At 42.5% G+C, this 144,179-nt stretch overlaps 6 protein-coding genes across 11 annotated transcripts; 4 read left to right on the plus strand and 2 right to left on the minus strand.

Moving 5' to 3' along the window:
• The first annotated feature begins 8,516 nt into the window (after positions 1 to 8,516).
• palmdb (palmdelphin b) lies at positions 8,517 to 51,616 on the plus strand. Of its 5 annotated transcripts, XM_014157397.2 has the most exons (10): positions 8,544 to 8,761; positions 22,313 to 22,364; positions 24,175 to 24,255; positions 25,940 to 26,070; positions 37,102 to 37,216; positions 37,808 to 37,868; positions 37,998 to 38,135; positions 38,748 to 39,899; positions 40,805 to 40,830; positions 41,247 to 41,480. In XM_014157397.2, the coding sequence occupies exons 2-10, from the start codon at positions 22,320 to 22,322 to the stop codon at positions 41,250 to 41,252; spliced, it is 1,755 nt and encodes a 584-aa protein (XP_014012872.1). In that variant the 5' UTR covers positions 8,544 to 8,761; positions 22,313 to 22,319; the 3' UTR covers positions 41,253 to 41,480. The 5 variants fall into 5 exon arrangements, with proteins under 5 accessions (XP_014012868.2, XP_014012872.1, XP_014012871.1 ...); XM_014157396.2 differs by lacking the exon at positions 40,805 to 40,830 and having other exon boundaries at positions 41,247 to 42,946; XM_014157393.2 differs by lacking the exons at positions 37,808 to 37,868; positions 37,998 to 38,135; positions 38,748 to 39,899; positions 40,805 to 40,830; positions 41,247 to 41,480 and adding exons at positions 47,980 to 50,092; positions 50,232 to 50,323; positions 50,455 to 51,616 and having other exon boundaries at positions 8,517 to 8,761.
• Positions 51,615 to 70,511, minus strand: frrs1b (ferric-chelate reductase 1b). Its single transcript, NM_001173810.1, is given in 17 exon segments — positions 51,615 to 51,998; positions 52,112 to 52,179; positions 52,739 to 52,882; positions 53,079 to 53,137; positions 53,257 to 53,354; positions 54,068 to 54,154; positions 54,351 to 54,466; positions 54,661 to 54,774; positions 55,211 to 55,361; positions 55,538 to 55,636; positions 55,828 to 56,010; positions 56,186 to 56,339; positions 56,541 to 56,561; positions 56,564 to 56,634; positions 56,860 to 57,014; positions 57,375 to 57,573; positions 70,186 to 70,511. Coding segments are annotated over 16 exon segments (1,812 nt in total). The 5' UTR covers positions 70,186 to 70,511; the 3' UTR covers positions 51,615 to 51,905.
• A 5,792-nt stretch (positions 70,512 to 76,303) lies between these two features.
• On the plus strand, positions 76,304 to 99,636 carry LOC106578509 (glycogen debranching enzyme). Of its 2 annotated transcripts, XM_014157390.2 has the most exons (32): positions 76,304 to 76,417; positions 76,913 to 77,063; positions 78,132 to 78,342; positions 78,891 to 79,060; positions 79,617 to 79,820; positions 82,013 to 82,194; positions 82,348 to 82,459; positions 82,699 to 82,825; positions 83,760 to 84,103; positions 84,619 to 84,806; positions 87,207 to 87,330; positions 87,794 to 87,957; positions 88,826 to 88,927; positions 89,121 to 89,276; positions 89,668 to 89,818; positions 90,021 to 90,145; positions 90,464 to 90,576; positions 90,763 to 90,897; positions 91,117 to 91,247; positions 91,487 to 91,623; positions 91,966 to 92,099; positions 92,295 to 92,470; positions 92,656 to 92,758; positions 92,976 to 93,201; positions 93,506 to 93,617; positions 93,723 to 93,858; positions 94,022 to 94,134; positions 94,343 to 94,554; positions 94,919 to 95,016; positions 95,841 to 95,928; positions 98,679 to 98,812; positions 98,982 to 99,636. In XM_014157390.2, exons 2-32 carry the CDS (start codon positions 76,982 to 76,984, stop codon positions 99,097 to 99,099), a joined length of 4,608 nt encoding a protein of 1,535 aa, XP_014012865.2. In that variant the 5' UTR covers positions 76,304 to 76,417; positions 76,913 to 76,981; the 3' UTR covers positions 99,100 to 99,636. The 2 variants fall into 2 exon arrangements, with proteins under 2 accessions (XP_014012865.2, XP_014012866.2); XM_014157391.2 differs by lacking the exons at positions 76,304 to 76,417; positions 87,207 to 87,330 and adding an exon at positions 86,639 to 86,762 and having other exon boundaries at positions 76,840 to 77,063.
• A 3,540-nt stretch (positions 99,637 to 103,176) lies between these two features.
• Positions 103,177 to 113,255, plus strand: LOC106578511 (putative ferric-chelate reductase 1). Its single transcript, XM_014157398.2, has 16 exons — positions 103,177 to 103,268; positions 103,744 to 103,927; positions 104,112 to 104,248; positions 105,522 to 105,619; positions 105,832 to 105,973; positions 106,143 to 106,337; positions 106,578 to 106,679; positions 106,902 to 107,046; positions 110,037 to 110,141; positions 110,264 to 110,364; positions 111,708 to 111,794; positions 111,995 to 112,086; positions 112,181 to 112,239; positions 112,349 to 112,486; positions 112,757 to 112,782; positions 112,896 to 113,255. The coding sequence occupies exons 2-16, from the start codon at positions 103,744 to 103,746 to the stop codon at positions 112,983 to 112,985; spliced, it is 1,701 nt and encodes a 566-aa protein (XP_014012873.2). The 5' UTR covers positions 103,177 to 103,268; the 3' UTR covers positions 112,986 to 113,255.
• A 79-nt stretch (positions 113,256 to 113,334) lies between these two features.
• Positions 113,335 to 115,991, plus strand: eif1b (eukaryotic translation initiation factor 1B). The gene is made up of 4 exons (XM_014157400.2): positions 113,335 to 113,595; positions 114,153 to 114,316; positions 114,970 to 115,071; positions 115,808 to 115,991. Exons 1-4 carry the CDS (start codon positions 113,565 to 113,567, stop codon positions 115,850 to 115,852), a joined length of 342 nt encoding a protein of 113 aa, XP_014012875.1. The 5' UTR covers positions 113,335 to 113,564; the 3' UTR covers positions 115,853 to 115,991.
• Positions 115,992 to 134,261: 18,270 nt separating this feature from the next.
• On the minus strand, positions 134,262 to 137,449 carry neurod6a (neuronal differentiation 6a). The gene is made up of 2 exons (XM_014157401.2): positions 137,299 to 137,449; positions 134,262 to 136,839 (listed from the first exon to the last, which is right to left on the minus strand). Exon 2 carries the CDS (start codon positions 136,833 to 136,835, stop codon positions 135,765 to 135,767), a length of 1,071 nt encoding a protein of 356 aa, XP_014012876.1. The 5' UTR covers positions 136,836 to 136,839; positions 137,299 to 137,449; the 3' UTR covers positions 134,262 to 135,764.
• Between the last annotated feature and the right edge of the window lie 6,730 nt (positions 137,450 to 144,179).

A 144,179-nucleotide genomic window follows, 5' to 3' on the forward strand; every position in this document is an offset into this window, starting at 1 on the left:
TTTGTGTTAACAATGACTGTAGGTGTAGTTGTGGGCGGCGTGTCCAACATTTATTGGCCGATTCAAAAACATTTTACCCTTACGGAAAACCCACATAATTTCACATGTGGAAAATCACATGATTTCACGTGTGAAATTACCACATGTTTTGCACATGCAAAATTTCACGTGAGATCATGTGAAACTATGTGTTTTTGGAACACTTCACATGATGATATTTTATATGAAGTTTCACATGTGGATTTTCACTTGTGATCACATAACCTTTCACATCGGCCCCACCTACATGTACAGATTACCTCAACTAGCTTGTACCCCCGCACACTGACTCGGTACCGATTTGATTTGACATGTGAAATCATGTCAAACCATGTGGTTTTGGAACACTTCAAATGTGATGATATCAAGTGTATGTTTTTCACATGAGATTTCACAGGTGATGCCCTGCAAACAAAAATCAGTCATTAGGATGTCCTTGAAACATCACACAGTTTTCAACTTACATATTTGGTTACATTGAGTATGTTCATTTTTACAGTATTTATTATTCAATATGTGAAGAGGTTAAAATGGGATTTGAACTCTCAACCTCTTGGTTGACAGCATTCCAATCTTCCTGCTACGCCACCATTTCTGTGTCAATAACTGATTTCACATGCATTCCTACACTTTGGACTTCAAAGTAATTCTCGGATAAAACATGCTAATATTCTCCACCATTTGACAATTATACAGAAAACCCTCAAATTGCTGAAATAAGTAAATTAAATCAATGATGAGAGAATTGTCAGATTAGTCAGATTAACTGATAACTAAAATAGCAGTGCAGATGTCACTCTTGCTAAGTGCAGAGATGTATTATAGGTAATGAATGTGGAGAGAACTTCTGAGAATGCTATTGACTTTGTGATGCAGCAGGAAGATCAGCGTATCCCAAATCCAGCGGTTGTGAGGTGAAATCCCACGGGGAGTTATAAATTACAAATTCAGCACTAAGTGATCATGTCAAATTGGTTAAAGATTTGTACACTTTTTTTTAAAGCTAAACAGCGTATCACTTACCTTAAAATATTGTGGGGAATATTGTATAATGGTGCCGGAGGGGATGGCTGCCGTTTTATGTGTGTGTTTTGTGCTATTTTGTTAGTTTTTTCGCGTTGTTTGTAACTTATTTTGAACTTATTTTGTACATAATGTTAATGCTACCGTCTCTTAATACCGAAATTAACTTCTGGACATCAGAACAGCGATTACTCACCTCAAACTGGACTAAGATTTTTTTATTTAATGAGTCCGCCGCGAAGGCTCTACTGCTTTCACAAGGAACCGGCCCAATCCCCGTAATTTGTGTGAAGAAAAGATGGAGAAAGACGAGGGGCGGGGGTGTGTGTCTAATATTATTATTAATAATGTATAATATTAAAGAAGTCTCGAGGTATTGCTCGCCTGAGGTAGAGTACCTTATGAAAAGCTGTAGACCCCACTATCTACCAAGAGCGTTCTCATCTATATTATTCGTAGCCGTCTATTTACCACCACAAACCAATGCTGGCAGTAAGACCGCACTCAACTAGCTGTATAAGACCATAAGCAAACAAGAAAATGCTCATCCAGAAGTGGTGCTCCAAGTGGCCGGGGACTTTAATGCAGGCAAACTTAAATCCGTTTTACCTCATTTCTAGATGCAACCAGAGGAAAAAAAACTCTAGTCCATCTTTTCTCCACACAACAGAGACACATACAAAGCTCTCACTTGCCCTTCATTTGGCAAATCTGACCATAATTATATCCTCATGATTGCTCTTGATTTTGCTAGCACAGACTGGAAGATGTTCCCGGGATTCATCCAATGGCATTGAGGAGTATACCACCTCAGTCATAGGCTTCACCAATAAGTGCGTCGACGACGTCGTCCCTACAGTGACAATACGTACATATCCCAGCCAGAAGCCATGGATTACAGGCAACATCTGCATTGAACTAAAGGCTAGAGCTACCGCTTTCAAGAAGCAGGACACTAATCCGGACGCTTACAAGAAATCCCGCTACGCCCCCCTCAGATGAACCATCAAACAGGCAAAGCGTCAATACAGGATTAAGATTGAATCCTACTACGCCGGCTCTGACACTCGTCGAATGTAGCAGGGCTTGAAAACTATTACGGACTACAAAGGGAAACCCAGCTGCGAGCTGCCTTTTATGCTCACAGATAATATTCAAATTTTTGGTGACTTTAATATTCACATGGAAAAGTCCACAGACCCACTCCAAAAGGCTTTTGGAGCCATCATCGACTCAGTGGGTTTTGTCCAACATGTCTCTGGACCTACTCACTGCCACAGTCGTACTCTGGACCTAGTTTTGTCCCATGGAATAAATGTTGTGGATCTTAATGTTTTTCCTCATAATCCTGGACTATCGGACCACCATTTTATTACGTTCGCAATCGCAACAAATAATCTGCTCAGACCCCAACCAAGAAGCATTAAAAGTCGTGCTATAAATTCTCAGACAACCCAAAGATTCCTTGATGCCCTTCCAGACTCCCTCTGCCTACCCAAGGACATCAGAGGACAAAAATCAGTTAACCACCTAACCGAGGAACTCAATTTAACCTTGCGCAATACCCTAGATGTAGTTGCACCCCTAAAAATGAAAAACATATGTCATAAGAAACTAGCTCCCTGGTATACAGAAAATACACGAGCTCTGAAGCAAGCATCCAGAAAATTGGAACGGAAATGGCGCCACACCAAACTGGAAGTCTTCCGACTAGCTTGGAAAGACAGTACCGTGCAGTATCGAAGAGCCCTCACTGCTGCTCGATCATCCTATTTTTCCAACTTAATTGAGGAAAATAAGAACAATCCGAAATTTCTTTTTGATACTGTCGCAAAGTTAACTAAAAAGCAGCATTCCCCAGGAGAGGATGGCTCTCACTTCAGCAGTGATGAATTCATTAACTTCTTTGAGGAAAAGATCATGATCATTAGAAAGCAAATTACGGACTCCTCTTTAAATCTGCGTATTCCTCCAAAGCTCCGTTGTCCTGAGTCTGCACAACCCTGCCAGGACCTAGGATCAAGGGAGACACTAAAGTGTTTTAGTACTATATCTCTTGACACAATGATGAAAATAATCATGGCCTCTAAACCTTCAAGCTGCATACTGGACCCTATTCCAACTAAACTACTGAAAGAGCTGCTTCCTGTGCTTGGCCCTCCTATGTTGAACATAATAAACGGCTCTCTATCCCCCGGATGTGTACCAAACTCACTAAAAGTGGCAGTAATAAAGCCTCTCTTGAAAAAGCCAAATCTTGACCCAGAAATTATAAAAAACTATAGGCCTATATCGAATCTTCCATTCCTCTCAAAAATTTTGAAAAAGCTGTTGCGCAGCAACTCACTGCCTTCCTGAAGACAAACAATGTATACGGAATGCTTCGGTCTGGTTTTAGACCCCATCATAGCACTGAGACTGCACTTGTGAAGGTGGTAAATTACCTTTTAATGACGTCAGACCGAGGTTCTGCGTCTGTCCTCGTGCTCCTAGATCTTAGTGCTGCTTTTGATACCATCGATCACCACATTCTTTTGGAGAGATTGGAAACCCAAATTGGTCTACATGGACAAGTTCTGGCCTGGTTTAGGTCTTATCTGTCGGAAAGATATCAGTTCGTCTCTGTGAATGGTTTGTCCTCTGACAAATCAACTAAATTTTGTTGTTCCTCAAGGTTCCGTTTTAGGACCACTATTGTTTTCACTATATATTTTACCTCTTGGGGATGTCATTCGAAAACATAATGTTAAATTTCACTGCTATGCGGATGACACACAGCTGTACATTTCAATGAAACATGGTGAAGCCCCAAAATTGCCCTCGCTAGAAGCCTGTATCTCAGACATAAGGAAGTGGATGGCTGCAAACTTTCTACTCTTAAACTTGGACAAAACAGAGATGCTTGTTCTAGGTCCCAAGAAACAAAGAGATCTTCTGTTGAATCTGACAATTAATCTGGATGGTTGTACAGTCGTCTCAAATAAAACTGTGAAGGACCTCGGCGTTACTCTGGACCCTGATCTCTCTTTTGAAGAACATATCAAGACTGTTTCAAGGACAGCTTTTTTCCATCTACATAACATTGCAAAATTCAGAAACTTTCTGTCCAAAAATGACGCAGAAAAATTAATCCATGCCTTTGTTACTTCTAGGTTGGACTACTGCAATGCTCTACTTTCCGGCTACCCGGATAAAGCACTAAATAAACTTCAGTTAGTGCTAAATACGGCTGCTAGAATCCTGACTAGAACCAAAAAATGTGATCATATTACTCCAGTGCTAGCCTCCCTACACTGGCTTCCTGTTAAGGCAAGGGCTGATTTCAAGGTTTTCCTGCTAACCTACAAAGCATTACATGGGCTTGCTCCTACCTATCTTTCTGATTTGGTCCTGCCGTACATACCTACACGTATGCTACAGTCACAAGACGCGGGCCTCCTAATTGTTCCTAGAATTTCTAAGCAAACAGCTGGAGGCAGGGCTTTCTCCTATAGAGCTCCATTTTTTATGGAATAGTCTGCCTACCCATGTGAGAGACGCAGACTCAGTCTCAACCTTTAAGTCTTTACTGAAGACATATCTCTTCAATAGGTCCTATGATTAAGTGTAGTCTGGCCCAGGGGTGTGAAGGTGAATGGAAAGGCTGGAGCAACAAACCACCCTTGCTGTCTCTGCCTGGCCGGTTTCCCCTCTTTCCACTGGGATTCTCTGCCTCTACCCCTATTACGGGGGCTGAGTCACTGGCTTACTGGTGTTCTTCCATGCCGTCCCTGGGAGGGGTGCGTCACTTGAGTGGGTTGAGTCACTGACGTGGTCTTCCTGTCTAGGTTGGCGCCCCCCCTTGGGCTGTGCCGTGGCGGAGATCTTTGTGGGCTATACTCGGCCTTGTCCCGGGATGGTATGTTGGTGGTTGGAGATATCTGCAGTAGTTTATGTGTCGGGGGGCTAGGGTCAGTCTGTCACATCTGGAGTATTTCTCTTGTCTTTTCCGGTGTTCTGTGTGAATTTAAATATGCTCTCTCTAATTCTCTCTTTCTCTTTCTTTCTCTCTCTCGGAGGACCTGAGCACTAGGACCATGCCTCAGGACTACCTGGCTTGATGACTCCTTGATGTCCCCAGTTCAACTGGCCGTGCTGCTGCTCCAGTTCCAACTGTTCTGCCTGCAGCTATGGAACCCTGACCTGTTCGCCGGACGTGCTACCTGTCCCAGACCTGTTGTCCCAGACCTGCTGGAACCCTGACCTATTCACCGGACGTGCTACATGTCCCAGACCTGCTGTTTTCAACTCTCTAGAGACAGCAGGAGCGGTAGAGATACTCTCAAAGATCGGCTATGAAATTGCCAACTGACACTTACTCTTGTGTTACTGACTTGTTGCACCCTCGACAACTACTATGATTATTATTATTTGACAATGCTGGTCATTTATGAACATTTGAACATCTAGGCCATGTGGTGTTATAATCTCCACCCGGCACAGCCAGAAGAGGACTGGCCACCCCTCATAGCCTGGTTCCTCTCTAGGTTTCTTCCTAGGTTTTGGCCTTTCTAGGGAGTTTTTCCTAGCCACCGTGCTTCTACACCTGCATTGCTTGCTGTTTGGGGTTTTAGGCTGGGTTTCTGTACAGCACTTTGTGATATCAGCTGATGTAAGAAGGGCTATATAAATAAATAAATAAATAAATAAAATAAAAAAACTTTGAGGAAGCAACACTGAAGCATGCATGAGAGCACCAGCTGTTCCGGATGACTGTGTGATAACGCTCTCAGTAGCCGATGTGAGCAAGACCTTTATACAGGTCAACATTCACAAGGCCGCGGGGCCAGACGGATTGCCAGGACGTGTGCTCCAAGCATGTGCGGGCCAACTGGCAAGTGTCTTCACTGACATTTTCAAACTCTCCCTGACCGAGTCTGTAATACCCACATGTTTCAAGCAGACCACCATAGTCCCTGTGCCCAAGGAAGGGAAAGGTAACCTGGCTAAATGATTACCTCCCCATAGCACTCACGTAATTAGCCATGAAGTGCTTTGAAAGGCTGGTCATGGCTCACATCAACAGCATCATCCCAGATACCCTAGACCCACTCCAATTTGCATACCGCCCCAACAGATCCACTGCCCTTTCTCACATGTACAAAAGGAACACCTATGTGAGCATGCTGTTAATTGACTACAGCTCAGCATTCAACACAATAGTGCCCACAAAGCTAATCACTATGCTAAGGACCCTGTGACTCAACACCTCCATCTGAAACTGGATCCTGGACTTCTTGAAGGGCCGCCCCCAGGTGGTAAGGGTAGGCAACAACATGTCTGCCACGCTGATCCTCAACACTGGGGCCCCTCAGGGGTGTGTGCTTAGTCCCCTCTTGTACACCCTGTTCACCTTACGACCTCGAGAGCATCCTGACCGGTTACATCACCGCCTGGTATGGCAACTGCTCGGCATCTGACCATAAGGCGCGACAGAGGGTAGTATGTACGGCCCAGTACATCACTGGGGCCAAGCTTCCTGCCATCTGGGACCTATATATTAGGCGGAGTCAGAAAAAAGGCAAAAATATTGTCAAAGACTCCAGTCACCCAAGTCATAGAGTGTTTTCTCTGCTACCGCACGGCAAGCGGTACCGGAGCGCCAAGTCTAGGACCAAAAGGCTCCCATACCCCCAAGCCATAAGACTGCTGAACAATTAATCCAATGGCCACCCGTACTATTTACATTGACACCCCCCCCTCCATTCGTCTTTTACACTGCTGCTACTTGCTGTTTATTATCTATGTATAGTCACTTCACCTCGACCTCTATGTACAAATTAACTTGAATAACCTGTACCCCCGCACATTGACTCAGTACCGGTACCCCCTGTATAAAGCCTCTTTAATGTAATTTTATTGTGTTACTTTTTAATTATGTTTTACTTTTGTTGATTTGGTCAATATTTTCTTAACTCTTTCTTGAACTGCACTGTTGGTTAAGGGCTTGTAAGCATTTCACGGTAAGGTCTACACCTGTTGTATTCGGCACATGTGACAAATAAAGTTTGATTTGAAAACCCCCATACCATTTCATTACTCCCCTTACAAAAAAACTTGTGAAAGTTTTCACATGTTGAGCTGACATGTTTACATGTGAAAACAAAAGAGAAACATGTGAGGTTAGTTGTTCACATGTGAAACCATTAAACACCACCTTTTCACATGTGAAGAGAATAACATGTTTTCACCTCACATGTGAATTGTAGTTTCACATGTAGAAAACTTCACATGTGAAAATAACATTTTCACTTTCACATGTGAAAAACTTTTACGTGAAAATGTACCTCTCACATATGAAATTGCATTTTCACAACTGAAGAATATTCACATTTGAAAATAGAATTTTTAGTTTTCAAATGTTGTCACGTGTCATCTCACGGTATCCCATGTTGAAATGTTGCATCCCCATCTTGTCACATTTATTTCACATGAGATCATGTTTTCACGTGTAGCTTCATGTTAACATGTCGCATTTACATGTCACATGTTATGACATTAACTTCACATAAGATCATGTTTTCACGTGTAGCTTCATGTTAACACGTCGCATTTACATGTCACATGTTATGACATTAACTTCACATAAGATCATGTGATCACGTGATATTTATTTGTTTTTCCTCAAGGGGAATTTTTGCTAATATTTTTCTGTCACTGCTGTAACCGACTTGAGCTGGTTACACCGACCCCTCTCTCACATTTATTACAGTTTGTATGTTCTGTTACACTAACATGAGTCTGGTATTTATGTCATTGTAGGAGTGTTACTGATGGAACACTGTGTTGTATTGGTCCCCTGCTACACTAATGGTATTCTGGTCAGTGGCCACACTCAGACAGGACTCCTAACACAGCAGAGCAGAGTCTTTTGAAGCTCATTTTGGAGTGGAGTAATTTACTAATTGTGTGTCAGCACTGATGTCTGTGGATGTCCATCAGGGGCAGGAACAGCTGATCACACTAACATAGGGACAGAGGGGTGAGGGACAGACTCACACTGACTGAGTGAAGAGGTTTAACATGTACCATTTATCATTGTGTTGCAGTAGTGTTTTTGAGATTGTATACAGTCTGTCTGTCTGTCTGTCTGTCTGTCTGTCTGTCTGTCTGTCTGTCTGTCTGTCTGTCTGTCTGTCTGTCTGTCTGTCTGTCTGTCTGTCTGTCTGTCTGTCTGTCTGTCTGTCTGTCTGTCTGTCTGTCTGTCTGTCTGTCTGTCTGTGTGTGTGTGTGTGTGTGTGTGTGGGAATTGAGCCATTGTTTTGGCATTGGTATGCTGGCAGGCACATGGTTGAGCAGCTCCACTGTGACATGCTCATATGCAGCTGAGGGGGCTGAGAGAGAGAGAGAGAGAGAGAGAGAGAGAGAGAGAGAGAGAGAGAGAAGAATGAGTGAGTGAGTGAGAGAGAGAGAGAGAAGAATGAGAGAGAGAGAGAGAGAGAGAGAGAGAGAGAGAGAGAGAGAGAGAGAGAGAGAGAGAGCGAGCGCGAGCAGCGGCATTCCACTAGTCAGAGCTAACCCTATCTCAACCCCCAGCCTACCTGCAATCTTCTCACAGACACAGTGATGCAGGATTCCACCACGCTGTGCTGAGAGTGAGCTCCTTCTGCTTCTGACACACCACACATCACACAACTCTCTTCTCAGCCAAACACAACCGGTGAGTCTCTACCTTTTCTGTGTTGGTTTTTCTGTGCTTATTGGGCTGTTCATTTCTGGATCTGGCTTTTTGCTTGTTTCTAGTAGAGGTACTAGAAGCATGTTTTCTGTAAGTGGACTTTTGGGATGGCTCATACTGTTAGCATCATAGGACTGCAACTGGTAGTATCCTGATTCTGTTCTTCAGTTTGGTTCAAATATAAAGACAACACAGCCGAACTGTTTCTCTGGTTCGTGAGGTGGCTAGCTAACTGCACTGTTGTTGTTCCTGGTATAAAAAGATCATGCCAAGGGGTCTCTTGATTGAGTAATCTTTTAATCTGTGTAATCCTGGACATTTGTGCTCCGCCGTCCGATTCTCCCAATGGGGGGTCTCTCAATCGTCTGTCAGTCTAATTTAAGGGGTCTGGGCATTAAGCAAAAACACTTTCCTTTCTAGACACAATCTGAAAGCCCGAAGAGTCACCATCTAACTAACTGGACCAGAAGTAACTAACATAGTTCCTCTCCACTTAGTAGTTTAGTAGTTTCTCCATCCATTTACTACTGGATGGGAATGTCTTTACGTTTTAGATAATGCATTGTGGATATTGTCCATGACAAGTACACAGACACAAATACACTAAGAAAACATTAACACCCACACACACGCAAATGTGCGCAAACAAACACACAAATCACCTCCTTACTCTGTACACCCACATACTGAATCTCATCACCTTAGAGAGATTCTGTAGTTGAGTGAAGAAAATGACTTTATAGAAACGGTATTACATGGATTTTGGTACTGTTCTCATAGCCCAAAGAGCTATGAAGCCGTCATTATAAATAAGAATTTGTTCTTAACTGGCTTGCCTAGTTAATTAAAGGTAAAAAACATGTTTTAAAAAAAAAGAGTGCTGGTGTTCATGCTAGTTGAGATGGTAAAGGGTGTACTGTAGTATAAGGGACAGTCTACAGCCAGTGGTAAATGTAAATGTATCTAACCACAAACAGTGTTCTTCATTCTAGTTAACACGACATGTTGAAGCTGCAATATGTTACTTTTTGGGCAACCCGACCAAATTCACATAGAAATGTGAGTTATAGATATGTCATTCTCATTGAACGCAAGTCTAAGAAGCGGTAGATCTGTTCTATGTGTGCTATTTTTATGCTCCCCATTTTTAAATTCAGTTTTTGCGTCTTTTACTTTCGGTTTGGCACATTAGCTTCAATCAGCTGAAAATACAATATTTTTGGTTATGGAAAATATATTTCACAGCAGTTTAGATGGCACAGTGATTCTCTACACAATGACTGCTGATTTGGTCACATCAACTGAAACTATTCTAATTTTAGCAAGCAGAAAATGGCTGAGCGATTTCTGCATATTGCACCTTTAAGTACAGTACATTCTTAGAAAAAATGGTTCCAAAAGGGTTCTTCAGCTGACCCTATAGGATAATCTTTTTTGGTTCCAGGTAGAACCATTTTGGGTTCCATGTAAAACCATCTATGGAAAGGGTTCCACATGGAACCCAAAGGGGTTCTACCTGGAACCAAAAACGGTTCCTCAAAGGGTTATCCTATGGTGACAACCGAAGAATCCTTTGAGATTCTAGATAACACCTTTTTTGTAAGAGTGTACAGTACACTACTGCATATGGGTCAGTGTATCGCCAGTGGATCATGTAAATATATCTACTGTATGTCCAGTTTCCATGCTAGAGGCAGATGCTAGAGGAGCTCGATTGGGAACCCTAACCCTTAATCCAGTGATCAGATTAGGGATGAGAGATTACAAGGTGTGTCTCTCTGGACTGTGACGGTGGCCAGTCTGAGATAGCTGGGGATCAGGTTATTGTGGCTAGAACACATAATTAAATAGAACACACCTACGTCTCTCCTAACATTTATTCCAATTGAATGTATTATTGACCAACATGGCTGATATGATCTGCACATTTTCGAGCTTTGCAGGTCTATGCCATCAATCTAGTGAATTATAGGACCTCTATAAGTCAACTGGCCTCTCACCATGCAGACCCATCTCATTAGAGAATGTCAGTATGTAACTAACGTTATACATCATTATAGAGGCATTTAACTATGATTTTAGATTATTATAGCAGCAGATAACTTGACATATTCGAATGAGCCCATGCTACACTGGACAAACAGTATGCTCACAAATGGGTTAAAACTCTAATTTAATAAAGGAATTTATTGTTTAACATTTGACTAGCTGTGTGCTTTGGTTACAGGTTTTCAATGTGATCATATACTGCATAGCTATTGTACAGACAATGAACCATTGTGATATGATTTATAACAATATTTGGAAATTGAGTGGTACCACATTGCCAATATTACTGTATATTAGCCAACTGTATTACATCAGATGTCTCCCTCCCTGTGGTTGCAGTATCTGATTGGCTGAGTAGTGACCAAGGGGTTAGGGGTTAAAGATCAGTGTGTACATGATTGACTTGTCGCTGGTGGTTTGTCTAGATCCTATGTGCTCTTAGCAGCTACGTCACCTGCTGGAAACCTTCACCTCAAACAAGCCGCAACATACATATGCTGACATACACACACTCACACACACTGTGACTTGCTGGTAACAGTACAGCTGTGAGAGAGGTCTCTATTTTGAGCCTGGCTGGATCAGGGTAGAGAGGAGCACGCTATAGTGCCAACAGGTGGGGCAACGCTAACCGCCTCGACCTTCTGTAGCCTCCCTCTCTGTCCACGATAGCTGTCTTGTCTTAGCTCCTGTAAGCTGTGGCTTCAGGTTACGAGGACAATAATGAAGCATGTGTGTGTTTGTGTGTGTGTGTCTCCCCAATTGGTAACGTGCATGTGAACGTGTGTGTGTAAGTGGGTTGGATGAGTGTGTATGTGGGAGATGGAGGGATGCAATATAGGCCAGTGTGTGTATTTGCTGAAGGATGTCCATCTCCAGGTTGTGTGTGTGTATGGTGGAGACATGTCTCTATTTCAGCATACTGTATGTACAGTGCAGTGTATGTGAGGTTACATCTGTGACTAACACTGCACTCCTCTTCAGTCCCATATCGCCACCCACTCCTGCCTTCTCTCCATTTCCCAGTGTGTCTAATTTGCTGGTTATATAAATAAGATCCATAGACATTGTGTATGGCAGGTTTTACATAAAGATCCTATAATTCAATAGAATTATTCAACATAATTGTGATTCTAGTTAATTCTATAGGCTTGCATTTCAACTGCTCCCATTACAGGCCTGAGTAGCATCGTCACATACAGATATAGCTTTCTATAGAGCACATCTCTGACAGATCACATGGTTAGGAAGAATTCAATGGCCTAATACCTATATGTGTCAACGCCTAATACTCACTTACACTGTGGGATATGTTTAGTCTGGACTGGTTTTCAGGGCATCGATCTGAAAGCTAGTTAGGCTGTTACCGATCTGTTAGTCTAATGGTAACCTAATTACCAATCTAATATCCTACCCAGGCTAGGGCTGCAGGTTAGCTGAAAGAACTACACTGTCACTGGATACTGGGGCCCAGAGTTGATCCTGGTCCGGTCATGTGGTCAGGGAAAACAAGTCGTGATGGCGTCAATCGAACACTGGTCCAGATATGAGTTGTATGCTATAGAACAGGCAAATAGACCTGGGACACCAGGTGGGTGCAATTAATGATCAGGCAGAACAGCAATACTCCAGACCTCCAAGCACGGATTAAATACCTGCTATAGAGAAGAAACTGTTCCTGATATATGTTGGAGGTTATTAGGCTACAGAGGGGTCGGCGTCAGAATGTCTGTGTCTGATGTTGCTGCAATTAGTGTGGAGCATGGCAATAATTACGTTGAGAATACACACACTTTCATGTGCGCGGACAACCACTCTCACACACACACTCGCACAAACATGTAAGCACACTGGGCAGTACGTGCTGCATTGTTCATGTGTGTATGGAATGCATATGAAGTCTGCAGCCGTGTGGTATCATGGTGTATTATATTTCATAGACATAGTGACAAGGCCCAGTTAAAGGTGGACACGGTGACATTTGAGTAATCCAGGTGCTAACTGAAATGTGAACTTCGCTGCCACACAAATAAACTTCCTTGGTCATTTGACATGAGACTTCTCACTTTCCCTCATATTTTGGGGATTTCAATTCATATCTGGCATATGTAGATAAAATTCCCTATAATTGTAGATGCTGACATTTAAAAAATGCTTCAACATAGTGTCTAAAAGAATTCAACTCCTAGAGAAAAAAGGGTCAGCTTTAAAAGCAGTCTGTAATGAACACAATGTGAGACAGAGAGCTGGTTTCAAGCGCAGGGCGCAGCAGGTGTTTATTGGTAAAGGACCACAGGAGGAGGCAGGTAGCTGGGTCCAGGGGCAGGCAGAAGGTCATACACAGGGAGTCCAAAAGGGCAACAGTACCGGCAGGGAAAAGGCTAGTAAAGTAGTCCGCGAGATCAGGCATTAGGTAGATCATTCACAGGAAAACCCGACACTCTGAAAGACGTGTGTCACAAAACAAACAATACCTCAGTGATGGGGTGCAAAGAAGTGAACTAAATAGTGTGTGATAATGACATACAGGTGTGTGAACAGGTGATTAGAATTCAGGTAATTGGGATCTGGAGAGTGAGCTGCGTTCAGGGGATCTAGGTGTTTGAGGGTGTGAGTTGGAAGCAGACGTTACAGTACCCCTCCTCCACGGGCGGTTCTTAACAGCCTAGGAAGCTGAGCAGGGAGCCTCCCCCGGGGGCATGGAGCTGGGCGGTCAGGACAGTTACTTTGGAAAGCCAGGATCATGGCTGGGTCGAGGATGTCCTGGACGGGGACCCAGGACCGTTCTTCGGGTCCGTACCTCTCCCAATCTGGTCAAGGAGGGCTCGGACGGAATAAGCCGATGCACCGCCGACGTCAAATGGAGAGGGTGCGCCACAGGAGGATGGAGAGGGCTGTACCTCACAAGGGACACATGGAAGGATGAGGAGATCCGGTAATGGTGGGGCAACTGGAGACAGTAGGTGACAGGATTGATGTGGTGTGTTATTTTGAAGGGACCAATGAACCAGGGACTGAACTTTTTGCAGGGGTCACAAAGTCGGATGTCCCGGGTAGAGAGCCACACCCGTTGCCCAGGGCGGAAGAGTGGAGTAGGTTGGCGACACCGGTCAGTGAACCGTTTCTGGGAGAGGGAAGCGTGATGGAGGTGCCGATTTGCGGTCTCCCAAACCTGCTCGCTCCATCGAAACCACTCATCCATGGCAGGCACAGTTCTGGGCTCTGTCTCCCATGGGAACACGGGGGGTTGGTATCCGAGGACACTGAAAAGGAGTGAGATGGAGTGAGGAATGCACCAGCAAGTTCTGTGCGTATTCAGCCCAGGCTAGATAGTGACTCCGCTCGTGTGGTTGGTGGGTGCAGTGTTGGCGAAGGTACTTCTCTATTTCCTGATTCAGGCTTTCCGTCTGCCCGTTGGTTTGGGGATGGTATCCCGAGGATAGGCTGATGGAGACCCCCAGTTGGTCGCAGAAGGCTCACCACACACTGGAGATGAACTGGGGTCCCTGATCCGAAGCGATGTCTTCCGGGATCCCTTACAGACGAAACACCTGTTGGAACATGGACTCAGCCATTTCCATGGCATTAGGTAGATGCGGAAGGGGGATGAGTCGGCACATCTTCCATTACAACTAAAATAGTCATGAAGCCCAAAGAGTCTGGCAGATCTGTGAGGAAATCCATGGCGATGTGGGACCATGATCGGTGTGGTGTAGGTAAAGGCTCGAGCTCACCGGTAGGTAGTTGGTGAGGGCTCTTTGCCCAATTACAGACGGGACAGGAAAGAACGTAAATCTCAGATGTCGGCTGTTAGGGATGACCACCAGAACTTGTGTGTCAGTAGCTCCGTGGTTCGGGTGATTCCGGGATGGCCAGAATTCAGCGAGGTATGGCACCACTGCATTAGTTGGGGTCTGACGGATGCAGGTCTTGCCTGCAGGGGTGTCGGGAGGTGCTGGGTCATGGCGTAGGGCCTCTTGGACAGCTGCTTGGATTTCCCACTGTATGGGTCCCACGACACAAGCAGGATGGGCTCGGGAGCTGGGTTAGAGGAAGGGGCGTCAAATAAATGGGATAAGGAATTAGCCTTCACATTTTTCTTGCCGGGCAGGTAGGTGCTGGTGAAGTTGAATCGGGTGAAGAGTGCCCAGAGAGCCTGTCTGGGTTTGAGCTCTTAGCACTTCTTAAGCACTCCAAATTGCAGTGGTCGGTAAGGACAAGGAATGGGTGATGAGCTCCCTCTAACCAGTGGCGCCACTCTTCAATAGCCAGCTTAATGGCGAGGAGCTCTCGGTTTCCGACCTCATAGTTCCTCTCATCGGTTGACAGTTTCTTGGAAAAGAAGCCAAATGGGTGTAATTTGGGAGGTGTCCCAACCCGTTGAGAGAGAACCGCTCCCACACCAACTTTGGATGCATTCACCTCCAGAACAAAAGGAAGGGTAGGATTTGGCTGCCTAAGGGTGGGTGCAGAGGTGAAGAGGCGTTTCAAGGTCTCAAATGCGGTGTCAGTCCATTGGAGGGTATGGGTTTTTTGACTGGTGAGAGCTGAGAGAAGAGCGGTTGTGCTGCTGCAGTTTTGGATGAACCGGCGGTAGTAGCTGGAGAATCCTAGGAAGTGTTGTAGTTCCTTTACGGTGGTAGGTTTGGGCCAGTTAATCACGGCCGTGACTTTGCCTTCATCCATGTTGACCTCTCCTGGTGTCAGCACAAACCCTAGGAAGGTTACCGTAGTAACGTGAAAGGCACTCTTCTCAGCCTTGACATAAAGATGCTGGTCCTGTAGCCATTGGAGGACCTGTTGCACATGCACATGTCTTCTGCAAGGGAGTGAGAGTAGATCAAGATATCAATGTACACGATGAAGAACTGGTTGATCATGTCCTGGAAAACTTCATTCATGAAGACTGGAAGACTGCGGGAGCATTGGTGAAACCGTAGGGCATAACCAGGTATTCGTAGTGACCCCTAGCGGTGATGAACGCCATCTTCCACTCATCCCCACTTCGGATACGGACCAGGTTGTAAGCACTACGTAGGTCCAGTTTGGAGTAGATGGTAGCCTGTCCAACTTGGTCTAGTGCAGCCGGAATCAGAGGAAGAGGGAAGCAATTCTTGATGGTAAGGTCATTGAGGGGTTGGTAATCTAAGCAGGGACAGAGACTACCTTGCTTTTTTTTTACAAAAAAAGAAACTGGATGCAGCCGGAGACGTGGATGGACGGATGAATCCCATAGTGAGAGCCTCTCCTATATAGGTGTCCATAGCCTCATTCTCTGGAATGGACAAGGGGTAGGTCCGACCCTTAGGGGGCAATTCCCCAGGAAGGAGGTCGATCGCGCAGTCCTCCGGGTGATGAGGGGGCAGAAGAAACGCCTTTTTCTTGCTAAAGACACTCAGGAACTGGGCATATACAGGTGGGATGTGGGTTGGAATGGCAGACCCCGATCCTTCTATAGAGGTGGCTCGACAGGGTAGACTGAAGCAGTTCTTAAAACAAGCGGGAAAACATGACAGGAGTTCGCCTTGCCACCAGGAGATAGCAGGGTCGTGAAGGCTTAGCCAGGGGTGACCAAGGATAAGGGGTTCTTTAGGTGAAGACAACACTATTAACTGAATGACCACAGAGTGAAGGAGGCCAATCTGAAGGGTGATACTTTCGGTCACGCCAGTCACAAGACCAGTTCCGAGAGGTTGTCCGTCCAGCGAATGAATCCTAAAGGGAGGATTAACAGGGATTAGCTTGACCCTTAACTGTTGTGCCAATTGTTTGTCAATTAAATATCCTGCAGCCCCCAAGTCCACTAGTCCCTCCACAAACTGAGTGACCCCATTAGCAGAAAGAAGAGCCGGGATCCCAAACTGCCTTTAGGTAATGTTCAAAAACGTAGAGGTGCTTACCTGGGAGGAAGTGGAGGGGTTGTGGTCACCCCTTCGTGGGGGGGGGGAATCAGACAGCTACTGAGTAGATGGTTACTCTCTCCATAATAGAGGCACAGGTTCACGTAACCTCCGGTGTCTCTCGGCAGGTATGAGAGGGGTGCGGCCGAGTTGCATTGGTTGGGGCTGTTGGACCGTGGTGGACGAGAGAAGGGCGTGGAGGACTCGCAGGCCATGGGCAACTGTATAGGTCTGCGGTCCACCAGTAGGTTGCCAATGGATATGGACATCCGGATGTATTGGTTTAGATCCGTTAAATCTCATCTGCAGGCCAGTTCAGTCTATAACTCCCGATTAAGACCACTCCGGTAGACTGTAAGGAGAGCTGGTTCACTATATCCACTGCGGGCAGCCATGGTACGGAACTCAAGGGCATACTCAGTGGTGGAGCGATGGCCCTGTCGCAGCACACGTAACAGGTCTCCGGTGTGACGACCTGAAACTGAATGGTCGAACACCTCCTTGAAGGGGGCATGGAAAAATGATTCAGAGGACAGATCAGAACTTTGAGCGGCCCACAGGGCTGTGACCCAATCCAGAGCTTTGCCTGTGAGGAGGGAGATGACGAAGTCCACCATGTCTTTGTCAGAGGTGAAGTCAGCAGGGTGACAGTCTATGTACAGGTTTTTCTGCATTGGAAATCCTTGACATTTCCCTGGGGAGCTGTTGTATTTATTAAGCATGGATATGGGGGGAGACGAACGAGAGGAGGCTGTGGCACCTGATATGGGTGAAACAGGAATGGACTGGCGAAGGAGGTTGCAGAGTTCATCGATTCGTTCCTCCTGTCAGGCCAGATGTAGCTGCAGCTCCGCTGGTGAGGTATTCTGTAATGAACACAAGGGGAGACAGAGAGCTGGTTTCAAGCACAGGGCGCAGCAGGTGTTTATTGTAAAGGACCACAGGAGGAGGCATGTAGCTGGGTCCAGGGGCAGGCAGAAGGTCATACACAGGGGGTCCAAAAGGGCAACAGTACCGGCAGGGAAAAGGCTAGTAACGTGGTCCGGGAGATCAGGCATTAGGTAGATCATTCACAGGAAACCCAGCCCTCTGAAAGACATGTGTCACAAAACAAACAATATATCACAGTGATGGGGTGCAAAGAACTGATCTAAATAGTGTGTGATAATGACATACAGGTGTGTGAACAGGTGATTGGGATCTGGAGCGTGAGCTGCGTTCAGGGAATCTATGTGTTTGAGGGTGTGAATTGGAAGCAGACATTACACAATCAGACGCTTTAGGAAAGCTGGAGACAGACAGACAGACAGACAGACAGACAGACAGACAGACAGACAGACAGACAGACAGACAGACAGACAGACAGACAGACAGACAGACAGACAGACAGACAGACAGACAGACAGACAGACAGACAGACAGACAGACAGACAGATAGATAGATAGATAGATAGATAGATAGATAGATAGACAGATAGACAGACAGACAGACAGACAGACAGATAGATAGATAGATAGCCTTCGGAAAGTATTCAGACCCCTTGACCTTTTCCACATATTGTTAAATTACAGCCTTATTCTAAAATAAAAAAATAAAAATGATCCCTCGGCAATCTACACACAATACCCCATAATGACAAAGTGAAAACAGGTTTTTCTCAATTTTGGCAAATGTATTAAAAATAAAAAACAGAAATACCTTCTTTACATAAGTAATGAGACCCTTTGCTATGAGACTCAAAATTGAGCTCAGGTGCATCCTGTTTAAATTGATAATGCTTGAGATGGCAGTGCATGTTAGAGAAAAAGCCAAGCCATGGGGTTGTCCATAGAGCTCCGAGACAGGATTGTGTCAAGGAACAGATCTGAAGAAGGGTACCAAAACATTTCTGCAGCATTAAAGGTCTCCAAGGACACAGTGGCCTCCATCATCCTGAAATGGAAGAAGTTTGGAACCACCAAGACTTCCTAGAGCTGGCTGCCCGGCCAAACTGAGCAATCAGGGGAGAAGGGCCTTGTTCAGAGAGGTGACCAAGAACCCGATGGTCACTCTGACAGAGCTCCAGAGTTCCTCTGTGGAGATGGGAGAACCTTCCAGAAGGACAACTATCTCTGCAGCACTCCACCAATCAGGCATTTATGGTATAGTGGCCAGACGGAAGCCACTCCTCAGTTACAGGAACATTACAGCCAAAAGGCACCTAAAGACTCTCAGACCATGAGAAACAAGATTCTCTGGTCTGATGAAACCAAGATTGAACACTTTGTTCTGATTGACAAGCGTCACATCTGAAGAAAACCTGGCATCATCCCTACAGTGAAGCATGGTGGTGGCAGCATCATGCTGTGGGGATATTTTTCAGTGGCAGGGACTGGGAGACTAGTCAGGATCGAAGCAAAGATGAACGGAGCAAAGTACCGAGAAATCCTTGATGAAAACCTACTCCAGAGCACTCAGGACCTCTGACTGGGGCGAAGGTTCACCGTCCAACAGGACAAAGACCCTATGCACACAGCAAAGACAACGCAGGAGTGGCTTTGGGACAAGTCTCTGAATGTCCTTGAGTGGCCCAGCCAGAGCCCAGACTTGAACCCGATCGAACATCTCTGGAGAGACCTGAAAATAGCTGTGCAGCAATGCTCCCCATCCAACCTGACAAAGCATAAGAGGATCTGCAGAGAAGAATGGGAGAAACTCCCCAAATACAGGTGTGCCAAGCTTGTAGCATCATACTCAAGAAGACTCGAGGCTGTAATCGCTGCCGAAGGTGCTTCAGCCAAGTACTTAGTAAAGGGTCTGAATACTTATGTAAATGTCACGCCCTGACCTGAGAGAGATGGTTTATTTCTCTATTTTGTTAGGTCAGGGTGTGGGGTGGGCATTCTATGTTTTGTATTTCTTTGTGTTGGGCCGAGTATGGTTCCTAATCAGAGGCAGCTGTCTATCGTTGTCTCTGATTAGGAATTATACTTAGGCAGCCTTTTCCCACCTGTGTTTTGTGGGTAGCTATTTTCTGTTTTGTTATCTGTTACCTGACAGAACTGTTGGCCGTTTATTTGTTATTTTGGCTTTAGTGTTCTGAGTTAAAATACATTTCATAATGAACACTTACCACGCTGCGCTTTGGTCCCCTTGCTCCCAACGACGGCCGTAACAGTAAATGTGATATTTTAGTTTTTACTTTCTATAAATTAGCCAAAATTATTATTTTTTAAATATTAAAAAATGTGGTTTTATCAGTATGGGGTATTGTGTGTAGGCTGATGAGGATTTTTTTTCTCCATTTAGAATAAGGCTGTAACGTAACAAAATAATTACAGAATGCGCTGTAGATAGATAGATAGATAGATAGATAGATAGATAGATAGATAGATAGATAGATAGATAGATAGATAGATAGATAGATAGATAGATAGATAGATAGATAGATAGATAGATAGATAGATAGATAGATAGATAGATAGATAGATAGATAGATAGATAGATAGATAGATAGATAGATAGATAGATAGATAGATAGATAGATAGATAGATAGATAGATAGATAGATAGATAGATAGATAGATAGATAGATGTAGGAATGGTTTTAAATGAAGGGAGCCCTGCCATAGACATGTGGGAGAGGAAATCTGTCCTTCGGCCTGTGAGAATATCTGGCCAGATACTTGGCCATCTAGTCATCTGTCTTCAGACGAAGAGAGAAATTAAGCCAAGGCCTCCACACACCTTATAAATCACACATCATATTTTTCCGGTTTCATCACGACTCTCAGCACCCGTCATTCCTATCTTAAGTTTCTGTGGTTTCAGAGGGAGCTTGCTACTAATGTGCCTTTTGAATACTGGGACACTATTTGCAGTTCCTCGGTTTACATGAGACTAAACCAGTCCAGTTCAGCTCTAATTTCTGCACAGTTATTATGATAGTCATATTGAACATTGTCTATTGTTACCAAACGATGCAATAGTAGGTATAATACAACAATAACTGTATGTGTTCTCCTTTTCTTATACAGTAGTAATGGCTGGAAATAAAGTAGCTATGTTTGGCCTGTGAGAAAGTCACTCAGTGTTGATTCTATTTAAATCTCTTCAAGGACACTGAATGATTGTTTTTAAAATCCCTTCCCTTTGGGGGATGTCAATGAATGTATTTCTAGTATATTTTATTATTCTGTCATTGTTTGTTTGGAACTCAATGTCATTGGAGGCTGCTGCCCGCCTTTCCATGGGGCCTGTTGTCAGGCAGCCATGCTATCTGATCCTGGCTGGGTCCATAGCTCAGGGATGTTATTTGAATGCCCCCTAACCTTGGAGTCCTGCCCTGACCTGCTTGAGGAAAGATATATCCTGCCTCCTGATGTGTTGATTTGAAGAGGGACAGAGTGAGCTGACTCCACACAATTAGTAACACATCAACATGAAATCACATGTGATAAACCCAGAGCTGAGCTGACTCATGATAGACAGCATGCAGGTAGAGCTCACAGCTCACTTTATCTTGAGGGGGATACTTTAGCAATAAGGTAGGAGGGGCTGTAGTACATGACGCAAAGAGATGTGCCTGGAAACAGCTGCTCAGTATGACACTTTAGCAGTTTATCTCTTTAAATACTCTATGGGCTGGTTTCCCAGACACAGATTAAGCCTAGTCCTTAAGACTAAACCCAGAGGTGCCTTATTGCTTTTATAAAACGGTTACCAAATATGACTAAAGTTTTTCCTGGTCAGGTGACATGGTGAAGAAAAACTCTGGGATCTTGCTATAGTTGATCATACAATGATGTCACGTCTCGGCACAACATACTTACTTTACAAGTTAATATCATCAATCCAACTTCAATTCAGATTGAAGTGTCCCATGGACAAAAGCTATATTTTCCCCCTTTAGTTTACTACATAACAGCACATCAGCCTTGGGGTCAAGTCAAAATCCTCCTAGGTCATAGAACCTGTCAGTTCCTCTCTCTGTTTGCATGGTGGGTGCCATGTCCTCTTTATCTGCAGTTATTTACTGTGATCACATCACGGTGCATGTAAAAAAATCTAGTAACGCTATGTCAGATTCCATACACAGGCCAGAGAGGCAAGTGTGTCTGCCTAACTGTTTGCCCCATCCCTTTTTAAACCAACCCCTCGCCTGGATAACTCTGCCATGTGACGTGTCACAGAGACATGCCTGTTATCCCAGTTGGCCTTGGTTTGGGCTTAGCCCTCGAACCCTTCCTGGTGACACACACCCTCCTTCACAGGCTGCCTCACACATACTCCCTCCCTTCCTCCCCAGACCCAGGCCCAAGCAGATACACTCCTGTCACATGCTTCCAGGCCAACTCTGTTCTGTTCTCTCCAGCCTGCTGTCACCATCACATCACTGCCTCCTGTCTCTGTCACAGACCCTGCCAGGCCAGGCATACTAACTCTATCTTTCTCTCTGTCTATGCCCCCCCCCCTCTCTCTCTATCTCTCTCAACCATACATACACACAGACACATGCACACACATGCGCTCTCACAAATTCTCTTTCTCTCACCCTCTCCTACACACTTCCGGGTAACGCTCTCGCTCCTCTCTGTGTTTCAGGGTCAGTATGGAGGAGGCCGACCTGTTGAAGGAGCGGCTCCAGGCCATAACGGTAAAGCTACAAAACAATACATCTTTATTGTTCCATTACACAGAGACAACAGACATTTGGTAATTTTTTGCTGTCGCAGTACCCAAATGATTCTATTAATGTGAAAGAAAGAGTGGTGTTTCTGAAAGCTACACATTTGAATAGGTCAGAGGCATTTATGAAGCTATTTGTGTTGTGATGATTCTGCAAATGAGAATGGATGGCAACAGTATCTAGTAGCTGTGAAAGAGAGCTAGGAAATCATCAGGATATCTTGTTTTAGAAATGAAGGTCAAACACTTAGTGTCAGGAAGTGAGAGTAAGCTCATCACTTCAGTTCAGTCTGTAGTCTAAGAGATCTATAGACCTGATCTCTTTCCTAGTCTGATTTTCCTGTCTGGCTGTCTTCACGCTTCACTGATTTCAGTAAGCTTGCTTCACTCTAGCTGTGCATCCACAAAGCTATCTGTCAGTAGACTAGACTTCATCTGGGATATCCATTCTCCCTGGGGCTTAGTAATACAAGGATCAAACATGGGACTATTAATAGACAACAATATGTCTGACCACCACACTTTACATTACAGATATGTCTATGCAGTTATAACTTTTCTACAAAAACGAAGACAGACAGGCATTATTTCTCTTTGATAATGCTAACAACCATTACAAAATAAGCATTACATCTTCTGATCTAATGTATGAAGTACTGTGTGGTTCTACACACCCAAAAAATGATGGGTTAAAAACAACCCAATTTGGGGTTCTTTAGTAACACAGCGTTGGATGAATATTGAACAGAACACACGGTGGGTTATTTTGACCCAGCTAGTTGGAATTCCTGAATAACCCAATATGTTGGGTTTCTGGGATTAAGTAAACATTGGTTAATTTAAGCATCAGTTGGGTATTTTTTTGTTTCATGCTTGGTTCACATGGCAGCTGCGTCTTTTTTAATGTAATCCTTAGGTTATTTTCAGGAGGCGTGGCTTATTGGGGGGGGGGGGGGGTGGAGTTCAGATAGATCTTATTGGCCACCCGTGAGAGAAAATTCTATTCCTGTTTGTCATGTTAAGTTTACATACTGCAAATTACATGTGTTTTTGGGGGGGATTTTGCACATTCTTCTAGAATATTAATATTATTGTGATAAGGTGGTATCCATCCCAACAATGGGATTTGCATAGGCTTTTAGTGAACTAATACACTTCTGTAAGCCTCATTGAAGCTACATAAATGTCAATGTTCACCCTTAACATGTGAAAACTATACAACAGAACAGATGAACAGGAATGACATTTCCTCTCACGGGTGGCTAAACATAACTATCTGAAAGCCATGCCCCTACTAAACTACTTTTCCAGTCTTCTGATCTCAATAACCCAGCACCAATAACCCAGCATCAACAACCCAACCCTGCTCTTTTTAAAGAATAGATCGCAACGAAGTGACTGTACCCAGCAGTTGGGTCAACCAAACAATCCAACCATACAGGGTAGGCCTATACAGGGTAGACATACAGGGTAGCCATTGAAATAGTGTTTAAGTGCAGGACTAGGCTTAATCTGTGTCTTGGAAACCAACCCAAATGGTATTTATAGAGAGAAACTGCTAAACTGTTATATTGAGCAGATGGACACTGTGGACAGGTTGTATCTGACTTGCTATGATGTCACAGGCATCTCCCTGCTTGATTGGACACAGTGGGGAGCTGGGGCATTCCCATTGGTTGGAATATCCATGACTAGCTGTAGATTAATTTAAGTCTATGAAATGACAAAAACAGGTGGAATCTCTCCATTGACAAAGCCATGCTTGAATGTCTTTACAGGAGAAAAGAAGAGTCCAGGATGACATCGCCAAAAAAAGGAGACAAATTGAGGAGGAAAAATTAAAACTCCAATGTTTGAAGGTACGTTTTAGTACAAACTATAATTTACAGTGCACTCGGAAAGTATTCAGACCCCTTGACTTTTTCCACATTTTGTTAAGTTACAGCCTTATTCTAAATTTTCCACATCAATCTACAGAACAATACCCCATAATGACAAAGTGAAAACAGGTTTTTAGAAATGTTGGCAAATGTATTAAAAACAAAAAACATAAATACCTTATTTACATAAGTATTCAGACCCTTTGCTATGAGACTCACAATTGAGCTAAGGTGCATCCTGTTTCCATTGATAATCATTGAGATGTTTCTAGAAACTGGATTGGAGTCCACCTGTGGTAAATTCAATTGATTGGACATGATTTGGAAAGGCACACACCTGTCTATATAAGGTCCCACAGTTTACAGTGCATGTCAGAGTAAAAACCAAGCCATGAGGTCAAAGGAATTGTCTGTAGAGCTCCGAGACAGGATTGTGTCGAGGCACAGATCTGGAGAAGGGTACCAAAAATGTTTTGCAGCATTGAAGGTACCCAAGAACACAATGGCCTCCATCATTCTTAAATGGAAAAGGTTTGGAACCACCAAGACTCTTCCTAGTGTTCGCCGCCCAGCCAAACTCAGCAATCGGGGGAGAAGAGCCTTGGTCAGGGAGGTGACCAAGAACCCGATGGTCACTCTGACAGAGCTCCAGAGTTCCTCTGTGGAGATGGGAGAACCTTCCAGAAGGACAACCATCTCTGCAGCACTCCACCAATCAGGCCTTTATGGTAGAGTGGCCAGACAGAAGCCACTCCTCAGTAAAAGGCATATGACAGACCGCTTGGAGTTTGCCAACAGACACCCAAAGGACTCTCAGACCATGAAGATTTTCTGGCCTGAATGAACTCTTTGGCCTGAATGCCAAGCGCCACGTCTGGAGGAATCCTGGCACCATCCCTACAGTGAAGCATGATGGTGGCAGCGTCATGCTGTGGGGATGTTTTTCAGCGGCCTGGACTGGCCGACTAGTCAGGATCGATGGAAAGATGAAAGGAGCAAAGTACAGAGAGATACTTGATGAAAACCTGCTCCAGAGCACTCAGGACCTCAGACTGGGGTGAAGGTTCATCTTCCAACAGGACAATGACCCTAAGCACACAGGCATTTCTGGAGAGACCTGAAAAGACCTGTGGAGCAACATTCCCCATCCAACCTGACAGAGCTTGAGAGTATTTGGAGAGAAGAATGGGAGAAACTCCCCAAATACAAGTGTGTGCCAAACTTGTAGCGTCAAACCCAAGAGGACTTGAGGCTGCAATCACTGCCAAAGGCGCTTCAACAAAGTACTCAGTAAAGGGTCTGAATACTTATGTAAAAATTATACTTAATCTATTTTTTATACATTTGCAAAAATGTCTAAAAACCAGTTTTTGCATTGTCATTATAGGGTATTTTGTTTAGATTGATGAGATAAAAAATAATTTAAAAAAATTAATTAAAAAAGAATGTGGAAAAAGAATGAGGAAAAAGTCAAGGGTTCTGAATACTTCCCGAATGCACTGTACATTGTTAAAAACCTATTGCATGTTGGTTTTATCTGAAGTCAAAAAGAATGGAATGGAATTTAAATATCTGCACGGTCGTTGGGGACACACAACAGTTATTGAGTTACAACACTATAGTTCATGGTGTAACATAGTCTATTGATGTTTTCCCCAAATAGAAAAAGGCCCTTCGAGAGCAATGGCTGATGGATGGGCTGAGCCCTCAGAGTGAGGAGGACCAGGAGGCCAACAAACTACAGGCCCAGGGCGACCAGGAGCAAACCCTATTACTGCAGAGTAACATTGACAGGTACATCTTAGAATGGGATGAATGGTGAGGTGTGTGTGTGTGTGTGTGTGTGTGTGTGTGTGTGTGTGTGTGTGTGTGTGTGTGTGTGTGTGTGTGTGTGTGTGTGTGTGTGTGTGTGTGTGTGTGTGTGTGTGTGTGTGTGTGTGTGTGTGTGTGTGTGTGTGTGTGTGTGTGTTTCGTGCTGTGATTAACCAAAATGTTGTACTTTTTTCAGTTATTAAACCACTAATTGACTGACGTCGGTTTAATTACTTGAGAGAAATTCCATAGAGAGAAATCATGTCAATCACGTGAGACATTGCATCAAGAACGAACTGTGGCACGCTGTAGGGAGTTTTTAATAGGGAAATATTCAACCTAATTCAGCGCATAAAACGTGGTAAAACCTCTTAACGAGTTTTAACCAATAAGTTAGGTAACAATCTGTTTCCTTAAAGTAGTGGAAGACTATAGTACAAAGGGTTCCAAAATGGTTCTTCGGCTGTCACCATAGGAGAACCCTTTTCGGTTCCAGGTAGAACCCTTTTTGGTTCCAGGTAGAACCCTGAAGCAGTTCATTTAGTTCTTAAGTCTGCTTGGGCTCCGTGTCTGTCTCAGTCATCTGGGACTAGATCATCTTCTGAGTTGTATTGAAGACCATCTGCCTCAGAACAAAGATCTGAATGAGGACGAAGGCCATCCACATGGGTCGGTCCAGCACAGCCCGATTGATGTCCACCCAAATTGTTTTGTCCAGCGTTGAGAGGAACCTTCAATAAAACATTACAGTACTTTACTTTATATAACATAAAACATGCTGTTTTGCATTGAAATGTCTTGAACTGTCCACACGAACACTTTTGACCAGCCAGAGGATAAAACCTGTCATGTGCTACAATATATTTTTACCCTCTCTCTGACCTTTCTAAACACTGTTAATATAGGTTCATGTTTGTTCTCCTGTGGATTCCTATAGTAACAGTGTTCGGGCAGATAGTGTTTCAGGTACCTGTGAATTTCTACAGTAACAGTGTTAGTGCTGTTGAAAACATCCTGTGGTGTGCCAGTCCAAATAAAACATACCCCCCCTGTCCTAAATGACTACAGGTCTGTCGAGTTGATTTCACATTATGAAAAATAACTCACTAGCGAAACTAAACTCAGTTGGTAGATTCTCTGTTCTCTCTTCCCTAACCCTGTCTCTCCTAGATATGTAGATGATGCATTTCTGTCATCATAACTATGTTACTGTTCATCCATTATGGCATCCATATACCACAGGGGGGCATAACAATTATGTTCTCTGAAAATGTTGTTTCATCTCCCATTCATATCATTGCATATTCTGTTAACTTGATGTGACTGATTTAAACTTACTACTTTCATTGTGGCCATCTTCCTTCATTGTGATGCCAGAATAGTGTCCCCTTAAGAGAGAGTCATTTAATATAATCTTGAACTGAGCCATTATAATATCCGATATAGCTAACGTTACTTACAACCAACAACCATAATTGTCACTAACAATAATTACTAATTCCACACAAAATTTGTAGGCCACCATAACTTGTCATCTGCCAAGCTGTATCCTTAAATATAAGCCTATTGCAATGAGCTATTTACCAATTAAAATATAGATAGCTAAATATCTTGGTATTAAATCCTACCAGAATCTATAAGGGCACAAGGTGCGACCCAGATGCAGACACGGGAGGCAGCTGGTTTGAGTCTTGGACCCGGGGACAGAAGACAAAGGACTGAGACACGGGCTTAATCCTAAACACATGGAACGTAGGGTGAATACGGAGGGCACAGGGTAACAAGAGATGGACAGCAGTGGAACTAAGGACTCTAGAGATGGGAAAACGAACCAATGAAACGAGGGGACAGTTTGCAGGACTCTACCTGAAGGAGCAGGTCCCGTGTGGACAGCCATACCCTCTGCCCAATGCAGTAGTAGGGAGCTGGAGTCTGGCGGCGGTCCGCTTGTTGACGATACCTGGAGTTGGTCTTGAGAAGCACTACCCTAGCTCTTCTCCAGGTACGTCGACAGCGGCGGACGAACATCTGAACCGAGGGTACGTTGACTTCTGGTTCTTGTTCTGGGAAGAGTGGAGGTTGATACCCCATAGAGCACTCAAAAGGGGAGAGTCCCGTTGCTGGACAGGGAAGGATGTTCCGGGCATACTCCACCCAGGCCAGTTGTTGACTCCAGGTAGTGGGGTTGGTTGAGGCCAGGCATCTTAGGGTGGTCTCCAGGTCAGCTTGTGCCGACTGGCCGTTCGACTGGGAATGGAGCGTTTGAAGAAAGTTTGGGGAGAGGGATGATATGAGCAGCCTTTGAGAATAGATCCACCACTGTCAGAATGATGGAGTAGCCATCAGATGGGGGAAGCCCAGTGACAAAATCCAGAGAGATATGAGACCAGGGAAGATGAGGGACCGGTAGTGGCTGAAGAAGGCCAGAAAGAGCTTGCCATGGAGTCTTGTTCTGGGCACACACCGTGCACGCGGCGACGAAGGCAGAGACGTCAGGAACCATTGTGGGTCACCAGAAACGTTGTCGGAGGAATGCTAGGGTACGGTGGGAACTGGGATGACAGGTCAGCCTGGAGGAATGAGCCCATTCCAGGACCCGGGACAGGACTGAGTTAGGGACAAACCGCCAGTTAGCCGGGCCCCCTTCAGGTCCAGGCTGGGAACGTTGAGCCTTGCAAACTAGGGTCTCAATACCATAACCCACTGAGGTTGCAAGGCATGAGGCAGGGAGAATGGTTTCAGAGACTGAGGGTTTGGCACAGGAACTGTATAGGCGTGACAGGGCGTCAGGCTTCACATTCTTGGACCCTGGGCGGTAGGAAATGGTGAAGTTAAATCTGGTAAACGGGAGAGACCACCGGGCCTGCCTGGTGTTAAGGCGCTTTGCTGTACAGAGATATTCCACATTTTTATGGTCGGTCCAGACCAGGAATGGCTGTTCTGCTCAGTCCAGCCAGTGCTTCCACTCTTCCAACGCCATCTTGACTGCCAGGAGTTCTCGGTTGCCTACATCGTAGTTCCTCTCTGCAGGATTCAGATGATGAGACAGGAAGGCACAGGGATGAAGCTTTTGGTCCTGGGCAGATCGCTGGGACAGGATGGCCCCCACTCCAACATCAGAAGCCTCCACTTCCACCACAAATTGACGGGACGGATCCGGATGGGTGCTGTGGTGAACCAATGCTTCAGGTCCACAAAGACTCTGTCGACAGCTGGAGACCATGTGAACAGTACTTTGGGAGAGGTGACTGCAGAGAGGGGGGCCGCCAGGGTGCTGTAACCCCGAATGAAACAGCGGTAGAAGTTACAAAACCCAGGAAACGTTGCAACTGCACCCTGGACGTAGGTTGAGGCCAATCCACCACTGCTTTCACCTTCCCAAGATCCATCTGAACATTTCCCTCAGCAATGACATATCCCAGAAAGGAGATTGTAGAGTGGTGGAACTAACTTCTCGGCTTTCATGAACAACTGGTTCTCCAGGAAGCACTGAAGGATCTGTCTGACATGAAGAACATGTTCTTGGGCAGACCAGGGGGGGAAAAAAGGATGTCATCAAGGTAGATGAACACAAAACGGTTTAGCATATCCTGGAGCACATCGTTTACCAGAGCCTGGAAGACAGCAGGGGCATTGGTGAGTCCAAACGGCATGACCTGGTACTCATAATATCCACTGGCTGTGTTGAAGGCTGTCTTCCACTCATCTCCTTCACGTATCCGAACCAGGTGGTAGGCATTCCGAATGTCCAGCTTGGAAAATAATGGTGGCCCCCTGGTGAGGTTCAAAAGCCGAGGAGAGGTGGGGGGGTAATGATTCTTAACAGTAATGTCATTTAGACCCCGGTAGTCAATGCACGGACGCAGGGTCTTGTCCTTCTCCACTAAGAAAAACCCTGGTGGACGGATGGCCCCAGTAGCCATAGACTCCTCTATGTACTCCTCCATGGTCTTGATCTCCGGCCCGGATAGAGAATATAGCCTACCACGAGGTGGTGTGGTGCCTGGGAGGAGATCAATGGCACAATCATAAGGACGTTGAGGGGGAATAGAAGTAGCCCGTGCCTTGCTGAAGACCTCCAGGAGGTCGTGGTACTCTGTGGGGACGGCAAAGAAATCTCAGACTTGACTTAAGCCCTGGGGAGGCCGTCTCATGGAAGGCTGCGCTGCTTTGAAGCAATGGGAATGGCAGAACGGACTCCAACCCAGGATTGAACTTGTGGTCCAGTCAATAACAGGGTTGTGTTTTTTGAGCCAAGAAAATCCCAAAACAGGAACATGGGGAGACTCAATGAGGAGAAGCTGTATAGCCTCACTGTGATTTCCTGAAACCCGCAGATAAATAGGAACAGTGCTGTGGGCAACTCTACCAATGGAGCTCCCGTCCAGTGCTCTAGCATCCATGGGAACAGAGAGGAGTGGAGTGGGGATATCTAATTCAGAAACTAGGGTAGGATCCATAAAACTCTCATCCGCCCCAGAGTCAATGAGCACCTGAAGAGATTTATCTGGTCTCCCCACAGCAGTATCACAAAAAAGGAGTGCGGTTGATGGGATTTAGAGGATTCCCAGTCTGGCTCGCCAGACTACTTGTACCTACTACAGAAATAGGTATCTTAACTGGGCAGGTGGCTGTATACTGTCCCGCAGCACAGGCAACTGTTGGAACTTAGCCTATGTGAACGTTCCCTAGGTGATAACCTAGCTCTGCCCAGTTGTATAGGTTCCGGAGTATCTGACTCACCCGTCGCCGATGATACTTGAGGGAGCTGGGGTGACTTAGGATCCTCTTGGAAAAACAGCCTTTGGGGACTTCCAGATTCCTTCGACTCCTCTCACTCCTGTGTTCCCTTAGACGTCCATCAATTCTAATGGTGAGGGCGATGAGGGAAGTGAGGTCCACCGGTAATTCCTGAGCAGCTAGCTCATCTTTTGCCACCTCAGATAATCCGTGAAGAAAGGTATTGAAAAGAGACTCCGGATTCCAGGCACTACTTGTGGCCAACGTGCAAAAGTCAACAGCGTAGTCTGCCACACTACGGGAGTCTTGACATAATTCAAGAAGTTTTCGGGCCGCCTCTCTCCCGGATACCGGAGAATCGAACACCTTCCTCACCTCTGGCATGAAATCCTCCAGATGATGACAAATGTCAGATTGTTGCTCCCAAACTGCCGTAGCTCAGGAAAGCACCCTTCCCGACATTAGCGTAATAATATACGCTATCTTCGATCGGTCTGAAGGAAACGAAGATGGCTGTAGCTCAAAAATAAGAGAGCACTGAGAAAGAAAACCCCGGCAGGTACCAGGATCCTCAGAATATTGCTCCGGAGGTGGTAAGCAGGGTTTTCCGGGAGCCGGAGTAGGCTGTACAAACTCACCACTCATAAGGAAAAAGTTAGTGTGTGGTTGGGGGTTCTCAGAAGTGGCAGGCTGCCTATGAGCTAACTCCCTGATTTTCTCCATAATAGCCTTGGTCGTGGCATTCCGTCAGGGAACAAAGCCCTTCCAAAAGGTCCTGTAATAACTCTTCATGCCTCCCAATGGTGGCTCTCTGCATAGAGACAGTGTGGCGGAGCTGGTCCAAGTCTGCTGGGTCTGTCATGGCCAGTTCATACTTTAAGGGCACAAGGCGAGACCCAGATGCAGAAACGGGAGGCAGCTGGTTTGAGTCGTGATATTTATTAAACAAGCCAAAAGGGGTAGGCAAGAGAATGGTCGTAGACAGGCAAAAGGTCAAAACCTGTTCAGAGTCCAGGAGGTACAGAGTGGCAGGCAGGCTGGAGGTCAGGGCAGGCAGAATGGTAAGGCAGGCGGGTACAGAGTCCAGAAAACAGGCAAGGGTCAAAAACCTGGAGGACTAGCAAATGAGAATAGAAGCAGGAATACGGGAAAACCGCTGGTTGACTTGAAAAGCATACAAGACGAACTGGCACAGAGAGAGGAAACACAGGGTTATATACACCAGGGATAATAAGCGACACCTGGAGGGAGTGGAGACAATCACAAGACAGGTGAAACAGATCAGGGTGTGACAAGAATTAACAGTTTAGTGTGGTTGAACAGCTTCCCGCACATGAAATGTACGCCATGGGAGAGGAATGTACACAACACATCGACAAGAGGTATAGAGACAGTTTGTGAGGTAGCTCTTGATAGCTTTAGTAGTCTTGAAAATGCCTTTTACTTTGAAGAACTACTAAAATTGTGATTTTGTCAGAAAGCTCTGCAGCATGGGCAGCTGTGGAAACCCAATGATCATGGGCTAACCTTTTCGCTAGCCTAGAGGAGCTTGGCTCGTTGGGGAGCACAGAGATAGCGTTAGATGGTTGTCTGGCAGACTTGCTGCTACTGCCTCAGAAGAGATGAGATGCGAAGAAATGAAATAATAAAGTACTTATATGAAAAACAAGTAATATACATAACAAAAATATTTTATTTAAGTAAAGTAATGTGAATAGATTATGGTAAATAAGTGCTAAGGAGTGATGGTGGTCACTACATCATGGGGGTTCTTTTAATTGCTTTATTCTGTGTTGTTAAGCGACAATGGAATGTTTTCAATGTTTTGGCAATTGAAAATATTTGGCTTTGGAATTTCAATTAAAAAGCTACAAAAATAATTCCTAGGTCATATTTCAGAATGCATTTAATGTTAAAAATTAATAATAATTGACGGTGATTTTTTTTTTTAAACCGAACCAAAACCCACCGAAAGCACTAATCACTCGGCACTAGTGTGCTTGTGCGTTCGTCCATGTTTGCTTGTGTGTGGCTGAGTGCAGTGCACACATTCACGCGTTAGTGAGTCAAGAGCATACGTTTCTAAGTCAAAGGGCAACACAGGAGATTTTCAAACGCTTTCCCTTTCTAGCCTGAGCTACTATGAGTGGGAAACGATTGGAAGGATTATACCGAGATGGTGCTCCTTAACCCACTGCTTAACCCCTGTGAGAGGCTTTGTGTGTCAGCCAACGGTCGTACAGACAGTCTTCCCACCCCAACCATTGTTACATAACAACCTGTCTACTGTGCTTATAGCCCTGCCTGCTTAAACCAACCACCTTAGAGAGGATTACTCCCTCAGAGTCAATGCAGATATATTTAAGCAATAAGGCCCGAGGGGGTGTGGTATATGGCCAATATACCACGGCTAAGGGCTGTTCTTATGCACAATGCAATGCGGAGTGCCTGCACACAGCCCTTATCCGTGGTATATTGGCCATATTTCACAAAGCCCCGAGGTGCCTTATTCCTATTAGAAACTGGTTACCAATGTAATTAGAGCATAAAAAATAAATGCTTTGTCATACCCATGGCATACGGTCTGATATACCATGGCTTTCAGCCAATCAGCATTCAGTGCTCGAACCACCCAGTCTATAATAAGTACTTTAAGAGAGTAATAGTACCATTATGCAATAACATAATGTGTTATAGTGTTATAGTGTTAGTGTATATAGCTTTTAGTATAGCTCTCAGAGTATAGCTGTAAGTGATTGTCACGTCCTGACCAGCAGATGGAGCTAGTGTTTTAGTTTTGGGGTCAGGACGTGGCATGTTTGTATTGGTTAAATGTTGGGTGGATGATTGGGACTTCCAATTGAAGGCAGGTGTGTATAGTTGCCTTTGATTGGAAGTCCTATATAGGTGTGTGTGTTTTTCTTTGGGGTTGTGGGTGGTTGTTTTTGCACTGTGTTTCTAGCCTGCAGAACTGTAGCTGTTGTCACTTTGTTTGCATTGTTAAGTGGATGCTTTACTTCTTTTTTTTAATTAAAGATGAGTATTCACATACCTGCTGCGCCTTGGTCCATTTCTACAGAAGACAGCCGTTACAGAACCACCCACCAAAGGACCAAGCAGCAGAAGAGGAGGAAGCCACAGGAGAAGAAAATGGAGGAATGGACCTGGCAGGACGAAAGAAAATTCTGGGCGGACAAGTTAAGGGAGCTAAGGGAACCCGAGAGGCAGCCCCAAGATTTTTTTTGGGGGGGGCACACGGGTAGTTTGGCCAGGCCAGGGAAGAGCCGTAAGCCAGCTACCCGTGACTACAGGGAGGTGCGTACGAGGTGGAGGGCGCCATGTTACGCTGAGGTGCGCACCATCTCGCCTATACGGACGCACAGCCCAGTTCGCCCAGTACCAGCGCCCCGCAGGTGCCAGGGCAAGGGGAGCATCGAGCCGGAAGGGGTGATGCCAACCCTGCACTCAAGACCGCCAGTGCGCCCTTTCGGTCCGGTGTTTCCCGCCAGACGCACTAGCATGGAGGTGCGTGTCTCCAGGCTGGCACGTCCTATACCAGCCCCACGCATCAGGAGTCTAGTGTGTCAACCCAGCCTCGCCAGTCAAAAGTCACCAGAGCTGCCCGCCAGTCAACAGTCGTCAGTGCTGCCCGCCAGTCAACAGTCGTCAGAGCTGCCCGCCAGTCAACAGTCGTCAGAGCTGCCCGCCAGTCAACAGTCGTCAGAGCTGCCCGCCAGTCAACAGTCGTCAGAGCTGCCCGCCAGTCAACAGTCGCCAGAGAGGTCAGACTGCCCTGAACTGCCGGAGTGGCCAGACTGCCCTGAACTGCCAGAGTGGCCAGACTGCCCTGAACTGCCAGAGTGGCCAGACTGCCCTGAACTGCCAGAGTGGCCAGACTGCCCTGAACTGCCAGAGTGGCCAGACTGCCCTGAACTGCCAGAGTGGCCAGACTGCCCTGAACTGCCAGAGTGGCCAGACTGCCCTGAACTGCCAGAGTGGCCAGACTGCCCTGAACTGCCAGGGTGGCCAGACTGCCCTGAACTGCCAGGGTGGCCAGACTGCCCTGAGCTGCCAGGGTGGCCAGACTGCCCTGAACTGCCAGGGTGGCCAGACTGCCCTGAACTGCCAGAGTGGCCAGACTGCCCTGTTCTGCCAGAGTGGCCAGACTGCCCTGTTCTGCCAGAGTGGCCAGACTGCCCTGTTCTGCCAGAGTGGCCAGACTGCCCGGTTCTGCCAGAGTGGCCAGACTGCCCGGTTCTGCCAGAGTGGCCAGACTGCCCGGTTCTGCCAGAGTGGCCAGACTGCCCGGTTCTGCCAGAGTGGCCAGACTGCCCGGTTCTGCCAGAGTGGCCAGACTGCCCGGTTCTGCCCTCTGGCCCAGCCCGAGGTGCCCTCCTGCTCTCCGGCCCAGCCCGAGGGGCCCTCCTGCTCTCCGGCCCAGCCCGAGGGGCCCTCCTGCTCTCCGGCCCAGCCCGAGGGGCCCTCCTGCTCTCCGGCCCAGCCCGAGGGGCCCTCCTGCTCTCCGGCCCAGCCCGAGGGGCCCTCCTGCTCTCCGGCCCAGCCCGAGGGGCCCTCCTGCTCTCCGGCCCAGCCCGAGGGGCCCTCCTGCCCTCCGGCCCAGCCCGAGTGGCCCTCCTGCCCTCCGGCCCAGCCCGAGTGGCCCTCCTGCCCTCCGGCCCAGCCCGAGTGGCCCTCCTGCCCTCCGGTCCAGCCCGAGTGGCCCTCCTGTCCCCCGGCCCAGCCCGAGTGGCCCTCCTGTCCCCCGGCCCAGCCCGAGGGGCCCTCCTGTCCTCCGGCCCAGCACGAGTGGTCCGTCTGCCAGGGTCAGCCCAAGTGGCCCATCTGCCCGGCGCAGTTAGCAGCGCCACCGAAGTGGGCTACGCCGACGATGGAGCAAGGTCCACGCCCTGCACCTGAGCCACCTCCAGGATAGGTGGGTTGGGGAGGGAGGGTGTAGCACAGTGCCGTCGGTGACGGCAGCCCCCCTCCCTTCCCTCCCTTATTGTTTTAGGGTTATTGTTTATGGGTTTTGTGTTTGTTTTTTTTTGTTGGTAGGTGCATTCCGGGGTCTGCACCTTGAGGGGGGGGTACTGTCACGTCCTGACCAGCAGATGGAGCTAGTGTTTTAGTTTTGGGGTCAGGACGTGGCATGTTTGTATTGGTTAAATGTTGGGTGGATGATTGGGACTTCCAATTGAAGGCAGGTGTGTATAGTTGCCTTTGATTGGAAGTCCTATATAGGTGTGTGTGTTTTTCTTTGGGGTTGTGGGTGGTTGTTTTTGCACTGTGTTTCTAGCCTGCAGAACTGTAGCTGTTGTCACTTTGTTTGCATTGTTAAGTGGATGCTTTACTTCTTTTTTTTAATTAAAGATGAGTATTCACATACCTGCTGCGCCTTGGTCCATTTCTACAGAAGACAGCCGTTACAGTGATTATATGTTCTATCAGAGAGAGGCACTGTTATATTTTCTGATGGTAGAACATTAATAGAGAGACGAGTGAACTGGAGGGACCTGTCTGTTGTCTGTCCTGCCGTCCTGCCTGCTAGCAGTGATGTGATGAGATGGGCTCTGAGCTTTGTTCACTGGACTGTATCAGAGCTGTGTGATAAAGCTATGTCCTAAATGGCACTCTATTCCCAGTCTATTCCCACTCTATTCCCGGTCAAGAGTAGTGCACTATTCAAAAGTAGTGCACTATATAGGGAATAGGCTGGCATTTGGGATGCTGGCGAAAGCTCCAAACCAATCTAGAGAGAAATCCTCCTCATCACCTGGACAAAACAACCTATCAAGGATCAGGATGAGGGTTCAGAAATAGACTTTGACCCCTGACCAAAACAACCACATTTAGAAAAACACATAAACAGCCTATCAATATTCACCTTAATGAGAGTATGATTGAATGTAAAATATTTAAATATTGGATGCAAGTAAAATAGTCATGTTTTTCTATTTGATATGAGCCAAATACGGAACATATTCAGTGTTGTTTTGATTGACGTCCAAGACGCATACTGATAAACACAAATTCAATCAAGCAATCTATCTCTATCAAAGAACAAGCATAGTCATTGCATATGTTAATTTACATGCTAAGCTATAAGTGACCGACTACCAATGATTACGGTTGCAATGGATAAGGTCATTTCCATGCAAATGTCAATTTGTTTTTCCGATTTCCATATGAATACCTCTGCTTGCTGAGTGATTACTGTCTGTTTGGACTGATTGCGGCTGCTAAACTGCTCTATATTTTGCATCCACTTTACAGAATGGAGACGGAAATAGAGGCTCTGGAAACACAGGAGCTGCAGATTTCAGCCAACGAGGAAGTGATTCTGAAGAGACTGAAGGAGGTGGAAAAGACTGCAGAAGACATCATCAAGGTATTGCTCGTCTAATACTAACATTAGACCACTACTTTGTGCTTATAATGTGGGATTTGTATTTATATCCATTATTCTGGTTCTTTGGAGAACAACAAGGGTTCATGGGTATTAGGCCTAATGCTTGAATCTTGAGTTTGCAGTGTACTTGGATTATCATTCTCATCGTCGGCCTTACACTAACAATAATGGGGGGATGGATAATGTCTCATAATCTGTGTCTATGTCCTTTATGTCTATGGGGCATGGCTTCATTCCAATGAAATGGAGGATATTAATTGAATATGCAGGTAGTGATTTGTGTTAAAAAAGAAATTCACCAAGAGGTTGTAGTGAACTGACTGTGTGGGTGTGCGGCGGTAAGCAAAGGTCTGCTTTCAGAGGAAAAGGTGATGCGATATGGAAGGCAATTATATTGATGGAGGGCAGAAGGTGCCGCTGTTCGAGTTGCATGTTTTCTGATTCCTTGGACATGGTGTCTAATCCCTAACCGGAAACGAACAACCCTCGAGACGTTTGGAAATAATCAGTAATTACTAACATACTTTCTTTTTCACCTGGCTTGTTGTGATTTTTTCATCATCCTTTCAGTCGGTTTTGATTGTGAACACCTGTATCTCCACACAGGAGTTAAATGCCGAATACCAGGCAGGTAAATACTTTTGTTGCTCTTGGTGTTGTGCTTGTCTTCCTAAAATTATTTTCCTATATTTATTCCATGTTAACATCTTCTGGTGGACCTGTTGGCATATGTGAACTGACTGGGTTGTTATCTTTACAGACCCGATACAATACGTTTACGCACCGATTCCAAATATGCCAGATTTCCAGATGCAAAGGTCCATCACACCTACCAGTAGACCACTGAGGAAAATAAAAAATCCACAGGAAGGACTTGATGGTGAAGAACCAAAGCAGGGTATATAAACAATATACAGTATTCTGTATGCAATATCTGGCCTATGTTATTTAGAGTGAATATTTTTATACACACAATAAGTGGCCATCTGCACTCTTTTATAGTGCTTAACACGACATTACGTAATGTCAAACGTCCGTAGGTCTCAACAAGCAGGATAATGGAATGAATAGACATCTGCCTGTCGAAAACATAGAAAAAGTGAGATGATATCTGGAATTATTAAGCACTTCACCTGTACATCACAGTGAATTTTTATGTGATATGGGCCTTTATATGATCGTTCTCTGTAGGTGACTCATTTGGATTCCTAGAACATGGACTCAGCTTGAATCAGGCCTTGACACCTGCTGTTCCAATTATGCCGTTTCAAAGCCTGTAATTTAATATTTTTAGCTTAGCAGAAATTGGATAAAAAGCTTTTTTCATTTGTCAAGGAGCTATACTTTGATTATTGATTGAACACATAAATACATGAAAACAGTGTACAGACAGAAGTTATAACCTACTGTACATATTTGTGGTACATTCAAAATACATTCAGTATGTTATATGAATCATACACATTGTGTTCTAGTTGTTATCCATCCTATGTCCTCTCTCTCTCCATAGCTATGTTCGCCATGGAGATCAGTGTAGAGAAGGACATGAGAACAGGAGAGAGCCAAGTTGTGTCCATGACCACCCTAACCCCTGAAGAGTTCCAACAGAAAGGTGTGAAGGTCTACGATGATGGGAAGAAGTCTGTCTATGCCCTACGCTCGGAGGGACAGGTGACCCGGAATGGGGTGGGGTTGGGTGAACTGAGTAACGTTGAGGTGGAGGCGCTCCTGCGCCAGGCTGGGGATGCAAAGGTCCCCACCGAGGTCCAGTACCACAGGCCTGTCTACGCTGCTCCTTACACCAGCAGGCCTTCAACCCCTGCATGGAAGCCCGAGCAGGGACACGTCAGCCCCAGTCCTGGTGAGCCCAATGGCCATCGGACCTCCATTACAACCCCCCATCCTCAAGCCAGCCCTTTCCAGATGCTTCCAGAAGCTCTGCCCAGAGATGGAGCCCAGAGCAGGGAAGAAGTAGCCAGCTCTGCCCCCTCTCACATTCCAAACATCCACGCTGACACGCATCTAGTGCAGCCTCAGTCAGCCACCCATCAAGGTTTCAAAACTGGCCAGAGCCTCACCAATGGTAGCAGTGGTATAGGCCCACACCCAGATAAAAACAGACCAGCTATCATTGCAGTCCTGAGTTCAGGAGAAAGCCGCACTCCCATACCGCTGATAGAGAATACTGTGACAGATTGGGACAGGCAGTCACCAATCTACCCCAACTGTCGTCAGTCTCCATTCTACCCCAGCAGTCGACAGTCACCATTTTACACCAGTGACAGTGGTGAGTCCTCCTTCAACATCATGAACACCTTTCCACCTGATCTGGACTCTGAACCAGTGACAATGATCTTCATGGGCTATCAGAACGCAGCAGAGGAGGAAGATGAGGAGAATATCCAGGCCGAGCTGGTCGTCATCGGAAACGGCGATGATGATGAAGAAGATGACAACAACAACATACCCTCATACCACCCCGAGGGATACAGAAGCAAGATCTTCCAACCCACAGCCAGATGCAACAACAACACAGACTATACTGCAGATTCCACAAACTCTGAGAGTCTGCTACACCGACCCACGTTCACCCACAAACCTGGCAAGCGCAGTTCCGACCCAGACCAACAGCCCCTGGCCATAGAAGTGCCCATGAGCGCAGGTATCAAGACGGGCAAAAATAATTGCTGCTGCTTAGGGGGCTGGGGCTCTTCAATCCCTCTCATCAAATGCTAACCTAGCCTCTCATCTACTCTAACAACCTAACACTCTCTCTCTGATCTTGTGAGCCTTTGAGATCACACGCGAACACTGTGGCTTCTGCGCCAACCTACTCACATCCCAAGCATGTACGGCATTCTCTAACCCGTGGACCCAACGTTCACCCTCTTTTGTCTTCCTTTAACAAGATAATAAGGCACAGTTTTAGAGCGGTTACCACAGCTGGCATTACTTTATGTGGCCTTATTTTAACTATAGTCAGCTCTGACAACTGAATGGAAGCTTTTAACTGCTTTGAATCGAAACAATATCGGAGAGCCGTTGTCATGTAAATCAGTGTATTACTATCTTGTTTTTTTGAGACTTTAGCTCCATCCAGTGGCCGTACTGCTGAACACATCAACATTTGCTTGGTCATGTTCTGGGTACAGGTGTACTGAATGCCAAAGATGATGCTGCTGCTTGAAAGGAAAGGCATTACATTTCTCGAATGAGATGTTCTTTATTTTTTATATAAGATGAAGTGCTTGGTCATTTCTAATGTATGTGTGTGCTATGTAATTTAACTGTTCTGCTTAATGTCTGCTTTTGAATCCAAACTAATTAAAACTAATTCATCATACTATCCACTGGTTGCAGTTCTCTCTTTGTCAATTCAGACTACAATTTCACAGCATGACTAAACTGCTGAATAACTGACTTATACCGCCAATCCTACAATACTCTTTCAATATAATTATTTACCTGACTTCAAAGGGTGATCATTTATATATCACCATTTAGTAATGTTTTGTTTTTTCCTCCTCCCTGAAACACACTCTCCATTGTTGTGTTGCATTGGTACAGATGTTGAACTGTGTTCCATGTTCAAGGTAATGTTCTGTCTATGCTGTTTTCTTTTGGGTCTCTATTGGCAAGCATGTCATTGGGTATTTCTTCCTAATCCATCTGAAAAGCCAAGACTTACGCTGAGGAACATGAAGTGGCATTTGCTTGAGAAGTACTTACATAAGCCTTTTCTTACCATTATATAAGCTACAATTTTGATGGAAAAAATCTCTTCCACCCTAAAATAAAATTCGTAAAGAAGAAATCTTAGAGACAGCAAGACAATGCATTAGTATTACATATGGATATTCACACAGGTTGTTCTTCTTATACCATGGAAATCTTCAGGAGAGCATTTTATATTACTGGGTTTGTGGGATGATTGACTTTAATTTAGGTGAAAATCAAGATTCAGTCAAAAATATTTAACTTAAACATTTTCCATTTTTCTTATCCACAGCTTTGAAAATGAGAATGGCAAAGCTAGGGGGGAAAGTGTAACCGGCAAAGTGATTGATTCCCGTCCCTGACGTTACTATTCGGTGAAGAATAAGGAACAGAAAAGAGTGGTCCTATGGAACAGACCTTTTCTACACACTATTTTGCTCATCAGATACAGAACTTCTTCTAAGAGACAGACCACTGACAAGACAGATGATCAGAATTGTATTTATATTATCATGGAAGTGCCAAGATGGTCTATGAATGTGTGAAATCGAAAATGTCTGTATGTCAATCATGCATTTATGGTATGCCTGTGTTACATTTATTAGGTGTAGTATTCAATCAGCAACAATATTTATTCAAAGACATTTGCTGATCATTTCTAAAATGGATGTGAAAGTGTTTTAATGCCCAAGTGACCGACCTTTTGCTGCTGTCAGTGCTTTCACAAAATCTACAATGAGGAATGAATTCCTGAATGATTAATGCCATTGGTAATATTGCTAAATTGGAAAATAAAAATGTGTTATCTGAATAACCAAAGAAAATGAATAAGAAAGACTCGGCATAATAACTTTGACATAGTTTTTTTATCAATATGTTATTTCTATGGTTGAGAGTTTGTTCTTTGATTGACCATAGATTCAGTGAAGGGATTGTTATCAATTGAAATAGTCAGAAAAGCATATCTGAAATTGAGATACACGCAATCGTCAGTTCAAATTACAGCACACTGGACAAACCTCAGGAAAGAAAACCCGAGAAGGTTAGAAAGATTAGAACTTGAACAGTAAGTTCCTGGTTTTGACTAAATGCGTCACAGGGTTATCATAGTACACAACATCAGCATTCTCAACGTTGCTCACAGCAGAGAAGTCTTGGGTATGCTCTTTATGAATATGCGACAGTGTGTGTGTGCAAGGGAAAAGGAGAGAGGGACCATCTCTTTGCACCATCCACACTGCTCTGCTATTGGTTGCTTCCCCTCTACACACATTCATAATCAGAGTTCTAGTCTCTGAGGCTACAGAGAGACAGAGCGCCAGCTTAACACTGCTAGCCAAAACCAGTCTACAATCACCTGCTGGACTGGTATAAGGTAGGACCGCAGCAACAATAACACAGACAGAATAGTTTTTCCTTTGTACAGAGTACTGACAGGGACTAGAAATACCAGCTGGTTTTATAGACCAGAATTGTTATTGCATGATGTAACTTGTATCGGTTTGCTGCAATTGTCTCTTGTAAAAGTCTAAAAGGGTTATGATGGGGAAAGGGCATCGTATAGATAGTGAACTAGAAGTGGGTGTTGAATTGGAGTGTGTTACAGTGTGTGAATGTGTGAGGGTGCGTTAGATTAGGTATAGATCCGCTGAGGTTGGTCAAAGACAGTATAATTGTTGTAATACAGAAAAACAACACAGCTACAGGTAGAACGAAAATATTTTATTACAATCTGAACAAAATCAAGGTGTTCTGACAATATATTTTGATTACATTCAAATGCTCATATTTTATATTTATATTTGACTTCGGATTGTATTAGACTATAACTAAATACTTGCTGAATGTGTTGATGACGCTCAGGTCATTTGAGGGGTTTTGGGGCGTTTTGGGGGTTACATTTAAGTGTGGAGAAAGAGATTGCAAATGTTTTATTTTGATATTTTACTGAAACTTCTTCTTCGATCATAAAACCTCTGAATGGAAAGATCATCCTATCTATTCATTTATTTTCCATATTTGCAAATAATTATTTGGTGGGTGCTTATATTTGTCCTATTTCACACATGTACAAGTGTTTATTAATACTTGTGTGAATTGGAAATGTGATTTTTGCATATCCCAACTCTCCCTAAGTCACAGCCAGGGTCTGCGACCCTGGAGCAATTAGGGTTAAGTGCCTTACTTAAGGGCACGTCGACAGATTATTCCTCTTGTCGGCTCAGGAATAAAAACGACCAATCTTTTGGTTACTGGCACAACGCTCTAACTGCTACAGGTACATCAACAAGATCAAAATGAAGGAATTTGTTTGTCAATTTCATAAAAGTCACATGCACACGTGCACTGCAAATGACAAGGGTAAAAGAATAAGAACTCATCTCTCTGTGTTTGCCTGAAAGCAGCAACAGGTGTCCTTGCATGTACGGCATGCATTTCATTACACATGCATTACATTGTGCTGTCTGGGAGTCAGATAGAGATAAGAGTTTTAGGTACTTGACTATGCAGATAGCGAGTTGCTGAAGAGGCCTCCATCATCACCACTCCATCTAGTCATTCCAGCCTGGGGAGATAGCCAGGTGTGCGGCACTCGCGCACACACACACACACACACACACACACACACACACACACACACACACACACACACACACACACACACACACACACACACACACACACACACACACACACACACACACACACACACACACACACACAGACCCTCTCTAACATCCTACTATAGAGGCTGTGACTCTTACAGCTCTATCAAGTCTCGTTGATAAATTAAAATGATAATGACATCACCCTCACTAGCTAGCAGTGCATAGCAACAAAAGCTCCAAATGTAGTTCCATCCAATTAGAATGTCACTACTATTGAAGTTTGTAATAGTGAACAAGCTAGCAGTGTAGAGTGTTCTCAAAAGTGCGGGAACGCACCACATGTATTAATTACACAATCTCCGCCAAAAAAACACTATACCACATTTTTCCGTCAAATTAGAATGTCACTACTATTGACGTTTGTAATACTGAGAATTTGGCCTATCAACACCAGAGGACAGACTTCATGTTCTTATTGTCAACGTTGGGTGTTTCAATATGTTAACCTCAGACGAGATGAACATGTAAAACTTGCAGGGCTCAAGGTTTCTTAGAAATATTCTATCACACTACTTTCCTTCAGGTCGTCCTCAATGATTTCCATACACTAGATGACTCATAGGGGTGCACTGTGTTGAAGCCCCGTCATTGTAAAACTATTTTGGACGCTAAATGCATTTATTAATGTCTACATTAGTTTTTGCCACATTTATTCTATTACACACACTAATGCATACTTTTAAATTATATTATATGAGTTAAACCTGAAAACCTAATGTTACTGTCCCCATTAAAACAACCAAATACTTAAATACACTTACAATTTTGACTTTAAACATTTAATCAAAATACTGTAGAATTCCAGTGACAATATGTCCGACCGGTCAGTTCAAAGCCTCTTCATGGCCAGTACATAGCATGAGCAATTAAGGGTGTACATACATCACTGGTCATACTTCATGTTTCCAACCCACCCACGCACACCATGTCTCTTTTCACCGAGCCTGTTCTGTTCCCGAACTTCACAGCTACTGTTCCTTTTGTATAGAGAACAGCCTTGAAACTAATAAGCAGAGTGTACAACAGCTTTCTTGCCAAGCATCATGCCTGCTGCAGGCACTTACGAATGACGCACACGCAAGCGACTTCAGAATTCAACGTGGCATTTAGCTAATGTGTAATTTGGATGATGCTTCGCAAGCTGGGAACACAAAAAAAAAAAAACACATCACAAATGTCACATGCAGCTTTCAATCTCATTCCCTGCAGGAAATATCTCCATGATGCCACCATTCAGGCCAAAATCAATCCCATCATGACCTTGGTCACCTATTGAGCGGCTTGCTAAAAGTCCATGGCTTACACAGGGGCACTCAATGGCCACTCAGTGACTGGGAGTGCACTAGGACACCACCATAACATGTAGCCACATCCGTGATTAGGAAGTAGCCTGAGGAACAACCATCTCCAGCATCAACCTCATCACAATGGCATTTCTGCCAATAGAGTGCCCCTCTAGTTCTTTCGACACGGGTACCATTCACTGATCAATACCTCTGATCAGTTATCAATAAGGCTGTGTATTTCTCCCATCGCACCACACACAGTCACTCAGAGTCCATGTTAGGTGTTTGTTGTGAAGAGTGTATTTTGATTTGTCTGGACCAGTAAGATCAAGATGATCTCCTTCTGGCTCATCTGTTGGAAGCTTCTGGTAGGTACCATAGGGTCATGCACATTTGATTTTATTTCTACGGATATGGTGTTCTGTTCCGTTCTAACACATCAGCTCTGTCTCTCTTTCTGTGTGCTTGATGCTAATCATCACATTGACGCTGCATTATTTATTGCATACAGATAGTTAGGACACAACAGTTAGGACACAACAGCTTGCTGCCTGAGAGCCTGTGAGGCTGTGGTGGAAGTTTGTGCACTAGCTGAGCAGAGCAGAGCTGTGTGCTAAGTGGTATGACTACTGGGGGTTGCCATGGTGCTCAGCACTTCTGTCTTATTTTGATTGGACTTAATGGCTTTTTGTGTTTGGCTTGATGATGTGTCTATTTCAGACCTTGGACAGAAGGAAACTTTGTTTTATCCATCTTTGTCCCGTTGTATTGTTGCAGAGGATTTTTTGTGTAGCATTTGTGTGGGATTAGATGGTTAAAAAGGATGATGGTGACAGGAAGAAAAGAGACGAAGGTTAGTGGTGCTGTCAACCAGCGGAAATACCTTAAGCCCTGTATCACCTCTGTTGTTTGTAGCTACACAGTACAGACTGCATTGAACTAGCTATCTGGTTCTGATAAAGCAGGGATAGGGAAATATCTGGGAGATGTTGTTTAGCTGACAATGGAGGTATGATATCATATTGTTGTGCCTTGCCAAATGATTCCACCTAAGAAATATTTTGAATGACTAAACTATTATCTCAACACATTCACAGGGAGAAGAAATGTAAAGTTATAAATATTTTATGCTATTTCACAAAATATGCTTTGAATTGATTTATCTGACATATTGTCAAAACAATCCTGACAATAACGGCTAATAACAGTCACAATTAAAATCTTGTTTCACAGTGTTTTTTGTAGCAACAGCTCTATAACAACACAAAGGAATTTGCCTACAGTGACAGTTGTAAAGAAAGTCATAGGATAGATGAGGATTATGGTCTCATTATGAATGACTGTTGGCAGTCCTTGCTGTTTGGAGCTGTTAAATACTCCGAGCTTTGGTGTGAAAGAGGCTACAGCTCCGTGCTTGATGTGAGCCTTTCTCTGGAGTTGGGCTTGGCAAAGACTCAGGTTGAACATTTAGGTGGTGGTTTCCCGGATAATCTCCATTGAATGTGCTTTTCAGTCCAGGATTACGCTTAATCTTTGTCTGGGAAACCGCCTCATGATGTACAACACATTTTACACAACGGATAGGATACAAGAGATGCTTTTGATTAGCTTGTCTGATCATAGATGCAGAACCGTGGGTGGAATGATGGAGTTAAGATGAGAAGGAAAACACTGTTTCCCTGATCAAATCAAAGCAAGACACCTGACTTGCGTGGTGTCATGGAGACGCTGTACATTCCACTGAAACAGTCAGTTTTGGTGTTGGCATCTAATCAATCCCTGTGTGGTGTGTGAAAAGTAGGTGATAATGAATCACCATCCGTAGAAAAAAATTCTAAACTATAAACAGTAAAGTGTGGATAGCATAAATCAGATATGTGACATGTAAATACTGTTTGAGAAAATATTTTATTTTCACAGCAATTTCAGAGCACAGAATGAATTTCAAATTCACCACCAACAGTTTCAACTAAAACATTTTTAAGAATCATTACATTTCTAAAAGCAAATGAATTAATTTCCTCAGGTTAATTGACTGGAAATGCATGTGTTGTGTGTTCAGCTCAGCCGGTCTTTCTATCTAAGTTTTTCCCTCGTTATGACACTAATCAGCAGTCAGTTTCCTGTCTCTCCCATGGTGGTGGTGCTGAGCGGCGACATGGGGACACCACTACCCCTGGGCATGCTGGGGGGGTCTGCGGGTGTACACACACAGAACAGAAGTAGTGTATAATAACACACACACACACACACACACACACACACAGACAAACACACACACACACACCCACGCACTCCTGAGCTTTAGCAGGGGAGGTAAGAGCTAACCGACTACAGGGACAGACCGTCACAGCAGAGCGTGGGCGATAGTCAATCCTGCAGTCTTATATAAGCCGGAGCCAGAGCCATCCAATTCAGCTGGTACGACTGGTGTTCTTGTTCAGCCTCACTGTGGATTAACCCAATTTGTCAGTTCACTGCAATAGTAAACAAACAACTTTGATGAGTCCACCCCTCTGCAATTACATGTGATCCTCTCTGTTTTGTTTTCAATGTGTTTGGTACAAATTGTAAAGTGGCCATAGATGGGAAAAGACAAAGATAGGATTTGCTTGGATTGGTTTCTTATGTGTTCCACAGGATTCAGATAGACTCTGTAGAATAATGTTTTTTGCCATTTTAATACCAACCCCTTTTACCTAGATCTAGAATCAAGCAAAACCTCTTCATAAATTATCTGCTGTCTGTTCTGTGTAATATACTGGTCACTGTAATAAGGTTTATTGTTTGGCTGAAAGGAGCTGTGTAGGTAAAGCCTTATCTATCACTTGGGAAATAAGGGGACAATATAACAGAGACATTTCAACTAAGTAAGAAGGGGGAGAGAGGGAGAGGAAGAACAAACAAATCTAAAGACTAGATAAAGGCTACAGAGAGAAAAGAGAAAATGATTTTCATATACAAAGTGCCAAACTCAGCGATACTGCACCCAGTGAGGGTATAACATGTAACACTGTAACAATTCCCAATCTCCCTTACTGACGGGTGAATACATTTTAATTTCTTTCAGAGAGCTACCGCTGTGGCAAGTGTGACGGATGGTAAAGAACTGAACGAAGGTTGCAGTAACACTCAGAATCACAATCCAAACGAACCCAGATCCTTCTCGAAGGCAGTAACCATGGAGACCAGTGAACAAACGGAGATGACCAGCGTAATTGCCTATGAAAAGGAACTCTCTCTCACTGACTCAACTGAAAACAAAAAGGGCTTAGGAGGAACAGAAGAGGAACAAGTCTGTTTAGAGGCTGACTCACTAGAATCCATAGGAAAGAAAGCATTGCTCGAAATCCTAGCAGATTTACCAGCTAGTATGATCGACGAGCTTGACGGCTTAGGAAACGGGCTCTGCACAGGTAACCCATTTCGAAAGGAGGCTTTGTCTAGCCATGAAGAACTCAACCGAAATGAATCCATCACTTCGTCTGTCTCTGACACACCGTCCAGTGTTGACAGTGTGTATGAGAACGAAGCTCATCGTAAGAGACAGGACACCCAAGAACTAGAACAGCCTGAAGATACTGTGTCCAACCCAGAGGATGGTGAAGATGGTGAGGATAAAGACTCAAAAGAGATTCAATATGGCCCATTAGAAAACTACATCAGTGATGTCCCAGAGGAGTCTTTACTAGAACAGTACATCAGAGAGGAGGTTCTGTCGGATGTCTCCAACGAGTCCTGTCATGGTCTGGACCCAGACGAGGTGGATGAATGCCTGCGTGTTGAGATAGCAGAGGCCTCCTCAGACGATGAGAGTGAAGATGGAGCAAATAAATGGAGGGCGATATTTTCCTCCTCGATCAACCATGAGGACGATGATGACTATCTGGATAGCCTCCAACTGAGTGCACAGGATCTCTTCGTCCAAAAGGTTGAAGTGCAAAACGTTGACAACCATGACGATAACAAGGAGGAAGTTCAAGTGAAGATGCCAAAGGAAGAGGAACTGGAAGTGTTGGAGCAACCAGATTACCTCACTGGTATTGCACAGGAAGTGACATACAACCCTGCAGCACTGCTCCAAAGCCTATCCAAAATCTCTGAAGACGAGGAAGGAAATGGCAATGGTTCAAGGCATAATACATCTTGCAAGGCAGATCCCAACAAGAAGCTTCCAAAGGACTTCTGCGTTATCCAGGAGACCAAGAGTGAGAACGTCAGCACAGAGCACGTGGACTTCCAGCTGGCCCGGAAACAGTGGAGGGAGATGGAAGAGCAGACCAAGAACTTGGTGCTGTCACCCACCACAAAGCAGTGTGGGCCGCTCACGGGCAGCCACAGCTTCATGTACACTCCAGTCAGGAACATTGACAGGCCCAAGACGAGAGATACGAGCCTAGAGAATTTGGCTATGGGTGGAGCTGAGTATCCCCACACCCAGTTCAGCCCCTGCTCAGAGGACTCAGGCCTGGGCGATTCCAGCTACAGGTCCCCTTATGAAGAATTCCCAGAGACCTCCATTGAGAGGGAGATCCGCCTGGCCATGGAGAGAGAAGACAACTTTAAGCGGGACAGGGGTTTCTCCAATGAGACGAAACCTACAGAATGTGCCCAGACAAATGCCAAGCCAGTCATCTTGCTCCCAGCGAAGCTATGTCAGGAGGTTGACGAAAAGAGGAAGACGTTTGACAATATGGAGGATGGCAGCTGCAAAATACCCAGATCCAAAACTACTCCATCATTCATTATTACGTCTTCACCGGCAAAGGGGCCACTGAAACACGATCTGCCTGCCAACAGCATCATTATACTAGAACCGGAAGGAAGTCCAAGACATGGCGCCAGAGACACCTCCAGAGCTAACGAGTGGCACTCAGATGAGACCTCCAATGCCAACTTCATCATCCTAGAGACATCCAACCTGATCATCAGGAGCACATCAGAGTTCTGCCTGAACACGGCCTGTGAGCAGCAGGGCCAGGAATGCTCCTCAACGTTCCTCAACAACCCCTTCTTCAAGCTGCGCTCCAGGAGCCAGCTGTCATTGGTGGACGAGGAGATCAAGATGGTGAAACAGCGCGAAGAGGAGCTGAAGAAAGAAAGAGCGAACATCTATCCGAAAGGGATGTACAACAACACAGGCCTAGTGGCCGAAAATCTCATGGACAGCTTGTCGTTTGAAGGTAAGTTTATACAAAGTTTGTCTCATATATTTGGTCAGGAAGAACTTCTGACCCTACTCTTAAACTAAGCTGGAACATATTGTGCTTGTGTCTATGAATATCAACCAATTGAAAACATTGTGTCTTGAACATATTTCAGTTGATGCGCCACTGAAGTGTAAGTCTTCGCCATCATCACCAATGAAAACTGCATACAAGATGGATCGCTCAGCCCTATCCTGTGATCACAGAGTAAGTGAACCAATATTCTGTTGTGTTATCATACAACTACTGTAGTCGAGTGTCAATATCGCGTTTGATGTAAAGCATAAATATCATTGAAAGAAAGCCACAGGAGCTCAAATCAGGTGATTGTCTCCCAGTTTCCTGAGGTGTATGGAGCCGGAGGAAGGCGTAAGAGCGCCTTGGCGCTGCGCTGGGAGGCTGGGGAGTTTGCCGAGTGAAGAACAACAGGGTACAACCTGCAGTCACTGGTGAAAATATTGTCTGTCCACTTTCAGCTGAGTTAATAGACTTAATGCAGTGCTACAAACTCATGTTTGTCTCATGTTGCGACATTTAACCACACTTGCTGCTTCTGTAATGTTATCGATTCTCTGGTCGAAGTGCCAGGAAATAGTAGTGTGTGTTCGCCCGCCAAGATGCCTGAATGTAAAATGAATGTAATGTTTAGTCCACAGATGCTAACATTTTATGAAATTTTAATGTGAGCAAATCTGAAAACATATTTTGGTGTATTGTCTTGCTAAAGGAAAGAAGCTTATATTTATTGTACTTTCGTACTGTGTTTTCCAGAAATATTGATGTGGGCATATAACATACTGTATGATACAATACTATAACATGTAACTTGTATCAAAAAATATATTCAATCAGTAGCTGAAAACTGAGATATGTTGAACGGACATTATACACCATGTGAAATCATGTTTTATTGAAATACATTTTTAACATTCCCTTAAAGCTGGAATCCTTAATGGTGAAACCACCACATCTGTTTGCGATATTTTAAAAACAATAACAACGGTGATGGGCAGCCAGTGGTGCTGTTTCCCCTTATTACGGATTCCATGTTTAAAATAAATAAAATACTATTTCCAGAATCAAAAGGGATATGGTAAAAAAAAATGCTTATAAAAAAATAACTTTTCTATATTGTGCATTTCCCTACAAATGTCAGATGTTTACAATTTTCAAAGAAGGAAAATGTTTCTGCTTTTAAATAATTATTGAGGCAGAGTATTAAACAAGCTCCATTTTTTGAGAATTGCCATTTAACGCTGATAATTGAGTTCATGAAACAAAAAATAATTGACATTGTTTCATTAAGTATGTTTGTATGCTTACTTGTTACTGTTTTGCAAAAATCACCAGTATTGCTTGCTAGCATTTTAAATTGTGTAAGGAAATTACCTAAAATAAGAGAGAGGCCACTTTATTACATTATTTTTCAGGTGATTTTCCTTGTATTCTTACTGCAAGTGTTCAATAGATTAGTGCAACAATAAATACCACGTATGAATACATTTGTTCAAGTCTTTATTTTAATGACAGGGGGAATGATTTATAAAGAGTCTCTTAATGATGTAACATATTTATTCAAATAAGCAGAGAGATTTTGTTCTTAAATACAAATGTTGTTCATCCATTTACCATTTAAGGACACGTTTTAATATGTTCAGTGAAATCTTAAAAAGGCAATGGCAGTAGTGTGTAAAAAAGAGCAACATGGCTTAAGTAATACAAAATACGATACATAATCTATACTATTATTGTCTACAATGACCCCTAACAAGGAGTATGTGATTCCCAGTCACACATTTCTTATGGTGTTTAGGAGAACAGACAAAAATCCAACATTTCCCATGAGGAACACCGCCAAGACAATCTTCTTGAATCGAGATACCTGAAAGAAATTGGAGTAAAAATAAAATCAGTGTGGACAAACTTATTATAAAAGAAAACTTCTCAAAAATATATCCAAAACATATATAGTTTATACATTTGTTTCAAGCTTACCTTTCGCTGTCTCTCACTATCCGAGTGAGTACACAGAATCTTTTCTTCGTCCTCAGCGAGAGTCCTCCCTGTACAGAGGTTAGAGATTTACCAGAGTTCCAGTATTCAATAGAATACATAGAGATTTGGCTTTCTGTGTGACTACTACATCCCTGAAAATAACAATTTAATATATATTTAAACCTTATATACACACATTACTGTGAGAGAAATATGTATTACTGTAATCAAGGAAGACATCTCAACAAGTGAAAAATGATTTTACATACCCACATCAAGTCTGTCGTTATAAAGACTAGTGTTTTTTTGTTGACATTTAAACCTGCTTAGCATTCCTGCCCACACACCAAACAATCCGTTTTCAATTCTCTTCTATGCTTAATGGAATCAGACTGTGTAATTGATTTGTTCCCTCCAAGCAAAACAACATTGCAATTATTTGACTGTTTAATAATCATTGTTATAAGGTCTAATTCAGCGGTTCCAGAACCAGGGATATATTAAAAGTTAACAATTGTTGGAAAGGATAGGAAGTGGGAAAGAAAAGAACAGGTTGGAGAAGGTTGTCATTGTCAAGAGTAATTTATTCTTAAAAAGATTTACCTGAATAAATCAAAAGAAACCAACCTGTTACAATGACTACTTTACTGTGGAACTCAAGTAGCAGGTCTACCAGGACTCCCCAGACTACGCAGCCTGCCAGGACACCAGTGGACCAGGGGCCAGGGAGAAGCAAGGCCTGCTGCTGAATACCCAGGAAGATGGCCACAACTACAACAGGGGAGATACTGGGGTTATGATTGACAGGGTAGAGAAGGTTGTTGCAACCACCAGGTTTGGATACACCATTGTTGCTGTTGTAGTCATTGTACTAGACATATTGTTGGCATCATTATCCGTATATAAAGATAATAATCGTCTTCATCATGTCAACATTGTTATGTCAGGATTAAGATGAATTTCTAACCTGCAAGTACCCGTGCAATAGTGCCTGTTCCCAAATGCATCCAGTTGAATATGTACCTTCTGTGGAAAGACAGTAAAATACAGCACAGTTGATTACTGGATCCTGCTACACAATATAGATAGCTAACATGTTTGGCGCATTTCAGAAACTGATCCATGTAGGGGGCTTTAGGTTGTACCGTGAGGAATCTGCGGCGGGTCTGAGGAGGGCCATGATAGGCTGGATAAAAGATAGAGCCATGACAGTACAGCCCAGGTAAGGGTGGGAGCCGGCATGCTGATGGAGACAGCGCAGAGCAACAGTATTACATTACAGAATTAGACACAGTAGAGGTGAACAACACTACAGGAACCTCTGAACAACAGTGCAGTAACACCACAGAGAAAGATAAGCGAGAGGATGAAATCAATGGATCCAGGGTACAGAAGACCCTGTAAATAACAGGAATTGAATTGGCACACAAGATACAGTCAGCCTCTCAAAATAAAATATATATAGCAAAGTGGACAAATATTTGACAAATTAAAAGCCTTCCTTAAAAAGATAAACAGGTGCAGATAATTTCAACCATCGATCAATGTCACTCCAACAAATGATTGATCTCCCATACATGCTCACACTGACGGAATGCAAGTTATTCAGCTTTGTAAGTCAGTGATAATTGGTTACTTGGCTCCACTACAGCACTCAACATTCTCTCTCTCTTGTCCTTCTCTGTCCAGCAGGGCCAGAATGACTAAGGCAGACAGACAGCTTGGTGGAGGAGGCAGCATGAGAGAAGAGGGAGAACATGACACACAGCTGAGTGGTGATGATTCAGTTCTAAGACAGACATTCAAAGAAATTTGATTCTAAGACACACACACATAAGCAGCTAAATTATAACGACACAATATATGGCCAGCCAGGCAGAAATACAGACAGATGGAGTGACTGACTGTCAGATGTGTAGCATGTGGTGATGACCGAGGGAGGTATTCCAGTCTTACCCTGCTCCAACCACCTCGGTAGATGAAGGGTAGTGAGAATCCCACACAGGTAAGGAGCACGGTCAGGGTCATCAAGGCTCGGTGCACCTGTAGAGACATTCCCAAAATACTACATCATCATCACCATGGTGAAAATATGGTTGAAATAACACTCGTTTTCAGGAGGAAATTAGAAAGATGGTGGTTTGAGCATTATCCATCACTAACTCATCTCTGATAACAAGAATAGAATTAACAAAATATTTTAATCAAGACAAAACACTTTAAATAAAACAGTCTTTACCTGAAACCATAGCCTGCGTCCAAATAGTCTTGTTTCTGGCCAGTCGTGTTTGAAGTAGCGCGCGATGATGACCCCTGTGGTCACTGTCGTCATCCAGGCCACAAGCATAAACACACCTGGGGATACAGAGGGATATACACCTCGTTCTCTGTGTTTGTATGCGCCAGACGTATACTGAAACAAGTGTATGGAACTGAAGTGTTAAACACGTGTTATATTAAGTAATGAAATGTATGTCTTTGTTACAACACTTCCTATTCAAACAAAGCAGGTCATAAAAGGCTTATCTTTCTGTAAACTACAGGCTTACCATGGAACTTAATGAGCAGGGGAGACCTGGAGCCAGCTAGATTCTTGGGGGGACCTGTGATGACTGTCTGATGAGTGGATATCAGAGGCTGCCGGTCATGTCTATAGATCACACCTTAAGATGGATGGATGAAGATAATGTAAATGTCTATGTCTGGCACCAACACTAGATCCAGCACTGCCAGTTAAGCATTGTGGTAAATAGATGTTGGAACCATTTACCAATGATTTATTATTGGCATGTGATTCACACATATGGCGGGTATGACTACTGTACTAGATAATCACAGCTTAAACCAGAAATCTCACGTACAAAACAGCAGTGAGCTCGTTCAAAACACTTAGCACAGGTTAGCCCACACCTGAGTCAACAATGAGGGGTTGAGGTCAGGAATGTTTAATCTAACCACAGTAGATGTCAAGTTCAGTACCAGCATCTACAATATATCTGGCACAATAGGAATAATCAATAATATGTATGAGACTATAGTATACGACCAAAGGTTGGTAAACAAATAGGAAAAGCATTACATAAAGACACATGGTCATACCATCTTCAGCCCTCCCGTGGGCTATGAACAGGAAGTAGCTCTGGTCCAGGCTGAACCTGCTCTCAATCTGACGGGGGAGGAGTATGTCTCTACGGAAGCGACACTGAATGACCCCATCTGCCAGCTGCCAAGCTGTGTCTGAAAGAACATTCTAGAGAGAACACAAAAAGGTCACAGGTCAAAGATCAGTTAGGTACTATAGAGGTCAATCTATGAAACAACCATCTAAAACAAACGAGCAACAAACAAATAACACAAAAACAAACATTCACAAAACTATTATTTCATATTTTTATCAGAACTTTGCAAAACATAAATTGTGTATACCTCAGAGGCCAATTCAGGGTGAGTTCGGCCAGAGACATAAGCAGCATTGATGTCCACACTGTCCCCATCTCTCACACACAGGTATACATCATCATTCCCCTACACATAAATACAAAACTCTAATGAGTTATAATTATATTGTAAGACTTCATAAAACAAATCTCACTGTGCATATGCCATATTGAAATACCCCAGATAGTAGCCCTAGATTTGGCATATCATTTAAGTCCACACAAGCTCCAAGTGGTTATAGAATACTTATTTGGTAGTCTTTCTGGGGTCATACCAACCATCCATTTGTCCAGTGACAAGGCGAAGGACAGGTATCCATCAGCTGGTCCACTGAGCTCAAACAGCACAGTCCGCTCCTCTGGAGTGAAGGAGAGGAAAAAGCACAGGGGGTCTCTGCCTGGGTCACATCCCACAGGGTCACGCAGACATGACTTACTCCTACCACAACCCTCTGAGCTGAACTGAGGAAGAGAGGGAGAGAGAAAAAGAGCGAGAGGGTTAAATTCTCCATCACCTATCATCACCACCACACATAATCATCATCCACAGCCTGTCGGTCAGTGTAAACATTATGCTGATTCATCCTCAGTCTCTTCTGTCTATACTTAGAGACAATCCTGGTGGTGAGTGACTCACAGGTCTGGTCAGTGCAGACAGAGTTGTGGTCACAGCAGTAGTAGTGGTGGTGGGGGTGGGGTTTGGTGGTGGAACCCCAGTCGCCCCATTCAGAGACACCACCGGCCCTGGGATCTGCACCCAGTAGACTTTATACTTCTGCACCACTGTGGCCCTGAAACAACAATATAATGATAATAATAATAATGTAATTTAGCAGAAGATTTTTATCCAAAGCAACTTACATAGCTGTCAGTATTGATAGTGAGTAGTGACATTCTGATTCAGTACAACAACATCAACACATTAGCAATAGAATGGAAGAATATCACAGTTAGCGATTGGCATAATGAGAATAAAGGAGATAATTACGCACATAAATTGGACACCGGCTGGGTTTTTTTTGGAGCCTCCCACACGGCCTGTATCTCTGTCTTCTTGGATTTGCTGGTGTGGCTTACTGCAGATCCCTTCAAAATGACAGGGTTGCGTATCATACAATAAACTTCTCTTACACAGTACTAACTCCATTGAGGTGTGTGGCTGAGACAAGTAGCATCTTGTCTGTTTTACTAATGATATGGCTGGTGAAGGTTGTTGATAGTAATTCCAGACAGCCAGAGCTTTACAATACTTAGCTTGTGTTTCCAGCAATCATGTAGTATATAATTGAGGTCGGGTAACATCATCTCTACCTGTGTGTGGCCACAATGTAGGAGCTGTGACTCAGAAGGGTTGAGGAGGCTGAATGATCCAACAGCAGGACCGTCCGGGTTCTCAGCATCCCTCGCTTCAATCAGGAAACCTTTGAAGGAGATGCTCCCAGACGTGGGAACAACCAGCAAAGTCACTGTTAATAAAAAAATAAAAAAACTCAAGACATTTTCCATTGTCCCAACCCCCCCCCCCCCACGAGACACACAAATACACACACCCACAGAGAGGTAGGAGGAATGGGTAAGACAAAGTGCAGCACCCCCGGGAGCAGTTTTGGGGTTAATTGCCTTGCTCAACAGCACACTGGCAGGAGATTGTTTCTAGAATACAAAACTTTTTCAGTTAAATATGCTCTTTGAAATATTCCAGGGATTACAGATGAGAATTATCTATTTTGCTAACTCGGGCACATCTACACCGATGTGAACACTAATGTTGATATTGAACAGCACTATCCCTATATAAAACCAGAAACAAATATATAGTAGGCTACCTGTGATATGGTCACCAGGGCTGAATGTGGGATTGTCCACGGTGATGTTATAAGGAGCAGGTTTAGAGCTGGAGTCATGGCCATGCTGTGGTATCATATCTCCGCACGCCTGAGACACTTTCCCATTGGCGAAGCCAGAGGCTGTCTCTATTAAACACACAGCCACCACCACCACTAACAGGAGATGTGGACCCGGCATCTGGAAAGACAAGACAAGACAGGAGGTTATAATGAAGGTTATGAAGATGGAGTTTGTATGAGAGTTCAGGGTCATACAACATACTGTAACTGACTAATGGCATTTTTGGTCATGGGTAGATCTAGGCTTATTCTGCTTCTCAGCTAGCTTACAATTTCTTTAAAAAAATATATATATATTTTTTTTTTATACAAAAGACAAAATGATTCTTAGTCTACTCAATAGCTTACACATAGGCCTACAGTATGGCGCCAGAGAGGATGGAAAAACCATATTGACTTTATTTGATGGCGCTTCATAAAGAGAGAGTGGGAAGAGGAAAATGTTAGTCGACTTCCGATTTACAGTTGTGTGAGGATGTGGCCTATCGCCATGCTTGCACAGTGTGGGCATTCCATTAGGCCTAATTAGGCTAATGTCTCCCCTTATACTCCTGCTATTGCACCGATTTGATTGTCTACATGTTACTTAATCTAAGCCCAAATGTTACCTATCATGCTGGAGGATTACCCCAGTATTTATAACATCACCACAATAGCCATTGTGGTTGGAGATATGCAAGCAGTCATTCACCTTACTTTGTTTGGTTCACGCTCACAGTCATATCAATAACTGCTCTTACACTGGCATTTGATTTTCAAGGTCAGCCAATTATGCCTTTTGCAGTCTTTAAAAGCCAAGGAATTTCTAACTGTATAAATGCAAATCGATAGCTCATTGTGAAAAAAATAGTAATGGCGTCATTTTGTAGGCACTAGCTCTGCCATGGTTCGTTTTAGTGATGCACCGATATGAGATTTCTGGCCGATACCGATATTTTCCTTTACAATATTTTTTTTAAATATACCGATATTTAACATTTTAATGGCCTTTTAAGCATTCTAGTACAGTTAAATAGTTACACACACACGGACGCAACGGTCTAAGGCACTGCATCTCAGTGCAAGAGGCGTCACTACAGGCCCTGGTTCGAATCCAGGCTGTATCACATCCGGCCGTGATCGGGAGTCCCATAGGGTGGCGCCCAATTGGCCCAGCGTCGTCCGGGGTAGGCCGTCATTGTAAATAGGAATTTGTTCTTAACTGACTTGCCTAGTTAAATAAAAATGTCACACACACAAACACAGAACAAAAATAATATTTTGTTGGCATTTACGTATATCCCCATTACCAGTAAAACATAATCAAAACCTATTTATTTCACTTACTTACTTGCTGTGCTGTTTCATTGTTCATTTGTTCAGTCGTTTCATTCTCAACCAGGATTTCTCATTCTATGGAACACCGTTTGGGTCTTTGCGTGTCAAATAACACTATTTGACGTGTCAATTAAGCTTGTTGACCAATCAGGACCTGAATATGACTGCACGTCACATTTTAACATTTTAATTTAACACGTTCATACTTTTTTTAGGTAGTTATTTCACATTGATTACACTTCATATGTCATAACGATTCATCGATACGTATGCTATGATGCTGGTAAAGTTGTCTCGCGCACCCACAATGCTGGTCATTAAAAAAAGCTAGCTAGCGCATGGATGCAAACAATGTTCTTCCCCAAAAACATAGCAAAACGACAATCTGTTTCAGTAGCTATAGTTTACACCTAGCTATGTAGTTAGCTAGCAATCATCTAAAATAACCCGAATTGATAAGACAGTTCTTATTTGATTAATGGTGGTCTGACCCATCTATGTGAAGCTAGCCACAATAAGGATTAGCCACAATAGTGGACTGTGCGGTTAGCTTTCAAAATAAAAGTACGTCATCGACAGTAATGCAAATTAATACAAATAGTATAATTACGCCATAATTGAATAGATCATGCTAAACAAGGTGGGAATGTTGTTATATAAAATCAACAAAAGACAATCATTTGTTAATTTGACAAAAATCTGTTGAAATTACATTGGATGTATTATACTTTAGAATTGCATTGGGGGCATACTTATTTCACTGTACAGCCTTACCTATGGATGTGGATCAATGACATGGGGTATCAGTCTACTCAGTGACACCCAGAGAACATTAGCGTCGTAGCTCTTATTGCTCTTACTCTGAAACAACTGAATTGAGACATATTTTGTGTCAACCTGTGTATTGTCAACCTATGTGTACAGATGATGGTGCCGGAGGGTAGGGCTGCTGTCTTATCGGCTCTCAACCAATCCTGCTATTTTGTTTGTTTTTTCGCATTGTTCGTAACTTGTTTTGTACATAATGTTGCTGCTACCGTCTCTTATGACTGAAAAGAGCTTCTGGACATCAGAACTGGGATTATTCACCTCAAATTGGATGAGGAGTTCTTCAATGAGTCGGACACCAGGGATATACTGCAGACACCCGACTAGGCCCAAACCCCGTGATTTGCTGGAAAAGGAAACTGAGATTGAGGCAAAAGATCAGGGTGCCTTGCGAGGATCAGGCGACGAGTGACTAATCTGCCCTTGCCTTCCGTTCTGATAGCGAACGTTCAATTGCTGGAAAATAAATGGGGCGAACTGAAAGCACGTATATCCTTCAAAATGGGATATTCAAAACTGTAATATCTTGTGTTTCACCAAGTCGTGGCTGAACGACGACATTAACATACAGCTGGTGGGTTATACACTATCAGCAAGACAGAACAGCAGCCACTAGTAAGACATGGGGCAGGGGCCTATGCATTTGTGTAAACAACTGCTGGTGCACGATATCTAAGGAAGTCTCAAGGTTTTGCTTGCCTGAGGTAGAGTATCTCATGATAAGCTGTAGACCACACTAACTACCTAGAGAGTTTATCTGTATTTTTCATAGCTGTCTACATTCCACCACAGAGCGAGATTGGCATTAAAAACGCACTAAATGAGCTGTATTCCGCCATAAAGCAAACAGGAAAACGCTCATCCAGAGGCAGCGCTCCTAGTGGCTGGTGACTTTAATGCAGGGAAACTTAAATCAGTTTAACCAAATTGCTATCAGCATGTTAAATGTGCAACCTGAAGGAAAATAATTCTAGACCACCTTTACTCCACACACAGATGCGTACCAAGCTCTCCCTCGCCCTCCATTTGGCACATCTGACCATAACGCTATCCTCCTGATTCCTGCTTACAAGAAAAAAATGTAAGCAGAAAGCACCAGTGACTCAGTCTATAAAAAAGTGGTCAGATGAAGCAGATGCTAAACTACAGGACTGTTCTGCTAGCACAGACTGAAATATGTTCCGGGATTCTTCCAATGGCATTGAGGAGTACACCACATCAGTCACTGGCTTTATCAATAAGTGCATCGAGGACGTCCCCCCACAGTGACCGTACGTACAGACACCAACCAGAAGCCATGGATTACAGGGAAAATTCGCACTAAGGTAAATGGTAGAGCTGCCGCTTTCAAGGAGCTTATAAGAAATCCCGCTATGCCCTCCGACGAACCATCAAAACAGGCAAAGCATCAATACAGGACTAAGATCGAATCCTACTACACCGGCTCCGATGCTCGTCATATGTGGCAGGGCTTGCAAACTATTACAGACTACGAAGGGAAGCACAGCCGAGAGCTACCCAGTGACAAGCCTACCAGACGAGCTAAATAACTTCTATGCTCGGTTTGAGGCAAGTAACACTGAAGCATGCATAAGAGCATCAGCTCTTCCAGATGACTTTGTGATCACGCTCTCCGCAGCCGATGTGAGTAAGACCTTTAAACAGGCCAACATTCACAAAGGCCACTGGGCCAGATGGATTACCAGGACGTTTAATCCGAGCATGCGCTGACCAACTGACAAGTGTCTTCACTGACATTTTCAAACTCTCCCTGTCGGAGTCTGTAATACCAACATGTTTCAAGCAGACCACCATAGTCCCTGTGCCCAAGAATACTAAGGTAACCTGCCTAAATGACTACCAACCCGTAGCACTCACGTCTGTAGCCATGAAATGCTTTGAAAGGCTGGTCATGGCTCACAACACCATTATCCCAGAAACCCAACTAGACCCACTCCAATTTGCATACTGCACCAACAGATCTACAGAATATGCAATCTCCATTGCACTCCACACTGCCCTTTCCCACCTGGACAAAAGGAACACCTATGTGAGAATGCTATTTATTGACTACAGCTCAGCGTTCAACACCATATTGCCCTCAAAGCTCATCACTAAGCTAAGGACCCTGGGACTAAACTCGTCCCTCTGCAACGGGATCCTAGACTTCCTGACCGGCCGCCCCCAGGTGGTAAGGGTAGGTAAAAACACATCCGCCACGCTGGTCCTCAACACGGGGGCCCCTCAGGGGTGCTTGCTCAGTCCCCTCCTGTACTCTCTGTTCACTCATGACTGCATGGCCAGGCTCAACTCCAACACCATCATTAAGTTGATGACAACAGTGGTAGGCCTGATCACCGACAACGATGAGACAGCCTATAGGGAGGAGGTCAGAGATCTGACTGTGTGGTGCAAGGACAACAACCTCTCCCTCAACGTGATCCAAGACTAAGGAGATGATTGTGGAATACAGGAAAAGGAGGACCGAGCACGCCCCCATTCTCATCGATGGGGCTGTAGTGGAGCAGGTTGAGAGCTTCAAGTTCCTTGGCGTCCACATCACCAACAAACTAACATCATCCAAGCACACCAAGACAGTCGTGAAGAGGGAACGACAAAACCCATTCCCTCTCAGGAGACTGAAAAGATTTGGCAATGGTCCTCAGATCCTCAAAAGGTTTTACAGCTGCACCATCGAGAGCATCCTGACGGTTGCATCACTGCCTGGTATGGCAAATGCTCGGCCTCTGACCGCAAGGCACTACTTTATCATTATTGGGTATTGTGTGTAGATGGGTAAAAAACTTTTTTTTTAATCAATTTTGAATTCAGGCTGTAACAAGTACAAAATAAAGAAAATCAATTACGGGTCAACATTTAAATATTGCTCCCAGCGTTGATCAAAGCTCAGAATGCTCATATTTTTGATCTGACAGTTCTAATCGCGCCTGCCTCTTTGCGAAAGAGTGGAATCATGAACAGTGGTTTGTTCGTTATGTTCGCCTGCATCCCCTGGATTTGCCTTTTTAGCAGCACATTCACCACTCTCTTAAACGGCTAACTCCGCACTCTCGCGGCACAGGTCAAGGGAAATGCGGAACGAACTACTCTAGATCACAGTCGGCTCAATAGGCAAATAGTCTAGAAACGACTGTGTTTTGCAAGATGCCAGATAAAAGGCCATTTTAAAACCGTCCCACGACTCCTGATGTGTCTACAGACATCCCAAACAAACAAAAAACGACTCTCGGAGAATGAGTGCACAAGTAGTAAATAGTCGCGTATAGATATTTCAGTCAGGTGGATATCTGATGGCAGATACTTCTATCACAGTAACGTTGAAGGGCTCTGGCTAGTACTTCTTAGCCAGCTAGAAGGATGAAGTAAGAAGCCAACTTTACAGAGAGTAGGCTACTGAGACAGACAGTGATGTGGAGCTCAGTGGAGAGGCTGAGGCAGGCTGCAATGCATGCAGGAGGAAGCAGAATTAAGACAGATATAGCCCTTGGTTCACCCCAGACTTGACTGCCCTTGACCATCATAAAAACATCCTGTGGCGTTCTATGACTGGAACGAATTGCAAAAAAAAAAATAAAATAAAAGAATAAAAAAATAAAAATAAAAAAAAAAAAAAACACTGAAGCTGGAGTCTTACATCTCCCTCTCTAACTTTAAGCATCAGCTGTCAGAGCAGCTTACAGATCACTGTACCAATGAACACAGCCAATCTGTAAATAGAAAACACCCAACTACTTCATCGTCATATTGTTACTTATCCTCTTGCTCTTTTGCACCCCAGTATCTCTACTTGCACATCAGCTGCACATCTACAACTCCAGTGTTATTGCTAAATTGTAATTATTTCGCCTCCATGGCCTATTTGTTGCCTTACCTCCCTACATTTGCACACACTGTACATAGATTTTTCTATTGTGTTATTCACTGTACATGTGTTTATGTGTAACTCTGTGTTGTTTTTGTCGACTGCTTTGCTTTATCTTGGCCAGGTCGCAGTTGTAAATGAGAACTTGTTCTCAACTGGCCTACCTGGTTAAATAAAAGGTGAAATAAATAATATAAAAAATATTTAAAAAACAGAGAGACAGACAGAGACAGAGCCAGAGAGAGAGAGAGAGAGGTTGGTACAGTGGTTCCCAAACTTGGGGTCCCCTGAGAAAATCTGCACTAATCTCATCAAACATGTTAGGAACATAAAAATATATATGTTTCAGTATGAACATCTTCCCTATAGGACTACATTAAAACGCAGCAAACAATACAGTTCAAAAATGTAATATGTTTTTGTTTCGTCGCTGATGCTACGTGTCAGTGTGAATCATTTATCATATTTCCCACCTTTCAAGGGTATAACATTACAATTGTATAGATAGGCTGTGTTTGTGTTTTTTTGTAAATCGACTGAAGTGAATGAACCTAGAGCAGCCATAATGGCCAGGGTGATTTTTTCTTGTTTTTGCTGTTTTCCAAATAGCAGTGTAACGTTCTTTTTGCTATTGTATAGAAATGCAGGAAATTAACAACAACAAAAAATATATATATATTATTTTAAGTTTCACCTTCCGGATCTCACTAAAACTCAAACCCTAGTTATGGCCCTCGCACCAAGCCAGTGTCTACATATCTGAAAACAGAGCATTTCTATGAGAAGAAAGATCCTATAAAATGCTTCTCTGTGTCAACACGGGGTAGGATTAAAAGCAAAAAGTGTTTTCAAAACCTGCAATGAGTTTCTAGCGAGAGGGTTCTGGCTTCGCATGATGTAGAACTTTTTCTTGTTACACAAAACATAGAAAATGTGCTGTTTTCAAATATGTAGACTTTGTATTGTGATGGAGATAACCAATAAGGTTGAAAGTGATGGATTGCCCTTTAAAAGGAAAAATCTACAAAATAATTATCTTTTGATCTTTTTTTCCATTAGTCTACTGTTGATACAGTAACAAAATGTTTTGCCTTTCAGCAGTCAAGTTTTCAAGATATAGGACTTTCAAGAAGCAAAGGGTAATTTACCTCATCTGTCTGTTACAGATAAAGAAGAACTGAGCTGGTTGTCACAGATAACAACAAGGAGTATTCTCATGACTTGTCCATGAATGTACTCTTGAGGAGCTACTCTTACTCCTTAAGGTCCAATGACCTTATATGTTAGTTTCAGAGGTAGACTGGCTCTGGCACCCAAAAACTCTTTCTAAACGTGAATTGATTCTCAATTGCAATACGGTTCTAGAAACATAAAGCCCTTTACTTTCATATCACATCAAAATAATTTCACAAATGCAAAATATACACTTACTGTACACTGTTCTAACCGGCTTTATCACAGTTGCAGCTGACTGTATTCATTCATTTACAATATGCTTCTGGTGACCTTCCATTACGGTGTGAATACCTTCAGAAAGTATTCACACCCCTTGACTTTTCCACATTTTGTTGTGTTATAGCCTGAATTGAAAATGGATTAAATTGAGATTTTGTCATTGCTGGCCTACACACAATACCCCATAATGTCAAAGTGGAACTGTGTTTTTAGAAATGTGTATAAATTAATACAAAATGAAGAGCTGAAATGTCTTGAGTCAATAAGTATTCAACCCCATTGTTATGGCAAGCATAAATAAGTTCAGGTGTAAAAATGTCACATAATAAGTTGCATGGATTCACTCTGTGTGCAATAATAGTGCTTAACATGATGTTTGAATGACTACCTCATCTCTGTACCCCACAAAGAAAAGCATAAATGGAATATACCTTTGAGAATGTTGAAGTTATTATTTACACTTTGGATGGTGTATCAATACACCTAGTCAAATAAAATAAAATGTTATTTGCCACATGCGCCAAATACAACAGGTGTAAACCTTACTGTGAAATGCATAATTACAAACCCTTAACCAAAGATGTAGAAAAATATTTACTAAATAAACTAAAGTAAAAATGTTATTAAAAGTAACAAAATAACAATAACGAGGCTATATACAGGGGGTACTGGTACCAAGTCAAAATGCGGGGGTACAGGTTAGTTGAGGTAATTTGTACATGTAGGTAGGGGTAAAGTGACTATGCATAGCGAGTAGCAGCAGTGTAAAAACAAAGGGGGGGGGGGCATTTGATGAATTGTTCAGCAGTCTTATGGCTTGGGGGTAGAAGCTGATAAGGAGCCTTTTGGACCTAGACATGGCGCTCCAGTAACGATTGCCGTGCCGTAGCAGAGAGAACAGTCTATGACTTGGGTGACTGGAGTCTGACAATTTTTTGGGCCTTCCTCTGACACTGCCTAGTATATAGGTCCTGGATGGCAGGAACCTTGGCCCCAGTGAAGTACTGCGCCATACGCACAACCTCTATAGTGACTTACGGATGGATGCCGAGCAGTTGCCATACCAGGCGGTGATGCAACCGGCCAGGATGCTCTCGATGGTGCAGCTATAGAACTTTGAGGATCTGGGGACCCATGCCAAATCTTTTTGGTCTCCTTAGGGGGAAAAGCTGTTGTCATGCCCTCTTCATGACTGTCTTGGTGTGTTTGGACCACAATAGTTTGTTGGTGATGTGGACACCAAGGAACTTGAATCTCTCGACCCGCTCCACTACAGCCCCGTCGATGTTAATGGGAGCCGTTTCTTGTATTCCACGATCAGCTCCTTTGTCTTGCTCACATTGAGGGAGAGGTTGTTGTCCTGGCACCACACTGCCAGGTCTCTGACCTCCCTATAGGCTGTTGGAGTCGTGCCTGGCCATGCAGTCGTCAGTGAACAGGGAGTACAGGAGGGGACTAAGCACACACCCCTGTTGAGGATCAGCAGGGCAGATGTGTTGATGCCTACCCTCACCAGTCCGTCAGGAGGTCCAGGATCCAGTTGCAGAAAGAGGTGTTTAGTCCCAGGGTCCTTAGATTAGTGCTGAGCTTTGAGGGCAATATGGTGTTGAACGCTGAGCTGTAGTCAATGAACAGCATTCTCACATAGGTGTACCTTTTGTCCAGGTGGGAAAGGGCAGTGTGGAGTGCGATTGAGATTACGTCATCTGTGGATCAGTTGGGGCGGTAAGCGAATTAGAGTGGGTCTACGATCACTACAAAGTGTATCACTACAAAGATACAGGCGTCCTTCCTAACTCAGTTGCCCGGGAGAAAAAGGAAACCGCTCAGGGATTTCACCATGAGGCCAATGGTGACTTTAAAACAGTTACAGGGTTTAATGGCTGTGGTAGGAGAAAACTGAGGATGGATCAATAACATTGTAGTTACACAACAATACTAAACTAATAGACAGAGTGAAAAGAAGGAAGCCTGTACAGAATAAAAATATTCCAAAACAAGCATCCTGTTTGCAACAAGGCACTAAAGAAATATTGCAAAAAATGTTGCAAGCGATTAACTTTTTGTCTTGAATACAAAGTGTTATGTTTGGGGCCAACCCAATTCAACACATTACTGAGAACCACTCCCCATATTATCAAGCATAGTGGTGGCTACATCCTGTTATAGTATGCTTGTAATCGTTAAGGACTGCAGAGGCAAACTCCCAAAGAAAAAGCTGGTTCAGTCTGCTTTCCACAAGACACTGGGAGATGAATTCACCTTTCAGCAGGACAATAACCTAAAAACACAAGGCCAAATCTGAACTGGAGTTTCTTACCAAGAAGACAGTGAATGTGGCCGAGTTATAGTTTTGAAATAAATCTGAGTGAAAATCTATGGCAAGACCTGAAAATGGTTGTCTAGCAATGATCAACAACCAATTTGACAGAGCTTGAAGAATTGTTTAAAGAATGGATGGGCAAATGGTGCACAAGCCAGGTTTGGAAAGCTCTTAACCTCTCTTGGGTAGGGGGCAGTAATTTGACGTCCGGATGAAAAGCGTGTCCGTAGTAAACTGCCTGCTACTCAGGCCCAGAAGGTAGGATTTGCATATCATTAGTAGATTTGGATAGAAAACACTCTGAAGTTTCTAATTTCTACACAGTGTCTGTGGGGTCATTTTGCACTTCCTAAGGCTTCCACTAGATGTCAACAGTCTTTAGAACGTTGTTTCATGCTTCTACTGTGAATGGGGAGAGAATAAGAGCATATGGAGTCAGATGACTGAGAAAATTATATGAGCTCAATCGCACGCACTCCCGTGAGAGTTAGGTGTGCTCCTTTTCATTTCTGAAGACAAAGGAATCGTCGGGTTGGAATATTATGGAAGATGAATGATAAAAATATCCTAAAGATTGATTCTATACATCGTTTGACATGTTTCTATGAACTGTAATAACTTTTTTGACTTTTCGTCTGAACTTACTGCGCGAGCACAGTGAATTTGGATTACTCGACTGAACGCGTGAACAAAATGGAGGTATTTGGACATAAAGATGAACTTTATCGAACAAAACAAACATTTATTCTGGAACTGGGATTCCTGGGAGTGCATTCCAATTAAGATCAAAGGTAAGTGAATATTTATAATGTAATTTTTGTCATTTCTGTTGACTCCAAAATGGCGGGTATCTGTATGGCTTGTTTTGATGTCTGAGCGCTGTACTCAGATTATTGCAAAGTTTGCTTTTTTGAAATCTGACACAGCGGTTGGATTAAGGAGAAGTGTATCTATAATTCTTTGAATAACAGTTGTATATTTTATCAACGTTTATGATGAGTATTTCTGTAAATTGATGTGCTCATTCACCGGAAGTTTTTGGAGGCAAAACATTTCTTAACATTACACGCCAATGTAAAAATGGGGTTTTTGGATATAAATATGAACTTCATCGAGTAAAACATACATGTATTGTGTAACATGAAGTCCTATGAGTGCCATCTGATGAAGATCATCAAAGGTTAGTGATTCATTTTAGCTGTATTTCTGTTTTTTGTGACGCCTCTCCTTGCTTGGAAAATGGCTGTGTGGTTTTTCTTGTCTAGGCGCTGTCCTAACATAATCTAATGTTATGCTATTGCCATAAAGCCTTTTTGAAATCGGACACTGTGGTTGGATTAACGAGAAGTGTATCTTTAAAATAGGATATAATAGTTGTTTGTTTGAGAAATTTGAATTATGAGATTTTTGTTGTTTTGAATTTGGCGCCCTGCTATTTCACTGGCTGTTGGTCCTGCAGCTGGGACGCTAGCGTCCCACATACCCCAGAGAGCTTTTAAGATACTCTGGAAAAACACAGCTGTAATCGCTGCCAAAGGTGATTCTGACAGGAATTGATATATATATATATATATATATATAGAATAAAATTGTAACACACACACACATAAATATATATATATATATACACACACACAAATGTTACAATTTTATTCCACTTTGACATTAGTATTTTGTGTAGATTGACAAAAATTGACAATTAAATCAATATTAAACCCACTTTGTAAAACAACAAAATGTGGAAAAGTAATGGGGTGTGAATACTTTCTGAAGGCACTGTAGCTAATTAGCACTGTCTTCCGGTTGTTTGTCTTTCGTAAACGCACGCTGTAACGTGGAGATATGGCCATGTGGGAACACTAACCCTAAATAAGGTGTGTAGTAATTTACCCTTTTAAAAAAAAAGTATTATTATTTTTTCGGTGATATGAAAGATACGTTCCCAAAACCTGAACGCAAGCGATCCGTTTTATTGTTCAGAACAAGCATCGGAGCTCTTAACAAAACTTCCGGCGCCAGAAGATACTATCAACAATATGCGCTAAATGTAGTTAGCGTCTATGAATAGGTTAGCTTACCATTTAACTATTTGTATTATTATTTTAAGACAAAAACAAAAAAATACTGCTCACACTCACAACAGTAATAGCTTATGGTGTTTTCTTAAGACGGTGGAAAGAGAAATGTTAATCGACTTTCCATTTACAGTTAGTTGGTTCCATCAGTCTGCTGTAGATAAAGAATAACTGAACTATGGTTGTTACAAAAACGAGTATTCTCATGACCAACTGTAGTGGCTGTTTGAAACACGAGTTTACTGTTTTTCTAGTTATAGCCTACAGGTCCCAGTAGGGTACATGTAACAATTTATTCAAACATATAAATAGTTAGACAAATACATAATGCGTAGAGCAGTAGCCTACAATATGTAGGGAGGGGTCCAATTTTACCTTGGTTATTATGTCATTGAACCTTCTTTTTACATTTATGCATTGAACTCACTGTCAATAATGGGCCTAATTCTAAACAAAGCTACATTTGGCATTGAATATTTCTTCAGAAAATGTCATTCTTTAACATAATTGTTGATCAGTGAATCCATTGTATTCTAAATGTGGTTGTCATTGACAGCCCAAACAATATTGGCAAATAAGACCAAAGCAATGATTCCTTTGGGTAAAATCTGAATGTGGAGGATGGGTCATACTAACCTACTGTGCTTACCTGCACACACACCACTGTGAAAACAAATATTTTCTTCTTGAGTGTGTTCTCCAAAACTAAAGAAACCAAAACATTTCGCAATGCTCTCTTATATACGATTCCGTGTGAAGAACAGTAGGATATATTACCTATTGCAGGACAGTAAGAATGTTTATCTATTTCACTCTTTAAAATAAAAAATGTAATTGAGTTTACCTTACCTTCTCTCACGTAACTCTTAAAACCAAATTCAAGTCCGTCGGCAAATAGCCAACAAAAAGGGGGCTGTCCTTACTCAAAGTGAGTGTTGATTGGTTGAGGAGATGTGAAGGCAAAGAGTATCTATTTAATTAACAAGAGAGCCGAGTGACAGCTTGTGATCAATAAATGACGGCAGGCGAGATCAGGTAGGACCATTCAAGCCAATGAGAGGGCAGATAACCATATGAACAACAGGCACAACCTAAGTAAGACTGTGTCACTTAGCAGTTCATTCTGGTTTTGTATTCTGATCATGAAGTATTGTAGTGTGTCTGGCTAACTCGTGCTCGCACGTCAGGTTCGCCGAGCAGTGCAGAGCTGTTGGGAAGGAAGTTGTCAAGGAAGTGAGTTTGTGTTTGTACAGGACCTACCGTCAACCAATCATGTCAATATGGCGCCCTCCGCATTGTTACAACATTTGAGAGACGCATAGCGGATGCAGTAAAGAGCTCAATTTGGCCTGGCGTGCCTCTGGATGCTTCGCGATTGCGTCACACCATCCATACGGCGTATCCGACCACATTTCATATTAAGGTTTACATTTATTATGATTTTTATTTTATTTCAAATTTGTATTATTATTTTATTATTTGTATTATTATTTGTATTTTTTTATTACCAATGTAGAAAAATCTGTATACATACAATAAGTACATAAATAGACAATGATAATATATGCTAGGGGGTACAACAAATTACAAAGACCTTAAAAGAAACACACATATTGATTGTTTTAACAGCTTTCTTATTAGATGAATGTAGAAGGGTCATAATCTACGGCTCGAATTCCTTATAGAAACAGGAAGAGTGGTTTTTTTATTAGTGAATTTACATTTATGAATATGAAATTTTTCCATTAGCACAATTAGATTTATGAGGTAAAATTGTTTTTCTTTATCTTTGTTATGGTTAAGGAAACCGAGCAGCACATTCTCCCATAACAAACAAAAGTCATCAAGAATATTAACAATTATAAATCTGTGAATATCTTTCCATAATTGTTTTACATGTAGACAATGCCAAAATAAATGCGAAACCGTTTCTGGATGCTCAACACAAAAAGTACAATCAATGTTAATGTATTTTTTGAGTTTCTTCAGGTAATGATTCGCAGGGTAATACATATGGATCATTCTGAAAGAGACCTCTTTGACCTTGTTAACAAGCAAGTATTTGTGTCTTAATAACCAGACTTTTTTCCAACAGATATTAGTGACCAATGTATTCCAGTAACTTGTGACATAAGGAATGGATACAATATCCCTTTGAAAAAAAGCACGTATAGATCTGTTGTTCTGAGGGAGCAAGGAGAAACATATTTTCCCTATTGGAGAGTCAACTGGATTAAGCGAGGGTAGGTCAAGAAGGTGAGGTCTGGCTACACCTCTAAATAACATGAGAGTTCCAGATGGAATAGCATCAAAGACTATGGCGAACTCTCTGGGTGTTACAGGGATATTGTAACGAGATAAAAATTCCTCATAATTGAGTAAAAATCCTTCTGCATTAAAAAGTTGACTCACCAGCAGAATAAGATTATTGAACCAGTTCTTAAAAAATAAAGACTTGTTTCTATACAAAATGTCCTTATTGTTCCAAATGAAATATCTATGCGGGGAAAAATTATGTTTATATATTAATGACCACGCTATGAATACTTGTCTATGAAAAGCAGAAATTTTGCAGGAATCTTATCAATGTTATAGTTACAAAGTAACATAAAATTGAGGCCACCAAAACGGGAGAAGATAAAATGAGGGATGAAATTCCAAATTGAAGTTGGATTCTTTAAAAAATGTTTAGCCCAATTTATCTTAAAAGTTTTATTCAAAGTAGCAAAATCAAAAAAATTGAGACCACCATATTCATATGAGTTCATAACGACAGATTTCCTAATATAATGTGTAACATTTTTCCAGATGAAGTTCAGAAGCACCTAGTCAACCGCTTGACCTATTTTGTTGTCAAGATGTAGGGACTGGGCTGCATAAGTAAATCTGGAGATACCTTCAGCTTTAGAAAGCAATACTCGACCTTTCAAGGACAACATTTCATTTGAAGTATAAATAGTCTCTTAGCCTAGGATGACGACAATGCCGATCAAGCATTCTATCTTCAGAGAGGAAGTGAAAGAGAGAAGCCAAACTCGGCGGAAAATCAGTCACCCTCCAGGTGGTGGTGTTTTTTCGTTGTTTCGCTCACCAAACAAGGCGTTTTTGTATGGTGGTCAATGAGTTTTGAATTTGGGCAACAACCAAAAAATAATGGCTTGTTTGCTTTGAGTTTATTTGATCGAATATACGTTTTTTCAATGATTAAGTTACCTCAACTATACTGAGAGATAAAAAATACTTGAGTCAGTTATAGAACCCATTGCCCTTTATGGTTGTGAGGTATGGGGTCTGCTCACCAACCAAGAATTCACAAAATGGGACAAACACCAAATTGAGACTCCGCATGCAGAATTCTGCAAAAATATCCTCCATGTACAACGTAAAACACCAAATAATGCATGCAGAGCAGAATTAGGCCGATACCGGCTAATTATCAAAATCCAGAAAATAACCGTTAAATTCTACAACCACCTAAAAGGATGCAATTCCCAAACCTTCCATAACAAAGCCATCACCTACAGAGAAATAAACCTGGAGAAGAGCCCCCTAAGCAAGCTGGTCCTGGGGCTCTGTTCACAAACACAAACAGACCCCACAGAGCCCCAGGAAAGCAACACACTTAGACCCAACCAAATCATGAGAAAACAAAAAGATAATTACTTGACACATTGTAAAGAATTTACCAAAAAACTGTGCAAACTATAATGCTATTTGGCCCTAAACAGAGAGTACACTGCGGCAGAATACCTGACCACTGTGACTGACCCAAAATTAAGGAAATCTTTACTATGTACAGACTCAGTGAGCATAGCCTTGCAATTGAGAAAGGCCGCCGAAGGCAGACCTGGCTCTCAAGAGAAGACAGACCATGTGCACACTGCCCACAAAATGAGGTGGAAACTGAGCTGCACTTCCTAACCTCCTGCCAAATGTATGACCATATTAGAGACACATATTTCCCTCAGATTACACAGACCTACAAAAAAATTGAAAACAAATCCAATTTTGATAAACTCCCTTATCTATTGGGTGAAATACCACAGTGTGCAATCACAGCAGCAAGATTTGTGACCTGTTGCCACAAGAAAAGTGCAACCAGTGAAGAACAAACACCATTGTAAATACAACCTATGTTTACTTTTTCCCCTTTTGTACTTTAACTATTTTCACGTCATTACGACACTGTATATATACATAATATGACATTTGAAATGTTTTTATTATTTTGTAAGTGTAATGTTTACTGTTCATTTTTTATTGTTTATTTCACTTTTGTTTATTATCTATTTCACTTGCTTTTGCAATGTAAAATTATGTTTCCCATGCCAATAAAGCCCTTAAATTGAATTGATATCTCAAGATGGCTATGCATATTCATGTCATGAGGCTAGTAGCATAGCATCTCTCTATTGAATACAGGTGGTTGACGTCAACAATCCTCATCGATTATTAAAAAAATTATTACAATAATGATATGTTTCCACCAATCCAAAGAAAGGATGAGCGGGAGCTACAGCCAGCCGCCACTTTGTGGATAACGACTCACATTTTTAGGGCGGAGAGATATGTTATCTTGTCAGTATATCCACAATATTTGCTATGGTCTACGCTTGATGTGCATTCCCGGTAATACACTCGTATCCCTCATGGACCTGCTTGTACATAAAGCATCCTGCATTCAGGCCACAAAGGCATACTTTAAATCCTTAACTAGCTTTAATGGTGAGAAGGCGGAAAAAATGGGGAAAATATGCATAGGGTGAATTCGGAAAAAGTGGGACTTCATATTAACTGGCACAGCTTAATCCTGACATGTTATTTTTCTTGGTCTGAGGAGAAAAATCGAAACTATTGTTGCTAAGAAACCAGAGAAACCACATTATTGCAGAGAAACCACATTATCAAAATCACATCACTTCATTGGTTTGACATCCTAGAGAGGGGCGGAGCAAGCTTCAAACAGGAAGCTCACTCCACAAAGCACACAGTATGATCAGTGACAGTTTTTTTTCTGTTAGATGTTAAGGTTATAAAAGGTTATAAATAAGCTACTGTGCAAAATTGTGATGTAAATGTGCATACTATGTACTGGTGCATCAAAATACAAAAACAAGTTGCCAATATTATGTTTACATTTTGTAATTCAGTCTTTTTTTTGTGTTGTCCCCCTATGCCAACCATAAAGTAGGACGGCATGGAGTAGCTAAAGTAGGACAGTCTTCAAGGCTTTTCCAATAGAGCAAGGAGATCCAGTTTACATTAGGGTAAGGCAAGGCTCTTGTACTATATTCTGTTAATTTTCTTGTAGTACTGTTATTTGTATTATCATTGGGATAGAATTAGGATTATAATAATGGTGTCCCAGTATATCAATGCCAACTGAAAATATGTTTTTGACTCAGTGTACACTCCCTGTGGCTCAGTTGGTAGAGCATGGTGTTTGCAATGGTGTTTGCAATGCCAGGGTTGTGGGTTCGTTTCCCACGGGGGGCCAGTACGTAAAAAAAAAAATGTATGAAATGAATTGAAATGTATGCATTCACTACTGTAAGTCGCTCTGGATAAGAGCGTCTGCTAAATGACTAAAATGTCTAAAATGTACACTGGGTGTGTCATGCCTCCTGTGAATATGTCAAAAACATTTTTGTGTGATTAGGTAACATCTTGAGTATTCCAGAAATTGATCATGTGTTGGGCTAATATGTTGGATAGATGTCGAAAGAGGTTACAGAAGACAGAAATGCAAAACGTGTCCCACTTATTTTCCGAATTCACCCTACTTTCTTTATTAAGCACCATTTTCCACCACCATTTTCTGACAATTTAGAATATTGCAGACTGTCTTCATCCAAGAGTGTGGATCATCCAAAATTGTCCAAAAAGTGCAAGCTTGTAAGCAAAGCTAAAGGGATTGCAAACGTGTTAGCATAAATAGTCCAACCAAAAAATGTTTTTTTAAATATTACCTAGCTGTCTAGCATTTGCATTCATTATGGAAACCGTTTACCGTATAAGAAGCAAACAGAGCAAAACGAGAGTTTCTATTGGACACATTCAGGTAGGTCCCGCCCTGTTTTGTTCCATTTGCTTCACCGATTCTGTTGCAAAACGTTTGGCACAGAAACCGTTCACTCCAAATGGAAAAAGTTTTGCAACGAAAATGAGAGTTTCTATTGGATAAATTCAGGTAAGTCCCTCCCCATTTGCTTCCGTTTGGTTCTTAACGGTAAACGTTTCATGACGTAATGAATACACCCCTGATCCTGAGCAGTGATGCCAACTTAGCAATTTTGTTGCTAGATTTAGCAACTTTTCTGACTACCCGGGCAACCTTTTTTTCAAACAGCACCTAGCAACAAATTTAGCTACTTTTAAAAATGTATTTGGAACTTTTAGCAACTTTTGAAAAGTGACTTAAACGCTAAAATGCATGCATTTTCCCTCTAAATGACACAAAAACGATTTTCTCTGTCACACACTCTGTCACAACACACGTGCCTGGCTGCAAAAGTAAAATCAAATCAAATGTATTTATATAGCCCTTCTTACATGAGCTGATATCTCCAAGTGCTGTACAGAAACCCAGCCTAAAACCCCAAACAGCAAGCAATGCAGGTGTAGAAGCACGCCTCCTGTGTGAGTGACGTCAGCAGCAGGCGCTCAGCTCCTACACTGGCAGCAGCAGGCCAGCAGCAATTTCAGCAAATTGCAAATCATTGTTGGCTGACTGCAGCAGCAGTAGTACGGATTCGACGAGCCAAACCTAATGAATATAGTTGGTCACGAATGTTTGATCTTGAACATAACTTACAACATCAATCCACATGTCTCAATCAAAATTGTACAGAAAAGAGTTGGAGTCTGTACCTGAACAAATGTCTAATCATATTTTTTGCCGAGATGGCCAGTCAATTTGAGTAACGTTATTGTGTATGCTACGTAATGACGCAGTTTTACGTTATCACGCAATGACATCACAACGTCATTTAGCAACTTTTAGCAACAAATCAACCTGCATCTAGCAACTTACCCTGAAAATTAGTTGGCAACACTGGCAGTGAGCACACGGAAAAACAAGGTGATTCTCCTCTATCAAAGAAACATGTTACTATTATGTTGCAACTATTGTAACATGTAAAATCGTTCATAGTTACAATGTGTCGTTTCTTCTACCAGGGCTGAAGATATACATAGAAATCTATATTTCAATACAGCCAAACAGTTTTGGTGTTGTTTTTAGTAAGAGAAACTATTATTTAACTTACTTTTGATGAATATGGACCCCGGGAAGAATTGCTCCTGCTTCTTGAGCAGCTAATGGGGATCTGAATAAAAATCATGAATGTGTGTGAACAGCAATAAAAGCGACATGTATAGGCCTATGCTTTTTCTTACGTTTAGAGAGAGACATTTATGAATAGGCTACAGTGGCCAGTTATGTACATATGAAACCCATGTACACACATACATGCACGTAGGCTAGCCTAGTGTATTTACGTTGTGCTGCAGGTTAGCGTCTTCTTTCACACGGTGGCGTTATCTCCCATGACTTCGGTCTCTCCCCCTATTGAAGTGTGTCATGTAGGAATCTGGGGGCACCGCTTCCTGCTTGAAAAGGACACCATAAAAAAGGAACGTCAAAATGGTTCGAAGCAGACAGACCAGAGTACTGTTCCTGAATGACATGGAGCGACTAGAGAGGACTCTGTTCCGACTAGAGCAAGGTATGTAGGCAATGGCCATTCAAACCCTGGGCAACTTCACATTTGCACTGGCGAATAATATAAACAAAAAAACTACTGGGCATAATTTGTGGAACGTTCCAACAGGAATCTGTTCCAAAAACTTCGTAAAGTACAAGGATGCCAACAAACAACGCATACAAAGTAGCATGACCAATTCACCTCGCTAACTAGCTGCTGAATAGGCATCAACTGACCACGTAGCTTATTCTTAACGTTTGTCCATAGACTACCAGAGTGAGGACAGACATGTTTCGGAATTTACGTGGTGAGTGAAAAACATAATTATATTGCCCACTGCAGTATCTTATTCTTATCCTACCGCTATACAACTTTGTATGCGTTGTTTGTTGGCAACCTTGTTATTTACGAAGTTTTTGGAACAGATTCCTGTTGGAACGTTCCACAAATTATACCCCCCCCCAAAAAACAAACAAACAACAAATGTCTGAATGTACAAGTCCTGCGAATTATAGGCTATTGGAAGTTTGTCATTATTAGACAATTGTTTCTTTTGTGTGGTGCCATCTTGCTTATATTTTACCCCCAGCAGGGATATTATTCCTGCTGTTGAAAATATAGACATTGAAATGCACGTTTAGTTAATGGGAGTGGTAGGCTAGGCATGAGCTGAACATTGCTATGTATTTGACACTTGAGTGAAGTAGCCTATCTTGAAATATTCTAGTGAAAAGTTTGCAGCTATAAATAGCAAGGTAAAAGGCCTTGTGTTCGCTCAGTGGCTTAGCTGTACTGTTTCTACTGTTGGCAAGATCAATTGCTTGGACGGGCATCACTTCAGACATTGGATTTGTTTTTAAACTGAGTTTTAATGCACATTTGATTGGCAGGACACCATAACAGCTGCCTATGTGTTTTCCAAGTTGACATTTTCGCATTAGGACATTATTAGTTCACATCAAATCCAGTCATTGTCCAGGGTGAACCTTTCTGATTTCACTGTACACTCCAGCAGTGCTTTTAGCACATATCCTGCTTGTGTATGACTTGTTATTATGTAATGACATACTATTATTATTCTACCATCAGGCTTTGAGCTCCAGTTCCGGTTGGGGCCCACTCTGCAGGGAAGGCATGTGCAGGTCCACACTAACTACCCTGCGGAGGGAGAGAAGTTTGACCGGCTTAAGTTCTGGCCTCTGGACTGGATAAACCCAACAGGGAGAGAGGATGACTCGGACAAGTACTGCAAACTGGACCTGCAGGTGGCAGGGTCCTACCAGTATTACTTTTGTGCTGGGTAAGAAAGCAATGTTTCTTGTTCAGAAGGAGTGTACACACATCTAGTTATTTGCAGGTTCAGGGTACAAGATAGATTCCCGTTCACTGTTCTGTGTGCAGTACTTTCATAGGCATTGAATCAAAATGTTGTACTAGGTATGTGGTGGTGGTAAGCCAGCACTGTTTATGCACTGTTCTTTTTGATTTCTGACATCTAATCATGAAGTGTTCGATCGAAAACAAGACATAAGAGTCAAAATGTGAACTGATGAATCACAGTTAAATCTCTGTCTGTGACCCCAGTCTCCGAGAGTGTCACAGGGGGAGTGAGATATGCAAAAACGTATTTCCATTTCACGCCTCACACTTGTACAGGTTACCCACTTGCACATACAGTGAAACAGGACTATATAAGCACCTAATAATAATAAATGTTATTATTAAACAAACCTACAGGTGATTTTGGGGCTCAACCTCAACAGTCAACCCTTTTATCCCATACACGTTATGCTATTGATTGATCTCGTTTCCTGTTGTATTGCCTGATGTGTTCTGTGTGATTCCCAGGAATGAAGAGAAGACTGGTAGTGGCTACGTAGTGGTGGACCCAGTGCTGCGTGTGGGTGCTGATAACCATGTACTACCCCTGGACTGTATTGCCATTCAGACATACCTGGCCAAGTGCCTGGGGACTCTGGACGAATGGCAGGACAGGCTCAGGGTTGCCAAGGAGACCGGTGAGGGGCAGAATGGGATACCATAGCCGGTTGGCCAACAATCAGAAGCATGGCTATTGTCTTCATCAGTATAAATTGGTGTTTCTCCTGCTTGGGTTAAGTGGTCAGGAAAAACTCCTGTCCTCACTCATAAGTGTCACACTGTCGCATATTTAATTTGGTTTAAATTGCTGAAGTAAATAATTATTTTTGATGGCACAGCAATTGTTTTTGCATATTCTTAATCATGTGCCTGCAGTTCAAAAGTATAATTACTAACAAATACAGAGTTCATCTTTATTGGTTCATCGTATAGATTGTGCTGTACAAAGAGTTGTGGTTTGGGGGATTATCACACAGTGGTTGAGATCTGTTTGGTTATACTGGTGGTCATTGACCCATTCTAATATCTGCAAAAAATATTTGCATTGTTTGCTGTTTCTTAATATCTGTCTGTCCAGACACGCATTGGGTTCATTACAAAACATGTAACGTACCTGTAGCATAATTATTACTGTGGGTTCATAGATTCACATTTCTCATTCATAAAAATATATTATCTAAACTCTCTCCCTAGGTTATAACATGATCCACTTCACCCCGCTGCAGAAGTTAGGGATGTCTCGCTCCTGCTATTCTCTGGCCGACCAACTGGAGCTCAACCCAGAGTTCTCTACTGAAGGGAAGAACTACACCTGGATGGATGTGGGCAACCTGGTGGAGAAACTGAAGAAAGAGTGGAACATGGTCTGCATCACTGATGTGGTCTACAACCATACAGGTATTGTTTTAGTATATAGTGCACTACTATAGTCCCTAGTCAAAAGTAGTTAACTATTAAGGGAATAGGGCATCATTTGGTGCACTCTACACATGAGCATCAGCTCACACTGTCTCAACACAGTAGGATGAATGCATTCCCATTTTGTGAATGGTGGTGTGGTAGGCTACGTAACATACCGCATGGATACGTAACATACCTATCCATGCTGCCATTTATAGATACAGAGACAGGGGATCTCATCTCTAAGCTCTTCAGAAGATGGTGTTTCACGAAGAGTTATGACTGTGACCTTCTGGGTACTATTCCCAAGCCACAGGGAAGGCTTGCAGGACTGACTGATAGTAAAACACGGGTTAGCAAAGTCTCTTCTCAGATAACCTGGGTTTGATATAATATATAACTTTGCAGAGGTGATATGTAGTAGCTCCTGTGTAGGAGGCGAAGGTCGAGTCATGCGTCCTCCGAAACATGACCCGCCAAACCGCGGTTCTTAACACCCGCCTGCTTAACCCGGAAGGCAGCCGCACCAATGTGTCGGAGGAAACACCTTTCAGCTGACGACCGAGGTCAGCCTGCAGACGCCTGGCCCGCCAAAAGAGTGCGATGAGCCTAGTATAGCCCACCCTGCCAAACACTCCCCTAACCCGGACGACGCTGGGCCAATTGTGTGCCTCCCTATGGGACTCCCGATCACGGGCCGGTTGTGATACAGCCTGGGATCGAACCCGGGTCTGTAGTGACTCCTCTTGCACTGCGATGCAGTGCCTTAGACCGCTGCGCCACTCAGGAGGCCCAATACAGGGTGTTTTTATACAGCAAAACAAACAATGTTACCCAAGAGTCCAGCTTAAAAGGAAATGCATGTATATTTATCGATATTGTATCATGAACGTATTGCAGGGTCATGGTGACTCATGCCCTTCTAGTAGTCTAAAGGCTATGACAGAGAAACTGGTGCCAGGTTGTAGTGGACTTTGGCATCCACTCAAGTATGATCAGCAGGACTACTACCAATGCATTAGCCAGTATGTGAGGAGAGATTTGCAACCTTTTACATCATGTGTTAATGGACAGAGGAAGATGGTATGTGAACAGCAGGTTATCCTATATCCTTACTAGAGGTACACAATGAAAATATTGATTTAATAACCAAACATGTTCGACTTCTTGTCACCAAACATACATTTGATAAAATCAATGGTAACAACCATTGTGATAACACTAACAATACAAATTAATAGAACAATCATGTGTTGGATGTCCATAGCAACGGAAGCACTTGACGATGGCCATGATTAAAGGTGAAAGTTGAAGCACTTGGTCATAAATTGAAACATAATAATGTCACAGAGAGCGGCGCACAGTCAAACAACCACATTTATTACAATCCAGTATTAGGCACAAATGTAATCAGAAGCTCAGCTTCACACATTGTGCTGCAGACATGGAGGAGCCATGGTTCTCTTTCCACCCCTATCATAAGCACCAATAACTAATGAAGGTGTGAACATGGTGTGGCAGTGTGGCAACATTTTAAACCCCCCCCCCCCCCCCCCCTCCCTCAGTTCCCTTTGAAGACACAGGATGCATCCCAAATGGCATCATATTCCCTATTCCGTGCACTACGTTCTGGTCAAAAGTAGTGTACTATATAGGAGATGGGGTGCCATTTGGGACGCAGTGTCATGGAGTGATTGGCTGCTTCATTGCAAAGGGGAATACTTCTGTCTGACCTTCAATGTGAACAGAGGCTAAATGCTGACCGAGGAAACTGAGACCATGATGCAAGAGCCACAGCTGCCGCTGCAATGTTTGTTCTATGTAAAGGGCAACGGTGTTAGTGTGCACTGCACAACGCCTACCCCTTTAGTGTTTCTAAGTTTATTGATCTCTGGTACTTAAGTACGACCCGCAAATTACCATTCAAGCAATGTTGAATGTGCTTCAAATATGTCTTATTCCATGACATTGGAGAGAATTCCCTACTGGGGTTAGATCTATTCTTCCTGTCATTTTTAACAACTGTTACCTTCTTTCCCTCCTAGCTGTGAGTAAGTGGTTGTGGCTGCACCTACCCACTGGGCGCACACTGGTTGAATCGACCTTGTTTCTGCGTCATTTCAATGAAGTGACGTCTGTTCCCAGTGGGTATGGCTACAATCTAGTAACAGCCCCTTCTCTCTCCCTAGCTGCTAACAGTAGGTGGTTGTGTCTACACCCTGAGTGTGGCTATAATCTGGTGAACTCTCCTCACCTGAAGCCAGCCTGGGTGCTGGACAGGGCTCTGTGGCACCTCACCTGTGACATTGCAGACGGGAAGTACAGTGACCATGGTGTTCCTGCTCACATCGAGAATGAACACCAACTCCACGTGAGTTGGTTGGGTTACCCTTTTGTTTTGTACTGTATTGAAATAGGAAAATTGTCAATTCAATTAATAAAGAGATATTTTGAGTAACCCTACTTTCAACCCAAATGTCCCTCTTAGGACAGAGTTGGATTGATTGATTGCCTCCTCTTGTAGATGCTGCGAGGTGTTCTGTTGGATGAGATCTACCCCAGGACCAAGCTGTGGGAGTTCTACCAGGTGAATGTGGAGAAGGCTGTGGAACAGTTCAGGAAGCTGCTTCAGGCAGGTAAGGGCTACCAACCACTCAGGATTTGTATTTCAGTGTCATTACATTGAATTATGTTGAATGGGATGAATGGTGAATGTTTTTCATATCTCTTTTGAGCCACCCCAGGAAATCATTTGAAACAAGTTATTTGTGTTCCAGATATTGTGCTTCCACTGTTGAAGTAGCGATCAGCTCACACTAAACATCTGGTGCACTAATCTTCTTCAGTTTTTTTGTGTTTGATGTGTTCTACCCAGGAGGCAAAGCAGTGAGATTAGAGAATGAGGATAAGAAGCGTCTGAGGATCCTCCCGGACCCCCATTGTCGACGCTTCGGTAACACCGTGGACATGACCTCAGCCTTGGAGACCTTCATACCCAATGGGTGGGTCCACTTTAGGATACACAATTACAGAGAGCACAGAGGGCTAATATTAATAATATGCATGTCAATCTCTCCTGGCTCAAAGTGGAGGAGCGATTAACTTCACTACTACTTGTATTTGTGAGAGGTATTGACATGTTGAATGCACCAAGCTGTCTGTTTGAACTACTGGCACACAGCTCGGACACCCATGCATACCCCACCAGAGGTCTCTTCACAGTCCCTAAGTCCAGAACAGACTGGGAGGCTCACAGTACTACATGGAGCCATGACTACATGGAACTGTATTCCTCAGCAAGTAACTCATGCAAGCAGTAAACTTTGATTTAAAAAAAACAAAACAGAAATATACCTTGGGGAACAGCGGGAATTGTGAAGCAACACAAACATAGACCCATGCATATGAACACACGATACTATACGCACATGTACACATGGATTTTGTGTAGTAGATATATAGTAGTAGAGTAAAGGCCTGAGTTCACACACTTAATGTTGTGAAATCTGTTATGAATGTATTGTAATGTATAACTGCTTTATTTTTGCTGGACTTTATGAAGACTAGTTGATGCCTATGCAGGAACTAATGTGGATCTATAATAAATACAGCAACAGACCTGCTCATACAGTCACTGCTATGCCAATCACCTTTCTTGTAGCGTATGCTACCTTCTATAAGACAATTACTTTGCTTCTTAACCCATCTTTGCGTCCGCTAAGACACTTTGCAAGGGTGCTTTAAATCCATTTGAGAGGAACAGGAATTCTTTGAAGCAATGATCCTGATTTTTATCTTAAGATGGGATTTGCTTTGTCACCACTGTTGGGTCTACAAATGCTTCTGTGCCACTCATATAGTTACATTTTGCTACACCCGTCATAACATCTGCTAAATATGTGGATGTGACCAATAAAATTTGATTTTGATTTACAGCAATGAGCCCTCATCCATCCAGGAGTGTTGTAACTGGTTGAGGAACAGACTGGAGGAGCTGAATGTGGAGAGCTATAAGGAGATGCACTACCATGAGGAACAGGCCACCAACTGCATTTTGGGAAATGTAGTGTACGAACGCCTTGCAGACCATGGGCCTAAGTTGGGACCTATCACCAGGAACCATCCAGTGGTGTGTGGATATTTCACCTTCCCGTTTGAGGACAACTTGACCTTTGACCAGGAAATGCAGCTGATGAGCCAGACAGACAAAGCGTGCCATTTCCTGGCCCACAACGGCTGGGTGATGTCAGACGACCCCCTGAGGAACTTTGCAGAGCCAGGTCAGCTGATAGTTCTGTTCTAACTATTTCTACAGACCAGTCGAGTTAAACAGATAGAACATGCTCAGTATTCACATACTTCTCTTTGAAAAGTTTGTAAGGACCTTGGGTATTTACTGACCACTTGTCATGAAAGAAATGTAGAGCCCGAGTGGCGCAGCGGTGTAAGGCACTGCATCTCAGTCATAGAGATGTCACTACAAACACCCTGGTTCGAATCCAGGCTGAATCACGATGGGTCGTGGGCGGCGCACAATTGGCCCAGCGTCGTCCGGGTTTGGCTGGTGTAGGCCGTCATTGTAAATAAGAATTTGTTCTTAACTGACTTGCCTACTTAAATAAAGGTGAAATAAATTAAATGTTTTTATGGTACATTAGGATTGTTATATCCAGCCTATGCCAGAAGATAAAAACATACTTTTCCTTAAGAAATGACTATTTTCTAATATAAGGTTTAGATTTCAACCTGACTAGTGTGATGGTGTGCAACTCCCCTGTGTCCTCCCTGTCTCTAGGCTCTAACGTGTACCTGAGGAGAGAGCTGATCTGCTGGGGAGACAGTGTGAAGCTGCGTTATGGTGAGAAACCAGAGGACTGTCCCTACCTGTGGGCCCACATGAAGAAGTATACAGAGATCACAGCCCAACACTTTGCGGGCGTGCGGTTGGATAACTGTCACTCCACTCCTCTACATGTGGCCGAGGTACAGTATGCTGATCTGACTGTAGATGCACCATTCATAGCTACATATCCTGGTGAATATTTTCAGTGATACTCTTAGGGTGCGTTTGTAAATTCACTTTGGCTATCTACTCCGATTTCAGAGCACTCTCGACTGAGAGAATAACTGATGAATTTACGAACACGCAACACTAGCTGAATATGACCGGTGTCAGTAAACGTTGGCAATTTATTTTTTTACATTGTTTACATCTGTGAGCTTCTGTGGCCTACCACTTCGCGGCTGAGCCGTTGTTGCTCCTAGACTTTCCACTTAACAACAACGGCACTTACAGTTGACCGGGGCAGCTCTAGCAGGGCTGAAATTTGACAAACTGACTCGTTGGAAAGGTGGCATCCTATGACGGTGCCATGTTGGAAGTCATAATAAGTCATAGTACGCTGAGCACGTGATAACTATAAAGCTCCACTCCACATTTAATTCTACATATCTACTGCTTGCTTAATCAAATTTTTCAACTAGGCTATAAAAATAATGTTGCATTCTATCCGTGCTGGCTACCTGAGACATAAAACAAATAGGTAGGAGGACATTCAGACTACAATCAGGCTGACAATCAGCCTAAATGGGTAATGGAAGCACTTTAACTTTTGTGGTTTTTATTCGACACTTGGGTTTTGCAAAAACCAAAAAAATAGTTACGTTATGTCCAGCTGTTTTTTTACTGATGCTGGATAGTTAAGTAGAAATGCACCCTAGCAGGAAATTGTTGCATCTATACTGAACAAAAATAGAAATGCAACATGTAAAGTGTTGGTCCCATGTTTCATGAGCTGTTGCCAGAGAATGGAATGTTCCTTTCTCTAACATAAGCCGCCTCCAACGTCGTTTTAGAGAATTTGGCAGTACGTCCAACCGGCCTCACAACCGCAGACAACGTGTAACCACGCCAACCCAGGACCTCCATATCTGTCTTCTTCACCTGCATGATTGTCTGAGACCAGCCCTTTTACGGAGAAACTCATTCTGATTGGTTCCCAGGCCCACGCCCCTACCCAGTCATGTGAAATCCTTAAATTAGGGCCTAATAAATTTATTTAAATTGACTGATTTCCTTTGATGAACTGTAAATCAGTGAAATTGTTGCATATTGCCTTTTTATATTTTTGTTCAGAGTATTTTCTAACTTTCTAATGTATAGGGGGAAAAAAACACTGGACAAGTTCATGGAAACATACAGTAGCTACTGTTGTGGGGCTCCCGAGTGGCGCAGTGGTCTAAGGCACTGCATCTCAGTGCAAGAGACATCACTACAGTCCCTGGTTCGATTCTAGGCTCACAATTGGCCCAGCGTCGTCCGGGTTTGGCCGGAGTAGTCCGTCATTGAAAATTCGAATTTGTTCTTAACTGACGTGCCTAGTTAAATAAAGGTAAAAAAAGAAAGTCTTATTTTTATTGCTCGGGGCAAAACTTTCTGAAGATATTTTATTTAGACTCCATGACTTTTTCCACATCTTGTTACGTTACAGCCTTATTCTAAAATGGATTAAATTTAATTTCTTTCCTCATCAGTCTACACCCAATATCCCATAAGGACAAAGTGAAAACCAGGTTTTTAGAAATCATTGCAAATTTGTATTTATCTAAAAAAAAAAAAATACGGAAATACTTTATTTACATAGGTATTCAGTATGTTAAAATAGCTAGTGTCAAATATGTACGTAGTATTCAACAAAACAATGTAGCCCTTAATTTTATTATGTAGGGAATTATGACACTTCGTCATGCATATAAAGGTTTTATGAATGCTGCATGTCACCACTCTAAGTGAAGTTTTACCTTGTGCTCTGTAGGCGATGCTGGCAACAGCCAGGGCGGTCAGACCTAACCTCTATGTGATAGCTGAACTCTTTACGGGCAGCGAGCTGATTGACAATGTGTTTGTAAACCGCCTGGGGATTACCAGTCTGGTCAGAGGTACTGCTACTGCCTTATCATACTGTGGGAACTGGACTGATGCATTCTGACTGAGCATGATGCTAAATGTGTGTTCTTTCTTTCCTTCTCTTCTTTCTTTCGATAATCTTATTCCACTCTTCTGCCACGGGTTTACTTTGAATCTGACATTTTCATCATACTTATCCTGGAAAATTAACATTTTGTTGCATGGTAATTGACACTTTGCATGTCGTCGTTGTCGTCCCCCCCCCCCCTGTGTGGGTTGTTTTCATACTTTCCCTCTTTCTTGCCTTGCCTATACCCCTTCCCATCTCTTGTCTCATATCTAATCTCTCTTTCTAAATCCCCTTCTTTCCTCTGTTCTGCCTATCTTTTCTCTCTCCCCCCCCCCACATGCCTTTCTTGCATTGCGTGCCCTGGCTTTGGCCTGTGTTGGGGTGTGGGTGGCTGTGCTGTGTGTAGTACATGCTGGAGAGAGCTCGCGAGCTGAAGCCTGACCTGTATGTGGTGGCTGAGCTGTTCACGGGCAGCGAGGAGCTGGACAATGTCTTTGTCACTAGACTGGCCATTACCTCCCTCATTAGAGGTAAGAGCCTGGGAAATGCACAAATGGCACATAATCTATAGCCTGTCTGCCAGTCTATTTGTGCAGTCTCGCCAACTCCTTGACAATGAGCGATGGAGTTGACGATCACAAACAGATCTGAGACCAGTCTACACATCTGATAGAAAAATACATGTTTTCTGTTTTGCTTCAACATGTGGCATGGATATGTGTTAGTGAAGTTGGGTATTGGCTTTGTTCATGGTATGAAATACCTTTTATAAAATATTGATACACAGGAAACTGAATGAATCTGCAATTGATCGTCTCTTGGTTAAAAAAGGACCGTTGGTGGTAATATTTGATGTAAACTGAATTGATTCACTATTTAAATCAGCCTAGGTTATTTGTTTTCTTATAAATGACTGCAATGACCATATTGGCTATAACCATTTGCCTGTTCTACAATAACAATATAATCTGTCTCTCTCTCTGTCTTCCTCAGAGGCTATGAGTGCAGGGGACAGTCATGAGGAAGGCAGGCTGGTCTACAGGTTTGGTGGAGAGCCTGTGGGCTCGTTCGTCCAGCCCAGCCTCAGACCTCTGGTGCCCTCTATCGCCCACGCCATGTTCCTGGATGTTACCCATGACAACGAGTGTCCTGTCCAGGTAGTTTGCAGTATGTAGCTGGGATTACCCATGACAAGTCCCCTATTCAGGTAGTGTACAGTATGTTGTTACCCATGACAACGAGTGTCCTAATTCGGCAGTATGCAATATGTCACTGGGATTTGTCAGCATCCCTATTTATACCGAATTAAAATATAAACACAACATGTAAAGGGTTTGTCCTATGTTTCATGAACTGACGTAAGCACAAAAAGGTTATTTCTCTGTTAGTGAGAATTTCTCCTTTGCCAAGATAATCCATCCACCTGACAGGTGTGGCATATCAAGAAGCTGAATAAACATGATCATTACACAGGTGCACCTTGTGCTGGGGACAAAAGGCCACTCTAAAATGTGCAGTTGTGTTACACAACACAATGCCACAGATGTCTCAAGTTTTGAGGAAGCATGCAATTGGCATGCTGACTGCAGGAATGTCCACCAGAGATTTTGCCAGATAATTGAATGTTGAGTAAAGTCTTTGCAGATGAGCAGGGACCCTGGGCATTTTCCTTTGGTGTTTTTCAGAGTCAGTAGAAAGGCCTCTTTAGTGTCCTAAGTTTTCATAACTTGTGACCTTAATTGCCTACCGTCTTGTAAGCTGTTAGTGTCTTAACGACCGTTCCACAGGTGCATGTTCATTAATTGTTTATGGCTCATTGAACAAGCATGGGAAACAGTGTTTAAACCCTTTACAATGAATATCTGTGAAGTTATTTGGATTTTTACTAATTATCTTTGAAAGACAGGATCCTGAAAATGGGACGTTTCTTTTTTGTTGAGTTTATGTAGTAGTGTTATTGTTGATCGATGTTGTGACTGTTTGTTGATGGTGTTATTTATTTACTATTCCGCTTCTGTGTTGTAGATTCGCTCTGCGTACGACTCCCTCCCGAGCTCTGCTATCGTCTCCATGGCCAGTTGTGCCACAGGCAGTACTAGAGGATATGACGAGCTGGTCCCTCACCAGGTACGAAAAAGGGCCATGATTATCAAAAGTGTGTGTTTGTGAGCGTGTTGTAAAGTGAGTTCACTTCAAAGACATAACTGTAAGCTAAAATCTCTTCTATTTATCTCGTCTATATTGAAACTGCTGACAATGTATGAAACGAACAGTGTTTAGTTCTACGTTTGATTCCAACTTCCTGTGTGTTCTTGTGTAGATCTCTGTTGTGAAGGAGGAGCGCTTCTATCCGAAGTGGAACTCGGAGGCCAAGCCCTCCTCTGCAGGAGAGGTGAACTCCCAGAGTGGTATCATCGCTGGGAAACTGGCCCTCAACAAGCTGCACCAAGAACTGGCCTCTAAGGGCTTCTCACAGGTTAGAGGGACTTCTAAGATCCACTCTGAGACATGCACTGGGCACATAGCCATGGGTACAGATGGGCAGCCAGCAAATGTCTTTCGACTATTTTTCCAGATTTAGCCTAAACCTGGACTATAAAGCATGCTCAATACAGAATCGCTATGGAAAGTGATTTCTAGTCCAGGACCAGGCTTATTGAAAATGGTCATCCAGAAACTGGACATGGGGAACTAAACTGAGCAAGGGACTTAACCTGAGAGAAGCAGAAACTCTTTTGAGGGAATATTAAATTGTAGAGTTGCAGAGTAAGTGCTTCTACTGAAGAACACAACAAATAATGTGTGTGTGTGTGTGTGTGTGTGTGTGTGTGTGTGTGTGTGTGTGTGTGTGTGTGTGTTTTTTGCAGGTCTATGTGGACCAGGTGGATGAGGACATAGTGGCAGTAACCAGACATTGCCCCAGCACACACCAGTCTGTGGTAGCTGTGTGTCACACTGCCTTCAGGAACCCCAAGACCTATCAATATAGACAGGAGGTTCCCCCCATGTGCATCCCAGGTACAGTACCCCAGTTTCCCTCAATCCTACTCCTGGAGAGCCACAGCCAAAAGAACAAAAGCCAGAACTACTGTGGCTCTCCAGGAGCCAGGTTGAGTATCACCGCAGTAGGCTATCTATCACTAATCATCCTGATATCACTTCCTTTAATAGTTTCCAGGAAAACCCAGATCAGGTCAGTGTTGACTGTGTTCTCCTGCAGGTAAAATAGAGGAGGTGGTCCTGGAGGCCAGGACCGTGGAGAGGATCGCTGGGTCTTACCAGAAAGACCGGAAGAGCATCAACGGTCTGCCTGACCACACATTAGAGATCAGAGAACACATCCAGGTAACACGAGAACAGCACCATGGAATTACAACTTTACACCCTGGTTTAGAATACTAGTTGCAAGCTTATCTCTCTAGTCTATCATTCCCTTCTATTGAAAGAAGTGGGCCAGGATTTGCTCAGGTCGCAGAGTTAGCAATGTTTGTTTTCTTGTTGAATTGTTATGGTAGTCTCATAGACACTTGGTAAATTACAGAGTGTAGCGTAGCACAAAACAGGTTTTGTTCTCGGGTCACTTCAGTCTAAACACCTGTATATTCGTTCTATTTAATTTGTAAGACACTGTTACTACATCTTTCTACTCCAACTGTCTTGCAGCTACATGACAGCAAGATTGTGAAACAGGATGATGTCATGTGTAAGGGCCGCAGTGAATTTGTCCAGGAGATTGAATTCGAACACCTCAGCCCTGGTAGTGTGATAGTGTTCAGGTAAGAATACACTGTCCTATTGAGGTCATTTCAGGTGCTGTATATATCAAGTGTCTAGGAGTAGGAGTCTCCCGTGTGTCCATACCATATGCCTTTATGATCGGAAAAACCAAAACTGATCCTAAATCAGCACTCCTACTATGAGTCATGTCTTACGAGTTTGTAACACGTGTTCTTTGTCCCCAGGGTGAGTCAGGACCCCAAGTCCCAGGAGCTGGTGGGGTTTCTGAGGAGACACCTGGTCCAGTTCAGTGACCATTACAAGACGGGCAGTATGCCTGACAACAACGCGCCAGCCATACTCACTACTCCACTGGCAGCGTATGTATACTCTAGATGATTCTTTCACTTGGTAAATTGATGGTTACTTTTGTAAGGAATCTCAGCCCATATCTCTGCTAATATCTGACCCATGCGTTGCAACATAAGACATGTTAACTAATTAAGCAACTGCTGTAAGACTTTTTCGTAGGCTGTCTTCCACTAGTAAATGTTAATCCAGCCTACTGTTAATCTTCCTACCTGTCTGCTTCCTCCCAGTATTATGTCCAAGGTGACCCTGGCGGACATGAACGTGTTGCTGTTCCGTTGTGACGCTGAAGAGCAGGAGGACGGTGGAGGCTGCTACAACATCCCTTCCTGGATGAGTCTCAAGTACGGAGGCCTGCAAGGTACAAAACAAGGAAGTGGGGGGGGGGTCGGGCTTCAAGAAAATCATGACTCCTATTGTATATTGCAGTGTTGTTAACCGTTTTGTGCCGGGAACCGTAAAACTATAATCTTCCATTTACCAGTCGGGACCGCCAAGCTACCCTTCCTCCTTTTAGGGACTAATTACATTGAAATTGATATGTATACATGTATGATGAGTTTGTTTGTCAGATGTAGTAACCTCTTTTGACATTCACAGGTCTGATGTCGGTGATGGGGGACATTCGTCCCAAAAACGACCTGGGACACCCCTTCTGTGACAACCTGAGACAGGGGGATTGGATGATCGACTACGTCAGCAACCGGCTGGTCATCAAGGGAGGAGCACTGGGCGAGGTAAGACATGACAAACCTCACCATGGTGGCATCCCAAATGGCACTCTGTTCCCTATGTAGCGCACCTCTCAAAAAGTAGTGCACTACCGTATATTGGGAGTAGGGTGCTATTTGGCACGCATATCTGGTCAAGATAATGTCTATTCCTTTGGGTCCACTCAAATGTTTTTGAGAGCCATGGTGATTCTTCAATTGGAACTTTACAGATCCTTACCAAGCCTTACTACTCATACACTCAGTATCATTGTTCTATTGCATTGATTATGTCTATTTAGCCTGCTAACTGGCCATAGACACACAGTTTTGCCGTTTTAATTGATATGCTTCTTGTTGTCCCTTCAGGTAGGCAAGTGGTTCCAGGCGATGTTTACCTATCTGAAGTGCATCCCTCGCTACCTAGTGCCATGCTACTTTGACTCCATCATTGTTGGGGCTTATACCACCGCCTTGGATATTGTGTTCAATAAAATGTCAAAGTAGGTTGAGTAGGAACCAGCTATTCCTATTCATAAATGAAATAGAAACATCTGAATTTGTAGTACTTAAAAAAAAAAAAATGTTTACAAAAATAATTATGGCCCAAGTGAAACTTGAAATCGTTCCTCAAGCTTCCAAATTCATGGCCTTGGGCAGTCTTTCATCTTGTCATCTCTGTGTGTTTGTTCTCTAAGCTTCATCCAGACTGGTTCCACCCTGGTGAAGCAGTTAGCTCTGGGATCAGTACAGATGTGTGGAGTGGGCCTGCACCCCGCCCTTCCCCCCCTGGCACCCACGCTGCGTGACGTGCCCTACCGTCTCAATGGCCTTACCAACGAGAAAGAGCAGTGCTGTGTGTCACTGGCTGCAGGTGAGGCATTTCATTAAATTCAATACAACTTTATTCTGGGCAATCCCTACTGGGGAACAGTCAGTCTATACTCTTACAGACATACAGATACATCCACACACTTTATCTTTCTTTATTTCTCTCTTTCTTTCTTTCTCTCTCTCTGTTACTGGTTGGCTAATGGATATGTCTGTCTGATGTCACAGGTCTTCCTCATTTTGCGGCTGGGATGGTCCGTTGCTGGGGCCGGGACACATTCATGGCACTGCGAGGTCTGATGCTGGTGACAGGAAGACACCTGGAGGCCAGGTACTTGTCACATTCTCCAGTAGAATATCGGTGTCCTATCTGATGAATGGGTATATATTTCAAATAAAGTATGACCAAAAAAAGTAACAAACTCCAGTACACCTGTGGTCTTGGATGCTGCCAAACAATTTAATGGATTTCACGCCAGTGTTTTGGTTGACCTTCATCAGAGTTATAAAGATGAATCCTTGAATTAATCTGTCACTGTTTTCCATAGAAACATAATACTGGCGTTCGCTGGCACCCTGCGGTATGGCCTGATCCCCAACCTGCTGGGACAGGGGACTGGCGCCCGCTATAACTGCCGTGACGCAGTATGGTGGTGGCTGCAGTGCATCCAGGACTACTGCAACATGGTGCCTGACGGAGTAAACATCCTCATGTGCCCTGTGTCAAGGATGTACCCCACCGATGTGTCCCAGCCACAGCCCGCTGGAACCTGGGTGGGTACACACAAACTCACACACACAATCCACAGCCCGCCAGCGCATGAGTAAGGGCCATGGTGGTCTTGCTTCGTCACCGCAAGACTTTGAGTCTGGCTCATGAGACTAGGGCATGTCGGGGGTCAAACAGCTTGGTTATAGCAGCCTATTGAGATGTCATACTCTGTGTAGATCTGACGATGCAGTCCAAAAAAAATGTTGCTTATTGTTAGAAGTTCAAACAAGCACTTTTAGACAGGACTGTTAGTCATTCCTTATTGTCTGCCCATATTAAGTTGTATCTGTGATGTTAACTCTGCAGATCCAGCCCCTGTATGATGTCATTCATGAGGCGATGACGCGTCACATTCAGGGGACGGAGTTCAGGGAGAGGAACGCTGGACCACAGATAGATCGCAACATGACCGATGAAGGCAAGCACACACACACACACACACACACACACATGCAAATCTAGAGGCATGGTTGATCAGCTATTTATGTGTTTTATCATATCGATTTTTGTCTTTCCCTATCAGGGTTTAATGTTGAGGCCAAGGTGAATGAAGACACTGGATTTGTCTATGGAGGAAATCGTTTCAACTGTGGGACGTGGATGGACAAGATGGGAGAGAGTGACGAGGCTCATAACAAAGGAATCCCAGCTACACCAAGGTACTGTTTTCCTCTCCTTTGGTAAAGAGTTGCCTTGTCTTCACTCAGTCTAGGACAAACCTACATATCCATAATAATCTATTGTAGTATGTGCAGTGCTTGTTCTTTTTTTTCCCCCCTTGAGTTAAGTGTTTTCACAATGGTGTGCCTGCGTGTCTTCCAGGGATGGCTCTGCAGTGGAGATAGTGGGTCTCTGTAAGTCCACAGTGCGCTGGTTAGTGGACCTTCATACGCACGGCTTCTTCCCTTACGCAACCCTCACCATCCTTAGTGATGGTATGTTCTGGAATAAACCCAAATCTTCGTTTTTCCCAGCTTTCTCACATCTTCAAATGTTCAGAAATTAGACCATTATGACAATTGGGATACTACTACTATTTCAGATGTTGAAATCTGTATTTTAAACAATAACCTCACTAGAATTGTAAAATTGCTGTATTTTTTTTTCTCCATAGTGAAGCTAGACATATCTGTTCTCTTCTAGGTCGTAACATCTCTGTGCCCTATGAAGAGTGGAACAGAAAGATCCAGGAGAACTTTGAGAAGATGTTTTACGTGTCTCACAACCTTCAGGACCCCAATGAGAAACACCCAGACCTGGTGCACAAGAGAGGCATCTACAAGGATAGCTATGGGGCCTCCAGTCCCTGGTGTGACTACCAGCTCAGGCCGAACTTTGCTATCGCCATGGTGGTGGTAAGCACTGTTCCTTTTAACTGCCTCATTAGCCTTGTAACTAATGTCCTAGCGTCCTGTCCAAGGAATGGACAATATCAAACTGCCTCATGCTAAAGAAACAGGAAGATAGGCCCCTACTATATGGGCCGTTCTGGCACTGATGAGGCTTACCTACTTCGGTGTTGTAAAGACTAGGCCAGTCAGTGCTCTGGTTAACCCTAACCTACTCAATGTGGGTGTACTGAGGTTACCAATGTATTTCTGCTGAACATTATTTCAGTCTTGCAAACCAATTTACAAAGATATATTACTTTTACAAGTTGTCGTCTTAGTTCAAGTATCTCAGCTCTGTGTGTACCTTCTCTCTCTCTGTGTTCTCCAGGCTCCAGAGCTGTTCACAGTGGAAAGGGCCTGGGAGGCACTAGAGATGGCAGAGAAGAAGCTGCTCGGCCCCCTGGGAATGAAGACGTTAGATCCAGAGTGAGTGGGGTGCTTCATCCATACCCTCATTTACAGTAACACATTCACTCTGTTGCTTTGTTTAGACAGATCGGAACTGCAGAGAGGGTAGAGGACAGATGAAGAGGATCAACAGTTACGAAATTGGTGGCGTATCAGGGATTCACTCCGAAGTAGTCCGGAGACCTAATAGACTAGACTAATGGTGTATACAAACCCTGGATTTCTGATGCTATGTATTGGCCAATGAGAGGCTTTGAAGCCACTGCATTGGTACTCCTCACAAGGAGCAGTCCTCCGTAGGAAAGAATGGAATTCTATAGTATTCCAATTAATTATTTCATGGACAAAATGACATGTATTTAAGAATGTATCTATTGTAGTGGGGACATGCAGTAACGGTAGTACTCTCACAAAATACACCTTTAAGGTAAAAGTTTTATTTTATCATTTATGTTCAGTTCACATAATATAATTTAAAAGTATTTATTAAGGTGTCTGTAATATATTTAGCAAAAATGAATGTAAACATTAGTAAATGCATTTTTATAGCTTCTCAATTATTTTTACAATGGTGGAAGATTAGAAAAATGGGTGTGCAGGGCTTCAAAACAGCGCCCCCTGTCTGTCATGTAGGGTTTACACACATTAGACTAGACCAGGTTTTCCCAAACTCTGTGTAGTGTTAGGGCAAAAACCAAAACGTGCACCCCTTATGGTCCCGAGGACTGAGTTTGGGAAAAGCTGGACTAGACCCAGTTCTGGCACCACAGTCATTCTTTATCTCATTCTTGTCCTCCTTGTCCCACAGATAACATTTTCTCTCTTTCTTTCCCCTCATAAAGTGACATGAAGTACTGTGGTGTCTACGATAATGCTCTGGATAGTGAGAATTTCAATGTTGCTAAGGGCTTCAACTACCATCAAGGACCTGTAAGTACATTTATTGCGGCCCACGTAAACATTGGTCAGTAGACGGGAACTTAATGCTGATTGTATGGTACCTATATGGTAACCATTATGGCAGCATTTCCCAAACTAGGGTTCGTGTTTCCATGTGGGGTCGCCTGATTTGAAAATGAGGTCGCCAGAGAAACGTGGTTCATAGAACCACGGTTATGTGAGTAACCTCTAACATCTGCTAAATGCTGTTGTGACAAACAGAATTGTTTCTGTTTTCTTCCTACAAATTTAGCTCGAACTTTTGAACGGTTGGAGCTATATGCTGTTATGACCACATTCCTGAAAGCTTAGACTCTCATGAATATGGACGTTCTGTATTCCTCCACGATCCTCAAAAGCCACGCAGGACTCGTTAGTAGAGTAGACAGGACCAGGCACCAAATCAAACTGGGTAAAAAAAGAACATTGAAAGCAATGATGACAGGGATTGACATTAAGGTCTGAAAGGCACTTGCCCATCGTGCAAGACAAGAGTATTTTGGGGTTTACCGAAAATTATGATCACTTGCCCAAAAATGAAAATTAGACATGGGCGCCATGACCAGTGGAAGCAGAAATAGCCCCATAGCATCAAATATCCACCATATTTATTTTACAGTATATATTCAGCATATGCTTCTGTTTTTCAACACCAAATCCACCACTGCGTTGCCAAAGAGCTCTATTTTCATGTCATCTGACCATAGCACCGGTTCCAATCCAAGTACCAATGCCGTTTATCAAACTCCAGGCGGCGCTATGGTCAGATGACATGAAGAAAAAAGCTCTTTGGCTACACGCACACCAGTTGTGTGTTTGGCATCTCAAAAAGGAAGCATATACAGAAAAGTACCTCAAACCTACAGTAAAATATGGTGGTGCATCATTGATGTTATGAGGCTATTTTGCTTCCACTGGTCCTGTGACCCTTGTTAAAGTCAACAGCATCATGAACTTTACCAGGAGATTTGAGCCAAAAAAAACTGGTTTCCTCTGCCAGGAGGCTGACACTTGGCCACAAGTGGATCTTCCAGCAAGACCATAACCTCAAGCACACATCAAAATCCACAAAGAAATTGTTAATTGGCCACAAATCAACATTTTGCAATGGCCAGCTCAGTCTCTGGACTTGAACCCCATTGAAGATGGCGGTCCATAAGAGCAGACGAAGGATATCAAGGATATGGAAAGATTTTGTATGGAGAAATGGTCTAAGATCCCTCCCAATGTGTTCTCCTGCTCCAAAAACTTTTTCTGAAAAGGCTCAGTTTTGTTATCCTCGCAAGGGGAGGGTGCTGGAGTATGAAACTATATTTTTTTAGATTTTGTTTTATTACTTGTTAAAGAAAATCTCTTTAACAAGTAACCCTCTGGATAAGAGCGTCTGCTAAATGACTAAAATGTAAATGCAATTGTATTAGTATGATATATAATATAAGGGGGAACCAGGAAGATCAGTACTGGAATTATTTGTATTTTGGTTGTTGTCAATAAAATAATTCTCACTGCAGGCTGACTGCCATGAATTCCATAAATTATCTGTCGACGGGGAGGAACCAGAAAGATCAGTTTTAGGCTACTAGAATGATTTATTTATACACAAAACTCAATCACCTGCCGAATGGTGCAACCTCAGAGCAGGCTTAATTTATGTGACTGCTCAGTTCACTTGCTTCGGACAAGGTCAACCCTTAATGTCAATACCTGGATGTTCTTTTCTACACAGAAAGCCATCAGGTCGACACTAGAAAGTGATGTTTTCAACTAAAATGATGGAAGCGGGGTACAGAAGAAATCTTTCCCTATTGAAAGCAGTTCAGCCAAGCCTGAATTCAAGCGATAATGACACAAAGTAAAAAATAAATAAAAATGTTTGTATTGTAACTGGATTATAGCTCCTGTCTAAATATTGTGAATTATATATATTCATGTCATAGTCACCAGTAAACTCTATGAAACTCAAAAGTTACTAATGATGGCTAGCTATTCTACCAGTCTGTCTTAATGAGCGTTAGCATGCTAATAGCACACCATGTATATTTTTAAGGGGTATGCAGTAGGTTGATAACAATATCACCAGAGTATGTTGTATCAGACATTTCAAATAAAATGTCAAACTAATGAGAAAACAGTCATGGTATTTAATTTTAAGAGAATTAACAAGATTTAGCAAGGCAACGTTGGGGCTAATTTGAATGGGCTCCAACAGCAGATATAGGGGATTTTTATATCCATCCCAGTATAACCCACGTGACTGCAGTGAAACATCACTCTGTTAGGGCTCCTAATCAACTATTGCCTGATGATCTTTTGAATTTCCCAAGACGTTTCCGATACATTTTAGCCACTTCAAGCCGTACTTCCTTCAGATTAAGATTCTTTCAACGTAATCTGACTGATTTGTAATAGACTGTCAAGGCCCCAAATATAAACGTTACATTGGCTGCTGATTGCATCATTGTTTTTGCACACTTTTATTTTATTTTTTTTTATATATCACTTTTTTTTCCTTTTTACATTTCACCTTTTTATTTAACTCGGCAAGTCCGTTAAGAACAAATTCCTATTTACAATGATGGCCTACACCGGCCAAACCCGGACAACGCTGGGCCGATTGTGCACCGCCCTATGGGACTCCCAATCCCGGCCGGTTGTGATACAGCCTAGATGGGGCCACAGGCCAATAAAGTTTTTGAGCCCCTGCACTATGGTAACCATAAATGTGTGTTTCCCTCTCTTAGGAGTGGCTCTGGCCAGTCGGCTATTTCCTACGAGCCAAACTGTACTTTGCCAAGAAGATGGGGCCAGAGATATACGACAAGACTGTGTACCTGGTGAAGAATGTTCTCTCTAGGCATAACATCCACTTCGAGAGGTAAGACACAAGCACAAAGACTTATTAGGTGACTTCAAATACTATAATGTTCTCAATTGTTTTAACAACAATTCAGGTGAAAGGTACTTTTTTTTTCTTTTTTTTCACTCAATTGATATGATTGATTATAAGTGTCACATAATCAATATTGTCTTTTATCACCCACCAGATCGTCTTGGAAGGGTCTACCTGAGCTGACTAATGAGAATGGCCAGTACTGTCCCTTCAGCTGTGAGACTCAGGCCAAGTCTATCGCCACCATACTGGAGGTTCTGCATGATCTGTAGATGGAGAACATCTTATTTTCTTTTGCAGTTTTCACAAATATTTCCTTTATGCAGTATTTTCGTGAAGCCCTTTTAACCATTATGCCATACCATAGCTAGAACCATGTGGCTATCTCTACAAAACTGCCTTAAACAACATAAACCTCTTTGTTACATGTTGATATAATGTCAATGTATGTTTTCATAAATGTGGCTTGCATATTCATTGTAGTCAATACATATTTAATTGCTTTAAAATTGGTTAGACTATTCAGTACATTCAGAAGTACTTTTTTCTTAATTCTGCATTCTCATCGCTGCAGGGGTGAATTGTCCCTTCTTCCAGTTCTAAATGCTGTCTCATACTATATATATATATATATTATTTTGTCCTTGTGACTGAGACATTAAACTGTGAATCAGAAATATGAATCAGATCCACCACAAGAATATGCTTCACATGATACACCACCATAATAAAAAAAATACCAATTCACATTTTTGTTCCAGTCCAAACTTGTGTGGATCACACCAGTAGAAATAAATCATATGAAGTAATCCTCTCTTGCTGTTTTTGTGCATTGTCATGATTCACCCCCTCTTTTCTGCAAAGTCATGGTTCACTTATCCCCTATTACTGGAAGACCGCACCCCCTACGGATTCTTACTGTACATACTGGAAGTGGCATTGCCCAACGTACTGACATTTCTCCCAATTAGCTGTGTAGAAACAAAGGAGACTCAACCAACAGCAGTTTCAGTGCCACTCACATCCTGTCTTTCTAAATGATCCTGTCAATATTAATCATTACAAAAAGGAAAACACTCTTGTATAATTCCAGTCATCCTCCTTGGTACCTTTGTCATAGATTGGTGGTAAATTGTATTCATGCATATCAGTGAAATTATAATGTTCTACCTATTGTTGGGAATAGCAAGGGACCCACTTGGCACAGATGTCAGTTCAACGTCTAGTTTTGACTTACATTTGGTTGAGTTGTCAACTTACATGTATTCAATGTGAAATCAAACATATCACCCTGTCATTGGATTTTGGTTATTTATTTAAGAAATTATGTGAAACAATGTTTATTCAAACAGTTTTTGCCATACAAAGTTCCATCTTCTGTAGACACAGTTTGTCTTTCTAAGCCTCGGCTCCAGGCTTTGCTCACGTTGTCTTTATTGTCACTAATGGGAAGGGTGGGTGTTTCAGCACATACAGTGCATTCGGAAAGTATTCAGACCCCTTTTTTCCACATTTTGTTACAGCCTTATTCTAAAATTGATTAAATTGTTTATTTTCCTCATCAATCTACACACAATATCCCATAACTACAAAGCAAAAACTCAAATCACATTTACATAAGTATTCCTGACCCTTTACTCAGTACTTTGTTGAAGCACCTTTTGCAGCGATTACAGCCTAGAGTCTTCTTGGGTAGGACGCTACAAGCTTGGCACACCTGTTTTTGGGGAGTTTCTCCCATTCCTCTCTGTAGGTCCTCTCAAGCTCTGTCAGGTTGGATGGGGAGTGTCGCTGCACAGCTATTTTCAGGTCTCTCCAGAGATGTTCGATCGGTTTCAAGTCCGGGCTTTGGCTGGGCCACTCAAGGACATTCAGAGACTTGTCCCAAAGACACTCCTGCATTGTCTTGGCTGTGTGCTTAGGGTCGTTGTCCTGTTGGAAGGTGAACCTTCGCCCGAGTCTGAGGTCCTGAGTGCTCTGGAGCAGGTTTTCATCAAGGATCTCTATACTTTGCTCCGTTCATCTTTGCCTCGATCCTGACTAGTCTCCGAGTTCCTGCCGCTGAAAAACATCCCCACAGCATGATCCTGCTACCACCATGCTTCACCGTGGGAATGGTGCCACGTTTCCTCCAGACGTGACGCTTGGCATTCAGTCAGTCCAAAGAGTTCAATCTTGGTTTCGTCAGACCAGAGAATCTTGTTTCTCATGGTCTGAGAGTGTTTAGGTGCCTTTTGGCAAACTCCAAGTGGGCTGTCATCTGCCTTTTACTGAGGAGTTGCTTCCGTCTGGCCACTCTACCATAAAGGCCTGATTGTGGGAGTGCTGCAGAGATGGTTGTCCTTCTGGAACGTTCTCTCGTTTCCACAGAGGAACTCTAGACCTCTGTCAGCGTGACCATCGAGTTCTTGGCCACCTCCCTGACCAAGGCCCTTCTCCCCCGATTGCTCAGTTTGGCCAGGCAGCCAGCTCCAGGAAGAGTCTTGGGGGTTCCAAACTGTCCTTGGGGACCTTCAATACTGCAGAAATATTTTGGTACCCTTCCCCAGATCTGTGCCTCGACACAATCCTGTCTCGGAGGGCTACGGACAATTTCTTCGACCTCATGGCTTGGTTTTTGCTTAGACATGCACTGTCAACTGTGGGACCTTATATAGATATGTGTGTACCTTTCCAATCAATTTAATTTACCACAGGTGGACTCCAAGTTGTTGTTGAAACATCTCAAGGATGGTCAATGGAAACAGGATGCACCTGAGCTCAATTTTCGAGTCTCATAGCAAAGGGTCTGAATACTTACATAAGGTATTACTGTTTTTTATTTTTAATATTTATGCACACATTTCTAAAAGTCTGTTTTTGCCTTGTCATGGGGTATTGTGTGTAGATTGATGAGGTAATGTTTGTATTTAAACAATTTTTGAATAATGCTGTAGCATAACAACGTGGAAAAAGTCAAGGGGTCTGAATACTTTGACGGCACTGTATGTCCTAGGGAGAATCTCAATTGCATACTCCTCACGCCCTCTCTCCTCACCTCCTCAAAACCCATTGGATGAGAACGCAAGAGGTCCCTCCCCTCTGACCTTCTCTAATGGATTTTGAGATAGAGGGGACACGATGAGTAGGCAATTGAGATTCTCCCCTAATCTTGTTCACCAGACACTTCCTTTTTAATTGTGTCCAGGACAGCATCCAAGTAAGTCTGCAGCGCAGAGTGAGGAGTAGCCTTCCACCTAGTGGAATAACATCACTTACCAATGGTAACATAGGCCTGCTATTGGAAGTTGGTATAAAGTGAACAATACCATTATTTCAACAATTTATTCTCATTACCCTTTAGTGTTATATTATAAGCTGATAGTAGATACATTTAAATGTATGTAAGCTTTAACAAATACTGTATATAAATATGTAACATGTCCATCTAAATAGTTAATTAAGTATTGTATTTATTTTAAATCCTATTGACTGTATTCTTGTAATAAAGTCCTTCTGAAGCTCTTTAAGTTGGGATGATGCCATGTAGGCTAGCTTTGAAGGAGAGGCTGCTTCACTAGAGACATCATTGGACTCTTTTTAAATGTGTATGAAAGTTATTTATTTAGAGCAAGAGAATATTTTGTATTCATTCATCAACATTCAAATCCTTCCATAAACAGTGCTTACTATAAGTCCCAACTGCCAACAGTTAAATTAAAAATAAATATCCAGTTAAAATGTCACTGTTAAAAGTTTGTATATAACTCATACCCGAATAAAGTTGTTGACTTGTCCTATTGTTGTATTTGTGGCAAAAGCATGAATTAGAGAAAAAACACTTATAAAACCACACCTCAATCGCAAACAGTTTTAAAACTGCTTGCTATTTCCTCAAAGAACGTGTCATATTAGCTCATTGGCTGAGCAGTCTAATCAGTGGTCCACTCACGTCTGTATTTTTAATGATGGTATAATCTCATGCCATTCTGTTGTTGGGGTATGCCTACACCATTCCAACACAGAAAAGCTGCTTTTACCATACTTAATTACCATTTTCTGGAAGGAAAACTATTAAACTCATATTGTAATTAATTATAGGTAAGCTATTTCATAGAAATCTGGACACACTAGACAGTTACTTTAAATATTTCAATTGTCTTCAATTTTATTGTCTTAGTTTTGTATGGCAGGTAACACTTCAGGTGTGCCTGATTATTTAATTGCTCAAGCCAGATAGAGCAACAATGGTGTTTTCAGATTGTTCTATATCAGGGCTCTCCAACCTTCTTCCTGTACGTTTTTGCTCCAACCCTAATCTACCGCACCTGATTCTAATAATGACCTGGTTGATCAGATGAATCAGGTTAGTTACAACTGGGGTTGGAGTGAAAACTACAGAAGGGTAACTCTCTAGGAGCAGGGTTGGAGACTCCCTCTGTAGTGTGTCTATGTCTGAAAGGCAAGATTTTGTTTTATCACCTAATAGGCCTACTGCCAATCGATTTTGTTAAATCTTGATCTTTTTGCACAATTAAGTATTTCTATTAAGTTGTATCCTCAGTTTACTTGTATTACATAATTAATATCCTTATACCCAGATGTATAGTAGCAACTGTTGTCTTCTATAAGATGTAGTGTTTAGGTAGAAAAAAAATGGTAACGAAACCAACTGTTCTGAGGCAGAACTAGCTGTATTTTTGTAAGTGTTGTAAGAACACTTTAGTGTCACAGGGTTAAGTGCTTAAGGCGATGGCCGTACTTGCCACACTAGTATCCAGAAGGGAGTTCCTCTCTCTGTCTAAACGTTAATCGCACACAAGGCACTAAACTAGAAATTCTGCCCTCACCCAAACTCCCTAACTTGTCGACTGTGGTACGCCACGCTCTCCATCAGTAGCCTGTTCTTAATTATTTTTCGGCTTCATTTCATCTAGATGGATCGATACATATTGATCATTGCGTGTGTTCTGCGGGTCGTGCGGTGCTACAGCTCTGGAGAGGTGACTGAGGCGTGTGACGATATGGCACCGCAACACTTCGTAACCGCACAGACGAGCCCTGCTCCATTCTCCGTCACCGCTGATCGGTCCAGCTTCAAGGAGGGTGACGAAATAACAGGTGGGAAGTCATGTCATATTTTTCATGCAGTGACCTTGAACACTCGCCACTATAGTTTTTATTAATCTTATGGTTTGGCTGTTGTGGGGCTATCTTTTAAAAGTAGATATGGACTGAATCTCTGTCTCCATTTTCAATGGTGATGCAACTGGCGTTTTAAATCAACTACACACTGTGTTAACAGTCCGGCTCCTGGCAGATTCCACTCCATTCATTGGGTTCATGTTACAAGCCAGAGCAGTTAATAATGGAAGCAGTCCTGTGGGAGTCTTCACTGTAACAGGTGGAGAGGCCCAGCTCCTCACCTGCAACGGACAACCTGTGAGTCTATTCCCATAAAGATTGTATAATTTAATTCTGTCTTCCCACATGGTCTATAGCCTGATTTGCTGTTATGAGAGCTACAGTATTACATAACATTGAAACAGTAATGTTTTTTTAACATCTTATAGCCCTAAATGTATTTAAGATGTAAGAAAACGCTATTTACAAACTGATCAAATATCCTGTTCCTGCATGGGTCTTCCTGCTACCCCAAACCCACCAGCCTACATTATGTAGTTTGCTCATGAAATCTGTTTTGAGCCATCTGAACCCAGGAAGGCAATATTTTTTTGGCATTTCTAATTGGCCTGGAAATGTTCACAGTTACTTAATTTGGGGGAAAATCATGATAATTTTAGGCCCTTTTTAGACCTAAACATGCTTCTTGTAAGACCCTATGATCAGTGAACCATACATGATGCAGCTGTCTTGGTGTCATTATTCTCCTAATAGTGATCTAAATATGGATTGTCAAGATTCTAAAATCTTTTTCACATTGAATAAATTAACATAAAAAAATCTGAATCTCAAGTACCCTTTTTATTTTTATATTATACTCTTCAAATTTCCAGTGGGCTCCTTCTTTTGAAGATGATGCCAGTTTTAGAGAGAGAAATTGACATAGGTTGTTAACCACAGCCCTCCTTTAGGATCGCACATTCAGCAAATCACTAGTAGAGGGAGTTCCCTTTTAACCCATTTCCATTCACTATGTTGGGGGTGCTCCTAAAATGTATCATAATTTAGAGGTTGCACCACAAGTCTAAGGTGTGTGGAGACCAGGTTGAACTCTGAAACCTAGTAGTAGCAGGGACCTTATTATTTGAAACTCAAAACAAGGCTTACTGAATTCCAGTAAGCCTAAAACTGAGCTCTCTTGTTCATCCACGTTGGTGAAAGATGGACAATGTATGGGAGCCGGGCAAGTTGAACCTGCTCTGTGGTTGTCCCATGTAGAGTGCAGTCTCTTTTCTATAGACGTGCATCTTTTGATATTTAATGTTAAATAAATTAATGTTAAAAAAATGACTGTCTATATAATGTACGATTCATAGGGTCTTACAGGAGGCATGTATAGGTCTAAAATGACCACTTTCATCATGGTTTGATACAAATGTAAAAAATTTAAAACATCCTTTCTGGTAATTCTCACATAGAAAATCTGAGATGCCAGACATAATTTTGGGCCCTCCTGGTGTGGAATCACCCTGTTGCGTCGGAATAAAACATAACTAAATGTTCATGCATCTTTTTTTTTTCCTGTTCCCAGAAGTCTGCAGTTTCTCACACATCAGCATCAGCTAAATTATCCATCCAGGGAACATGGAGGGCCCCCACATCAGATGACTTCAACTCTATCCAATTCATGTGATTCATCCATCCTGTAGCTCCTGAACCAGAATGTTCAGTACTTATACCCTCAGATCTGGTTTCCCGGACACAGATTAAACCTAGTCCTAGACAAAAAAAAGCACTTTCAATGGCGAAACAACACCATTGAACATGCTTTTTTGTGTAATACTGTGTCTGGGAAACCAGCCCTGGATGCTATTACATTGTTGTACTATTTGTTCTGCCAGTGCGTCCTTTGTAATAGATTTCTCCACCTTCTGGGTTGGCGTGAGAAGTTATCCAGTCACTTTCAGCGGCACTGCAACATCCATACCCATCACCTCTACCACCTCCGCCTCATCTACAGCAGTATTTCCATCGCAATCCTCAGTACGTATGGTGTCGGATAACAGTATTTGAAACATCATCTTAACAATGTATCGCAAGTAACTGACTCTGACAATATTGCCATATTAGATTTTCAAACTTATATATTTGTAAGAACTTACATCAGTTGTCCCAAGTGCTTTACAGAAAGATTGATTTATGTTTGCAACAGTTGTCCATCTCGAGTGCTGGATGTGGCAGCAGTAAGGTCTGTTTCAGGCAACCTCTGAACTGTGACCCTGGGGTCAGCCCAGACTGTTACTTCCTATCTACTATGACCTCTACCAGGGATACAGCTATCCATTTGGAAATGAACGGCCCTTCAGATGGCTACATCGCCATCGGCTTCTCAGATGACCAGATGATGGTAACGCTCACTGCCCTCATCTAGCCTGGTACTCCTAATGGTCAAACATGTTTGGCATGACAATGACCATTAGGAGTTGGCAAGACTGCACTAACAGATCTGTTACCAGGCTATCCCTCAAACAATTTTCAAATTAAACTTTTTATTTTTTCATTTATATAAAAGTAACTGGACTGAATGTCTCTACATTTGAATGAGCAAATTCAACCGATGTGACTGTGTTCCTCATCTTCTCATAAGGGAAATGATGATATCTTTATTTGTGGCCGGGACAGTAACGGGATCATCCAATTGCAACACGCCTATTCAACAGGAAGAAGGAGGCCAGACATAGTTCCCCTGGTATTGAACTTCTCTCACACTCGCTTGTTATTATGACATGAATGGCGTACGTGTTTACATAAAGCCTAATAGGGTTGGGGTCCATTCCAATGATTGGGATTGAAATTTATGTTTACTTCCTGACTTGACTGAATCTAAATGGAATTGACCTCAACCCTGATGCTTAATAAATCCAAAAACAATTGGTATTGATGCAAATGTTTCTTGTTTGTCATTTTGTAGGGAAATGTTTCTGATGTTAAATCATCAATGAAGGATGGTATCATTAGCTGTTCCTTCATGACTAGGAACCCCATCTCAACTCAGCGATCGGTACGGTCCAGTTCCCCCTACTACCTCATGTTTGCGCACGGACCAACCAGTAATGGTAGAGTATGAGACCAAATCTTACAGTATGGTAGCACCAGTAATGGTAGGGTATGACAAAAGAGGACATGGTTGTATCCCGCTTCCATTTGATTTTCAGATTGTTATAACTGAGATTGTGTTATCTGACAAGGATTATGAACTGGTTGTTTCGAACAATGAGTGCTGATTGGCTGAAAGCCGTGGTATATCAGGCCATATATATTTTAACTTCTAATTACGTTGGTAACCAGTTTATAATAGCAATAAGGCACTTTGGGAATATGTCCAATATTCCAAGGCTAAGGGCTATCCAAGCACTCTGCCTTGTTGTGCAGAAGTCCAGCCTTTATCCCTGGTACAGAAAATTCGGAAAGTATTCAGACCCCTTTCATCACATTTTGTAACGTTACAGCCTAATTCTAAAATGTATTTATTTTTTCCTTATCAATCTACACTACCCCATAATGACAAAGTGAAAACTGGTTTTTAGAAATGTTTGCAAATGTAATAAGTAAAAAACATAAGTATTCAAACCCTTTGCTATGAGACTTGAAATTGAGCTCAGGTGCATCCTGTTTCTATTGCTTGTCCGTGATGTTTTTGCAACTTGGAGTCCACCTGTGGTAAATTCAGTTGATTGGACATGATTTGGAAAGCAACACAGCTGTCTATATAAGGTCCCACAGTCAACAATGCATGTTGGAGCAAAACCCAAACCGTGAGGTCGACAGAATTATCTGTAGAGCTCCGAGACACGATTGTGTCGAGGCACAGATCTGGGGAAGGGTACCAAAAAATTTCTGCAGCACTGAAGGGCCCCAAGAACACAGTGGCCTCCATCGTTCTTAAATGGAAGAAGTTTGGAACCACCAAGAATCTTTCTAGAGCTGGCCGCCCGGCCAAACTGAGCAATTAAAGGAGAAGGGCTTTGGTCAGGGAGGTGACCAAGAACCCGATGGTCACTCTGACAGAGCTCTATAGTTCCTCTGTGGAGATAGGAGAACCTTCTAGAAGGACAAACATCTCTGCAGCACACCACCAATCAGGCCTTTATGGTAGCGTGACCAGACGCAAGCCACTCCTCAGTAAAAGGCAGATGACAGACCACTTTGAGTTTGCCAAAACGCACCTGAAAGACTCAGACCATGAGAAACAAGATTCTCTGGTGTGATGAAACCAAGATTAAACTCTTTGGACTGAATGCCAAGTGTCACATTGGCATTCAGTCCGATGTGACACTGACACACAACTTAATACATTTTAGAGTAGGGCTGGAACCTGAGAGTCAAGGTGTCTGAATACTTTCCCGAAGGCACATGTACCACAACCCCTCTGGCCTTATTGCTTAATTATAATACACTGCTCAAAAAAATAAAGGGAACACTTAAACAACACAATGTAACTCCAAGTCAATCACACTTCTGTGAAATCAAACTGTCCACTTAGGAAGCAACACTGATTGACAATAAATTTCACATGCTGTTGTGCAAATGGAATAGACAACAGGTGGAAATTATAGGCAATTAGCAAGACACCCCCAATAAAGGAGTGGTTCTGCAGGTGCGGACCACAGACCACTTCTCAGTTCCTATGCTTCCTGGCTGATGTTTTGGTCACTTTTGAATGCTGGCGGTGCTTTCACTCTAGTGGTAGCATGAGACGGAGTCTACAACCCACACAAGTGGCTCAGGTAGTGCAGCTCATCCAGGATGGCACATCAATGCGAGCTGTGGCAAGAAGGTTTGCTGTGTCTGTCAGCGTAGTGTCCAGAGCATGGAGGCGCTACCAGGAGACAGGCCAGTACATCAGGAGACGTGGAGGAGGCCGTAGGAGGGCAACAACCCAGCAGCAGGACCGCTACCTCCGCCTTTGTGCAAGGAGGAGCAGGAGAAGCACTGCCAGAGCCCTGCAAAATGACCTCCAGCAGGCCACAAATGTGCATGTGTCTGCTCAAAAGGTCAGAAACAGACTCCATGAGGTTGGTATGAGGGCCCGACGTCCACAGGTGGGGGTTGTGCTTACAGCCCAACACCGTGCAGGACATTTGGCATTTGCCAGAGAACACCAAGATTGGCAAATTCGCCACTGGCGCCCTGTGCTCTTCACAGATGAAAGCAGGTTCACACTGAGCACGTGACAGAGTCTGGAGACACCGTGGAGAACGTTCTGCCTGCAACATCCTCCAGTATGACCGGTTTGGCGGTGGGTCAGTCATGGTGTGGGGTGGCATTTCTTTGGGGGGCCGCACAGCCCTCCATGTGCTCGCCAGAGGTAGCCTGACTGCCATTAGGTACCGAGATGAGATCCTCAGACCCCCTTATGAGACCATATGCTGGTGCGGTTGGCCCTGGGTTCCTCCTAATGCAAGACAATGCTAGACCTCATGTGGCTGGAGTGTCAGCAGTTCCTGCAAGAGGAAGGCATTGATGCTATGGACTGGCCCGCCCGTTCCCCAGACCTGAATCCAATTGAGCACATCTGGGACATCATGTCTCGCTCCATCCACCAACGCCACGTTGCACCACAGACTGTCCAGGAGTTGGCGGATGCTTTAGTCCAGGTCTGGGAGGAGTTCCCTCAGGAGACCATCCGCCACCTCATCAGGAGCATGCCCAGGCGTTGTAGGGAGGTCATACAGGCACGTGGAGGCCACACACACTACTGAGCCTCATTTTGACTTGTTTTAAGGACATTACATCATAGTTGGATCAGCCTGTAGTGTGGTTTTCCACTTTAATTCTGAGTGTGACTCCAAATCCAGACCTCCATGGGTTGATAAATTGGATTTCCATTGATTATTGTGATTTTGTTGTCAGCACATTCAACTATGTAAAGAAAAAAGTATTTAATAGGATTATTTCTTTCATTCAGATCTAGGATGTGTTTAAGTGTTCACTTTATTTTTTGGAGCAGTATATTTTGGGTGTGGTACAGATGACGTCAAGCCAACATGCAACACACATGAATGCTGAACTAAGGTTATTCTATCTCTTTGGTTGACTTTCACAGGGGAAATTGGGCATCATACAAGCACCTTCATCAGTGACACTAAGCTGGATATTTCAAGACCTCAGGTCGTCACCAATGCAATCCAGCCTCTTATCAAAGCACATGGTAATGTTACTTTTGTCCTAGTGAGGAGAGTTTGCATGCATAACATCAAACATTATTGTAATATACTGATTATAACTACAGATACTTGTGTATTGTTGACTGGTTATGCTGTTGCGCTTCAGGTGCCCTGATGTTGATAGCATGGATGACCACAGGTAGTCTAGGAATGATCACAGCCAGGTATCTCAAGGAGAAGGAATGTTGGCAAGATGTTTGGTTTCTGGTGAGTTTCTGTTACACTAACACATTGGGTACAGTATAACGGCGTTCGATTGTGATCTCCCGCCTTTGCTTGAATTGTCGCTACCGAATTGGTACCTTTTACTATTGCATGATTGGCTAAGTGTGTCAAGCGGGCTGTCACGTGTTTGCGAGGCCGAGATCCGGGAACTCCCAGTCGCAAACATCTGAAGCGATACTGTTAATCCAGCACATTGACATCTGTCACATTGGCACGTCTAGATGAAGTTTTCTTTATCTATGGGTCAGGATGCAAAGTTTGGGCCCTAGGCGTGTGAGAGGTGTGTCGTGTATATCTAATCAAACTTATTTTTTTAAGGCGAGGCACCACACCCTGGTGGGTGGTGGGACAGGATAAATGAGGCAATTAAGACATGGATTGTGTGCCATTCAGAGGGTGAATGGGTAAGGCAAATGTAAGTGCCTTTGAACAGGGTATGGTAGTAGATGCCAGGTGCATCGGTTTGTGTCAAGAACTGCTACACTGCTGGGTTTTTCACTCAACAGTTTCCTGTGTGTATCAAGAATGAGCCACCATCCAGACAACTACAGGAAGCATTGTAATCAACATGGGCCAGCATCCCTGTGGAACACTTTGGACTCTTTGTAAGAGGCCATGTCACGACAAACTGGGGCTGTTCTGAGACACACACAGCACAACTCCATATTAGGAAGGTGTTCCTAATGTTTGAGTTAACTTAATCTTTCTATGCAAAATACTAAAGACGTGTACGTGAAGTGTTTATTTTTTTATTAAAATGTTACCTAGAATAAAAATGTTGCCACATCAATAATTCCCTCTGTACACGTTTTGAGAATTTATCTAATAAAACCACACACTTTGAATGACGATAGATGAGAAATTAGTTGAAGAGTCCAACTTTCATAAAATGGCAGTTAAAGACAACTCTCCTGAATTTACCCAATCAATCGCGATACCTATTTTATAAATCACCATCCCTACAAAGTTACTATGTAAATATTACAGTTTAACGTTCTATGTAATGGGCTTTTAAATTGATTTAATGTAGAGTTTTGAAATTATAGATGTCAATTTGAATGTGGTTCAAATTCATAAAATTGACAGTATGATAAAACAAACAAATGAGTTTACATGAAGTTTGAATTTGTTGACCAATGTAATTTCAACCTGTGGTGCCTTGCCTTAATTTGACTTGTTGGAAGACTATTTGCATCACAGGGGGATGGTACATTTCTCATTGGAGTTGAAAGTTTAACAACTCCTGGTCTAGATTGTATTAGGTGGAAAGTTCTTAGTACTAAATAATGATGCTACATTATGTCCTCTTGGCTTTTGTTCATCAGGCACACGTGTTTCTTATGACATTCACTGTTGCTGCCACCACCATTGCCTTCATTTTGTCCTTCTCATATGTTAGAGGCTGGAGTGGGGTATGTATCAAACCTTTTTATTGTGCCTATTCATTTATTATTAAATCAAACGTCAGTCTTAATAGCCAATATCTTCTGAATGAAGTTGACAAATGCTGGATAGCCTACAGTTTTCTCACTCAAACAAACCAACTTCATTATGGAAGGCTCGGATAATTGAAATGGTTACGAGACACTTTATGAGGACACTGTGTTCATAGGGAGCCCATCCTGTGTTGGGCTGGGTCGTTATGATTCTGGCCTTCTTCCAGCCGATCGCTGCCATGTTCCGATGTGGACCTCAAAGTCGCTGGTAAGGGATCCATAATCATACCTCCTGTATGTGACTTTCCTTATGTGTAATAGCTTATAGACAATGTGCCTTATTTTCTCAATGTGTTTCACAGGCGATTCCTCTTTAATTGGTCGCATGCTTTAAATGCAGTGGCGATAAAAGTTTTAGCTGGTAAGGAACGTGATCATATTTTATTTGCATAGTACAAAGTGTTTTTTATTCTGTCAGATGTTTGTTGCTCTATGGCCATGTTAGTAATTGTGTTAACATTTTCTTCCAGTGGCGGCCATATTCACTGGGTTGTCGTTGATTGACAGCTCTGAGGATAAGTGGCTTCTGAAGGTGATGGGTGGTTTTGTTGGATGGGAGGCAACACTCTACATCCTGCTAGATGTTCACATGCGCTGCAAGCGCAGTGGTGAGCGAAAACAAATATACATCTTCATTTTGTTAAATTCCGGTTAATGATATACGACCCCCTACAATATTGAGCAACCTAATATTGTGTATCTTAAGGAACGATTTATCTGCCAACATTTTTCGGCCTCTTGGCCTTTGCCTAAAGCTTTGACAAAGGACGATAGGCGACGCATAAGCTTGAATAAACAAACTGATACCAGCAACAGCAGTGTACTGGTTTTGCTATTCTTTGACAATACTACATCAATCAACTTTTTTGTTCTTCTAGATAACGAAGAGGGTGCTTCTGAATCAGTAAGCTGAATCCCACCATTGAATCACATTTTCAATATACTTATTGTATTAGTGATTTAAGTGACACATTAACTATTCTGTTACGGTGTGATTGTATTTATTTCTCCCCACAGGCATGCAAGGCGTTGTTACTACTGGTCCTGTTTTTCCTAGGAAATGTGGCTTTTTTGGTGGCACTACTTGTTGGAATTGGCATGTCATGAAGAGCTGCTGAGCAATGGACAGATGTCATGATATTTCTATAATATAGCTCACTTTGACTGTATAATTGAAATAATTTTATAACGTTATGCTCTGAGAATCATACCGAAAATAGGTGTGATACCTTGTTTACACTGGACGATAAAACGGTATTTTAAATTGACTTCAACCATAATGTTTAAATTACGTTACATGTATATCAGCATTAATACTGTCAGTGACTTATAATAAAGTAATTGTTCAAAATGTGTAATAAACAATTGTGCAAACTATGCGTTTCCTATTTATATTCACCAAGTTACTGGTTTGGCAACGTCCCTCCAACAAGGTGGATGGCAGTGTTGAGTCCACAAATTCATTGTGGTCGATGGCTTGCTAGCACCAACGATGAAGTCGAACAAAAGCAAACGGATTCGAATACTTTTTTGTTCGAAGCCATTTTGTCAAGGATACGAGGCGTGCGCTGAGGTTGTTTTTGTCCTTTTATTTGAGCTACTTTGTTAAATAATACTCATATAAGTAGGCACGGCATTACATCGCCGAGGTATTTCATCTCCACAAAGTTATCGTCCTAATATCGCATGTCCTCTATTCAGAACCTCCAATCTTTTGGTAAGTTAAAGCGCAAATTCTAGCCAGCTAGAAAGGCTAACGTTAATTGACAGTAGCAAGTAACGTTAGCAAATGTACATTTGACCATTCTTGACTTGATGGTACAATTTAGCCAAGGCTGTTTTGAAAATAAACAGTTTAATGAAATACGATGGCCCAGCTAAATTATTGTAAAATAGTTATATAGCTAAAAGCTGGCGCTAACGTTGGCCAGACAACTTCCCATGGCAACGGTCTGTGTTAGCTACGGTCTGTGTAATTACGCGTTAACGTTGGCTAGTGATGTTATCCATGTTTAAGCTTCTATCGTGTTGGGTGTCCTAAACGGGGCAAAACGACCAGTCACCTAGTGAACGTTGAATCCAAGCTAGCTAACCATCTAATAGAATACAGTAGCCAGCCAGGACGAAAGTGGTATTTCTAAATAAAATCACTTATTTTTTATATATAGAGAGAGATAACAGTGCAACATTTGATATGACACCCATCACCGAATTTAGCCTAGCATGAGTAGCTAACTAAACGCGCAGAATTGTTTTCTCCCCTTTGCTTTTCAGATCCCTTTGCTGATGCAACCAAGGGTGACGACTTACTCCCGGCAGGGACAGAAGATAAAATCCACATAAGGATACAGCAACGAAACGGACGCAAGACCCTAACCACTGTTCAAGGGATCGCGGCCGATTACGACAAGAAGAAGCTTGTGAAGGCCTTCAAGAAGGTGATGATGCGGTCTAGACGTATTCAAGTAGATTTCTTGTCATGTACAAATACATTTTACTTGTAAGCCCTAGCCTAGTGAAATATTCAATATTAAAGTCTAAGAAAACAAGCGGGGAAGCTATGTACAGTGTCAGTACCAAATGTGTAGAGATACTGGAGTATTGAGGTATGTGTAGGCAGGGATTAGCGTGAGGACTTTTTGTTTACATCCATTTGTAAGCAACACTCAGAGTGCATGATGCTGAACCGCTATGGTCGATGGCTATTACCCTTTGTATAGTGGAAAATCTATTTGCAGCATCAATAGGTCCGTTTTATTCCATAAGCCACCAGTTATCACTGGGGAATTTACTCGGGTACCCCCCCACACACACACACGAGGACGTACCTAGCTAGTGATTAAAACTGGCTTTGGGCTTGTGTTAGTCAGATGGTGATGCACTGAATGCTAATGGGAAGGTTACTTAGCCACATGCCCCTCTCAATCTCTCCTTGTGTCTTATTCTATTATCTCAAATTGGAATGTGTTACAAAACAAATACACAAGACTGTTTGTTTACTAATTAATCAACTTTTCATGCCAATGTCAGCTAATTTACACAAAGCTAAGCATGTTGTGATTTACTGGGGTTGTCTCTCTGTGCCTGACAGAAATTTGCCTGCAATGGTACTGTGATTGAGCACCCTGAGTACGGTGAAGTCATCCAGCTGCAGGGAGACCAGAGAAAAAACATCTGCCAGTTCCTCATGGAGGTAAGCTTCTTTCAGATGTGTGGTTGTCTTACCTACACTTGTTGAATCCACTGATTTGTAAGTCTCTCTGGATAAGTAAATGCATTCAAGTAATCAGATGTTAGATACTTTGCTGCATTTCACACAACTTGGTCACACACATACTCTATAGTACTTAAGCATAGTCTAAAATGAATACTTAACAGAACCAATAGAAAAAACAAACTGTAGTGCAGCATTATCAGAGTTGTGACAATGTTTTGATTCTGAGAAAATTCTGAGAAAAAGGGTTATCAGTGGTGCAGAAACTTAATGCTGGAATCCTTAAAGGGGTAATTCACCCAAATTATAAAATTACTCATTGGTTTTCTTACCCTGTAAGCAGTCTACAGACAAGGTATGACAGCAATCCAAGATTTGGTTTATTTTCCCCGGCACTGTTTCCACCTGCTAAAGTTTTAGCATTTGTGACACAAATCCCACTCAAGTCATGGGACCGATATTACAATATATTGTCCCATCATGTCCAAATTATCTGGAAGTATCGAAAAATCGATTTGTGAAGCTCGGTCATGTATAGATGTTTTTACCATGATGTGTGAAAAATGCTAATGGCCGCATGACATGGGCTTTTTTCCACATACTCTTGGCTCTGTAGTCACTATGACTGTAACCTACTGGCTGTTGTTTCTTCTGTTAGTGTGTCCTGTGGTCTTACTGTTATTGTGTAGCCTAATTTGTATCTTTCCCCCACCAGATCGGCATTGTCAGGGAGGAGCAGTTGAAGGTCCACGGATTTTAAAGTAATGCTATTGCTTCAAGACCAGGACCTCATCAGCTTTTAGACTTTTCCGTTATGTATTGACCAATAAAGTTCAGCCGCATGTCTGATGTAAAACTCTGAGGCAATAAAAACACAATGTCACATTTTTTAAAGTGCATAACACAATCTCGGCTCTTATTCACACCGTATCCTCCATCTCTGATCTGATTATAGAAACATGTACAATTGTTGAAAATGTCAATTAACTCCCAATGTCCTGTATGTATGCAACATTACCTTCAGCACACCTAAGCATGCAGTGTTTGCCCATTGTGGCCTGTAACAGATGGGTATTGGGTCTGACAGGAGTCCAGTGTTGGACTGTAACCTGGCCAATATTTTTCTTAACATCACTGCACCAGTGAAAAATCTGCATATAAAATGGTGCTGTCAGGAAGCGGTCTTATCAGAGGTGCAAAATTCCACTGAGCCAATTCCTGTCATCTATGCAATATTGTAGATTAGAACTGCTGGTTTCATTTTTATCAGACCTTCTGCACAGCTGTAGAGTAATGGATGGATACTCTTGGTCATGTTATTAGTCAGTCAGAGCTTGATGTGTTGTCTGTTTTTTCTGGATACCCTGGTTAAACCAGATTAAACGCTGCAGCGTTAACCAGGCTATATTGTGGAATCTGCAGCAGAACAGAAGGGCCCTAGCTGCACTATTAATTTCTACAAATCCCACACGTAGCTAAAGCCACAGGGTAATCAGATTCTGTGTTCGGTGTACGAACAAGCAAAGGAAAAGTGAGTGACTCAATCGATGCCTCCCTGATGTCTCTTCCATGGACAAACCTAACAAGTGCATTGCGTTCATATTTGGCCAACAAAGAAAATGTGTTTGAACTGTAATTTATGATATTAGGGAGATCATTGTGTTTTTTTTGCCTCAAAGAAAATACTTATCTAAACTATCACTCTCCCAAGATGGAGAACTATGCACAGGTAAACATCTGAATAGGGACAAAGTTCTAGTGTGGATTTGGTGACGGGAAGTTAGTGGTAGTGATTGGCGTTTCAAGTCTTTTCAGTGAGCCTGCTTATTTGGCTTCGTTCATCTAAAAGAGCTGTTCATTTGGCTCCCAAATGGCTCTTAGTTCAGTAGCGCTTAAAAATGTACCTGAAACTGAAAAAATGGCTAATCTACAAAGTTGCATAATGTGTGGACCTGAAAATGTCTCCTCACTGTTGCTCCTGCAGTGAGGAATTACAATCTTCAGAGAATGTTTATATAATTTATCTGCAGATAATTGTCTGAAACTCTAAAAGCAGTAGCAACAGTATGCAATCAGGGAGCCAAATTAATGGCTTTTTCACTAATGTGATTCGGTTCCCGACATTCACCAAAAAGTCGGTTGTTTGCAAACGACCCATCACTTGTTACTTGGTAGTTGTTGAAGACAAATTGCTGGCATACTTTGATACTATTGCAATTGGTCATAGCTTGGAACCAAACTGAAATGTTATGTTTGCCTTTTGTTTTACTTCACACCAGAATTGGAGCAGTTTATTTTGGGTTACCAGGCTACCTTTCTTTGTGGGGTGGGGGTGTATTTTTGATGACTGACATACAGGATAAAATCCCAGGGCATTTTAACACCTCATCTTAAGTGAAATCACATTATGAAGTTAGTTAGCTTGATGCCAAGGACTCCGGTGAGCTAGAGCCACCGGAGAAAGTATGGTCAAGTGTAATTACCGATTGAACGGCGTATCAATTATGCCCTCTTTTTCTTGTCAAACTATAAATGTAACATCTTGGCAACCTATTCCCTATGTAGTACACTATCAGGGAATAGGGCTTTTGGAATGTTTAATTTTGTTACTACAAACTGCAAAGCAATATAATGGGTTTTATTATAGCCTAATCATAGAGCTCAGAGATTTGTTGCTAAATGTTTTTTTGTGTGAAAATGCAGTAAATGCAGTTTGTTTTATGAATATTTGATATGGAAAACCATGCCCTATATATGTAACAAATCCTTCCTTGCATGACAAAATACTCTGTATTTACCTTTTATTCATTTAATGTATCATATCAATGACCCTGAACAGTTTTTAATAGCATAATCTCTGTATTAACCTTAATACTATAATACAATCAGGTTACAATCTATGTTTGACTTGCATTAGCCCTATTTCCTCTCATATCTACTATTGACTGTGTGACTTGTTTTAAGCATACTGTATATGACCCAATGATAATATCTTGTAATCATCTTCTAATGACAAATGTAATTGCACAATACATTGTTTGAATTTGCCATGTCTGTTTGTCAGCACAGTAGTAACCCAAAACTAGGCCTAGGTCAAAGCTCTGTGCTGGAAGACGTTGATAGTGCATGGGTGAAATTGTCCCTTCTGTTTCTCATGTGAATTTCCTTTATTTTTCGGCTTCGGACCAGCGTAACTTTTCACTTAAAAACATAGATGTGTTTAATTTTGGTTCACCTCTGGTTCTGTCATACTGTGCATTGGCCTCCATTCTGGAGCTCTAGCCTTTAATCGGGTTACTTCTGGTCTCATCCACAGCCAGTCTCCTGACCGTCCTACAGGGTCAAAACATGCCCATAATCCTCTTAAACAGGCTAGAGGAGGCGTGTGTGGGGGGGGCTGTGGTAGGGAATGACTGCTGCCTGCCAGCCAGACCATAAGAGGAAGAGATTCAGGCTGCCTGTGGACAACAACCGCTAACTGTGATGCTGGCTAGACTTTGCTCTAGTGCAGCTATATGAGATGTTGTTTTGTGCAAATTTGAAGTGGAGGCTTACTTTAAATACCAAAAATTCTAAAGGACATTTGTCCACTCCTTTGAAATTTACTACAAGAGAGTATTTATTTTTTCCACAAAAGCCATCTCCTCATTAACAAACAAGCATAGTTTAGGTTCCTCTCTATACATTACAACAGAGGTTTTGTGTCTACTTTCTGATAACCGAGACACTGGCTCAATGACATATATACCGAGGAACATCCTGAAAGAATATACTTGAACTCTTTTATTAGTGTACTCTATCAGAAGACACTCCCCATCAGTAGCTATTTTGGAATTCCATTGTCTCTTAACCACCACCAGCTGTGGCGTCTGTCGACTTGTGCCTGCCAGACAGTTAAGTCAGAGTGAGATTCACTCCTTTCAGTCTGTCTGCGAGTAGTCTCTCTCGTCAGACTCAGGGCATCCTGCACAGTGCCTGTGAGAAGAGACTAGTCAGTGAGCTAATAATCGTCATCAGTTGAGTTGTGAGACCGCATCAGCAGGAACAGACGGTGGAGGGAGTGTTGCCTCGGAGCCTCCGGCAACCCACCGTCCTCCCTGAGACACTCTATTAATTCACCCTAGAAGACGGCAGAGAAATGGGCAAAGTTAATGATGGATGTCTTATAGTCCTCACCAGGCACTTGTTCTCTCTCTCTCTTCCATACGTACTATTAATGACAACAACATTTATGTCAGAATGCAAGATGCCTCAATTCAATTTTGCCTTTTTATTGTAAGCGATTTAATTAAACGTGCATTTAACAACAATTATAATTGAGATTGTGTTGAGATATTTCAGACAAAAGGCGCTGAATGCTAATGCATATGCATTTGGTAGAGGTGTCAACCACATGTAAAACAACACAATTATTGGGTACTAGATTTGGTAGTCAATAGCATCTAGTGTTTTGTCTGATATTTGCTAGAGGCAAATGCAGATGTTGTTTTTTTAACTTGATTGATTTGAACACTCCCTCCTAATATCACATTCCTTGCCTGCTGAACATTTCACAGAAACGTTTGCATTTCAGTCAATTTCATTGCAGATGCATAAGCCTACACATGATCAGGGATATCAACAAAAGCATAATTAATCAAAAGCATGTGCACTGAAAAATATCAAACCTACGATGATTTGTTTGTGTATTACTACCTCAAAATGTTGTGCCAGACTCTAGAAAAAAACTTTTCAACTCCTGCTGTTAGATGGCCTGTAAATCAGTTTCTCAGGCTAAGTGTAGTGCTCATGCCAACTGTATGTGTAGGCTGTGACCACCAGAGGGGGTAAGGGAAAGTTTATGTCACCTCTTACCTTAGCCTGGATTGGATTTAGTAAATTGTCATTGTTAACATTACTCATCATCAACAGATGCCAGAGAGACAGAAGTGAGAAAACAAAAGAAAACGGCCCATACGTTTCTATTTCCTCTTTTATTTCATTCCTCTCCCTTCATCCAATATTTCTTTATGTGTTTGGCTATTGCACATCTGTGCATTTATTTCGTAGCCCCTGGGGTTATTCTCTAAAATCTTAAGCCTATACCATCTGTCTGTTCAAGCAATTAGTCTGTGATGCTGTTCATCAGAAGCATCATCAAATGTGTGTTGCAAATGAGTCCTGTAGCTGTTCCACATTATCATCTTTGTAGTAATGCATTTTATTTCACAGACAGACAGTAAAACCACTTAAGCCTAGTGGGCCTTTGATAAAGTTCATATTACCTAAATCCTGCTCCCTTGAGGAGACTATCGGTGCTAGACATCAATATTGTACTTAATAATTTATGCAATCACCAGACTCAGGTGCATCTGTAATTGATGCTCCTCACATCTGGAGTGTGGCTGTGTAACCCTGTGATCATAACAGCTGTTCAGGTAACCAACAGAATGCTATCAGGCTGACAAACACTCAGTGTGGATGTGTCAGCTAGTGTTATGTGCTATGTTCTATTGTTTGGACATTATGATGTTTGTTCTATTGTTTGCATGGAGTTGTGCTAAACTATAACCTAAGCCATCCATCATTCAGTATTCAGTAAGCCTATTCACGAGTTTGAAATAGTGAGACTGTTGACAACTTGGCTAAATCCAATGACGTCAGCCTATAGATGCAAATTCACTATATGTGCAACATCAAATGGACACCAAAGCTATATGTACAAGCTAAGAATGTAGCTCTGTACACACACGTAGACCTGTTACTGTGCATGTTCTGTTCCAGGCTGGCTGATTTAAAGTTTATCATTATTTATGGGTATAACATGTGCAATGTTGAGAAAGAGAACTCTCAACAGAACACATCTGGCACAAATAAATCTCATGGTATTACGGGATACGTGCTGGTTCAGGTTCAGTACCAGTGATTTGCATTTGGCTCTGAGTCAAACAACTCCTGTCTAGTTGAATTTATTTACTTGTCATGTCTCTTGCTCCCACCAGATGGCGATGTTTAATTAATATGCATTAGCAGTCAGGGGAATCATTGGGAGGCCATCTCACACGTATTTATTTGTAGGAGACAACTTCCTCTAAAGCATTTTCACCTGTTTATGGATGATGTTGCCTTTTATCATATACGTTTATAGCTTATATTTCCATATGTACCACAAATTAATGATTGAACAAATAAATTAATATTTTTTTTATATCATTGATTAAGCAGTATTCCCCAAGTGTGTGTGTGTGTGTGTGTGTGTGTGTGTGTGTGTGTGTTACAGCACAGAATGGATAATGTGTGTGCGCGCCCACTTGAGGAGCTGTGCCAAGACACATAAAGTGATAGTCAGTAGAGACACAGTGGTAGTGACACTACTGAGGGAGCCAATGCAGGCAAGCAGCCTCTGCAGCTAATAGCACTAAAGATCCCCAATTAAAAGTGGAGACAGGGGACTAGGTGTTTTCATTGGCCCGTGAACACTGCTCCGGTCGCTGCCAGAGAATGGTTGGGTTCGGTTATGTTGCAGTATGTTCCTCTGAGCATTCCATTTAAGAGATGAGAAGTAAAGTAGGCCTGTGAAGAATATTTTGTGTGTATGTACATTAGGCTAACTGACCTCTCACTCTCTCTCTCTCGCGACAGAAAATGTAGGCTGCCTGAATCTGAAATTAGGAAGAAAAAAAAATATGCCAACCGTTTGTCATTATTACCTCAGTCCACTTGTTGTGGCAGCTGTGAGGTGTGGTGTTCAGATGTCCCTCCAACGGTGGGAGTTACACGACGTTCAAACACGCGGTATTTTCTCAAACACCTGTCACTGCGGTAGCGGCGCTCAGCGGGGGTCGTTCTACTTCGTGAGCTTTCTTCCTCACACTTCTTGAGTAAGGTCTATATGCTGACAGGAAGCCTACAACAACAAACAAAAAAACGATCAAGTTTAGTTTGAGGATAGTCTTACACAAACTATGTTGAGTCATAATAAACTTAATGTAGGTAAGCCTTAGCCTATCAGAGATTCAGCACCACTGACATCAACGGCGTCGGAATTAAGAACTTCAGCACCACATAGCAGTGGACAGCTGCCATCTAAGGCGAAGTCATTCCCCACTGGGAGAATCCTTAAAAATGTACACAACAAAGCCTAACCAAAAGAACTAGAAGCCTGGAAGAAGAAGGCTCCCCCACGAATAGCTTTATTGATATATTGTGAACACCAACTTGTAAATAATACATTACAGCTCAACAAAATACCTCTCTATTTTGTTATTGAACTCCCAGCTACACTTAATGTCTTACACAGTAAAACTCATTACATGTAGGGAACTAAAACATCTCTGATATGAAGGGGTTTGGGTGGTCAATCGGTTTGTACTTTAGTGCTAAACGTTTCACCCAATGTATTTAAGCTCTGTTCTGCTCTGCCAGCTTTACTGCCATCCAGTCAGCCCCTTCCCTTGGAGCCGTCCAAAAATATTTCAGTTGCTAAAAACAGATTCCATCCCTCCTTTATCGTTCTATCTCTCACACCACTCTTTTTTTGGTCTTACACTTCCCCCTCTGTCTTTTTTGGCCCTGTCAAACTTTTAAAAAGTGGACCAAAGTGATTTTAAATAGCATGGTGCATGACTAATGACAGAAACATGTTCGAATCATTGCAGGAGAAGTCCTTGGAAGACAAATGAATTTTCAGCAGAATAATTAACTTAATTAACAAATTTGCATGCATATTCATCAAGCTATTGAAGTCTCTCCAGCCTGGCTTGATGAACACTGCCGTAATAACCATCTAATTTACATTCTGCCATCCGACGCCATTTGTAGATGAAGATGAGACAAAAAAAAGTGACGTACTCACATATACTGCACACTTCTCTTAATGGATCATCCACAGCCTCAGACTGATGTATAGATGTTGTAGATATGTATGTCACACATGTTATAGATTCACTAGTGAAATCTATCTTGATGTATAGTGTAATGGGAGATTCATCCAGAGAATGTCTCTGCTACTATTTGGGCCTGCTGTGTGGTGCCTGGTCCTGGGGTGCGGGACAGGAGGCTGTAGCTCCCCTAGTCCCCCTGCCTCAGCTGCTCTCCTGGGTATAATGTTGGCAATGGTCCCTGACTCATGGTTCTCCAGGGCCTCCAGACTGTGGCGGGTAGAGGCTGGCATTCCCCCTGCCGTCTCTGCAGGGCAATCTTAAAAGGTAGCAAGGTGTGACGGCACAGACTGGTAGCTTGGCACGTGTGGTGCCCGAGGATACCAGGCAGCATTCCTGCAATCAAGCAGCTCCATGGCTGCACTGCCCCCCCCCACGTGTGTGTGTGTGTGTGTGTGTGTGTGTGTGTGTGTGTGTGTGTGTGTGTGTGTGTGTGTGTGTGTGTGTGTGTGTGTGTGTGTGTGTGTGTGTGTGTGTGTGTGTGTGTGTGTGTGTGTGTGTGTGTGTGTGCGTGCGTGCGTGCGTGCGTGTGTGGGTGTGTGGGTGTATATTTAAGACTGTATACAAATTACTGTGACACCTTCAATGACGTCTACATATGTATTGACATACTGAAGGCCTTTTCTGTGTTTTTGTGTCACACAATACTATATATCTGTGTATGTGCATGTGAGTGCTTTTGTTTGTAATCAAGCACAATACCACACCATAACCATATCTATATGTCTGCTGCTCTCTGACACCCTTAGGCCACCACACACACACACACACACAAACACACACACACACACACACCCAGAACCTCTCTCTTTTACTATGATTTCAAAACAAAAAACTTGAAGTTTTTGAGGTTGGCACATTTCCAGGCTATGCGGGAGAGCAAAATGGCATCGGTAGAAAAACTCTCAAAAGCCTCTCAGAAGTTTAGGCCATCATCCCGTTTAGGCTATCCTCCAGAGCTGTGCCACACTGTGCCTGTTTGATGGTGGCACAGACAGGAAAGTTCTGAAGAAAGTCCCAAACCCACTGAGGGAATTTGATTACCTCGATTTATTATCCTCCTTCCTCTGAGTGAGTGATGGAGCCGCTAACCATCTGTCCTCTGTTTCATTTGCATCGTCAACACCTGCCTGCATGTTTATCGCTCACACTTTTTTTATTCATCCTTTTTTTATTTAATTTTTTTTTTTTTCTCTTTAAAAAGACCACTTTAATGGAATCAACAACAACAAAAAATGGGTTGAGAGGAGAATGGATGCCAGGAGTGATGGGTGGTGTGTGTTTGTTTCATTTCCACAATAGTACGACACTGTGTCTTTGAACATGAGGAAATAATTGGAGGAAATTACTTTAAGTTTGTGCCAAAATGAACCAAAAAAAACCTTTCTGTGACATTGGAGTTAAAGATAAACCTGATATAAACCACATATACACATACTGAACAAGGAAATCACCCATGGTGCTTTATTTACATTCTGCCATTGTTGTATAAGAATGATTAGCAATGGCCCAAACATGTAACTCTTTCTGTCGTACCAAGTGCATTTCATAATTATAACAGAATTCCTTGTCATTACATTTTTTTATAATTTTAAATGTTTCTACAGAAGTCCATCCTTTGTTTCCTACATGAAGGAACCTCAATCCTCTGTCGATTGGTGAGCAGTTCACGTTCTGTAGACTATGGACTTTAAGATCCTTATTGGTGAACATGTTTAGCCTATTGCAGTCTTTGTGCTCCCTCTGCTCCTGTCTTTCCCAGATGGGTGGTGTCTGGGCCTGCAGAGGCTGTCGGAGGCTCTGCCTCTGTGTGTGTGTGTGTGTGTGTGTGTGTGTCTGCCTCTAGTGCCTCTGTCTGTGCCTCCGCTGGTGATACATTGACTAGCATGACATTTTGTTGGACCACGACCAAACGACAACCCTATTATTCTTCCTCCCCCCCACCCTCCACTCCTCCACCCATCATGTACAGACTGCGGACCCCTCAACCCTCCCCCTCTTTGTTTCCTCAGGCCTTCCCTACACACACACACACACACACACACACACACACACACACACACACACACACGCACGCACGCACGCACGCACGCACACACATGCGCAAACACACACCTCCTCCCCCTCCCATATGCCTCCATGGTGGGGTAGACAAGGCAGCAGCAGTGAGGCATGTACACCAGTGGAATCCTGGGATAGTAGTGGGTCCCCCAGGAGGGCATGGTATAGTGAAGGAGGGAGATGGCACCATGCCAGAAGGAGAGTACCATGGTCCATCGCAGGCTAGCATCCCCTATAGATTACTGTATATGGTCAGGGTAGTTGTGTTTGTGCACTGTATGTTGCATTGGAGGAGGAATATGTTTAGACCCAATGTGGTGTTGAGAGTGGTGTTTTTTTTATTTATTTCACAGGTTGGCTCTTGCAATTAGATGCTTATGAATAACAAGATATAAAAATTCAGCGCTATATCTTACAAGGTACCACCACCCCCTTCACAACCACCCACACATGTGCACATGCAGAAATGTGCAACATATGTGCCGGCAACAACTCCTGCAAATCAGCCAACGCTGTGTGAGAAGAGAGAGAATAGGGAGAACACAACCTGGTGACTATTTGTTCCTTGACAATAAGCAAAGCTCAAATCAAGTAGTTAGTTTACAACTGAGATGGATAATACTGCTTCCTATCAGTCTAATTTGAACAATAACACATATAGTATGGTTCAGTTGATCTGTAGCAGGTCTTTAGAAATGCCAAAAGCTCGTTTTCTATATATAGGAACAACCAAAAGGTTCTGTATAGCCTACAAAATTGTTATATTTTGGGTATCATACGTATTCACCCCCCTTGGATTTCAATAAATTGTATTGTGTTACAAAGTGGGATACAACAATCTGCAAATAATACTCTGTACTTCTTAAAAATGAAAGAAAAAGGAAACGCTAATATACATACTTTGAATAGATAAGTATCCATATGCTAGAATTTTTTTGGCAACGATTACAGCTGTGAGTCTTTTTGAGTTAGTCCAAGGGCAAAAATGTGGTGTAGACCATTGGGAGGGGGGACGAAGAGTAGACGTGGGGCCCGGGGATCCTCCCCCAAATTTTTTTTTTAAATGTTAAAACGTGTTTCCTGCAATTCTACACAGTTTGACATGACTCATTATGCCTCTCTTGAGGGATATTCTGTGGGGTATATGGAGGTATATGGAGGAAAACACAGTATAAATGTAAGGATAAGTAGAAGGCCCCCCAACCCCCAAAAATCTGTTTTTAGGTAAAAGGAAAGGAAAAGGGGATACCTAGTCAGTTGAATGCCTTCAAATGAAATGTGTCTTCCAACATACAGTACCAGTAAAAAGTTTGGACATACCTACTCATTCAAGGTTTTTCTTTAATTGTACAATTTTCTACATTGTACAATAATAGAGAAGACATTGAAACTATGAAATAAAACACATGGAATCATGTAGTAACCAAAAAAGTGTTAAACAAATCTAAATATGTTTTATATTCTTCAGAGTAGCCACCCTTTGGTTTGAGGACAGCTTTTCACACTCTTGGCATTCTCTCAACCAGCTTCACCTGGAATGCTTTTCCAACAGTCTTGAAGGAGTTCCCACATATGCTGAGCACTTCTTGGATGCTTTTCCTTCACTCTGCGGTCCAACTCATCCCAAACCATCTTAATTGGGTTGAGCTCAGGTGATAGTGGAGGCCAGGTCATCTGATGCAGCACTCCATTCCTCTCATTCTTGGTCAAATAGCCCTTACACAGCCTGGAGGTGTGTTGTGTTATTGTCCTGTTGAAAAACAAATGATAGTCCCACTAAGCGCAAACCAGATGGGATGGCATATCACTGCAGAATGCTGTGGTAGCCATGCTGGTTAAATGTGCCTTAAATTCTAAATAAATCACAGATAGTGTCACTAGCAAAGTACCCCCAGAACATCACACCTCCTCCTCTATGCTTCACGATGGGAACCACACATGCAGAGATCATCCGTTCACCTACTATGCGTCTCACAAAGACACAGCGGTTGGGACCATAAATGTCAAATTTCGACTCATCAGACCAAAGGACAGATTTCTACTGGTCAAATGTCCATTGCTCGTGTTTCTTGGCTCAAGCAAGTCTCTTCTTATTATTGGTGTCCTTTAGTAGTGGTTTCTTTGCAGCAATTTGACCATGAAGGCCTGATTCACGCATTCTCCTCTGAACAGTTGATGTTGAACTCTGTGGAGCATTTATTTGGGCTGCAATTTCCGAGGCTGGTAACTCTAATGAACTTTTCCTCTGCAGTAGAGGTAACTCTGGGTCTTCCTTTCCTGTGGCGGTCCTCATGAGAGACAGTTTCATCATAGCGCTTGATGGTTTTTGAGACTGCACTTGAAGAAACTTTCAATGTTCTTGACATTTTCTGGTTTGAATGACCTTCATGTCTTAAAGTAATGATGGACTGTCTTTTCTCTCTTCTTATTTGAGCTGTTCTTGCCATAATATGGATTTGGTCTTTTACCAAATAGGGCTATCTTCTGTGAACCACCCCTACCTTGTCACAGCACAACTGATTGGCTCGAATGCATTAAGAAGGAAAGAAATTCCACAAATTCACTTTTAACAAGGCACACCTGTTAATTGAAATGCATTCCTGGTGACTACCTCATGAAGCTGGTTGAGAGAATGCCAAGATTAGGCAAAGCTGTCATCAAGGCAAAGGGTGGCTTCTCTGAAGAATCTCAAATGTAAAATGTATTTAGATTTCTTTAAAAATGTTTGGTTACTACATGATTCCATATGTGTTATTGCCTAGTTTTGATGTCATGACTTATTCTACAATGTAGAAAATAGTAAAAATAAAGAAAAACCCTTGAATGAGTAGGTGTGTCCAAATGTTTTGACTGGTACTGTATTTGTTTTAGGAAAACAACTAACTTCCTGCATTTCAACACATTTTGCCATGTGGCTGAGAGAAACATTTGCAGTTTTAAAATGCTATTCTGCTGATTTTGTAGTTTTAAAGCTAATTTCCTGCAATTTTACACATTTTGCCATGTGGCAGAGAGAAAAAATAGCTATTTTATAGCTCATTTCATGCTATTCTTCATATTTTGCCATGAGGATGAGAGAACATTTAGCAGTTTCGAAGATAATTTCCTGCTGCTCTACACATTCCTCCTCACCAGCGTCATGATCAAAGTCTCATATACAGTATGTTGTTTGGTCATTGTGCTGCCACAGGATGAATTGTGAGCAAGGCCTCAAAAAAGCTTTATATACCAGAGCCGTGAGAAAAGTTCTATATATTATTGAAACAATGTTGCAATTGTTTGTGAGAATGCCAACAGGTGTGGTTCCCGTGGGAGAAAGATTCTATTGGGGAAAGGTTCCGTGGGGGTTGCCATGGAAGCCAAGAATGGGAGTACTCAAACACACATGCATGTCTGGGAGTCTGGGGGTCTGGGAGAGGAAGTGTGTCCATCTGATGAATGGGCATGTGCCTGAACTCAATTTTATACACTAACTGTAGTCTCACCTATTCATTTCTAATGACCGGCCATTTTTGACCGTCAACACCACAGGTGTACAAAGGTTAAATAAAATACCCAAATGTATTTTGTGTGTCCAGATGCCCTGTGTGGACAAAGTCATGGAACCTTATGACAATCAGATTAAATGAACTACATTTTTCAGAAAGGAAACTTGTAAATCGGTCCAATTCGACCAGAACACAGCAGGAGGGTTAAAGTAACTGTCCAGTGAAAATATCACTTTTACAAGTTCATATTCTGTTAACTCACACCCAAATAATGCTGTTGACTCATCCTATACTCATATTTGTGGCAAAGCATAAATTGGAGAATAAAAAAAAAGAACTCAAACTTGTATCTCCAACAAGCCATTTCAAAAATGCTTGCTATTTCCTCGTAGAGGATGATGTCATCCTCCAGATTAGGAGGATGAGCTGGCCAATCAGCGGTCTACTCACATTAATATTTTTAATGACTGGTATACGGTCACACCATTCTGTTGTTGGGGTACGCCAATACCATTCCAACACAGAAAAGCTGCATTTTAACATACTTAATTGCCATTTTTTGGAAAATAAACTATTTCACTCATATTGTAATGAATTATAGGTCATTTTTCATAGAAATCTGGTAGCACTGGACAGTTACTTTAAAGGTCGACTTTGGGAAAAAATGTTAAAATAACATCTTTAAACTGTATAACTGATCAATGCACCATCATATCAGGTCATTTACTGCTTAAAAACAAAAACTAAATGGATGAATAAGATATTTGGCTACAGAAGTGCCATTTCTTACCAATCTCTACAGCTTCTGTCTACCAAAAAATCCTGTCAATTTGGCGTCAACACATACTGGAGCAGTTTGCTGGCTAGCTACAAGTGGCTAGATTAGCTAATGGACTAGCTATGTCGATTGCGGTGCACATAACCAGAATGACACTTTCATGAACCCCCAAAGGCACACCCCATTTCTGTTTGAAAATTGAGAAAGAGGTGTTGGACCGGTTATCGTGCACAAAGTCAACCGTTAAAGCACATTTTCTGCAACTCTACATATTTTGCCATTGCTTATGACATTTTCATATGCTATCTGGGGACCCCCAACCCACCAAAAAAAAAAGATATAAAGAGATATATATACTGTATATATCTTTTTTTAATTATTGGGGGGGACGAATTGACCTGTTCTGAATATTGGGGGGGACATGTTCCCCCATTCCCTGTGGCAATTTCGGCAATGGGTTAGTCTCTACGGGCCCGATTCAGATTTTGGAAATGTATGCCTTTCCTATGCAAACGTCAGTAGTTGGTTTTCAGACTTACTGTATGCAGGTGCTTAACGGGCTTTGTTAGTGTGGTTCCCTTGCATGTGCTGAATAATTGTAATTCAACCACTGAAAACCCTCCCACTTGCTGGCCAACAGAATTTATTGTGGAGTTTTTATTCAATAGGGTTTTCTGTATATTTATTTAAAGCCATCCCTTTAAATTTGGTGTACCTTTATTTTAAATTTTCTTTTCTTGCAGTATTACTTTAGTCCCTTATTTCATATGTTTCATGTTTTGAAATATTTTGATTATGTATATTTGTATTCTTCTTTTCACTCTGTCATTTAGGTCATTATTGTGGAGTAACTTCAATGTTGTTGATCCATCCTCAGTTTTCTAACATCACAGCCATAGATCTCTGTAGCTGTTTTAAAATGACCAATGGCCTCATGGTGACATCCCTGAGCAGTTTCCTTCCTGTCCTACAGCTCAGTTCAGAAGGACGACTATATCTTTGTTGTGTCTGGGTGGTTTAATACATCCTCCACAGCATAGTTATTAACTTGACCAAGCTTAAAGAGATATGCAATGACTGATTTGTTAATGTTACTCATCTACCAATCACTGCCCTTCTTTATGAGGCTTTGAAATGCTCCCGGTTCTTTGTATTTGAATCTGCTTGAAATTCAATGTTTGACTGAGGGACCTTACAGATGTTGTATCTATGGGGGACAGAGGAAGGGGTAGTCATTTAAAATGTATGTAACTTATTATGTGAATTGTTAAGCCAACTTTTACTCCTGAACTAATTTAGGCTTGCCTAAACAAAGAGGCTGAAATACTTATGCAACAACAATATTTTAGCTATTTAATTTGTATTGATTTGTAAACATTTGTAAAATAATTTTTTTAACTTTGACATTATAGAGTATTTTGTGTAGATGAATGACAAAAAAAAACAATTAAGTGGTAGAGCTGCGACTGCGTATTTGGCCTTGTAGCTGAAACAGAACAAGGCTCTAGCATTGACAGTGATTCCTGATACGCCAATGCAGATTTAGGCCAGCAACCTTTTGGACCATTTCAGTGGGCTAACCGCTGGACTATGCAGTGACCATACTGTTCAGAAGTAGATGAATCTAGCAGCAGTCTACTCCTACATTACACTAGATGTGTCTTTGTGTGCTAAATTAGCGCAGAATGAAACTGATGACATTGTTCAGGGACTTTAGTTCATTAGCATTTTTGTGCTTAGCATTAGCAGATAATATAAATGGCTCTAAGTGTCTGACAACCCCTTTCCAAATGACTGTTAATGTGGCCCTGATTAGCCTGTGTCTGGTGCAGACAAACTTCATGCAATTTGTCCAGATAGGAAGAGTTCTTACATATTTAATCTCTGGTTCTCTAGTTCTACTAATGGTCCTCTAGATGGATGAGGTCAATGGTTGGGCTATATTCTCTCATTCCACTAGACTGAACTGTAACTAGTTTGAACTGTAACTTGTTGGAAGTGCAAAGGGATGTTGCACACACAAGTGACACCCCCAGATACAGAAGTTCAGATAATATACTGAAGAAGTCTAAAGTTAGCATATTTGTTTTATACCAAAGGTGTTGTCGCTTTCTGTTTTCATACACCATGCCGAACATCCCAACATGTCATACACATCATTCCATAACATTTCAGCCAATACAACAATTGTAGGTCTACCATACCGTATTATCGTATAATTCTGTTCCATTTTATGTGCAGACATTACTAGTTAGGCCTACCTCGCAGTAGTATTAGAACCTAAGAGCCCCTGATTTAATTTCCCTGATGCCAAAACAAAATGTGAGAATGTGCCAAGTGTAGAAATAGGGGGAGTTCTTTTACGGACCAGGACCAGGAAGGGTGCCAAGCCGACACCAATCTAATATTTAAACGAGTTATTGGCTGCCGATGTGGTGCAACTTCTGTTAGGAGGATCACCTGCACCCACCACCTCTCCAAGGGCACACACACACACACACACACACACACACACACACACACACACACACACACACACACACACACACACACACACACACACACACACTCACACACACACACACACACACCACCTCTCGGAGGACCTGCTTTTCTGAAGGGCTTAGCTCCTTAAACCTTCTAATTAAAACAAGAAATCCCTTCGCCAAGACCCCCACTGCAACCCACCCCAAAAAGATTATTAGGAATTTAATGGGGGACATTTTGCATCGCACACCATCTGAGACCCTGGACTTGTGGCAAAATTGTGGGAACGGTGACAAAAAGCGGGAGAGACAGAGGGAGGGAGAGAGATGTGGAGAGAGACAGAGAGAGACAGAGAGAGAGATGGGGATAGAGAGTGTGTGTGTGTGAGGGGTGAGAGAAAGAGAGGGGGACATCTCTGAGCGAAGTAGAAGTAGAGGTGGAGAGGAGTGGGCCACCATCATGGAGCCCCACACAGATAAATCAACATCACAGGAGCACAACATGTTTCACTTGTAATTACGGGGACGGTATTATTAACAGGCTATTCATTCAGGAGGACATTTCTCTATAGAGGTACTCAGGTGTCTGTTAACCCCCAACACACACACACACACACACACACACACACACACACACACACACACACACACACACACACACACACACACACACACACACACACACACACACACACACACAAACAGAGCTGTCCGTATTAAGGGATTGATGAAAGGCTGATTTCGGTTAGCTGGCTTTAGGTCAATAAACCACTCTTCTACAGATCCTAGGTCAGCCCTCAAATGTAATAACTGAAAACAGTCCCAGGTTCCATTGGCAAAGAAAGAAAGTGAAGTGGATGTGGATATGGTAGGCTTTTCTCAGCCACATTTTACAGTTCATCCCGATAACACCTTTTATATAGCTTAACACACATCAATCTTGAAGTTGTTAATACAGTAACTAAGTGACAAAAAGCTTGGATAGATGTAGTACACATTGAGGTTTTTCTGCTCCTTTGTGGGCCTCTGTCAGGAGACAATTTTGTCTCCTGAAATAGGAACATATGCTGTCTGCTCGGCTCTTTCTCTCTTCATCATGTGAAATATCACCACTCTGGGTTATATGACACTTACATATGCAGCTCAAGAATTACAAGCTCATCAAAAGCACTTGTTAATTCACAGGTATCATTTTTGCGCCAGTCTGTCAAAAGCTAGAGGTGTTCCTATTTCATTAGTACTAGATATTAGCAGGTAATGGCTGGTACTCTGTATTTCATTAGTACTAGATATTAGCAGGTAATGGCTGGTACTCTGTATTTCATTAGTACTATATATTAGCAGGTAATGGCTTGTATTCTGTATTTCATTTTACAGCCTTTGTAGCTAGTCTATATTAGTTCTTAATTTTTCTTCTTTGGAAAATGTTTGTTAATAAACTTAATTAACTTCAAATATGCATTGGTTTTCAATGGAAAGGTACAATATTTGATCCAGCTATAGGCCTAACACACATCTTGCCCCAGAGCAGAACTATCAGGAAATGCGCCATTCACAAGTAGGCTAAACTAAAATGTAGCGATTATGTTGTGACCTAAAATGTAGACGACTGATTGGACATTTTTTTACTGTAGTTTTATAGATCTTTAAGGCAAGTGAATTCAACTAACCTATCCATGATATCTGAGTGGATACGGAACATGTATTTTCAACAGAGCTCTTTGAAGGTAACCTGTCAAATCATGTTTTGTATTTGCATGGTCTCGTGCACCCGCGGACTAATTTCTCAGGATGACAATGCACATTCGCCCGGGGATTAGCGCGACCTATAGCCTACGACGCTTCCCAGCAAGGTTCTGATCTGCAGTCTGGCGCTATCTGGCTGAAGTCCACGCAGTTATAGCGCCCAACTTGGCGACATTTATGGCACAGGCTTACAATGGACGCATGCCCACCCCTCTCTCTCTCTTTCTCTCTCTCTCGCCCTCTCTCTATAACACACACATTTAGATGTTGTCTTTCTCTAACTGATTTATTAATTAAGTAGAGATACATTTTCTCCCCATAAGAAATACAAACTATTTTCGGGTGAATAAAATGTATCAATTTCTGTGTGATTTTGGAACATAGGCTATTTGAGGTTGCCAGCCTATAATTGAAAGGTCAAATGGGTAGTGTGGACAGTATAATTATGTTATTCAATTACATTTGCAACTAAATATTGCTTAATAACACGGTCAAATGAAAGCATGTCGCATGATTACATTGATTGTGTGACTAACAATAAATGAAGGTAGGTTCGTTTCATAAGCTCTGAAATAGAATATTATTACATAAGCCATCAGTCATTCGTCTTCGATAATGTCTTTGAACTTCACATTATCACTGAAAAACCTTATGCATTGATTTATATATTCGGCAAGCACGGAAAACAATGTAGACTTTAATTCCATTTTATTCAACGTTATGTTGTTTATAAAACAATCCCATTACCAGATACAAATTTGAAAGAAGGGAGAAAAACAGAAGCGCACTATACCCCCACGAACACTTCATTGAATAATACAATAATTACATAATTGGTGTGTGCCAAATATACATTTCAAATTAAGGCAAGACAGCCTATTCATATAAACGAAATTATTACGTGAGAATTTTCCATAAAGAGATGTTAATAATTTGCCTAACATTATTGTTATAAAAGTATTCCATTTCTAAAGAGCTAAAATCAGCTTTATGACTATAGGCCAATATTTCTAAGATGAGAATTTAGGAAATAAAGTAGCCTAAAATTCTCTCCATGGTTGCATATGAATAGACAAAATATTAACATGTAAACAATAGTCCTCCGTACCAAATCGAATGTGCCCACTATATACAAAAATGTGCATTGATTTGTTGCAAGAAATAAGAAAGTTCCAATATCAGAAATGTGTGTAGGCCTATATTGATTAATTTGTCACAAGGCATAGGCTATAACTTGAACAACGAGATAGGCTATAACCTGAATAACGAGATTCATTCCAATGTCATTTTCAGATGAATTTAAACATGTTATAAATACAAAGGGTTATGTTCCCCCTTTTAAACATCTATTCAGTGACAGGTGTATTTCATATTTTATAAATAGGATAACTGTACATTCTTCGATTCATATTTCACTTGATAATTAACACAAAGTTTGACACTGTAGAAAACACACAATATGTGAACATTTATTTACATATGTCTACCATCCATAGACAAATGATATCTAGATAAATAAATCCATATTAAATAACTTACAAATAAATACAAGCCTGGCTTGGAACAACTTCTGCAACACTTGAGGCAATGAAAACGTATAGGAATTGTCTGAAGCGTCTTCTAATAGCTAATTTGTTCCAGTTGACTGGTGCCCTACTGACCTGCACGTTTAGTGGGTAATAATAGAGTTGTCTCAGACTGCATGGAGTTCTTTATTGCATACTGTAGTTCTCTTCGCCTTTTATTGCTGTCTTATTTAAGACGTTGCATCACTAGGCCGAACTCCACCATGTCACATTACCCTTTGGTATTAACTGAACGCTATTTGACAATCTCCCAGATCTCTGTTTGTTTCCGTTGCCTGCATGGTGTGTTTTCTCTAAAATGATCCCACTACAAAACGTATTTACCCTCAGGACAATTAACATTCAATTACAATGAATAAGTGACTATACATCAGATGGCCCACACCACAACCAACCCTCTGGGCACAGACGTCAATTCAACTTCTAATCCACGTTGGTTCAACGTAATTTCGTTGAAATGACATGGAAACAACGTTGATTCAACCAGTGTGTGCCCAGTGGGAAGTGACCAAAATGGGCCAAGTTGTCAATAATACATGTGTGGGTTCTGTATTTTAGCCTAATTAGGCTACTCCGCTATAAACTGGTCACATTTGACTTTTCTCTTATCAATTATGAAAGGGCGTGTTTAGTTCCTCCTGCATTGGGTAGAACTGGCTGCGGAGGTGGATGTCATAGGGTACATGGATGTCCCGGATGTCAGAGGACCCCCGTGACATTGAGTTCTGACCAAGGGAGTTGCGACCCGCCACCGCCGCGCAGTACCGCATACCGTAATGACAGCTCTTTCCATAGTCCGCTGGCTCCTCGTGCTTTAGGGAGAATATCCCGTTAAAGTTGATTGGAGGGCTCAGAGCACCACTGTCGAATTGAGGGCTCGAACATTCTGGGGACGTGCTCTCGTAGAAGGACTCGTAGGCACTGCAGTAGGAGCTAAATGGTCTGAAAGGTTTGGCGCTGTCCATGGCACTGCTGCCGTGGCCTGAAGACGCTACAGCCTCGGTGGAACTGTGATAAGGCGCAGGGTACATAGCGTCGAATGGGGACCTGCCAGTGAAAGATGGCTCTCCGTTGTGGTCCGTGATGACATTTCTAGCATTGAGCTGGAGACAGCCCGCCACTAAATTGGTGGTTGGCTGAGACAGTCCCTTGCAGAGCGCCTGGACAAATGCCAATAGGTCGGGTCTCTTGCCGGTGCTGAGGATCTCCGATAGCGCCCAGATGTAGTTCTTGGCCAGTCGGAGAGTCTCAATCTTGGACAGCTTCTGCGTCTTGGAATAGCAGGGCACGACTTTGCGCAGGCAGTCCAGCGCGTCGTTCAGCCCGTGCATCCTGCTCCGCTCGCGCGCGTTGGCCTCCTGGCGCCGAATCTTCACCCTGTCCACGCGCCCCTTGGTCATCTTCTTTTTACGTGGGCCTCTCCTCCTTCCTGGTAAACCGTCCACGTCCTCGTCTTCTTGGCCTAGCTCCTCTCTCTCGTCCTCATCCCTCTCCGAGTCTAACTCATCCTCCGTGGTTTTGATGTGGGTCTGGGAGATGGAGACGGTCTCGGCTGCTTTTAGGAAAGGTTCTTGTTTACTGACCTTGATCTCGCGCACGCAGTCTAGAGGGAAGTTGGCCCCAAACTGGGTCCCGGTCCCTGGCCTCATTGCTGTCTCATCAAACGGTAAGGTCAACATCGTTCTTCAGCGTGACAGAGGGAAGATACGGCTGATTAGTCAGAAGTTATCCGTTATTTTATCATTAGACATTTATTAACATTCTTAGCATTATATTTTACCCATGGCCTTATCTGGACAAATTGACATCCAACCGAATTGAATATTATAGGCTATAATCATTCAATTTACTTGAAATATATCTATAAAGGTCTATATCATATAGATGGTATGCATCTGTATGACTTTAGTATACATCTTTACATGATTAGCCTATTACTGGAAATAATCCAATGATAAGGACAGTAGCCTAGACACCCTACCATTAATTTATTCATTAATTCAATTGAGCATCCTTTTAAACCCCAATTATAAACTATCCTTTTGTTAGATACTTTGATTTCAATTCAATTTCAATCCCACAACATGACACCAATGCATTCCTTTTTTTCCACACTCAGTCTACATGCATTTTTTCCCTCACCTGGATCCTGTGTCAAACAGTGCACATCTTCTCAATAGCCTTCCAGGTAGCTTTAAGCGCCAGCACCTTTTTGTTATCGCGATGGGAGATAGCACCAGAGTGGTTCTACTCTCCTTCTTCTTGTATTTTCTCTCTCTCTCTCTCTCTCTCTCTCTCTCTCTCTCTCTCTCTCTCTCTCTCTCTCTCTCTCCCCTCTCTCTCTCTTTGAGAAATGACACCGATGCCAACCGCCAGAGCTGGTACCCATGCCATCTGCTGATGACGTCACCTGGCAGCGTTGGCCACGTGGTGTGGTCTCGAGGGACTGTTGAATTTCTCCCTGATCATCTGGCATGCTTCTTGCTTCTGGGAAACATCGCAAAGCTTCCCTATAGCTTCTTTAGGAACGGGAGGAAACCAGTAGGGACTTCACACAAAGAACAGATATTACAACAGATGCATGTAAATTCCAAAGAATAGATGTATTCAATGTGAATATCCATGTACTGTCTCAGGGCATGGTAATGTGTGGATTGTAAATGATAAAAGCAAGGCAATGACTGGGGAATTAAGGATGTAGTTTAAAGCAATTGTATTGAATTCAATGTTGATGACATGCTATGTTGAAGGTACATAAAACATTACATGAAATGCATACAAGCCAGAAATACCCACTTCAGAAGTTGCTTAGGTTACACAAATGAGTGACAGCTAGAGTGACATGATTGATAGCTCCTGTCTTTTGGGTCATGTTGTCAAGGGCGTTTGCCAATTGGCTGAGTTTGCACTGATCAGGAGATTCCCAAGGCCTCTCCTAAATGTAGACTTTTTGGGAGAGGAGTGTCATAAAAATAATACCCTGTGATTAGCTAGCATTAATATGCACTAACACCAGTTATGGATGTGTTGAGTAATACAGCTTCATACCAATAGGCCCCCAGGGGCCAATCATAATACTAGTGTGCCTCATTCCATAGTTGCACACAACATCTTTCAATATGAACCGTTTATTGTTACCGTAGAGTAAACTCAATTGTTATACAATAACTGAGAATGGAGGGTTGATTGAGATCAAAGGTTTTTTGAGTTTAGTTTATTCATTTTGACCGTTTAACAAAAACAAGCACACATAACACTTGAAAAAGCCATACATGAGTAAAATCATCGACGATAACCCAGAATAACGTCTTGAACTCATTTCCATTGTGGTCCTCGAGACAAGTATTTACATTGACTAGTATTTACATTCTGGATTTAGGGGAAACATTAACATTTGAGTGGTGGCATCTCTGAATCTCTGGTTGGTGGTTGACTAGATGTTTCATGCTTGATTGGTATGTATCAGTCCATGTGTATGTATATGAGTTGACAATATGAATAGGCTGTCTTTTTATTTGCCCCATATTCATAATACTAGATTGTTAAACCTTTTACCTTTATTGAACCAGATGACCAAGCATTAACACTTTTGTTCCTTGTCCTGTGATTTGGGGTTAATCTGGGAGGTGGCTTGTGCATCTGCCTGTATTCTTCAGTTAATTTGAAGGACATGACTCCCATGCATTCAAATATCAGTTAGGGACCGGGCTGCCTCCATAGCTGCTTTAGTCCTATCAGATATTATGAACAAGCCACTCATTTGCTAATCTCTTGTGAAAGATGAAAACATTAAAATGATACGTCTGTTGGTGGTCTGTGGAAAATGAGGGTTATGAGGAACAATTTCACTGGTGCCAATCAACTCAGAGACACCATGAAAGCCACATGCTTCTACCTAATAACATTTTTATACTCATTAAGGAGCATTGTAGATTCACTAGTATTTACATTCGGGATTTAGGGGAAAAAAATAACATTTGAGTGGGTGGCATCTCTGGTTGGTGGTTGACTAGATGTTTCATGCTTGATTGGTATGTATCAGTCCATGCTCATGTTTATGAGTCTGCACACACGCACGTACACACGCATGTACACATGCACGCACGCACGCCCACACACACACACGCACACGCACGCACGCACGCCCACACACACACACACACACACACACACACACACACACACACACACACACACACACACACACACACACACACACACACACACACACACACACCTCCATCTCAGCCTGCCCACCTCACCCCCCTCTATAGATGCCTCAGCTGGCGACAAGCTTTCCGGTCCAGTACACACACCAACATCTGATGAGTCAAACTTCCCATTTCAGACTAATCACTTGACTGCACTAATTGCAAATGCAAATATGCAAATTTATATTAATTAATTACTCTGTTAATTAGTTCTCTGGTCTTTTTGGGCCATAAATCATTGTGCAGGAGAAAGGAGAGAGACTAGACCCATCCCATTTCACATAAAACATTTAATACACACCCCAGCTCCGAAATAGTGCACGTGCTTACTTACATTTAAAAAAAATAAAAAATATAAAAAGATGCTTGCTCACTACTGTTGTAAAGAAGAAGAATTAAATGAAGGGGTTGTGATTAAAACACATTTATAAAAAGGGAACATATCATCCTTTCTATTTATACCATGCTTGGTGTAGAATGTCATCCAGCGGTTTAATTATTAGATGTTTAAGACAGACAGGGTGCAAACAAAGAATGTCATTGAGATCTCTAATAGCATCAAAGGTATTCTTGGTGTCTCTCTTACTAACTGTCTGTTTTATGTTGATATCGATGCTTTAAATATTTCAATTATCAATTGCAATAGAATACAAAAAGCTTGGATACCAAATGTAAAAGGCCCAGCCCTGGAAAAGTGAAGACTTTTCACACTTTCATTTCAGAGCTGTTCGCTTAAAGAGTTTGTTTCTATATCCCTTGTGTGAAAATATGAATTTACTTCTGTCTCAGGTTGAAAACTTGGATAAAAAATAAACAGAAGTGTTGACATACAAAGGTACCCAGGTGTAAGACACATAGCCTGTTAATGGTATGGAAATATGGAGCTGTGAATAATTCATTAATGTTTTAGAAATCAGAATGCTAATTGGTTACCTTGGTGGGAAGCTCTGGTGCAATGGGAACTGTTTCAAAGAAATGTATGTTTTACTCTATTTGACCAACATTTTTAACATTCTAACCTAATAGTTTGTTGATTATTTGTTGTTAATCTTAATAGTAAGGGGTGGAATTGGTGAAGTACTACGATCATAATCTAACATTCTACTTTAGGCTTTTATAGAATGAGCTAATTTCCTGTCTACTGAGGTATTTTCATAAATTCATGCTCTATTAGAGTGCAAACAACATTTGATGCATATTCTGGCCACAATATAACATTTATTTTTCATCATAACCTTTCCGTGTTATGCCAGATATTAGGAGGGATTCAGAGGTTTGACTTCCAATAATTTATGAAAATGAAGTATTGTTCAGTTCCAGCAGGGTTGATGTGTCAAATTATTTTACATTTTGTTGGTGAATTCAGCCAACGATGTCACCAAGGGATTGAGACCGGGGAGGAGCAGAGGGTGAGTGGATGCCAGCTATGTTGATTTGAGTGTTGTTAATATCTTTGCCGTGCCAGAATTGGAGATCAGGCCAGGGTTTTCTTCGCTCCAGCCCTTTGGCTGTTAGTTCACCTGAGTTCCTGCAGGATGCATGTTGTGTGAACATCCCCGAGCCACCCTACATCTTACCTCTGGTGGTTATTGCTGTGGGGAGACTGGCTGGCAGAGACTGAGTCTGGGGACTAGGGGAGTGGGGTTTGGCAGGGGATCTGGCTACCTCCATTGCCTCCTACAGTCTCCCTACCACTTAACTCCCCTGCCTCCCCCTGTCTCCTCCTGCCTCCCCTTCCTCCCCTGTCTCCCTCTATTTCCTCCTGTCTCCCCCTGCCTCCATTGCCTTCCCCTTTTATAACTATAATGAAATTCTACACTTTTTGCCATGGGGCAGGGATTCATTTTTTGCTGTTGTATAGCTCATCTCATACTTTTGTTCACATTTTGCCATGAGGCTGAGAGAAATGTTTACAGTTTTAACGCGAATTTCCTGAAATTCTACAAATGTTGCTATCTAGAGCCTTCCAGACTTCCAGGGGGGCCCCAACCCTGGAGTTCGGGGGGCCCAGGACACGTGCCCTGCGTGCCTGTTCGGTAATCCGGTCCTGCCTACATGCAGCCCCCTGCCACTCCCTGTCTCCCCCTGCCACCCTTCCTATCTCCATCTACCCCAGTTTACCTCCCCTTGTCTCCCTACCCACCTCCCCCTGTCTCCCCTGCCTCCTCCAGGTCTCTCTTGACTAACCTGGTAAAATGAAGTTTAAATAAATAATCTCCCCACCTGCCCGAGGCAGCTCTCCAGCCAATAGTTCCCTGCAGGCGATGCCCAGTCCAGATTAGGGAACCTTGCCTCCTCAGGCTCTTGCTCTGGCTCTGGCTCTGGAGCTTGGAAGGTTTGTTCTTAGTTAAGCTGTTTGACTATTCATGAAGACAGGACAGCTTCTGAATGTGAGTATCACTAGCACAAGTATACCAGTGGACTTGCTCACAATGACAAATAAACAACAATAGATGGATAGATTTGGTTCTTGGTGCCAAGATTAGATAGACTAATACTTTATTGATCCCTAAAGGAAATTCAATATTCATAAGTGGAGGTATAGACAGGCGTATATTATTGACTAACACAGCATCCTCAGAGGTGAGTCACATCACCTGCCATTATTATTCATAATATGAGGTGGGTGGTTGGTTGGTTGGTGGAAAGGGCATCACAATGAAGGTTGTTATTTTGTGGCGTGAAACTTGGACTTCTGCCCAGTTTCTCAGATGATGAAAATCACCTTCATGTGTCCCCGCTGGCAGGTGTAAACAAATGAACAAATTGCAACCTTTGAAATAGAAAGTGAATATAGTTTGAGCCTAGTGATTACCTCTCCAACGGAGGTGTTGGCTTCCTCTGTGCAAGACGTGCCAGGATTCAGGAATGACACTTCTTATTTCACAAATCTGTCACTCACCGTGCAACACCTTTGACATTTGAAATGTCATTTTTATTCATTTAATGAGTGTTAAGTACATGTTCTGTCACTGACAATTAGATACAAGTTTGATTGGAGGAGAAGAAGCATTTAAATTGTACACAAAGTAAGCATAGATATTACCAGATGTGGACAATTTCAGCACATTTAGTATAATAAATCAAATAGAGCACTGACAGTACTAGGTTGCTTGTACAGTTTCGGGTGGTATCGGGCCAAGTCCAATATTTACTGGATACTTTAGTTGAAATACAGTAATATGACCTACATGTTGTTGTGGTATTTCAGTAATGTTAGAGGAAGGTTATGGCTTAGTTAGTGGGGCCCCAGCTGGTTGTGGGAATGTCATTTTTATCACGTGCCATCAAACCTCTGTTCCAAAGCCAATCTAATTGTCTAAACTGGAATGGAACGGCACCCTATTGTATAGTGAGGCACTAAGGCAAATATTGTTTTGGAAGCTTTCCTGGAAATCCTTTACAAAAAATCACATCAAGATCGCATTAATACATAAATGGATGGATGGACATGATAGTTGATGGATATGGATGGAAATGCATAGGCACATGCATACGAACCACTTCTCCCATTTCTATAACCCGAACAGAAACCATCTCGGTGGCATCTGCATGTGTTCTTCAATGGAAGTGTATAATATCGCTGAGCACTTTAACACTAATAGAACTCTTACATTCTAATAGTGGTTGCTAATGACCCGTGTGAAAACAGAGGAGCTTCGGCAGAGAAGAGAGAGATCAGATGCAAATGACACAGCTTGCTACGACGCTAATGGCTGTCGAGACGTTGTACTGAACGCACACATACTGTTTACTCATGTTGCTCTTCCTGTAAAGAAAGATTGGTGTGCCATGGGAAAAGGAAAATGGAGTTGGGTTGTAAAATGTACACATACATACGCGCAGAGATTTGTACGTAGCTATGTACAGTATGTCATGAACACAAACAAACAGTGAAACATGCTCAAACACATAACTCATAATAACACCATCACACCTTTCAATGTTACAGAAAGTTAATGCACATGTCAAATAAAAGCACAAATACCATCTGGTTGGTTTGTACTAATGAGTTGCTTGATTTAACTCATTTCACCTCTGTTGAATGGTACCAGTGCTGGGAGACTTGATACTTGGAGTGGGGTTGGTTAGAGAGGCGTGCTGGTCTAGTTGGGTCTCTGGACCCTCAGGACATGGTTAAATGTCCTTGGTTTCAACAGACAGCTGTCCCTACTTAGACTCTAATTTCATATTCTCCTCCCTCCCCTCCTTTCCCTCCAGTCTGGTGGAGGAGATGCATTCATAGACTGGAAACAAGGGCCTGGCACCACGTCCACTCCCCCGCCTTGTTGACTAAACTAATCTATCCAGCCACAGTGCTGCCACCGAGGGAACTCGGACCACTACTTGACTCTGTGATGGTTGTGGAGATTAATTTCCTGAGCCGTTAAAGGATGGGCCGTGTGTTAGAGACTGGGGAAGAGAAATATGTACAGTGCATTTGTAAAATATTCAGACCCCTTGACTATTTCCACATTTTGTTACGTTACAGCCTTATTCTAAAATGGATTAAATGTTTTTTTCCTCCACCCATCAATCTACGCACAATAACCCATAATGACAAAGCAAAACCAGGTTTTTATATATCTTTTTTACAAACGTATTACAAATAAAATGGAAATATAACATTTACATGAGTATTCAGACTGTTTGCTCAGTACTTTGTTGAAGCACCTTTGTCAGCAATTACAACCTCGATTCTTCTTGAGTATGATGCTATAAGTTTGGCACACCTGTATTTGGGGAGTTTCTTCCATTCTTCTCTGCAGATCCTCTCAAGCTCTGTCAGGTTGGATGGAGAGCGTTGCTGCA

This window comes from Salmo salar, chromosome ssa19, assembly GCF_905237065.1.
Source record: "Salmo salar chromosome ssa19, Ssal_v3.1, whole genome shotgun sequence".
Classification (NCBI taxonomy): Eukaryota; Metazoa; Chordata; class Actinopteri; order Salmoniformes; family Salmonidae; genus Salmo; species Salmo salar.

What these genes read in the sequence shown, in the direction of transcription:
- palmdb (XM_014157393.2), top strand. Translation starts at nt 22,320, where the DNA reads ATGGAGGAGGCCGACCTGTTGAAGGAGCGGCTCCAGGCCATAACG. An exon ending in CTGCAGAAGACATCATCAAG is followed by an intron (nt 37,217 to 47,979) that starts GTATTGCTCGTC and finishes AATTTCTTTCAG; the next exon opens with AGAGCTACCGCTGTGGCAAG. An exon ending in GGACAGCTTGTCGTTTGAAG is followed by an intron (nt 50,093 to 50,231) that starts GTAAGTTTATAC and finishes AACATATTTCAG; the next exon opens with TTGATGCGCCACTGAAGTGT.
- LOC106578509 (XM_014157390.2), top strand. Translation starts at nt 76,982, where the DNA reads ATGGTTCGAAGCAGACAGACCAGAGTACTGTTCCTGAATGACATGGAG. An exon ending in CTCACTACTCCACTGGCAGC is followed by an intron (nt 90,898 to 91,116) that starts GTATGTATACTC and finishes GCTTCCTCCCAG; the next exon opens with TATTATGTCCAAGGTGACCC. An exon ending in GGAATCCCAGCTACACCAAG is followed by an intron (nt 93,859 to 94,021) that starts GTACTGTTTTCC and finishes CGTGTCTTCCAG; the next exon opens with GGATGGCTCTGCAGTGGAGA.
- LOC106578511 (XM_014157398.2), top strand. Translation starts at nt 103,744, where the DNA reads ATGGATCGATACATATTGATCATTGCGTGTGTTCTGCGGGTCGTGCGG. An exon ending in CATGCGCTGCAAGCGCAGTG is followed by an intron (nt 112,487 to 112,756) that starts GTGAGCGAAAAC and finishes TTGTTCTTCTAG; the next exon opens with ATAACGAAGAGGGTGCTTCT. An exon ending in AAGAGGGTGCTTCTGAATCA is followed by an intron (nt 112,783 to 112,895) that starts GTAAGCTGAATC and finishes TTCTCCCCACAG; the next exon opens with GCATGCAAGGCGTTGTTACT.
- eif1b (XM_014157400.2), top strand. Translation starts at nt 113,565, where the DNA reads ATGTCCTCTATTCAGAACCTCCAATCTTTTG. An exon ending in TCAGAACCTCCAATCTTTTG is followed by an intron (nt 113,596 to 114,152) that starts GTAAGTTAAAGC and finishes TTTGCTTTTCAG; the next exon opens with ATCCCTTTGCTGATGCAACC. An exon ending in TCTGCCAGTTCCTCATGGAG is followed by an intron (nt 115,072 to 115,807) that starts GTAAGCTTCTTT and finishes TTCCCCCACCAG; the next exon opens with ATCGGCATTGTCAGGGAGGA.
- neurod6a (XM_014157401.2), bottom strand. Translation starts at nt 136,835, where the DNA reads ATGTTGACCTTACCGTTTGATGAGACAGCAATGAGGCCAGGGACCGGG.